Below are 144,179 nucleotides of genomic sequence, written 5' to 3' on the forward strand. Positions count from 1 at the left end.
GCCTCTGCTCATGAAATGTCATCACGGAACTTTCCCTTTGAGAGCCTCGGCAGAAATAACAATTTCCTACAATCACCTGCTTTCATCAGTCAGGTGCAATGGGAAGGTAACTACAACAGGTAGAGTAGCAAATATATCAGTCCTTCTGCCCTTAATTGCCAGGAGATTTGTGATTTGCTGTTTTTACTGTTCAATAGATTTCATATAAATATTTCCTCTAAATTCAATGTCTATAATAAAACATCTTTTTAATTTGCACCTTGCTGCTACTGAAAATCAATTTTTCAATTCCCTCTGGATGTGATTTCATCACATTGTTTCTAGTAAAGGATAGGATTCTTTATCTTAGCATGTCTTCCACCTGTGATGCTTTTGGAATGGATTGTTGTCCCAGCTGAAGCCAATGGAATTTTTTCTCTAGTTCATGGTGGTTTCCACTCCCCGCCCCCTTAGCCGTTACCAGACCACGAAGCTTTTGCTTAGGCTCAGGTCATATGTCCCCCTGCTGCTCATCGCTCTAAATCCCCCTTTGCAAATCACAGGAATTTGTCTTACAACATCCCTCACCCACCCATCTTCCAGCAGTCAGACTTCAATGACTCTGACAGAGGCTAACTTAAAGAACTGTACCCCAACATTCCTAGATCAGCAAATTGTGGACACAAACAAGAATTTCCACTTGTAACAAATATATCTGCTTGATCCACTCTGTCCTTATCAAGCACCTCACATTTCACGTCCATTTCAAATAGAGAACCTGCTTGAATTGAATCAATTCACCTTTCCTTGACTTGTTCCTATTTTCTTTGCATTGCTTCTGTGTTCTGTTTGTGGCTTTGTTGCAAACAAGTATCTTTCTAAATTACCTTAAATTCTCTATGGCTATATTTCTTGAATGAAACTACTCTTGGTTCAATCACCTCAAATTATTTTGGCTATAAATAAAACATAATATTTTGTGGGGTTTTGGGGGGTTGTTGTTTTTCAAGGTAGGGTCTCACTCCAGCTCAGGGTAACCTGGAATTCACTATGTAGTCTCAGGGTGACCTTGAACTCATGGTGATCCTCCTATCTCTGCCTCCCGAGTGCTAGGATTAATGGCATGAGCCACCATGCCCAGCTAATTTGTGTTTTTGATAAGTTATGTGTCTTCTAATAAATTCCAAGCACAATTACAGAAATAAGACAACTGTAATTTATTGATGCGTTCAGAATCAGAGACCTGCCAACTTAATTCTATAAACAGCAATATGCCCATTTGAAGGTTTACCATTTCTAGTCCCCAAACACATTTGTGTTTACTTCCTAAGGACAGGATATAATTTTTCCTAGACACTGTTGTTAATAATGTTAGGAAAGTTAATTTCAATAAATATTGTTATGTTAAATATACTATGTTCTACTTTGAGCACTTGATCCAAATATTTGCTTTACAGTATTACTTTTCTGTTCGGTGATTCTTCCTAGGCTCAGATGTTTTTTTAATCATATGTAAGCATCATACAACTGCTTCAACTTTTGTTTTGATTCTTTCCAGGTAAGGTCTCATTCTAGCCCAGGCTGACAGGCACTCACTCTGGTGTATTCTGATGTTGGCCTTAAACTAACAGTGATTCTCCTACCTCTTCCTCCCAAGTACAAGGAATAAAGGCACTTGCCACCATGCCCACGTTCTTCAACTTTTGTCCCTCAAGAATTTGGCTTGTTGAAAATTGATGGTCACAGATTTCATTGGAGAACATGTAAGTTATGAATCTGCTCAATATTAAATTATTTTCTCTGGGAAAAAAATCTAGTCATGTATCTTCTACCCCTTTTTAATTCTATTCCCTTTATTAGGGTGATAAAAATCACCCATTAAATTGTTTCTGCCAAGTCACATTGGCTTGCTTAGATACTTAACAGCTCTTTTGTTAATTCAATCTCAGTGATATGGAAATTTATAATTCCTGTTTAATACCCACAAGACAAGGGACATAAGTGTGAATCAGGATGCTTAACAAAAAGTTTTTTAATTATGAATACATTCATTTATTTTTTTGATAGCAGAGAAGAACAGGAGAGAGCGAACAAAAATTGGTACACCAGGGCCAACAGCCACTGCCATTGACCTGTAGATGCATGTGCCAATATGTGCATCTGGCTTTTGGTGGGAACTGGGGATCAAGCCAGCATCATTAGGCTTTGCAGGCTAGCATGTTAACCACTGAGCCATGCCTTCAGTCCCCCAACATAGCTTTTATTTGCCTAGAGAAAATATGTTATTCCATCCTAATCATTCAGAAAGAAAGTTTCATATTAAAAGTCACCTGACAATAGCAATAAACCTGTCAAAAATCCCTTCCAACAAGAGACACTAGAAAGAAAACTCTTGAGGACCAGAATGGATGAAATTCAAGTTGAAAAAGTTACATAAAGATACACTTCAAAGCTTATCTTAGTATTCCCAATTACAGAAAATGCAATTATGTTGCTTTATGTTTCTGAAGTCTTGTTAAAGAAAAACTCATTTTCTCAAATAATAAATGATGCCATATGTCAATCAGTTGTGTGCACATTTTACAAATAATCAGAAAACATCAAGACCCATAGAAACAGATTTGGAAGAGACAGAGTATATTAGGTGAATAGAAGGAACTTTCCCTAACTGATGAAGATTAAGGAATGTATAAGAGGAATTACTAATTACTCTGACTTGATCAATATAGACTTTATACATTTGGTATCAATACAGATGGCTCCAAAATATAAGTGATTATAATACACTTCTTTAAAAGAAAGAGAGAGGAAGAGAAGTAGGAAAGAGGAAAGTTGAGGGAAGGACAAGAGAGCAAGAAGAGAGACGTTGAGAATGGGGAGTGGGAATGAAAGACATCCGGAATGTACTGTACAAGAATGACAAGGAAGACGCACAAAAGTGGAATGAGTCTTCCAGAAAAGAGACAATAAAAAAGCAGAGGAATATTTTAGTCCATTAAATATTGTACTGATTTGCATTCTAATATAATTATATAGGTACTTTAAAAGTAGTTTGGGGACTTTTTCTTATTAAGTTGAAAATGTATGGACATAGCATACGTTGATGCCATCATTTTTCTTCTTCCTGTCTCCACTCCACAAGTAAATATATGATTTTTTCCTTAAAATGTAACAGAAGAGCCAAGGTTCTACTTTACACAATGATCACTGCAACACAACTTGGCACAAAAGAAGCAACACCCCTTCTTGTTCACCCACTCTTTTTTGGTATTTTATTTTTTGTTTATTTTTATTTATTATTTGAGAGTGACAGACAGAAAGACAAAAGGCAGATAGATAAAGAGAGAAAGGGCACGCCAGGCCCTCCAGCCACTGGAAAGAAATTCCAGATGCATGTGCGACTTTGTGCATCTGGCTTATGTGGGTCCTGGGGAAGTGAGCCTTGATCCAGGAACATTAGGCTTCACATGCAAGCACTTAACCACTAATCCAACTCTCTAGCCCCATTCATCCACTGTTAATGTTAAAGAGGACCAATATTTTAACAGCTTGTCCATGATGTACCTGCTTGGATTATATCTATGAATGACAATTTACAAAAAAAGTCTATTGTTTTTTATCCATTTCTGTGTTTTCTCTCTCTCTCTCTCTCTCTCTCTCTCTCTCTCTGTGTGTGTGTGTGTGTGTGTGTGTGTGTGTGTGTATGTTGTGCAATTTTGTGTCCTTGTGGTGCCCTCTGAGTGGCTGGAGTGGAATGGAATTCATGTCTTTAATCTTTTGGCTTATTTAATCTGGTGCCCCTTACAGATCCTTGAGTTTACCTATTTATCTAGAGCTCTAGAAGTTCCCAGGATTCTGTTCCCCTACTGAACTGGGTTTACATGCTTGTGTTGCCATGCCCACCTGTAAAACCTTAGTTCTGTGGCTTTGAGCTTGGGTCATCTCAGACTTCCTCAGTCCTCATGATTTTGTAGGATGTGCACAGAATCCTGAACAATCTTTCAACTGCAAAATCCAAATATTCTACTCACCTGTCAAAATGTGTGATTCAGCCTTTGACCTTTAGAGTAGAATTAAAGGTCACTGGAGAGATGGATCAGTGGTTAATACACTTGCCTACAAAGCCTTAGGGCCCATGTTCAATTACAGTGCCCACAAAAAACAGATGCACAAGGTAATGCATCTGGAGTCCACTTCCAATGGCCAGAGGACTGGCAATTTAATCCTTCTCTCTCATTATACATAGAGATATAGATAGATAGACAGACAGACAGACAGACAGATAGATAGATAGATAGATAGATCATTTTACCTTTTTAAACAATAGACAGACAATTGAATGCCTGTTATAATCCTCAAAAGAAAGAGTTTGAGTTATTCCAGAATATAATGTATGTGTACATATATGTGTGTGTGTGTGTGTGTGTGTGTGTGTGTGTGTGTATACACACACACACATATATATATAATTCATGAAAATGTAATAAAGACATTGATGTTTACAAAAGGATTAAATTATGTCACACAAAAAAAGACAAGAAAATGAGAAAAAGACATACAGTTTTGCTCTGTTTCTTGTTAGATATAAACACTCCAATATATGGTTGTGAAGACCTTCTATTTGCATGCAGGCTACTTGATACATTATAAATAATTGTGTCATCCTGTGTTGTTTGTATTGGTTCTGGTTTTTACCAGTATCTGAGTTGGTCTTAGCCAGTGTTTAAATAGATGGAATGAATGAACTTTCATTACCCAGGGGCAGAAATTATGACTTTTATGATACTCTAAAAAGCTTACAGAAATGGCCAATCTTTGTGCAGCAGGTAGAGCAAAGCCTGGAGACACGGGGGTCTCTGCTCAACACAAAAGGACTAAGAGAGGGGAAGCTTGCAGCAATAAGTAAATTGATGCCCCTCAGCCAATCACTGGGCTTTTGAAGGTGAGTCATATAAAAGGCTAAGATTGAAGACAGCAAGTAAAAAGATAAAAATATACTTGCTAGAGTGAGGATGCTCTGGGTGGCTCTAGTCTCTGCAGAAAATTTTGGGTTGGAGTTTTTTCTGTGAATGTATAGGACATTCTTCTTATGTTTGTACAAAAGGAACATCATGAAGCCACTGGCATAAATCATACATCCCAGTGACATCACATCAATTAATGAAAATATCACCATTTTTATTATGTATGGATTTCTTCCATGAAGTATGCCAGAACAGTAGCCCAAGTCCTGTATGTTTGTATGATTGCCACTTTTCCTTGGGCCTGTAACATAATTAATGATAACACTATTTACCAGACTATGAAGAGTCCAACAGAGGATAATAAAAATCCTTGTGTATTTAAGAGGTGCAGCCTTGACCTTCATGCACCAAGGGCTGGTAGGGCTGATTTTGATGGCCTGGAGGCAGCTCAAGATACTGGTAGACCCAAGAGACCCTCCTCTAGCCACTCTGTGAAGATATAAAACTAATTTGCAACCAATATCATCTAGAAAAAATTTCATTCCTACGAAGAATATTGTGTGAGGAATTCCTCCAGAGAGAAGAACCAAACAGTTGGCAACAATCAGATTCTTGAGAATCAAATCAATGTCCTTTAACTGTTGTCCTTTGTGGGATATGAAAACATGACAAGAAAGCAGAAAAATGTTGCCCAGGATTCCAACTCCTGTTTGCAATGCCAAGATGTTTCCAGTTGTCAGGGTGCTGGGTGACATTGAAAATGTAAGACAATTATTACATTCAGAGACAGAAAGTCTTGAGGGATGGGCCAGTGAAGGGAATTCAATCCATTTTTTCAACAAACAATTAGATATTTAGAAATGAAAGCTAAAAAAATATATTTTTGTAGTTTTTAAAGACTCAATTAAAGTGCTTATTGTTTATGTGTGTGTGTGTGTGTGTGTGTGTGTGTGCATATGTGCATTATTTAGGTTTTCCTAACTGCTTTGTCAAAATGTTTATTTAACATCTCCTTATAAAACATACCATATTCTGGTTGACTTATGTTAAAATATCTTCCTGCTTGGTCCTTTGCTCAAAAATGTTCTCTGTGGCTGAGCAGTTTCCTGTTCATATAAAAAGACAAGACACCAATTTGCAAGAAAAATGAACTATTTTCTTGTACAGGATAAAAAATATTCATCATGATGGGATTAGATTTTTCAATTTTCATGCACTTCCATATTAGGATAACAACATCAAAGCTACATTGTTGCACCATTTGAACCCATATGATCACTTATACTTTTCACAGAATATATTCAAATGCATTATAATCTATATAATATATTAGGGAATAAAATTTTAATAAATAAAATCATGAAATGGAATGAATACATCAATCAATTCTATGTGTAAAGAATTATGCTGCCTTATTTTGATGTGCATCATATTAATTCAATATTTTGCAGAACTAATGAGTCCCAAAGTAAAATGAATGAAAAAAATCAAGAGCTGTCTTATATATATTAGCATCATTCAGCATGAAATAAAGTATTTAAATTCTTACATCTTTAATTTCTTTGATTAAAAGGACAAGAATAGATTGCACTATTAGAATCATGTGGAAGTTAATGGCAGACAAAGTAGAAGCATGGTCTGTCATTAAAACACAATGTTTGCAAGAAACTCTCGTTTTGTTGATTGATTTACAGCTTTGCACATCTCACACCTTGCCATGACCTTTCTAAATTGATGCCCTAAGTAAAATGTAATGTAACTTATACATATACAAGTGCAGCAGAAAATGAAAACTCAAATTATTTATATAAATAATTAAGTTTTAAATGTCCCCTAGGTCTTGAGAGGTAAAGAGTGGATACTGTTAAATTCAAGAGCAATCTCAGACATATAGGAAGTTCTGGCAAGCTTGGGCTAAAGAATGTGATCTGATTCATAATTAGAACATGAAAAAAAAGTCAAAATATGTGAACAAGGATTGTGCTTTTTCAGTTACCAAATTACTGTATGATGCTTCAATATTAAAATTTCATGTTTAATACCTCAAAAGGGGCCCAACTGAAACTAAGGACAATTGGTGAAACAAGCAAGGGTGATGTTTTCCTGTGAACCGATACCAGCACAAAGGGGAAGGAGACCAACACAGAGAAAAATCAACTCCTACCAAATCAGAGAGTCAGAGCCTCAGAGGCCCCCAACACCTCAGCACTGAAGCAGACCAAAAATGAACCCAACATGGCTCAGGGAAATTTTGCGGAAGAGGGGGCGGAAAGAATGTCAGAGTCACATGTTGGGTCGTGATTTGCAGAGACATTTATCATACCAATAACTGTGGGCTAACTCCACAATGCACGACCCATTTACATCAACAAGGAGGGTCCAATGGGAGGGGGTAGATCATAGATGAGCCTAAACAATGGTACCAAACTGCCAGAATTTGCTGAAAAGAAAACTAATAAATTAAATTTAAAAAATATTTATGTTTAAATAAGAGTAAAATTTACATGAAACACAGAATAAATTGTTCGCTATAATGATATAGGAAGAATTCTGGTCACATTAATGAAGTAAGGATTACAATGCCAATGTAGTAAAAGTCCTCTGCAATACTTCTTTTCAGGTGGTAGGTGGGCTGCTTTTGGGAATCTACAATAGTGAGAGGGGAGAACTCCAGACTGAGGTCACAACAATGGAGATGGTAACAGAAACACACATTATGCAAAATAACAACTGGAGCAATGCCATAGGTGTCTCTATCACGAGTAAGCAGGTAGGTAATGCCCATGGCAAACCAATCAGTGTTAAGGTATTAGACACAGGTGTAGCAGTATAATGAACTCTAGCCACAATGTATAAAACTTGTACTCTAATTTCCATGAACTGTGTTGGAATCTCAGTTTTTTACCTGTCACCTGAGTGAGAATTAGTGTACACTCAATTTGATTTGTTTCCTCTTTGTTGCATAATTATATGATTTGTCTTTCTAGTTTTGAAATATTTTCCTGTCCATTTACTTATTTGAGTATACTATTTTTCCCTTATTGGTGCTATAGAATTTCAGTATGGTCATCAATAACAAACTATACTGCATTGGCCCCAAAGTACACAAAACACACACACCACTCACAATTAACTTTCTAAATGAGCTGATTAATGATTACTGGAAGGTATGGAGGACTGTGGGTGAGAAACATGAAATATCAGAATAAATACACTGCAGAGTAGATTAGACAACCCTCATGATATCAAAATACTTACAAGACACAGAAAAACCACAGACCTGCTATTGAATCCAGACAACCGTATCTTCTATAACCTGCATGCACTCCAGGAATCTTACATTTAAAACAGATTTTATTTTCTGAAGAGAGAAAAATACATTGCATGATCATATCCATCTACACAGACATCCCTCCTTTTCTAAACCACATGACATTTAACAGTTCAGTAGACGTCTATACTACAAAGTTGGCCACTGAAGCACCTATTTCCTGCCCACCCTCACACACTGGAGTTAATAGTGATGAGTCCTGTCATTCCTGTCAGAAATTCTGAAATTGTAACTACACAATAATTTGCTGAAGTGACTCATAAAGTGATTAATCTCCTATATCAGCCCACTTGCATCCTTGATGACCAGATCATCAGGCATCAGAGGCATTGCAGAGGTAGGCACCGGTTCTTACCTCTACTTTTCTTTCAGAAGTGAAAGTCCTGCCAGCAGGAAACTCCCCTTTTTTCGTCAATGGTCAGTGTGGCTTCTCTACTTTCTCAAAATATTGCTTTCCAAGTTTTGTACTTTAGCATGAAAGCAAAGAATCTATTCCTTCTTTTCATCCATGTACAGGACTGATATATGATCACTTGTATGCTGCCTTATGTCAGATTCTGGACCAATCATCACAGAGCATTAGTGATGAAGAGGAAACAATTTCCTAGGAGATTCTGTGAAGTCCTTTGACTTCGCCTCCCTCCACAACTGTGATTATCACATCACTTTGCACAACAGCGACAGTGCTCAATTGGGGAATTGAAAATAACTCTCAAAAACTTTTGTCTCTTCTACCAATTATGAGAAATAATCACTAGTGATTATAAAGTTTCTCCCAATAAGGAGCCAGACCCAATGGTGGGGAAACTTTGTGGCACTCCATGTGCACTGACAGTCGCTCCCTGTTGGGGGAGTCATGAATAGTGTTATCTGTGTCACAAGAAGTTATACAGGAAATACTCTATGTGATTATGTGCTTCCATGACAAGATTTCTCCAAAAATTTAAATCCAGTATCTATCAGTTCCCAGAGAAACATATTTGCTCATAACATGGGGGGAAACATTGCACTTTACCAAAGAACCAGACAATGAGTGTTGGTAAAGAGAAGGTTTTAAAAAAAAGGTGCAGCCAGAGAGAGGTCCAGGGAATTTAATTGTACAGAGAGATTCTTCACTTAAAAGAAAATAAATTCACATCAAAGAAATTGTTTCAAAATACAAAAATGTCATAGGTGAGTAATTCATTGGAGTAGGACTATCATGGAATAATTGTGTTTCACTCTAATATACATCATTTTCTTCCTTACTTATGGGGCATAAATATCTGTCCCTCACGAATAGTAGTATCCTTTATGCAATGACATGTAGACATTGATCTAGAACAAGAATCTAGGATGTTGATGATTTTATCTACATTGAATTTTGTTGTCCCTCAAATGGTAGTGTAAACATGGTTATTAAACCTTAATTAACAATGCATATATTTACACTTTTTGATGTATGGTATATGTGCATGTGGTATATGTACAGGTATGTGCAGATGGGCACACACTACGTAGATGACTGGTATGAGGTGTTGTGTGCCCTCTCTTTTCATATGTACAGTGATTTCTTTGAGTATCCAGGTGAAGGTCTCTCATTGAGCCTGGAGCTCAGAAGTTTTCTGAGTGACTGGCTGACCAGAAAGTCCCAGTGATCTGCTGTCTCTACTCAGTCAGTGTTGAGGACACAGCTGTGTTGATGCTGTGTCCAGTTATTTAGTTGTGTGTTCAGGGTCATACTCAGGTCATCATGTTTACTTCACCTACACTATTAACCTCAGAATTATTAATCTGGTCCATATATTATATTTTATAAGATTATCTAAACATATGATTAAAATGTGTGATGTGTGTGTTTGTGTGTGTGTGTATGTGTGTGTGTGTGTGTGTGTGTGTGTATGCGTGTGTGTGTGTAAGCATGAGATACCTCTTCTGTCCTTTCTCTATTAACCTAGCTACAATTTTTTGAGAAAGGTTCTATCTCTGGAGTTCACAAATATGTTAAATTGGCTTGAATGTACTATACCTGGGATTTTCCTGTCTGATTTCTTGCAATATAATTAGAAGTGACCCCTCCATTCCTGGTCTTAATTTGTAGGCTTCCTTCCTGGCATGTAACTCAGTTATTCACATTTGTATGCAAGGAATTTAACAACTAAGATATTTCCTCACAACCTTAATCAAAGTGTTTATTGTCATCTAAAAATATCATCTAGGAAGTGTATAATGAATGGTTTCAGTATGTACATATATAAGAGAAGCCCATTCAAAATAGAAAGAATCAAAAGAGGGAGGTCAGTGTGTACCCAAATAGAGATATTTTATACAGGCAGTGGACACTCATGTTAGTTGAATGTCAATACTAGATAGGACCCTCCTGGTCTCGGGTAAGAGTGCCCTGAGCAGGATCATTACACTAACAATTTATGGGATTTGGGTGATATTTAGGGTTTTTAAGAGAATTATGTTTCCCAAATATTAAGTTTCAATATTGGAAACAGGCAACATGGAGGTGCAGCAGCATTATTTTGGCATGCTTATGTAAGCATTCAGCCAGTCCCAATTAGCCCATCTAGTGCTGGAAGGTGCTATATGAGCTACCAGGGGAAAGTAGCCAACATCTGTCTAAGCAACTCAAAATCAGAAGCAAATAACCTGGCATGATGCTCACACTAGTGCAATAGTGGCACACAGCCATGGTGGGCAACCGCCTGCTCTTGGATTGGCTAATAGATTGCTCAGTTGAAAGGAAACCATATCAGGAACTGGGAAACAAATCAGTGTCAAGCTCACAGTAACCTTTGGCTAAAAGAGGGATGATAAACTCAAATTCTTCATAAGTTAATAATGCTCAGCCCATTTATACTACACTGACCTAACTCTCCATTGGAGAATCTGTTCTTTTTCAGAAGGTAAGAAGATGCAAAGTGATAAACTACTCCTGTCACTTCAATCAAGCCACAACTGAAACCACAGAGAAATTGGGAGACAAGCATGAGTGCTGCTTCCATGGCAAACCTGACAATCAGTGCCAGGGTGAAAGAGACAGACCCTGAGGACACTCAACACTTACCAAAGTAGAGATCCAGAGGCTCCTAAGAGCCCATCACTGAAGTACAGTTAAAACTCCCCCAACACGGCTTAGGGAATTTTGTGGAAGAGTTGGGGGGAAAGATTGTAAGAGCCACAGGTTGCAACATCGTGTATACAGGCATTCCTGTGGGGAGCCGGGCTGGCTTCATCAGGCTTTGCTGCGTCAGCTTGTTTACTAATCGTTTGCACGTGAGCATATGACGTTATCCTAACATGGCTGCTCACCTATCCCGATTGGGTGATGCAAAGTCGTCTGATAAGACTTAAGCCAATCAGACAACGCTTCACATCCACATGACCACAAGTATATAAGCTTGGCGCTCCGTAGGGTCGGGGTCCTTCTCTCTTTCAGCTTGGAGCTCCCAATAAAGTGTGCTTGAGAAGAATCCTGTTGTTGTCGTTCTTCCTGCTGGCGGGAGGGGCGCAACACATTCCCTCACCACCAAAAATCAGACTGTTGCTCCCACAATACATAAGCCACAACCCCATGAGGAATATCTGCAGGCCCGTTAAAGAGGGGCCATAGTGGAATGGGGGCAGGGACCAGGGAAGTGCCAACACATGATATATCCCTACAAAATATGTTCTTAGTAATAATAATACAAAAAGCACTTATTCTATGTTGGTGAAACATGGAATGCCCTGGGAAAGAGGCATTTACAGGAGCACACATGAAATGTCACACAAAGGAACACAAGTACTTCAAAGGAACTCCAGTAACAGGCCCACCTCAGCAATGGTAACATTTCACAAAGTCACATTCCTGCATCCATCTGTCCATATTTTATGCATTTAATACTGAAGAAGGTCTCTTGAGCCCCAGGAATGGTTTAAGGGAGAAACCTTGAGAAACTTGTAACTTTCTGAGGTTTCTGAGAGCACTCACAGCCAGGTAGTTTAGTCAGCTGCCTGAGCCTTCTAAACCTCCCTTCTCCATGCAGGAGGGAATGCATCCTTTCAGAGGAAACAGCTGTACACCAAGTTTCATTCAGGAGTGTGGGAACATACAGGCAGCTAAACCACTGATGAACAGTCCACTGCAATACCAGGAATTCATGACTGCTCATATATCCCTGTGAGGGGTGGAGTCAGGGCTAAAGACAGTTTAGCAACTAAAGCACTTGCCTAAAGAGCCAGGTTCAATTTCCCAGTACCTACATAAACCATATATTCAAAGTGGCACATGCACCTGGAGTTGGTTTGCAGTGGTGTCATGCCAGGAAGTGTGTTGTCTGTCTCTTTCTCTCTCCCTTTCTCTCTGTCTCTCTTGGATGGTTGGAACTGTCTCTGGTGCCAAGGCTTTAACTGTTACAGACACCAGACTGTTACTTCTGAGTGAGTGATGGGTGTGGCTCAGTTGGAAGAAAGAATGATGTGTCCTTAGAACCAGAATGGGAGATTGGGCCATGAGCACGGAGATGATCACAGTCTGATCCTCATCCTCCCAAGGCTACTGTGTCAGCCCTAAAACACCTGAATGCCATCAGAGAAGCAGAGATCAGAAATAAAAGACAAGCTACATCAACTTAGCTTATAAAAAATTGAGTTCAAAAAGTGCCTTGGATGGAGGATATGTTCACATACAGGAATTCTGTGCAACTTTTCCCTTTTGCTGAACTTCACATATCCATGTCTCAAAATAAAGGCAGAGTTTTAAGAAGCCTATCACTTGTTTGTGTGAGGAATGAAATCCTTAGATAGAAGGTGGGACACACTCAGTTCATCCACTCACCTGCACAAGTAGACATGGATGCTGGAGAATTGCAGCCCAGCCTGGGGGCATGGTGAATTTGAAGGAATATTAGGCTACATATCAATAGCCAATCTCAAAAAGTAAAGCAAACAGAAAACAGAACATACAAGTAGAATACAGTCCAAAGGAGAGGAGGCTGAGAGTATGTACACAGAGTATATGATAGACAGGGAGTCTTCAGTCATCTGTGTGAGCAGAGATTCAGAGATATGCCAGGGAAAAAGACAGTCTCATAGAAACAACAGGGGAGGTGTTGGTGTGCCTGGTTGATGGTAGACGGCATCGAGTGCAGTAGGAATACTAACAGTAAGGAACACTGTGTGTGCTTTTCTTTAGCAGTATATTCTCACCATTCTCAACATCGAAACAATATTATTTGCCTACATTTGATAAAATGAAGAATGTTGCAATGAATTAATCAAGTCCTTTTCACATTCATCCAGTCACTACAGGCATTATAGAACTGTTGGACTAGTATCTGTAGATAAAGTGTCTATGTGTATATGTGGTCTGGGCATTGGCAGTTTGTACACTCATTGTAATGTGAGAGAATGACTCCCAGGGAAGTCAAAGTCCAGTCACAGCTTCCTTTCACCCTCACTCTTCTTCATCAGAATCCAAGCCCTGTACTCTGCCATTCCTTGGACACTCTCTTTAATCCTGACACCCCAGAAGAAAATCTCTAGATCTCTAGCCCGTCCCTCTACTGAAGTTTCTTCTAGTTTGTGACAGGAAGAAATGTTTTCTCAGGTCTGATGTCATTTCCCTGAGCAGACATTGTCATCGCTGTCTCCTGTGACATGATCAGGTTGACCACAGGGGAAATAAGGTCTCAGAATATCAACAGCTCACCCTGGGATACGGAGTCCTTCCTTTGTTTGCATGGCATAGCTGTCCCTCTGACCACTGACTCGCCAGGCCACAGCTGATGTCAAAGGAGCGTTCTCCTTGCACACTTGCACAGGCAAGTTTCTTAATCTCGTTTCCCCAGTGTTAGACAGTAGCACCTTCCACACTAGAGCTAGGTGAGTGCTGCTCTCAAATGCGGTCTCTTCTTTCAGGGAAAGGATCCTGCACAGGGAGAATTCACAAAGAGGAGAGGATCTCCCATGAGGCTGAGCTCACCACAGGTGCAGGGAGCTTGTAGGACAGGATCCCTGAACCCTAGACTCTCTTGAATCTGTTTGCCAAGGGAGTCTCTGTGGTTTCCTTAGGAGCCACAGGGAACGGGGGAGTCTCAGTGACTAACATGGCTTGTAATTGTGTTTCAGAATTAAGTTTCTCTTCTTTTCTACTGGAATATTGTCTGAAGCTACTAAATGAGAAGGTAGGAAACACCTTTGAAGTCACTGCTATAATATAACTTGAAATCAAGTAGGTTATATTTCTACCATTATTGTTAGTGCTCAGGAAACATTGTTTAACTGTTCTTTTGTGCTTCAAAAAGAACTGTAAAATTCATTTTATTTGTATGAAAAATTACAATGGAATTTTGATGAGAATTGTATTGAACCTGTAGATTGATTTTTGTAAGAAAGCAATTTCTCAATATTAATTATTTTCCAATCCATGAGCAAGTTATATATGAGGCATTTCCATCTTCTAGTATCATTTTTATGACACACTCTACAATTATTTGACCCTTAACCAACTCTATAATTCTGCTTGTAATAATTTGGTAAACTTGTTCAGTAATGACAAGTTAAAACTAAAGTATTGAGACTGATTGTTGGAGGAATTGAGGAATTACATCTTAAATCACAACCTAACTTTGTTTAGAATTTTCTTTTACTGTTTACCATAAAGTAAATAGTTTTTAAGTGTGTGACACATAAATACTGTTTAATGTTTTAAATGTGGTAAATTTAACTTATAAAATAGGGGGGAAAGAGTAAATAATTCCTGTGAATTTTTTTGAGGCAGGGTTTTAGATATAATAACCTCTTGTGGCTCCATCCTTGGAAAAATTTATGCCCCCCCCATGTCTTTTCCCATGCCTAGGTGACTCACCTTCCAGGTATTCTTCCCCATATGTGTCTGAGTCTGCCGACTTTTATGCAGCCTGTTCTGTAGGATCAGAATAGGTGACATATTCCAGTAAGATTTGCCTGGGAGGAGGACACAATGACCTAGTCACCATCACAACTGGTGGAAAAGGCACTGGGAGACAATGACTTGATCACCATCACTAGTTTGAAAAGAGAAAATTCTGTAATTCTGTGTCTTCTGGCCCATTTCAGGAAGATCCCACAGTGTTAGGACATGTGGATAAAAGGAATCTGCATCCTAGTGAGGGAGGGAAGGGCATTGATGGGGTGGGAAACACAAAACTAGAACCAAATGGCTATGGTACAACAAAATTCTACTTCCTAAAGGCAGACCAAATGGCTGAACCTGCATCAGGCCCTTACAGGGAACACCTGAACTACAAGACACCAGAGAGGGTATGATGAAGACTTACCTTAATCTTCTACATCTTCCCTCCCTCCCTCTCCCTCAACCTCTCTCTGTCCCTCTCTCCCTTCCTCCTTCCCTCCTTCCCTTCCCCCCCCCTCCTCCTCCTTCATGTCTGTCTGTCTCTCTCTCTCTCTCTCTCTCTCTCTCTCTCTCTCTCTCTTCTCTCTAACTCTTGTATATTAGTTATCTTTTTGCTCCTTCTCTTAGTGGGCCCTGACCTGTAACTCCCAGTACCAGCATGTGGCTATCATCCACAATGAGCTTTTGATCAGAGAGGCCTACAAGGTTTCCTAAAAGACAGGCAGATTTCTGTCAGAGCACTTGATGATCCACCAAAGGTTAGTGGTAAGACCCTACTGCTTATGTGGTTGACATATAAAATAGAACGCATGGCTGGAAGTTGGAAGAGTCAGTCCCCAGTCAGTGTGTCTAGTGCCAGAAGGTGCTACATGGATGACTGGGGGAAAAATGACCAATATCGGTCCAAGCAACTCATGATCTAACCTACTTAGCAGCAAATAACTTGTTGTGATACCCACACAAGTGCAATAGTGGCACACAGCCATGGTGGGGAAACAACTGCTCTTGATTTGGCTAACTGATTCCCTCAGTGGTATGGGACCCATAGCTGGAGCTGGGAAACAAGTCAGAACCATATCCAAACATAAGCCCACTCTCTAGTATCAAGCTACCAACAATCATGGGCTACAAGAGGGTCTACACCTATTAAATTCTCTATAAAAAAAGTAATGGTTATCTCATTTGTCCTGGTGCTAACCTACTCTCTGTTGGAGAATCTACTTCTCTTTTTCAGATAGATGTAGATCCTAAGGAGAGAGCCACCCCATCATACCTCAATAGGGCCCAGCTGAAACTAAAGAAAATTGGTGAAACAAGCAAGAGTGCTGTTTTCCTGATGAACCAGATACCAACATAAGGGGGAAGGAGATCAACACAGAGAAAAATCAACTCCTACCAAATCAGAGAACCAGAGACACAGAGGCCCCCAACACCTCATCACTGAAGCAGACCAAAAATGAACCCAACATGGCTTAGGGAAATTTTGCAGAAGAGGGGGCGGAAAGAATGTCAGAGCCACATGTTGGGTCATGATATGTAGAGACATTTATCTTACCCATAACTGTGGGCTAACTCCATAATGCATGACCCATATACCTCAACAAGGAGGGGGCAAAGGTATGGTGTAAGTCACGGATGAGCCTAATAATGGCACCAAACTGACTGTATTTACTGAATACAAAACTATTTAGTTAAATTAAAAAAAATTTTAAAAGGAATCTGCAAAGCGAGGTTATAGGACTTATGTCAGTGTCTTTGTCAGAAGGGAGGTCTTGTCTTTCAGTGCTAGATTTAGGCTCCCTTTGTCCCTTCAATAGTTCTGCCCTTTCTGTAGCAGCCCCCACATTTGGTAAGCTGTTTCTATGGTAACTAAATAAACCTTACAGTGGCCTGGCTACAAGACTAAGTATAACTGTGTACAATTCATCATCTCCTGAAAGACTAAGCATAACTTGTATAGCCTTTGAGAAATATGGCCAGGTAATTGCATTGAACATTGGACTTGCCAGTTGGGCAGGGAGATAACCAAATTCCACATAATATTGGACACCAGAAAACCCTAGTATTGGGTCTATGGAAGGTCAAAAATGGAGATAGCCCAAATAATCAGGTGGTCCCAGGCTGAAGACTTTGGAAAAATTCAAAGAGAAACAGGGATAACAGACATGAGGATACCATGCCAAGTTTTGTAAGAACATTGGTATATCAATAGCCAATACAAACCACATGTTCAGTGTGTTTGTAATGAATAATATCTGAATTTGGGATTGTGTGACTGCCCCTCCCTATTCTGTTCTCTGTCTTCTGTCCCAGACAAGCCATTCTTCTTACTGCTGTGACTGCCAAGTTGTTAACATTCTTGAGATATTTACCATCTAAAATCACCACAAACATACTGAACTGTTGAGAATGCTTTCATTATACATAAATGAATAGAATATTATTTAGTGTTTTAATTTTATTAGCTATATGTGATTATATCATAGCTGGAGACTCCATTGGTGAAGTTCTAACAACCACGGAGCATCTTTTCCCTAGTGAGCAGCTCTGTATTGTTTTATGAAACCTCTGACATCTTAACTCTGTGTCTTTCTTTGATGTAACCAGTAAACGACTGATCAAAATCGGTGTAACATTGTCTGCATGCTTCCCAGCTTTGTGTCTCTTTCTAATGTTCAGCCAGTACACTGCTGTTCTTAAGCTCTGTTGTACTTATTAAGGCAGCACATGACTAATGAGTATTCAGAGATTTCTAAGGGGTATACTGCATGGACTTTTTCTGTATAAATTTTCTATTCAATTCTTTTATGTTATCCTGCTCTCAAGATACACACTTCAGGGCCTGGAGAGGTGGCTTAGCGGTTAAGCGCTTGCCTGTGAAGCCTAAGGACCCTGGTTCGAGGCTCAAATCCCCAGGACCCACGTTAGCCAGATGCACAAGGAGGCGCATGCGTCTGGAGTTCGTTTGCACTGGCTGGAGGCCCTGGCGCACCCATTCTCTCTCTCTGTCTGTTTGCCTCTTTCTCTCTCTGTCTGTTGCTCTCAAATAAATAAATGAACAATTAAAAAAATATAAAAAGAAAGATACACACTTCACATTAGACATCCCTTGTAGAGAGAGTTCATTCCACACCATTTGCCAGTTCTGCTTGAGAAGCTAGCCAACAAGCCTCAAGGGCGAATCCCCAGAACAGGGATTACAGATGCATGTGAACCCACCTGACATTTAATGTGGCTTCTGGGGATTGAAACTCAACTCCTCTTGCCTGTACATCGGCCATTACATACAGAACCATCCAAACAGCTGTACAGCATTCAATTAAGAAATAAAAAAATACATAAATGAAACAAGACTCTCTGCAAGGTTGACAGGCTCACATCCTTCTCTATGGGCTCATGGCAGTGGGTGAGGTCATCTCTTCTGTTTCCATGGATACTTATGTGTAGCCTGTCACATTCTGAGTTTCTCTATGTGTCTCAGTGATGAAAAACCACCATAAACTCGTGGTTTTCAGACTCTTCTCATGGTTATTTACTCATAGTAAGCTTGCCTATTCTTCTTGCCTCCTGATATACCTGATTTTGTGTACACGATTTTCTGGGCCTGTCTTTGAAATCAGCCCTGATGAAAACTCTGCTCCTCTTTAAGATTCCCTCCTGATTTGTGTCCATCCCATGACTTCATTCCATCTGTGATCTTTTAAGTTTCCTTTTTTTATGTTCTCTGATTCTTCAGACTGATATATGACACCATGCACACTATGAAGTATCTCTCAGAACCCAGGCTGAGAATGACTGTGCATCTGACCTGACCTGTCCTTTAACTTCAACCCTCCCACTGTGAAATAAATCTCTCCAATACATGCTGAGTGATGTTTTTCTTCAAATCCCTCTTGCATAAATGGAATGCCCTGAACTTCATACACACATTTTATACACTTTGAATATAAATATTCACTATATGAATATTAAATACATTTGCATAGTTGTATAAACATCACCTTCATTCATCTCCAATTTTTTTTCATTCTTATACAATGAACTGTCTATCCACTAATCAAAAACTCTCCATTCCACCAATCCCAGCCCATGTTAACCAGCACTCCCCTTCCTCTCCTAGCTATGTGACTACTCCAAGTACCTCATGTGAGTGGAGTCAAACAGAGTCCATCCTTTTGAGACTGGTTTCTTCTGCTTCACACAATGTCCACAAGCTTCAACCATCTTGTAGTAGATGGCAATTGTTTCTTCCTTTGTGAAGATTTCTCATATTCTACCTTATAATTGTGACATACTTCATACATCTGTTTTGTTAATATGGATTTAGATCCAAATGCACTGGTGGACACTAGAATTGCTTTCACACTTTGGTCCTAGGTAATGCTGCCATAGATATTAATGTACAAATCCCCTTCTCTCTCTCTCTCATGAACTTTCTCTATAAATATGCATATATATGTATATATATGTTTTGTAAATACATGTATATCTACCTCTATCTGTTTATATATTTACATATCTACATATATATACATATATATATTTCTTCCTTTCTATCTCTTTTATTTACATATATATATTTACACATGATTTGTATGTGTATACACATATTTATGTCCATATTTTGTACTATTTTGTTGATTGTATATGTGTTCAACCACATACATGCATGTTTTAATCAGAGAATAATTGAAATCAAGTTGGGCTGGAAATATGGCTTAGCAGTTGAGGCATTTCCTTGCAAAGCCTAAAGAACCCAGGTTCAATTCCCCAGAAGCCATGTAAGCCAGATGCACAAGGTAGTGCATGCATGAGGAGTTTATTTGCAGTGGCTGAAGGTTCTGGCATGCCTGTTATTTCCCTCTCTCTCTCTCTCTCTCTCTGTCTCTGTCTCTCTCTCTTTCTCTATCATGAATACATAAATGAATGAAAAAATTATGTCAATTGTCTTCCACTGTAACTCTCCAAAGTTTTTTTCTTCCCAGTGTTTCATGAGAAGTTTAATGCATGAATATGTTATAATTTTATCACAATCTCCTACCTACCTACTTTGGTTACTGTAAATAGTGCTGTTTTAGATGTAAATTGTATAAATACTCTCTTCATATGTACATGTATATATTTGTCCATAAACATGTCTATGTATATATGTTTTGCATTTTACCCCTTTCTTTCTCTTCATACACAAATACATACGTACATGCATGTTTTTCATATACGTATATATCTATATACGTACATATACACATATATACATGTTTTGTATATAAACATGTATACATGATTTGTATGTATATGATATGCTTGCATTTGTGCTCAAATATACATATTCATGTGTCAATAAGAAGTCAATGTCAAGTGACTTCCACAGTCATTCTCGACATTATTTTTCTGTTTACCTAAATTTTCATGGGAATTTTAATATATGAATATATTTAAATTTTATCACAATCCTCTCCCATTACCTTCTTTTATCCCACATGACTCATGCTCATTTAACTGATCATAATCCTTTTTCAAACTAGTCCTAATTCTTTTTTTGCTGTCTCTCTCTTTGTCCACCTTCTTAATCTATGTACAAATGTTGACATTCTCCATATTGTGCAGGTGCTGTGCAGGTAACAGTGCACAGCTCCTGTGAGGACATCAATGCACTGGTCATTCATGTCTGATGGAGAGTGGGCCAATCCCCTCCTCCTCACCTTAGACTCTTCCTTTTTGTCCTCTTGCTCTCTGATGCTCTCTGGTGCTTGGAGGACATAGTGGGGATAACTCATTTAGTGCTGACCAGTCCACAGCCCCTTTCTCTCACCACTTTGCCTAGGTTTTGTCTCCTTAGTATCTACACTCATCTCAAAATGGAAGTTTCTCTGGTCAACTGTGATAGCAACACTAATATTCCTTTCTTTAACTCATCCTCAATGTTCCCCAGATACCAGTGTGTTCAGAGAGATGTTGCATTCAGTGCTTAGGATTTCACAGGAACTTTTTTCTTAACACATTGAAGCACAGTAAATATTGCCATTAGTTACTGCCATCTGCAAAAAAAGAAGTTTCTCTGACCAAAATTGACATCTACATTAATATGTGGGCAGAAATGTAGATATGTAGAGGGCAATTTGATGTGTACAACATATCCATTTACCAAATGAACTGGGGTTTCTTCCACCTGAGGGAATCTGACCTTCCAAGGCATATGTTTTTGACTTGGATTTCAGTACCATGCATGGATTCTGTACTATGAGGTGGGCTAGGAGACAATTGCCTCAGGGGGCTTCATCTGATCATGGACCTTAGAAGTGCAGAACCTTGTCCTGCAGGGGTAAAGATTAGTGGCCACTAGTCACCAATATTGCAGTGTGACTGTCAATGTAATGTCTCACTGCTGAGATTCTGAGATTCATCAGGTGCCTTCAAGAGTTACAGAGAGGCTCTAGGAGCTGAGGACAGCACCAGTCCCCAGACAGCAAGAATACGTGGCTCTCATTTCTATAACCATATGTAATTAAATTCTACCAATGACCAAAGAAACCAAGGAATATGATTCACTGGAACCTCTAGGCAGTGATACACCTTTCTGTGTTCAGTAGTACCTGTGGCTTCAGGGGCTAGGATGATTTTCTTAAGGTAGTGAATTTCACAGGTAAAGTGCCAGCATCTTATAGTGTTGTGCATTCATGGCAGAGCCTTGATTTTGAGGGGAAAGTTGGATGTAGGTTTCAAATGTTGGGTCTGAAGAGCTCTTGTGCAAACTGAATTGACTTCTTTGGGCTTCTTGGCTTTATTCCCCAGGTCCAGTTGGTGTAGGTCACTCTGGTACATGCAGCCTCACTCCTGACACCTCCATGTGTACATTTCCTGAGCATCGTCTTCCCGCATTCTCACTGCTGTCACCTGCATTCTTGTACTACTTGACTGCTTCTACAACCCAGGCACCACGTCCTTCCCTCAGAAAGCCACTCCCGCACACTGCACAGGTCCTCCACACATAGAATTCCGCTCTGCTGAGCCGAGTGACCCACCTGTGCCTTCTGTGCCAGGTCTTCTGGTTTTCCAGGCTGGGTATAGCCCAAGACTTGGGTTCAGAACCTGCCAGCCCTGGTACAAATTCACCACCTTGCCCTGTCCCATTTAGTACCCAGTGGAGGGCCATGCTACCATTGAAATACTGTGTGGTTCTCTTTGACAACTAACTGTCATTAATTCCTTGGAAAATGATGATTATTACACACAAATCATGAAGCTGTTAATCATCCAAAACAGGTGTTTCTCCCTCTTACATCTCTGGATCCCCCTGGGGAATGTTCAAAAGAAGGGAAGATGGTTCAATGTGCCAAGCAGATCTGACATTTTACTGGTCTTAAATAAAAGTTTGCTAAGAGCATGATCAGACACTTGCGCAACTAGAAAAACAAAATCTCCGTAGGAATAGAGACCAGTAAAAGTAGTTTCAATAGAGCCTCCTTATAGTATTTATATTGTAAGACCCACTACTGTCCCCTTCCTCTGCTTAGTAGTGCCCCACACAGCAGAAGCCACTGCCATACAGGTCACCTACCCTCTATTGCGGGTCTGCCCTTTGAAGGATTTACAACCCTCCTAAATCTTATTCCATGTCAAGGTGACTCCTCCTCCAGATGCCCTTCTCCACCCAACATCTGGTTTTCACCTTTAATACAGCCTGTTTTGTAGAATCAGGATAGGTGACTTATCATGCAATGAAATAACATAAGAATAGGAGACAATGACTTGATCACCATCACAACTCTGGAAATGTAAAAACACTACAAATCTAAGACATTGTATGGCTCTTGGAGAGACATCCATTAATATCCCACAGTGTCCCAGCATGAAGACAGCAGGAATATGGGAAACCAAGTTAAGGGCTGTTTTGAGTGCCTACTTGAAGACAGAGAACTGGTCATTCTCTGCTAGATTAGGATTTGTCTGTCCCTTCTGAAGTTCTGTACTTTCTGGAGCTTCTGCAGCTCCTCCCACAGATTGTCGGCTATTACTATGATAACTGTAAACAAACCTTACAGTTGCCTGACTACAAGAACTGAAAGCAACATGTAAAGAATGACCTCACAATGGTCATATATTGAGAGACTGAGCACAACTTGGTCTAGGCATTGATAATCCTAGACAAGTGTTTGGACATAGCAACCTGGCCTCAGGGCTTGGGGAACAGCACCTCCAAGAACCAGATAATAATAACAACCAGAAACAACAGGAATCAGAGACTAAGGAAGGACTAAAAACAGGGAAAGCATAAATGCTCACATATTCACTGGCTAAAGAATTGGGCAAAGCTCCATGAACAAGAGGTGATTATGACAAGCACATCCTTGTACAGTCTTTACACTGATGTCTCTCCCAAACCAGTAGAAGTGTGAGGATCCACCTGAGGGCTCTGGTATCGAATCTGGTCATGGAGAAGTCACACATTACGAGGGGGCAGGAAACACCTTGTTCAATATTTCCTTTTAAATGAAGGTCAGTTCTATACATATGTCTCAACCTCAGTGATTAAAACTGACCTAACCACAAGATTTCCAGACTCTCTTAATGATATCTTTTTTTAATTTTGTTTACTTATAAGCAGAGAGATAGAAAAGCAGTACTACAGATCACAATTGCTACATCATCACAATTGCTAGTGTGCTGCCACTTAATACTTTTTCTTTCTATATCACCCATATTATCTATGTGACTATGCAACCTTTCTATATTTGTAATTAGGCCATGATAACTTCAACTACAATAATGTCAGTACTACATATAAATAGAGGATTGAGGGAGCCCATTTATTCCTTTAATGTGAGGACAAAATAAAAGTTTCTTTCTCGTTTTTTATTTGAATTTTAATACATGAACATACTGTAATATCATAATAACCTTCCCTTCATGTCTTAATTCACCCATTAAGACATAAAAGTTAACAGGGTGGAACAGAAACATGGTCCTTTCTGTCTGCTATCTTCAAGAAACCCACATCACACTAAAGGCAGACACCTCCTCAGGATGAAAGGATGGAAAATAATATTTCAAGCAAATGGAAATAAGAAACAAGCAGGTGTTGTTGTATTAATATCAGATAAAATAGACTTCAAACCAAAACTAATCAAAAAGAATAAAAAGAATGCCACTTCTTATTCATTGAGGGAACAATCCAATGTGAGGATGTCACAATCATAAATCTACATGCACCAAACAAAGGTGGATAACAGTTTATAAAATAAAACCTGTTTCACAAGAAAACAACACTATCATAGTTGGGGTCTTCAATACTCCATTATCATCAATAGACAAATCATTCAAGCAGAAAATCAAAAGGGAAATAGACCTAAGGGACATCTTCAGAACTTTCCACACCAAGTCTACAGAATACAAATTATTTGCAGTAGCCCACAGAACCTTCTCTAAAATAGACCATGTATTAAGCCATAAAGTATGCCTACATAAAATCAGGAAAAGTGAAGTAACTTCCTTCATTATATCAAATCACAATGCTTTAAAACTAGAATTTAACAACACAAGACATATCAGGAACTCTATCAGCTCTGGGAGTCTGAAAAACACACTTTTAAACAATGAATGGGTGATGGTGGAAGAAGTAAAAAAAGAAATTGTAAAATTCCTGTAACTGAATGATAATGAAAACACAACGTACCAAAACTTATGGGATATAATGAAGGCATGCCTAAGGGTAGAATTCATAGCAATAAATACCTTCACAACAAAGATGGAGTGATCTCAAATTAATAACCTAAGCATCCACCTAAAGCCACTGGGGGGAAAAAAAGAATCCAACCTTAAGGGCTTCAGATGGAAAGAAATAATATCATAGCAGAAATTAATGAATTGAAAAACTAAGAAAACAATTTTAAAATCATTGAAACAGCTGATTCTTTGAAAAAATAAATAAGATTGAAAAAACCCTGCCCAATTTTATAAAGAAAAAAGAAAAAAAAAAAAAAACGAAGTTTCAAACTAACAAAATCAGAAATGAAGAAGGTGAGGTCACAACAGACATCAATGGAACTGGAAGGTTCATCAAGACATACTTCCAAAACCTCTTCTCCACAAAATTGGATAAACTGGGGGAAAAAAAATGGATGAATTCCTAGCCACATACCACCTACCAAAACTAAACTCAGTGCAGATTAATCTCTTAAACAAATCTATCACATCCACGGAGATTGAAAAAGTAATCAAAACCTTCCCAAAAGGAAAAGTCCAGGACTGGAGGCTTCTAAGCCAAATTCAATCAAACATTCATTGAAGAAAGGAAAGCAATATTTCTAAAACTGTTTTGAATAATCAGGGAGCAGAGAATCTTCTCCTTTTATGAAGTGAGCATCAAACTAATACCAAAACCAGACAGAGAAACAAGGAAACTACAGATCTATACCCTGATGAGTTTAGATGCAAAGAAGCCAAATAAAACCCTCACAAACCAAATTCAACAACATATCAAAAGCATTATCTGGGGCTGGAGAGATGGCCTAGTGGTTATGCACTTGCCTGTGAAGTCTAAGGACCCTGGTTTGAGGCTCAATTCCCCGGGATCCACATAAGCCAGATGCACAGGGTAGTGCATGTATCTGGTGTTCGTTTGCAGTGCCTGGAGGCCCTGGCGCACCCATTCTCTCTCTCTGCCTCTTTCTCTCTCTGTCTGTCACTCTCAAATAAATAAATAAATAAATAATAAACAAACAAAAGCATTACCTGGAATTCCGGGTAAGATGGCAGCATAGAAGCCACGCCAAACCAGCCTAGAGAGGGATTTAAGCAAAACCCGAGCAAAATACACCCTTCTTCTGAAAAGTGGAGGAGTATAGGTTATTTTGAAGCTGGAGAGACCAAGACCCACCAGAAAGGAGGAGAACAGACAGAGTCCCACTGAGATGATCTGCACCCTGCGCACCCACCCAGTGCCACCCCACCAATCTTACTAAAAACAATCTACACATTTAATGCAATCCCCATTAAAATTCCAATGGCATGTTTCACAGAAATGGAAACAATCCAAAAATTCATTTGGAAGCACAAAAATCCAAGAATAGTCAAAACAATTTTGAGCAACAAAAATAAGGCTGGTGGTATCACCATAGCAGATTTTAAGCTATATTACAAAGCCATAGTGACAAAAACAGCATGGTATTGGTACAAAGACAGACATGTAGATCAATGGAACAGAATAGTGCACCCAGGTGTTAATCCAGGCAGCTACAGCCATCTGATTTTTGAAACAAAATGCCAAAAATATTCATTGGAGAAAAAACAGCCTCTTCAACAAGTGGCACTGGAAAACCTGGATATATTTATGTAGAAAGATGAATATAGATCCTGCCTTTCTCCATGCACAAGAATCAAAATCCAAGTAGATCAGGGACCTTAATATCAGACCTGACACTGAAATTGATAGAGGAAATGGTAGGGGAAACCCTTCAACATATTGGCATAGGTAATGACTTAGTGAACATAACCCCAACTGCTTAGAAAATAAAACCACTAACCAACTACTGGGATCTGATGAAATTACAAAGCATTTGTACAGCAAAGGACACTGTGAATAGAGCACAGAGACAACCTACAGCATGGGAGAAAATCTTTGCCAGCTACACATCTGACAGGGGATTAATGTTGAGAATATACAAAGAACTCAAAAAACAGAACAATAAGAAATCAAACAATCCAATTTAAAAAAAAAATGGGCTACGGAACTAAATAAAGAGTTCTCATCAGGTTTGATGGCATATAAACATCTAAAAAACTGTTCTACATCCTTAGCCATCAGGGCAATGCAAATTAAAACTACCTTGAGATTCCATCTCTCTCCAGTCAGAATGGCTACCATAAAAAAAAAAAAAAGACAATAAATGTTGGCAAGGAAGTAGTAAAAGAGGAACCCTTCTACACTGTTGGTGGAAAGTAATCTGGTACAGCCATTGTGGAAATCAGTACAGATGTTTTTGAGACAGTGAAATGTAGATTTACCATATGATCAGCACTCCTAGGCATATATACTAATGACTTTTCTCACTACCTTAGAGATACTTGGACAACTGTGTTTATTGCTGCTCTATTCAAAATAGCTAGGAAGTGGTGAAAGCCTAGATGTCCCTCCAGAGATGAATGGATAATAAAGTTGTGGTACTTTTATACAATGTAGTTCTTAGTCAGTGGTAAAGAAAAATGAAATTATGAAATTTGCAGGGAAATGGATGGCTCTGGAAAGGATTATACTAAGTGAGGTTACCCAGGCCCAAAAAGCCAAATGTCACAAGTTCTCTCTCGTTATGTGGATCCTAGCTACAAACTTGTGTGTGATCTAGAACCAAAAAATCTGTAGCACTGGCCCATAAGCTAGAAAAAGGCTATAAGGGAGGGAGGAGCAGGAAGATCTTAAAGGGATGGTATTGTATGTATGTAAGTAGAAGAACAGATTATAGAGAAGGAAAAGGATGAAGCAAGGTCAGGGGAAGAGATTGTATAAAAGAAAGGTTGGGGGAGGGTCAATCAAAATTCAAGATATTCTGAATAAGATATATGAAAATCTACTTTCTTGAATAATGGCACATCCAGAAGCCATAGATTGTTACTAAAAAATTTTCAGTGCCAGGGATGGGATGTCTTCCAGTAAATTGTTGGCCAGAGGTCCCTGTTACCTCCAAAACATTATAGGCTATTGGCAAGGCCCTTGGTTTCCCATGAGAAAGACCCTATTGCTGATCTGTCTGATCAGCAAAATCACTGAGAAATCAAGCTGGTGAACAGAAGACCTCCCTGTAGCCCAGCCAATTGAAAGCTGGAAAAAGCTGCACTGTATGCAGCCTTATGGGAGACAGAAGTCATCAGTGGTGAAAACAGTGGACACTGAAACCCTCAAGTTTGACCATACAGACCAAATGACTATCCAAAACCTCACAGTACCTAGCAATACCTACACAAAACCCTCATAATAGGAGGAAAAGATGATGACATCAAATTAAAAGACAGACTAAGGGATAAAGGGAGGGGATATGATGGAGAGCAGAGTTATAAAGGGGAAAGTGGGCCAGGGGAGGGAAATACCATGGTTTGTTGTCTGTAAGTATAGAAGTTGTCAATATATATATATATATATATATATATATATATATATATATATATATACACACACACACACATACACACACACACACTCATATATATGTATGTATGTATGTATATTTAAAAAGTTTATCAGCTCTCACAGTTTGCTCATAGAATCTTTATGGTGCTATATGTATAGAATCATATCATCTGCAAATAAGAATACTTTGATCTCTTCCTTTCCAATTTGTATCCCTTTTATGTGTGTCTCTTGCCTTATTGCTGCAGCTAAGACTTCCAGTACTATATTAAATAAAAGTAGGGACAATGGGCACCCTTGTCTTGTTCCTTGTTTTAGTGGAAAAGCTTCAAGTTTTTATCCATATAGTATTTTGTTGACTGGAGGTTTATCATAAATAGTCTTTATTATGTTGAGATATGTTCCTTCTACTCTCAGTTTCTATAGGACTTTTATTTAAATATTTATGTATTTATTTAAGAGAGAATGGAAGAAGCAAAGAGAAAATAGGTGCACCAGGACATCAACAAACTCGAGATGCATGTGTCCCCTTATGCATCGGGCCTACATGGGTCCTGGGGAATCAAACCAGGGTCCTTAGGCTTCACAGGCCAATACCCTAACTGCTAAGCCATTTCTCCAGCCCCATCTGTAGGACTTTTATCATTAAGGAATGTTGGATTTTGTGAAATGCCTTTGCAGGATCTGAGATGATCATGTGATGCCACGCCAGCTCCAGTGGAGTCTGCATGACCTGTTCACCAGGCCAAGGCGAAAGCTTCAAGGAAGAAACCCTCCTGGAAGGACACGCATTTTCCAGGCTTGTAGTGCCTTTTTCTGCTCTCTAATGGCTGCTTTCTTCTTTACTACTGTTTTGTTCCTGACACATGACAGTAGCATGATGTTCTTTCACAATTTAGTAAAAATTAGATATGGAACAGTTTCCAAAATTTAGTCACCTGATGGTGTGACGCTTCCTCCAAAGACCCTGCTATTGTTTCAAGCCATAGTCAGGATTCCAAGGACCAGAGCCAATCAATGAACCATCACCTTATACAGGAGTGTATAGGAATGGGGATACACTAGTAAATAATGGTAGGAAGCATGTTTCTTGGTAATCTTTAACTTTTGTGGACAGACTTGCTAAATTGAGGCCACCCTGGTGCACAAAGAGAAAGCATTAGGAAACAACTGGGATCCAATTATGAGAAGGCAGGCTTTGATCCACCTACATTTTTATGGTATGGTTCACAGAAGAAAATATATTAAGAGTTATGAAGTCACCCTGTTAGAACTTTTGTTAAAAATACTTGATGCTTGAAGCACGCTAAAAACCAAAAGTCATTTGTAACCACTGACTGTCTAACACTAATTTTGGTGAGACATTAACTATTAAATATGTGATTGTAATCTTTACTCATGTATTTGTGCAATTCTTGGAACAGGCTATTCATAGAAATTATACCAAACAAAGGCTAAGCTTATGCAGCCAGAATTGTATACACATTTGTAGATAACCTGAATTGTATATAACCTGATGCTCTACTTCAGTAAAATACACTCAGATACATTAACCTTGTGTGTGTATCTGTTTGTCACTTCACTGACTCCTTGCCCACCTCCCAAGGCCCTCTTTTCCCTTGGACTGGTGGTCATGGCTTTGCCAGTCCACGGCAATGTGATTTTTGTCCTTCAGTCCATTTATACAATGAATTACATTTATCAATCTGTGTATGTTGGAACATTCCTGTATTTCTGGGATAAAGCCTAGTTAGTCAGGATAAATAATATCTCTGATATATTCTTATATTATTTTTTCCAGCATTTTGTTCAGAATTTTTGCATCTATGTTCATGAGGGAGATTGGTCTGTAATTTTCATTTTTGTTCTGTCTTTGTCTGGTTTTGGTATCAGGGTGATGCAGGTTTCATATTCATAGAAGGAGTTTGATGGAATTCCTTCCTTTTCTATTTTATGAAAAAATTTGACAAGCACTGGTGTTAATCCATGAAGGTCTGGTAAAATTCAGCAGTGAATCCATCTGGGCCTGGTCTTTTTTAGTTGGGAGATTTTTTTATAACTGCTCTATGTCTGTACCTCTTATAGGTCTATTTAAGTGTTTAATCTCATCTTGATTTAATTTTGGTAGGTCATATAAATCAAGGAAATCATCCATTTCTTTCATATTGACAAACTTAGTAGAGTATATGTTCTTAAAGTATGTCCCTATGACTGTCTGAAGTTCTTTGGTATCTGTTGTAATGATGCCTTTTTCATCTCTAATTTTATGAATTTTTGTCTGTTGGTTCTTCTGGTAAGACTTGCTTAGGGTTTATCAATCCTGTTTATCCTTTCAAAGAATCTACTGTTTTACTGATTCTTTATATTGCTTTATTGGTTTCTATTTCATTAATTTGTCTGTTTGGATGGACAGCTTTGTAGGATAAAGTAATCTTTATTGACAGTTGTTATCTTTCAGAATTTGGGATACATATTCCAAACCCTTCTAGCTTTTAAAGTTTGTGTTGAGTGATCTGCAGTTATCTTGTGGGCTAGCCTTTGTACGTGACAATTTTTCTCTCTAACTGCTTTCAATATATTTTCTTTGGTTTGTGTGTTTGCCAGTTTAATTGTAATAAGATGGTGAGAGCTTCTTTCCTGAGTCTGTGTATTTGGCATTTTAAAGGCTTCCTGTATCTGTATGAGCATCACTTTCCCTATTTGGGGGAAGTTTTCTTCTGATTTTGTTGAAAATGCTTGTTATGCCTTTGGAGTAAAATTCTTCTCCTTATACTATGTCCTGAACTTTTATGTTTGATCTCTTCATGCTGTCCCAAATGTCTTGAAATTCTCATTCATGCTTTCCTATTATTTTATCTTTCTGTTTTTTGGACTGTATTAGATCTGCCACTGGTCTTCTAGTTTAGATATTGTGTCCTTTCCTTGATTCAGTCTACTAGTGAGACTTCTACAGTGTTTTCTATTTGACTTACTGTTTTTCATTTCTAGTATTTTTGATAGCTATTTTTTTTCATTATTTCTATTTTCTTACTCATGTCTTGTATTAAACTCATTTAATCAAGTTGGTTTCCTGTGTTTTCTTGGGATTCCTTCAGAAGTTTGTTTTTGTCTTTGATTTCTTCCATTTCTTTTTTGATTTCTTTAAACATAGATGTAATGATTTTTTTTCTTTTTGGAATCTTTGTCAGGCATTTCATCTACAGCAGTCTCATTTCTGTTGGATTTATAATTTTTGGTGGAAGTGTATTGTCTTTACTCTTTGTGTTTCTTGTATTACAAGGTAGAAATATTTGTTCTTACTTTGATGCTTGGGTTTTCTAATTATCTGTAATGTTCTTAGTCATGTAAATCCAACTTTATATATCTTCAGTGTAGGAGGTTAATGTGCTGGGTGTAGCTTTTATACTCCAAGAGCAACAGCTGAAGTGACCATAGTTGTTGAGTTTGCCTGCTATTCCAGTATTGTAGCAGAATGAGTGGAGCAAATTACTAGCAAATTCTAAAATTCAACTGAGCAATATACACATTCAAAGTCAGCACAGAGTATTTATGCAAGCATGGGGATCAAACCAAACAGATAACCTTAAAAAAGTCAAAGTCAGGCTGGAGGGATGGGTTAGTGGTTAAGGCACTTGCCTGCAAAGCCAAAGAACCCAGGTTCAATTCCCCAGGACCCACATAAGCCAGATGCACAAGAGGGCGTATGCATCTGGAGTTCATCTGCAATGGCTACAGGTGCTGGTGTTCCCATGCTTGGTTTCTTTCTCTTTCTCTCTCTCTAGCTAGCTCGCTTGCTCTCTTGCTCTCTCACTCTCTCTGTCTCCCTGCCTATTTCTGTACCTCTCTTTCAAATAAATAAATAAAAATAAAATATATTTTTTTAAGTCAGAGTCCATAAGGGTATGTGTTGTCCCACACCCTTAATCCTGTGATCTAGGAGGTTAAGATTTCTGGTCTGAAATGTGTCTCAATTCTGCCTGGAACCAAGTCAGATCCTGCCCCCAATAACGACAGAAAAGGCCCTAAAAGTCAGGAACATCAAAGGCAACAATAGTCAACATAAAAATACAGCTTACTTGGAAATGATAAAGCCAGTCAAGACAATATAATTCAAATGTAATACATAACTTTTCCTGGCACGGAAAGAGACATTGGCACTCCCAGTGCAGGCCTGCATATCTGGCTTTGTGTAAGTAGGCCCTGTAACCTTTGGGGATGGCTTCCAATCTCACCAGTGCTGAGTGCCCACCTTGATCCCTCTTGTTAGGCTGCTTGGTTTCTGGATCTGGTATTTTGATTGGCTGTGCTGGATGCTGTGGCACTCCCGCTCGGGGGATGAGAGGCTGTGCAGGAGGCCAGGAGCTGTACTGGAGCTGCTCAGCTAATCCCATTTGAGTTCTCCTTCAGCAGCTGCTCAGCTGGTCCCTGCTGTCTTATGTTCCAGGATTCTTTACTTTGCAAGGAGGCTGGTGCAAGTGGAAAATCCCTGTCTGGTTTCTGCTCCAGCAGCTCTGCATCAGCTGGACAAATGGACACCACATGGACTGGGGACACTGGCACCTCAGCGGAGTTCTGGCCAGTTTCCTCCTTTCTAGAAGATATGAGTCTTTCCTACTTCTTTGCTGTGGTTAATAACTACTTATACAGCTCCACTTTTTGGTAGAAGAGTGTATTTTGCTGTTTTTCTGCTTAGTTCCCTCCTAGGTTGCTTTGGTGTGGCTACAATGCTGCCATCTTACCTGGAGGACCTGCATTCTATTTTTTGATTGCCCCTATCCTTTCAAAGTGGCTGCCAGATGATCATACATTTGTTGAAAAATGTTCATGTTAACTAAATGCTTTACAAATGTCCACCTGAGCACTTCTGGCTCCTTCTTAATCTAGAAATTGATTCTACTGTTTCCCACTTTTCACTTTTCTGGTCTATTCCAACAACCTTGTCCTGGTTCTTTTATAAGGTGTCATTTGTCTTCCCATGTTATGAGGGAAGGTATTTATTTGGAACCTGATGGATCATGGGTTGACATTTTTGGAGAAATCTTATTAAGGAAGAACTTAACAGACTTAGAGAAGTTACTTCCTTTGCCGAGTCTTGTGACCCAGGCAGGCTATTTCCTAACTCCCATCAGGGAAAGACAGGCAGGGTCTACAGAATACAGAAAAGTTTCCCTTATCATTTTCTTGAAAGTTCTTGGGAGAAACTTAAGTATGATTATTTCTAGTCATTCATGGATGGAGGTCCTCTGGGGGAACACTAAGCCTGCTGGCCTGGGTCCATGCATGGGGGCAGGGGTCAGCAGTGAGTGGGACGGCATTGGCCAGCATGGAGGCGTGAGTGGAGCTATGCTGCCTTGCTGGCCTGGGTTCCCTTGCCTGTGGTTATGGATAGGATGGCTGCTTGAGGGGGTGGAGGAACTTGTGGGGTACCCAAGAGAGTGGGAATGAGCAGAATCCCTTCTTTGCTCTTCTGCGCCCTCCCACTGGAGGTCTATTAGAGGCTGCTCACACCTAGAAGACCAAATAAACCCTCAGTCTTGCCTTTCCCTCCCCGGGAGCTGCAGCACTGTTAGGCTGACACCACCTTGGCCAGAAGTCTTATTCTTAAATCCCTATTTATTCTACCCATGCAACAAGGCCATTCAGATCCTCTTAGCCAATGGGCCTTCTCAATTTCTGTTTTACACCAAGAGGTGAGGTAGAAGAAATAGATCCATACACTTAATTGAATCAGTGTATATGTATGCTCATACCTGTAACTAGGAAATTTGACTGTGTGTCATATTTTCTTACTTTCAAATAAAATGATAAAACATATTTTAAAAATATACTGAAGCTGGGCATGGTGGCGCACACCTTTAAGCCCAGGACTCGGAAGGCAGAGGTAGGAGGATTGCCATGAGTTCAAGGCCACCCTGAGACTAGAGTTAGTTCCAGGTCAGCCTGGACCACAGTGAGACCCTACCTCGAAAAAAAAGGATACTGGTATGTTGGGCTTCTTATAGTTTTGGGCTTCTTATACTTTTCCCACAACTCATTGATATTCTTTTTATTGTTAATTTTTTTTGACAGTGTAGAGATGGCACAGTGATTAAGACACTTGCCAGCAAATCCTAAAAGGGTTCAATTCCTGATGTAAAACCAGATGCACAAATTGGCCAATGCATCTGGAGTTTGTTTACACTGGCTGGGGGCCCTCTCATGCAGATTCTCTGTGTATTTCTTCCCTCTACCTCTTTCTGCTTGCAAATAAATAAATAACATACAAAAATAAAAAAATATTTAATAAAAGATACTGGAGACAAGGTATGCCCTTCAAGAATGGCATACTTCAATAAGGCCCAATTCCTAATTTCCACCACTTCTTAATAAGGTCATGAAATTATATATCCATCAATGGATTAATCCATTAATTGGGGCATAAGCCATATTATCACATTGTCAGGTTTTATATTAATATTCAACTTGACCTGACCTAGATCAACTGTGAGGAGTTACCCAGACTAGATTAGCCTGTGAGGGATGATCTTGATTAGATTAACTGATGTGATAAGACCCACCTTAGCTGCAGAGGACACCTTTTCATGGAGCCCACGTCCTGGATGACTATAGACATTTAGAGAGCAGCAGCCATTATTGCTGTGCTCTACCTCCTCACTGTTGAACTGACAGTGACCAGCTCCTGCCACCTTGCCTTTCAGACCATGATGGACCACAACCCAGAACTGTAAAATTAAGTCAACATTTGGCCCCAAAACTGTAACTGATGTATCTGTCATCTACTAAGTACTCAACCTATGAATTGTGTGGGGGCTGAGACTCCAAAACAAGATTTTAGAGGGGAAAACATTTCACAATCAAACATGAAGGGGGACTAAAATTTAAAAAATATTTTTCTTTATATAGATATTTTTATTTTCAAGCACAGTGAGATAGAAGAGATGAGAGTAACAAGGGCACTAGCCACTGCAAATGGACTCCAGAAACACGTGCCAGTCTGTGCATCTGGGCTTATGTGGGTACTGGGGAATTGAACCCCAGGTTATTAGATGTGCAGGTTAAGGACCCTAACTGCTAAGACATTTCTCCAGCTCCTTACTAGCATTTATTTTGCTGACTTCTTCTCTATGCTCTTCATTGAGGCTTTCTGCTATTGTGGGTTTTTACTTGACTCTACGGGCTGTGTCTCATCAGCTGCCCCAGCTGTTTTGCTTGGGCTCCATTCTCAGGACCTTGGCTCTTCCTTTACTCTTACATTTCCATTTTTCTTATGTGATGATCTCTTTCTTATGATGTTATCAGACATCACATTTATCAGGGTGATTTAGCAAACTCATCAAAAAGTACCTTCAGTCATCTTGTTACCTATCAGTACCACTTTTGTACTCTGAAACTTCATGTGCTGCTTTAGTCTTGTATTTCATCCAGGAGTACTTATACCACATTCGGAGCTCTTTTATTTTCTGACCAATGTATTCTCATCCCCTCTCTTCCTCTTTATATCACTTTTCTGCTCTTTTTCTTCCTCCACTTTGTTCATTACCTTCCTCCTTCCTTTTTTTCTTTTGAAGTAGGTTCTTGCTCTAGTCCAGACTGACCTGGAATTCATGACCAGGGTTCAATTCCCCAGTACCCACATAAAGTCAGATGCACAAGGTGGTGCATACATCTGGAAGTCCTGGTTTGCCCTTCCTCCCTCCCTCTTTCTTTCTCTCTCATCTATCTCTCTGCTTGGAAGTACATAAGTAAGTAAATATTTTCTTAAATGTATTTTAGAAGACACTGTTTTCTTCTTCACTATTTTTGAGTACCCAATATCAAGTAGCTCACTGCACATGAGCATTCCACAGCACTGGGTCACAGAATTCACTGTTTTTGCATCAAATCCCCATGTTCTTCACAGTAGCGCTCTACCATAGAATGCATCTCTCCTTTTTGCGTGGATTCGGGATCCCAGCCAGCTGATTTGGAACTGTGTCTCTGGGAGTGTGCTCTCCGATTTTTCTTTTGTGCATCATTGAAAGACAGGCTTGAACATGTGAGAAGTTGTCTGTGCTTGCATTTCGTTTCAATTTAAATCTTTTCCCCATTGTTCTTACTCCATTCGGGTGGCTGTGAATAGCTCCAATGATCATGACTCGGGATATGTCTTCCTTCCAAGCAGTCACACTTTGTATTAGTCATATAAGAGCAACAGAAATGCAAGGACAGAGAAAGAGAATGGGTGTACCATGACCTCTTGCCACTGGGGGGAAAAAAACTCAAGGCGTATGCACCATTTTGTGCATCTGGCTTTATGTGGGTACTGGAGAATCAAAATCAGGCTGTTAGGCTTTGCAAACAAACACCTTTAACCACTGACCCATCGCTCCAGCCCCAAGAAAAGTATTTCTTTATAAAAAAGAAGTAACTGAGCTGGAGAGATAGCTCAGCAGTTAAGGCACCTGACTGCAAAGCCTAAAGATCTGAGTTTGATTCCCCAGTACCCAAGTAAAGCCAGATGCACAAGGTAACACATGTATCTGTAGTTTGCTTGCAGTGGCTAGAGGTCCTAGTATACCTATTTTCTCTATATATATCTGCTTCTTTCTCTCTCACACTTTCTCAAATAAATTCAATTTTTAAAAAAGATCTTAATAAAAAAAGAGAAGTAACTGACTTGCCAATTTCACTTTGCCAAAATTGTTATCTAACACACAATAAAAACATGGTAAATATTTTAACCTTTTCTTCTTAAATATACTATTTCTATACACTAATTTTAGAGCTGATTTAAGATCCATAGACACAATGAACAAAAAGAAGTTCTTATCTCCTGTCCCCCACACCCCACTCCCACTAAAACACCCCTTACATTGGCTTGGAGCTCACCAAGTTCCACGAAACCTCCTCTCTCTTCTTTGGTGGTGGGATTATAGATGTATGCTACCACATTCAGCATTTTGGGAACTGAGGATCAAACTCAGGTCCTCATGCTTGAAAGACAAAACATTCCCCATTGAGCCATCTCCCCAGATCAAAAAGGTAAAAAGCTATCTTAAAAAGCAAAGGTAATACTCAAAATTTGTCACTTCTAGGGCTGTGGAGATGACATAGCAGTTAAGGCACTTGTCTGCAAAGATTAAGGACTGAATTTTGACTCTCCAGGTCCCAGGTAAGCCAGACACACAATGTGAAGCAAGCACACAAGGTCACACCTGTGCACAAGATGTCTGGAGCTCAATTACAATGGCTAGAGACCCTGGCATGCTAATATCCTTTCTCTCTCTCTCTTACAAAAGAAATTGTCATGTCTAGCTGACCATGGTGGCACATACCTTTAATCCCAGCACTTGGTAGGTAGAGGTAGGAGGATCCCCATGAATTCAAGGTCAGCCTGGAACTACATAATAAGCTTAGGGTCATCCTAGGCTAGAGTGAGACCCTGCCTAGAAGAAAAAGCAAAGGAATTGTCACTTCTTAGTCATCTCACTTTTACTCTGGCACATGTATCTCCTTTAGGTTATTTGTAACTACTGTACCAACATGTTAAGAATATAATTACCATTGCTACTATTTATGTTTCCAACTCATTGTTGAATGAGATCATTCTGGCAGCCTGGTGGTCATGGTGGGTATTTTATTAGTATAACTAACAAATACTAAAAGCAGTACTTATGAAATAGCTAGACTCGAGGTAGAGAATGAGTTAAAAGCACAGATATTGTTTGAAGAATAAAGTATCTGTAATTGTTACCCTCTAAATAGAACCAAAAACCTAAAATATTTTCTAGTACTCAAACCATTTTTTTCCACTTACCAAAGAAGTTCATCAAGTTCCTAAATAACTTTTAATACATGCCTTTGTTGTACATGTCTATTTATCAGTGGAAAGAACAATATCACTAATATCCAGTTGAAACTGGCAAAAGATACTAATAAATGTTTTTAAAAGGTACACAAGTAGCAAATAAACCAAAGAAAGTTCAACACCATGAAACATCAAAAAATAATTAAAATTATTTTATTATACACCTATTTAAATGGTTCAAATCAGAGAAGATTGACCACGGCTGGAAAGATGGCTTAGAGGTTAAGGCGCCTGCCTGAAAAGCCTAAGGACTTATGTTCAACTCCTCAGATCCCACATAAGCCAGGCACACAAGGTGATGCATGCACAAGGTCATGCATGTGCACAAGGCAGCAGGCACAGGGAGTTCAACTGTAGTGGCTACAGACCCTGGTACAGGTGTGCATTCTCTCCAGTATCTCTCTCCCTCTCCCTCTCCCTTTCTTTCTCTTTCTCTCTCCTCTCTCTCTCATAAAAAAGACCAAACCAAGTACTGACAAACATGTGGAGGACCTGGTATAGCCACCCATCCTGCGGTAAGTCGCCTCCCGCCCACGCTCATGCCAGCAACGGTAATTTAACTCAGTGGGCCCAGCACAAAAAATAAAGGCATGAAGTAGGGTAGCGATGCCTTGGTAAGGTTTTCATGGGAGCTAGATGGGGATAAGAGAGCAATTGGGGAAGGAATAAGATCAGAATACATTATGCACGTTTATGAAAGTGCCAAAAAATTTTAAAAATTAAAATAATAAGTCAAAACAAAAGTGGGGGTCTGGAAAGATGGCTTAGCAGTTAAAGTGCTTGAATACAGAGCCTAATGACCCAAGTTCCATTCCCTAGACCCATGTACAGCCAGGTGCACAAAGTGGTGCATACATCTGTAGTCTGCCTGCAGTGGCTTGGTGTACCCATTCTGTCTCTCTTCTCTCTCTCTCTACTTGCAAATATAAAATAAAATAAAATAAAGAGTGTGGGAATGCTCACCATGTTGGTGGAAATGCAAGCAGACGTAACCAGTGTGGTTGGGTTTGAGAGACATTTTTTTAAGTGAAACATCCATGTACACTGAATTAGTGGTACAGGAGAAATAAACACATGTGCATGCTAAGAACTGTATTCCTCTATTCATAGTTGCTTTATGTGTAACAGCTCAAAACAGGATTCAACTCAAGTGCCCACGAAGGTATGAAGGACAAAGAAAGATGAATAGATAGTGGCACAGTCACAGACCCAAATAATATTCAGCAATAAAAATGAAGCTATTCAAAAAGGAGTGGTGATGAATTCTCAAAATGAATTATACTAGGAGAAATATCCAAGAAAGAGAAAATATTGTATATTTTCATTTAAAAACTATACTCTTGTGAGTTAAATTATTGGACACTTGCAAACCTAAGGAACATGGGAAGATTGTAACAGGGCATGAAGTAAATTATGGGCATATTTATCATCATTTAAATGATTTCATGAGTTTATGACACAATACTTCAAATTGAAATCCATAATACAGATTACTGCATGTCATGAATACATTAACAAGCTTTAAAAAAGGTAAAATCTGAGCCCCTGCTTTCTGGGAACAAGCTGTGGTAGCCCTACGTTGAATTGCTGTGTCCTCATGCGTGGAGAAAGACAGAGCTTTACCAGTGCAGGAGAGGATGGAAAGCACTGACTGATACCACGATGCCAGGATACCAGACTACGGAACACCAGCCAGGTCACAATAGCTACGTTCTGACTATAGGGTCTCCACAACCTCTGTCCTCATCTCCTATTTCTTTATTATTATTATTATTAATTTACTTTTTTATTGACAACTTTTGTAATTATAGACAATAACTCATGGTAACTCCCTCCCCCCACTTTCCCCTTTGAAACTCCACTCTCCATCCCCTTCCCCCTCTCAGTCAGTCTCTCTTTTATTTTCATCATATCCTATTTCTACAGCAAGAGATTTGAGGTAAAAAATATATATATAGATCACAAGACTACAAAACCTATCGATGTTTTTTTGTTTTTTTCCTGACAATGACCTCAGTGACTAGACATGCACAGGTCTCTAGATCCTGTGAATGCTGACAGCCACAATGAAAGACTCACAGATCCCGTTCATAAGAGACACAGTCCTCTAATTTGCTGCTGCCTCACCATGGCCAATTTTGGTATACCACTGAGGGTTCACATCTGTCTGGTCGTGAATGACAGACATCGGGACACAGCTGTTTGTAGATGAGTGGCTTCACCTCTACATCCTGGGCAATGTGACGTCCTCTGAGGAAGAAGGAGCAAAGGCATCCCATTCTCACGAAGACAGGAACTTGTGGTAACAGACCACTTCTCCTCATGATATGTCACAGGAAGGACAGGCATCCAAGTTGCAAATTAGGGTAACAAAAATCCCTGCAGTTTCCTAGTTTTGGGCAGCAATACAAATCTGACCAAAACCAGAGTGAGAGTTATTTTCTGCGCCCCACTGCACATGTTGAGGCACACAAACTTCAGACACCCACAAAAGCCATCTACCCTTTCATCCCAAGCAGACGAAGTCTACAGTCTAGTCTTCCCACATAGTAAACTCCAAGGTTGAAGGTATCTTTAGGAATAAGGCATCCATTAGCATATAAAGCAGAGCACTGTGAAGAAGGCAGTTACCCACTTGTGATGGGAAGTTGGAAACACTCACCCAGCTGTCATGTGACACTGATTAAAAACTTGTCCATGAAGGAGGTAAGAAATCTGTAGAAGCTATCAGAAGACTACAGATCAGATCTTCTTGGTAAAAACCGAGTCAAGTGTATGCTCCAACCAATGAACAAAGAGAACAAGTTCTCCACAAACCCTGTTCAAGACTCCCTCCAGGCAGTAGGCAGACATTGTTTTTTTAGCATGATGAGGTGACCAGAATACATTGAGCATGGCGGTAGAGGATGGTGGACTTCTACCAGAGAAACTGAAAAGCATATAAATGGCAGGTGCCCTGAGAGGCTCAGTAGATAAAGAGCAAGCTCTGTAAGCCTCATTCATGTGAAAGCTCATGGGGAAAGTCACACTACTGAATGCTGGAAGTCATGCAACTTCAACTTCAGAGGTGACTCCTTCACAAAGGTTCGCTAGCAACATAATACTGAAGAAAGAAGGCATGCCCTATGGATCTACAGCTGCTCTCCAATATGAACTTTCAGGAGTGAAATGGGAGGCCTTAGTCTGAAAGCTTCTCCACATTGGCAATTTCACAGGGCTTCTACGTGTTGTGACATTTTTGGTGATGAATAAGGCTAGAGCATTGACTAAAGGAAAGCCCACACTGGTCACATTCATAAGGCTTTTCTCCAGTGTGAACTACCTGATGTTGAACAAGGCCAGACTTCTGGCTGAAAGACTTTCCACACTTGCTACACTCATAGGGCCTTGCTCCTGTATGAATTCTGCGGTGCTGAATAAGGATGGAGCTTTGACTAAAGGATTTCCCACATTCACCACACTTATAAGGCTTTTCTCCGGTGTGAACTCTCTGGTGCTTAATAAGGGTAGCTTTTTGGCTGAAGGATTTTCCACACTGGTCACATTCATAAGGCTTTGCTCCAGTGTGAATTCTCCGGTGTTGGTTAAGAATGGCACTTTGGCTAAAGGAATTTCCACATTCACTACACTTATAAGGCCTTTCTCCAGTATGAACTCTCTGGTGTTTAACAAGAGTAGCCTTTTGGCTAAAGGATTTCCCACACTGGTTACACTCATAAGGTCTTGCGCCCGTATGAGTTTTCTGGTGGTCAATAAGACTAGAGTTCTGTCTAAACAGTTTTCCACATTCACTGCACTCATAAGGCCTTTCTCCAGTGTGGATTCTCCGATGATCGTTCAGGTGGGAGGTTTGGCTAAAGAACTTTCCACACTCACTGCACTCCCAAGGCCTTTCTCCAGTGTGGACTCTCTGGTGCTGATCGAGTGAGTACTTGCCACGGAAGGTTTTCCCACATTTGTTACACTCATAAAGCTTTTTTCCAGAGGAGGCTTTTGGCTGGTGAGCAAGAGGGTGTTTGTCACTTGTAGATCTTTTACATTCTCCTGACTTGTGACTTTTAGGACCAGGCTTGTCTCCCTTCCCCTCAGTGATTTTATTCTGACTTTTAGGATTAGGAATATTTCCCCTCCCCTCAGTGATTTTATTCTGACTTTTAGGATTAGGAATATTTCCCCTCCCCTCAGCGATTTTATTCTGACTTTTAGGATTAGGGATATTTCCCCTCCCCTCAGTGATTTTATTCTGACTTTTAGGATTAGGAATATTTCCCCTCCCCTCAGTGATTTTATTGGACTTTTTACTGTTGGGCAAAGCCAGGTTCTTGAGAAGGCTCGATATGATTGGCAGGTCCTTCTCAACCTCCCAACTGGGAAAAGATTTGGCTGACGTGTGGAAAAGGCGTCGTGTCCAATGTGAGGCTTTGTCGTTGTCCCTCTTCAAGGGATTCTCTCTCCTAGTATGTTTTTGGTGTTGGTGAACTTTTGCACATGCCCCTATCCTGTGTTTCTGCTCAGGTATCTCAGCCAAGTGAAAAATATCGTGCAGAATTGGGACACACACTGCACAGAGGTGAGTTTCTGGTGCAAAAGGAGTTGCCTCAGAAGGCCTAACCTGTGTCGCTCCCATAGAAACCCTCTGCCCAGGTGTCTCTTCATCTTTGAGTCCATGCCCACAACCTGAAAGAGAATTGACAAAATGCATGTTGACTATACTTGGAGAAATTGCTATCACACACATTACACAGAATAATGCCATGTGTTGTTTTCTTCTTCCCCTATGGACAAGAGAGCAGGAAACAGGTTCACAGAGGGGTTGTAGGAAGTATCAGGTCTCTAATGATCACAGAATTGGGATGGTGGTGCTCACCAGATAAAGGACTGCACAGGATTTGCCAATAGCCCCTAGATTCTATGGCACAGTACTCACACAGCTGTCACTAAGTAACCTGAAAATACCCACAACTCTGGGCTGGAGAGATGGCTCAGCACTTAAGGTGCTTGCCTGTAAAGCCTAGTGACCTGGGTTCCATTCCCCAGTATCCACATACCCAACTAAAGCCAGATGTGTCTGGAGCTCATTTGTAGTGGCTGGAGACCCTGGTGTGTCAATTCTAATTTCCTCTCTTGCTCTCTTCTTTCCTCTCTATTTCTCTGTGCTTGCAAATAAATAAAAGTATTTTAATAAATACCCACAACTCACCCGTCTTTAGTAGAATGTTATCTGCTGGTGGCAACATCTGCACTGAAGGCTGCTTGTGTCCAGGTTCCATTCAATTGAAAATGAGTAGCAAGTATGCAGGTTTGGTAATTATATAACTAGATGGTATGTGTGAGGCAATATTGGAAATCATTACAGAGGGAACAGCATAGAGGAGCAATCAATGCACAGAACCCAGGGAAGATGGTAGTTGGGTGACAGAAAACACAGATAAAACAAGAAGCCAGAAAACTATCATGCATATGGGAAGAAAATGTTAAATGAAGTTTGACTGGTGGCGTTGACAAATAAGAGTGGTGGACACGGGACAGGGTCCTTTTATGATGTGAAAAGGCCCTGGATGCTACGCCTTCCTCTAGACATCCCCCACCACGCTCACACCTCCTCCACTGAAACCATGTTCACTCTTCCTCTAGACATCCCCCATCACGCTCACACCTCCTCCACTGAAACCATGTTCACTCTTCCTCTAGACATCCCCCACCACACTCACACCTCCTCCACTGAAACCATGTTCACTCTTCCTCTAGACATCCCCCACCACACTCACACCTCCTCCACTGAAACCATGTTCACTCTTCCTCTAGACATCCCCCACCACGCTCACACCTCCTCCACTGAAACCATGTTCACTCTTCCTCTAGACATCCCCCACCACGCTCACACCTCCTCCACTGAAACCATGTTCACTCTTCCTCTAGACATCCCCCACCACGCTCACACCTCCTCCACTGAAACCATGTTCACTTTTTCTTTAATAAATATTTTATTTTTTGAACCGGGTGTGGTGGTGCACACCTTTAACCCCAGTACCAGGGAGACAGAGGTAGGAGATCACCATGAGTTCAAGACCACCCTGAGACTTTGCTTATTTACTTGAGAGAAAGGTACAGAATGAACGCGCCAGGTCTCTAGCCACTGCAAATGAACTCCAGATGCATGTGCCACTTTGTGCACCTGGGTTACATGGGTTCTGGGGAATCGAACACGAGAACTTTGGCTTTTCAGGCAAGTGCCTTAACCTCTAAGCCATCTTTCCAGCCTCGTGTTCACTTTTTGAAGGAACCAGATTGCCCTCCATAACTCAAAGAGTGTCACTACTGGTGCCCTCATGAAACAAGGCCCATGGGGGGGGGGGGGGGCGGGGATGTGCACAGAACACATAGCATGAATGAAAGTTTCTCAGCACACAGTAGATCACAGAAGAGAAAACACTAGTTTTTAAAAATCTAAAAGTGGCCCTGCCGAATGTGGTGGCTCATGCCTGTGATTCCAGTGCTTAATGAAATAGGACTGCTGTGAATTTGAAGCCAACGTGGGCTATAGAGTGAGTTTCAGGTCAGCCTGGGCTGAAGTAAGTTCCTGTCCCTAAATAAACAGATAGACAGACAGATGTTGAGAGATGATAGATATCAGATAGATGATAGATAGATAGACAGACAGACAGACAGATGGATGGATGATGAATGACTTAGCTAGGGCAGGTTCGTAAGAACAGTCCATGCTCCCATGATGGCTATCATGCAACTGGCAGCCATGAGAAAAGTCAGCTAACGTGACACAAGGTGACATCAGTTCACTTTCTAATATTTATTTGAGAGAGAGAACAGGTGCACCAAGAACTCCTGCCACAGCAAACAAACGCCAGATGCATGTACCACCTTGCGCACCTGGCTTTACGTGGGTACCAGGGAAATGAACACAAGCCATCAGGCTTTGCAAGTAAGGCCTTTAACTATTGTGCCATCTCTCCATTCCAGGCGTCTTGATTGTAGACACAGCCAGGGAAAGGACAACAAGATGGCATCCATGACTGCAAGATACCCAACTCCCAGACCACGTGGGGCAGTGCGTGTTAGGGTTGTTTAGGGTATGAACTACCTGGGGTAGTACACAGATCAGTGCCAGTACCCACACTATGTAGGCCTAGAAGACTCAGAAGTTAACACACCCCAAGGTCTGCCTGGGGAAGAAGGTCAAGAATGACCCTTGGGGAAATACAGACAAAGAGCCTAGGACACTGGTAGCCTTACCCAGAGAGTTGGTAAGTACAAAGTTGTGCAGCATTACACTGAGGTATAGGAGCCTCTGGGTCTCGTCAAGAAGTTTCCATTCTTCACGTGAGAAGCAAATGGCCACATCCTCAAAGGTCACACAGTCCTGCCATAATGGGGACAGGTCACTTCACAATCAAATTCTGCCCTAAGATCCCAAGAGTGTCACCTACTCGTATCCGTCCTCTGCTCCCCCTCCTCTTCACATTCCTACCTCAAAGAAACACCAGGACCTGATGCCACTGCTGCCCACTACACTCTCATGGTTCCAGTATCAATGACATAGTACCAACAGTAGATAGGCAGGAAGATACCATCTAAACTGTGGACCTAGCATGGACGGCTGCATCTCTTCTTTCAGATAATTTCTCAAGAGTCCCCCAAATGGTGCCTCCTAGACACAACCAAATATGAGTGTACCCTTTACCCTATTTCCTCAATACCAGGGGTCTATGTCTTGCAGGTCACATTTTCCCTCCATGTGTATATGACTCTTCAGACTACACTCTCTCAGAGTCTCACTCCTATAGCTACCTCCAAATCCCTTTTCCTTATCTTAGTCATCTTCCTGCCCTCCGTACATGTTGCTTAGCACATAGCACCCAGACAGTGATTGCTAAATTCAAACAGGACCCAGTAAGTGCCTTGGTCCTCCAATGGTCCTCATTGTCATTAAGCAGGCCATATAATTCTACTCTGAAGACCCTCCACACTGACTGTTCTTAGCTTTAATCTTAATTACCTAAGGCCATCTGTGGATTTCACATACCTATTGTTTTCTACTACTGATCTTTATATCCCCTCACCAGTCATAACCTTCCTTTTGCTTTTATTGTTTTAATTTGGTTTTCTCAAAGTAGGGCCTCAGTATAGCCCAGTCTGACCTTAAACTCATAGTGATCCTCCTACCTCTGCCTCCCAAGTGCTGGTATTAAAGGTGTGTACCACCTTCCTTTTGCTCTTAATGACAATTCAGATTCAGTGGCTCAAAACCTCAGTGGCTCTCCACTCCAGATCCAGTAACTCAGAGATGAACATTTGTGCCCCTAAACTTATGCATCCACCCAGACAAAAATCACATAAATGCATAAAGTCACAAAACAAAAAGCCTAGTGAACCAGAGCATGGTGAATCAGCACCATTTATATTCAGTATCAGTTTCGTCTGTATTAGCAATAGGTCATAAACTAGTAAGAGAAATTTATTTTATTATATGTGCATGTGAGAGAGATCCTTGTGCAAGGGCCATGCTAATCTCTGTATTGTTCCAATTTTAGTATATGTGCTGCAGAAATTATCAGTCTTTCTTTTAAAAAAATCATGTTTACATATTTACAAGCAGAGAGAGAAAGAATGAAGGGGGTGGGGGTGACACAAGGGCCTCCAGCCACGGCAAATGAACTCCAGACACATGTGCCACTTTGTGTATCTGGATTTATGTGGGTAATGGGGAATTGGATCCAGGCAATCAGGCTTTCCAAGCATGTGCCTTCAACAACGGAGCCATCTCTCCTGCCCCAGAAATTTATCTCTTATAGATCTGAAGGCCATTAAGTCAGAAGTAAAGGTGTCATCACAGTCAGGTTCTGGTAAAGGCCTGCTTCCAAGGCTGAAAGCCACACTTACTTTCCTTCATATCCTCAAATGCTAGAAAGAGCATTAGCTAGTTCCCTAGCCTATTCTTTTAAGAGCACTCAATAATCCCAAATATGTAGGGTCCATCCTCATGATCTAATTACTTCTCAAACGCTCACCTCTAAATACCACCACACTAGGATCAGGAATTCAGCACTAAACTTTGGAGTAGACAAAAACACTTAGTTCTGGCCTCATGAGATCTTCTACTTAGCATTCCCTATTTCTCTGTGACTACCTTATGCATTAGAAACTCTGACCATCTGTCAGACAATCCTCTTTCTCCAAGCCCTTCTCATGACCACTTCTCTCCTACACCTGTTTCTCTGATGCTTAGCAGTTTACCCAAGTGTCCAAGACCCAGTTACAGCCTTGCCTTCCCTGGCTCATTATTACTATATTATGAGAAAATATATGGCCCCTCCTAATTATGATACACAGCTAAACCCTTGGCTAAACACTAACTACTACTGTTTTTGATATCACCACATTAAACCACTCCCCAAAGTTCAGCCCTATATATCTAGCCACCTATGTGATTGGTCTTTGAAATACCTTCTTCTTAGAAAGAAGCTCTTGATATACTCAATGAAAACAAACCCCATTCCCAACTTTAGATTTCATTTGATGAAGCTTCCATCTGTCCACATGCTAAATCTCAAAAGCCTGGACTAATGCTTGACTACCACCACCTTACCCTCTGCCAAAATCTGAACATCCAGGCACCTGCAAGTTAAAAACCAATCTGGGATTCTACCACTTTCTTCCATTTTGACAGCTTTATACCTGGCCTATCACTAAGAGTCACCCAGACAACTGTAATAGCTTCTTATTGCCTGTTCCACACACACAGTGCTCTCCATGCTCCAGAAAATGGAGGCTACTGGAAAAGACATTAATCACCACCCTCGTCTCTTCTAAATTTCCCATGGCTTTCATCATCTCTAGAACAGAAAATTTCTAAGAGTCACTGCAGATCTGAATCTGACCTTGCTGCTTTCAGCTCTCCCCCAGAGAAAGATCAGGTCAGCCTCACCTTCAATCATGTATGCATGTTGGGTCCAATGCCTGGCACAACCTTTGAGACCTCATTCTATTGTCTGCCACCAGCAAGAATGACTCCAAATAAATCCTCAACATAAGATCAAGATTGGAAACTTGGCTTTGGTCCAAGATAAGGTCATTACCGGTGAGACCCAAAGACTACCTCCACTCACCGGCATGAGTTCTGTATGCACTTCTGCTGTCATGGAAACCTGTGGGAAAAGGAAGAGATCATGAGAGGTGGCTCCACGCCTCGGGTCTGCGTGAGCATTAAAGCATTAGCAAGTTCTCTGGCTCTTCTCCTACATGACGGGGAGGGTCTGTCCTCATGACTTAATTACTTCTCAAAGGCCAAACCTTGAAATACCACGACTCTGGGATTGGGAGTTCGACATGTGAATTTTGGGAAGAGTAGAACAATTAGTCCTTGAGTTCTGGACCATCCAGTCAAGAGGACTTGCGTACGTCTTTCTTACGTCGAAAGCTCCTTACTGCAGACTCACATCAGCTGTGGGGCCTGCAACAAGGCCTCGAACTGTCAACTTCTGGAAAACTCTGAAGACGCCGCACTGATACCTCGTGTGCAAAAACTCTCCATGGTTCTCACTGTCGCGAGCGTAAAGGTAAAGTTCCTCACTTTGTTTTATCAGGCTCGCGTGTTCGTGCGCTCCAACGTTGCCCCGAGGATCTGCACACACGGGGGCCCCCAGCTGTCACCTTCCCAGGGACCCCACTCACGAGCGGCCCCCGCGGCACAGGACTGCCGCGCTCCCGCTCTAGGACGCGGTGATAAGGGCAAGGGAGGACCAGAGGTCACGAAACTGACCTGAGCCTGGTCCACGGGCGCGGACGCAGCCATCCGGCCGGCCGGACGCACAGGCCGGGGAGCGGGCGACGAAGACAGCCTCTCGTCCTCACCTCTCGCGGGACAAAGACGGCCCCGGGCTCTGCCCGCGAGGAGAGGGACGCCAGAGCCGCTGAAAGGAGCGCCACCGCGGCCTGGCCGGAAGTCCCGCCCCGCCCCGCCCCTCGCCGCTCCGTCCAAACGCGGAGACAGACCCGTCCTGGACACTCATTGGCTCAGCGGTGTGAGCAGAGCGTTCTGGGTAACGTAGTTCCCAGCGGCGTCAGGTCGAGATGCTGAGGATCTGCACCACCAGCAACAAAGAGGCTTAGAGGCTTCGGTGTGGGATGCTGGGAAATGTCACCAAGCTCTCCAGGGCAGGGTGGGACAGTGAGCCGTCCAGACACCAGACAGGCCTTCTGTCACTCTTCTTTTTATTCTAAATCCCTCAGTTGTAACCGGCGACTGTCCTACAGTTTTCCTGCCTGGCTGCCAAGCAGGGTCCCCTAGGGATGGCTTCTGGGATGCCACCCTGGGGCAGTTGGCCTCTTGGTCTACCACTGGAGACTGTGAGTATCCTTGAAGCTTCTAAGTTTCTTGGTAAACACACTTCCTTGTCCTCTGCTGTAAGATGCTCTATTCCCCTTCCTACCTGACCCCTCCAAAAAAGAGACCTTCTCAGATCGCATGTAGCTCCTCAAACTTCAAACATCCTGCCCGTCAGATAAAGAATTAAGTTTCTCTGGATAAAACGGAATGAAGGGATTGACACTCCTGAGAAACGGGATCTGTGAGGGGCTCCCAAAGACTCACACTCTCCATGCTGGGCTCGGCTTTTTGGTTAAAGAACCTTCCATCGATAGGAAATGGTACCAGTGACCATCAAGTAGTCATGAAGCCCAACTAAGACTAAACATGACCAACGGTAAACAACTACCACAAAAGAAAATTGCCAGGAGTGGTGGTGCATGCCTTTAATCCCAGTACCTGGGAGGCAGGGTAGGAGGATCACTGAGTTCAAGGCCAACCTGAGACTACATAATAGTGATCTTCAGGTCAATCTGGGCTAGAGCTAGACTTACCTCAAAAGAGAGTGAGAGAGAGAAGAAAGAAAGAAAATTGAACATTGACTACAGAGTTTAAATGTGAAACTTTTAGAAATTAAACCAAGTCTGTGTTTGCCATCTGTATTTGTTTGGCTTCTATTTATCATGGAGATAAACTAATAGCCAAAGTTTCCCAGCATGATGGCACACACTTCACAAGAGCCTGAGGCCAGAGGTTCATGAATTCCAGAACAGCTTGGCTACATAGCAAATAAACAACTGACTCAAATAAACAACTTAATAAAATAAAATAACCTAATAAAACAAAAATCAACAACAAAAAAATGGCTTACCTGTATTGAAAGTCAAGTTATTTAAAGTTCACCTTTCATATGCCGACTGCCCCTTAGGGAAATTTTATAAAAGCTGCCAGAGTCACTGAAACTAGCTATACAGAAAATCTTTTACCTGCCCTGTTTGATTTTTATCTAGAAAGTCAACAAAAAACGTGTTTTTATTGGTTCCTGCCTATTTTATTGTTTCCCAAACAAGAAGCCCATTTCAGACTAAGTGAACACATGCTATCAATTGCAGCTCCACAATGGTGGGTTCCCTGCTTGTCTTCTTAGTACTGAACTAAGTTAATTTCTTGATTTATGAGCTGGAAACACAAACTTGTCAAAGTAGTTATTGTTTCAACCAACCATATAAAATACTGAGATATATGTTAGCCTAACTGTGTATCCACTTAGGAAAGACACTGTGGTGATTAAATCAACTTTATAGGATCTAGAATTACCTAGGAGACAAGTCTTTAGACATGCATGCAAGGGAGTTTTGAGATTAGGTTAATTGAGGTAGGAAGACCCACCCTAACTGTTTTAGTAAAAGTATTCCTTGGTCCAGGGGCCCCAACTGTGAAGTGATCACCACCATTCATTGCTCTCTGCTTCATGACTGTGGATGGAAGGTGACCAGCTCCTGTGCCATGCCTTCCTCACTATGATATACCCTTTAGCTGTAAGCTGAAATAAACTCTTCTTCCTTAGGTTGCTCTGTGACAGAGATTTTTGTCAAAGCAAAGGAAAGTAATTGATATAGACACTAAATCTGCATTTCCCTGACCATAATATCCCAGACAAGATCTCTCTTTTGATGAATATTTGTTTTCTGCAGCAAAAATGACATTACCCAACTGGTAAAACCATCACTTCAGCAATTATCATGGAGTCCTTATCCTAATAAAGAAGCCAGGTGCAGAAAAATGTTTGCTTTTCTTCCATTATTTCAGGAAATGCTATTGAATTTCTGAACCTGCTGCATGCTTAGCATGCAATTCTGGTATATTCTTGATGTCTGCATACAATCCCATATTAAAGGAAAATCTGATCAAGGTGTCTGTGGCAATAAAATTGTAACATGAAATACTACTTTTTTCCAGTTGGAAACAGCCTGAGGCCAGTCAACCCTTTAGTCACATGGGGAGAGGAAAACTTTCCTCAGTGCTTTCTACTACCCTCTTCAAATTTACATGATGGACCTTTGCCCTGGCTCTTTACCTGTGACCACTCCTTCTCTTCAGTTACATACAAATACTACTAATCTTTACATGTATTTTCCTAAAGAGTCAGTTTTTCAGTGGCAATGGGAAGACTGCAGTTCCCTAACTACTTTGCAAAGAAAGAAATTTAGAATGGATCAAGGAAAAGCAAAGTACATGTATTCAGCAGAGGTAAGAAATACTTTAAATTTAAGCATGGGGGCTGGAGAGATGGCTTAGCGGTTAAGCACTAGCCTGTGAAGCTTAAGGACCCCAGTTCAAGGCTCGGTTCCCCAGGTCCCACGTTAGCCAGATGCACAAGGGGGCGCATACCTCTGGAGTTCGTTTGCAGAGGCTGGAACCCCTGGCGCGCCCATTCTCTCTCTCTCCCTCTATCTGTCTTTCTCTCTGTGTCTGTCGCTCTCAAATAAAAAATAAAAATAAATAAATAAATAAATAAATAAATTTAAGCATGGGCATTCAAAGAGAAAAATTACCCTTGAGAAAAGAGAAAAGGAGACAATGGTACACACACAAGGCACAGGTGCAGACTTTTCCAAATTTTACTGGGAACTTTAATATATGAACATATTAAAAATTGGTCATATTCCTATCAGATGATCCTCTTAGGTCCTCCTCCCCCACCATTCCCAAGTGCCCTCTTCAGTGGGGTTTAAGTAATCACTCAGGGAACATGGTTATACCAGCCAATTTCTGTGGGGAGCACTGATCCAGGCCCATGCCCTCATTTACATTCTTAGCTAACTCTACAGACCAAGCCAATGTCTACCTGTTCTAAATTAACCCAGAGTCAAGAGTCAGGCAACTAGAGACAGTCCCTGTGCACCGAAGCCTGGGGAAAATATTCACAAGTCAATCCTAAATGTGACCACTTCTCTAGAAGCCCCAACAATAATCATAGCCAGAGCCTTCCTTTTGTCTTTCCTCCCTGATCACTTGGTGCACCAGATATGCAGGTATGCTCTAGGTGTATATGTGTTTAGGCTAGTAACATGACAATAAGATACTTCAGGACTATAAAGATCCAAGTGAAGAGGAATGAGTGGGGATGCTTACAATATCACAGGGAGCAGTGTTAGTGATCAGATGTATCTCAAGACTGGGATGTTTGTGGAGACATTAAGGCATAGAGCCTGGCTGGAGGAAGTGTGTCACTGGGGATGGGTCTTGAGGGTATTTTTTAGCCTGGTCCCGCTTTCTGTTCTCACTCCCTACTTCATGCTGACATGAATATGTTTTGCTGCTTTCCTTTGCCAATCATAATGAACTATACTCTCTGGAAGCCTTTGCTGAAATAAACACTTTCCATCCCTAAGCTGCTTCTGGTTGGGTATTTAGCCCCAGCAACAAGGAAGTAACTGATGCAACTCATGAAATACTCCAGCTTTTTAATGATTACATAAACCATGGAAAGCAGAATACATTTTTGCATTGTACACTTTTCGGTAGTGTTGGGAATGATCCCAGGCAGTGTCCATGCATGATATCACTGAGTTACATCCACATCCCAGTTAAAGGATTCTTGCAATATCTTTTAAAATTTTTTTGAAAATGAGGGAGGGGAAGGTGATATCATAGTTTTTTGTCTGTAGGTATAGAAGTTGTCACTATATATATATATATATATATATATATATATATATATACACACACACACATACATATACATATATATGATGAAAATATCAGTGCTAATAATTATTAAATATTTAATTAAAATGCTTATTTTATGAATAATACTAGTATATATGGGGTCATGAATATCGAGGCCAATTTTATGTCTGGAGACAGCACATTGTAAGGAGTCCAACCCTTCCTTTGACTCTTACATTATTTCTGCTACCTCTTCCGCATTAGATCCTGAGCCTTGGAAGGTGTGATCAAGATGTTATTCGGTACTCTACTCACTTCTTTCTGACACCATGATACCTTCTGATGGAATCTCAAGGTGGTTTTAATTTTCATTGCCCTGATGGCTAAGGATGTAGAACACTTTTTTAAATGTTTATATGCCATCTGTATTTCTTCTGATGAGAACTTTCTATTTAGTTCCATAGCCCATTTTTTAATTGGGTTGTTTGAATTTGTATTGTTTTGTTTTGTTTTTTTTTTAATTTCTTTGATGACCCAATCTTCATTCAATACTGTAGTGGTTAATCTCTGTGAATTTCTGTATGTTCTGTAGTTTTTCTTGTTGCTGATTTGCAGTTTAATCCCATTGTGGTCATATATAATATAAAGGATTATTTCAGTTTTCCTGTATTTGTTAAGATTTGCTTTGTGTCATAATATATGGTCTATTTTAGAGAATGTTCCATGTGCTTCTGAGAAAAATGTATATTCTGCAGCATTTGGATAGCACGTTCTGTAGATATCTGTAAGGTCCATTTGTTCCATGACATCATTTAATCCAGATGTCTCTCTGTTTATTTTTTTCCAGGATAACCTGTAAATTGATGACAGTTAGGTATTGAAATCCCCCACTATAATTGTGTTTGGTGTTGTCTGTTACCTTATGTCAAATAGTATTTGTTTGATAAAAATTTAAAAAAAAAAAAGAAATATTCAACCAATACAAGATTTAAAACCAACAGGGCAAACATCAAATTCTAGAGCTTCAAGTCCAGCTACTCTAGCTAGTGACAAATCTCCAAATCCAATAATTCTAACCAGCAATAAGTCTTTGGCATTCCAATTCTGCCCCTCCAGCTAGGCTACTCACAGTCCTGGAAAACTTCACTGGGACCAGCAGCTTTCCTTAGCAGCCATCTCATGGTCCTTACATCTCCACTGGGTCTCCAGTGCAAACCATGGTTCATCCTCATGTTCCCAAAGGGTCTCCATGCAGGCAGGCATCCAGCAAACCTGCTTCACACTGCCCATGGCCATTTCAAAACACAAGTCCATGTTGCAAACTAAGTGAGCCTCTTTATAGCATTTCTTATACTCCACGATACCAGGTAGGGTGCCAATTTGTTAATCTGGGGGGAACAAAGCAGACTTTGAAGAACAGGACACCCCTTGAACATTCAGGCCCCTTCAAAAGAGTTTACATTCTTCCTGTTGGCCCAACGCAGGTCAGCTGGCCCAATCTCAAAGGTTGTAATTTCTCAACTGCAGCTGAATGGGCAGCAATTCACCCAAATATTTTTCTTTTTTTTTCTGTGCCATATCCCTCTGCTCACACCAGTTCATTTCTATACAAAACAACCCTGCACATCTTCTTAGGATCCAGTCATAACAGCAAGGTTCCCACATAAACTGCTAGCCCAGTCCAGGCAAAGCTCTTTCTCACCCTCATAAGCCAAATCTCACAGTCCATAGTTCTTACTGCATTCAGATCTTTCAACTCTGACCAGAATAGTCCATCAAGCTGTACTTACAGCACTGCAAGGCGTCTCTTAGGCCAAGTTTTCAAATCCTTCCACATTCCTCTTGAAAATAACCTCCAAAAGGCTGAAGCCACACAGTCAGGTGTCTAGCAGCAATCCCACTCCCCGGTACCACTTTCCTGTTGCAATCAGGAGGTTCTTATTGCTGGTAGAAATCACCTAACCAAGAGTAGCTTCTGGGCAAAAGAGGTTTATTTTGGTTTACAGGCTCAAGGCGAAGCTCCACAATGGCAGGAAAAACAATGGCATGAGCAGAGGGTGGACATCACCGGGTGGCCACCATAAAGTGGGACAATAGAAACAGGAGAGTGTGCCAAACACTGCCATGGGGAAACTGGCTATAAAACCCATAAACCTGCCCCAAACAATAACACTGCCTCCTGAAGGTGTGAATTCCCAAATCTCTATCAGCTGGGAACCTAACATTCAGAACACCTAAGTTTATGGGGGGCACGAGAATCAGACCACCACAGCTGGTTTGTCGTGGCTTCTGTGCTACCACCTTACCTGGAAGTCCTGAAAAGATCCTTCACTCACTTTTTAAAGCCCTCTCATATCTCTTAAAAATTCTGATATCTTGGCCTGGCCTAAGTGATGGCCAATAACCTTCCTCTGCTGCTGACCTCCCTATGTTCCTGTTCTTTACACCCACAGCACTTACCTCACTTCCTTGAGGCTGCAAACATCTTCCTTGCATAAGTCTTTCCAAGTGATTTTCCCCTTGTAAACATGCTTTACCAATACATGACTTTTAAAAAGGACCAAACACAAGTAGCAAAAATATTTTTAACTATTTACATGAGAGTTCAGATGATTTTTCTAGAACCTTAAACTCAGAAATCACTACTACTCTCTGATTTTTTAAATGCCCTGAATGTCACTAAACTTCTAAGGTTTAAAATGAGGAATCTTAGGTCAGGTGTGGTGGCATATGCCTTCAATCCCAGCTCTCAGGAGGCAGGGGTTGGAGGATCACTGTGAGTTCAAGGCCAGCCTGAGACTACATAGTAAAATCCAGCTCAGCCTAGACTAGAGGTAAAACCCCACCTCCAAAAACAAAAACAAAAAAAGAGGAATCTTTTCTTATGTATAAATGTGATTTTTATGTACATGAAAATTGATTCAGAAAGGAACTTTTCTGCCATTATATGAGAGAGCTTCATGTGTTCCTGATGTCCAAGAAGTCCCAAATACTAACAAAGGTTGACCTGACCATGTGAACGCAGGAAAACAGGTATATATTACTGTGTTGTCACAGTTTTCTTCCTCCTACAGGCAAATAAGAACCAAGAAAGTCTGGTGTCATTGATGATGAGCACAAAGGGGCTGAATACTGGAAAGCATGGGGCCATCAGAACAGAGCTATTTACTACCCACTGGCCAAAATTTGCAATTAGGGTCACCCAAATAGTCAAAATTGTACAGACTGAATCAAAGGTAACAAAGGTACTCACCAGAATCAGAATAATGCATGTGGGCTCTTTCCTCATGGGACCATTTGGGTTTGGATACTCTGTAGCTGTGAATGTGCTGGACTCATTCCTTGTGTCTGTGCAGGGCAAAGACCGTGTGGCCACTGAGCCAGGCCATTACACCTAGGGTCATTAAGTACAAGATAAAATATATGACTGTGAAAAATATCTATCAGCCTGGAATTTTCCAGGAACAATACTTTTTATTGCTTTCTACATTGAGATTTTTCTTTGTCAGTGGTCCATTCACTATTACAAAGGAACATGACGTTTTCAAGAGGTGTGGGATCCAGCAGAGGAAACAGGAGAGCCAATGAACTTTACGGATCTAATCTTGAGCTGAATCCACCTTCAAATGCTGGGGCCCAGATTAATACCCTTAAATCCATTGAGAAGATAGACTATACTGAAAGAAACACCTGTGCCCACTCTGTGAAAATAGAAGGCAAATTTGCATCCAACATCATCTAGGAAATATTTCCATCCAAAAGTTGTTAATGTCTGAGATGTATATCTGTAGAGAAAAGGATCATGAAACTGGCAAAGACCAGTTGATTAAGAATTAAATCCGTGGGTCTCAAGTAGTGTCTAGTGAGCAGAGTAAAGTTACAGAGACAGAGAGGAAATATATTTCCCATGAAGTCTCTTGCAGTCCGAATGAGGAAGATAATCCCCATGTCTAAACTGGCAGAAGACATTTCATTGGTACAAGACACTGGTTTGAATGAAGTCAGAACAATAATGAGTTAAACAAATGAAAATAAATGTTCTACCATATCTATGTCCCTCAAGTTTCACCTCATACTATATCTACACCTATCTATATATATCTCACTTTATACTGACATAAAACATTTGCTCATTCATACAAAGTCATTGAGTGAAGATATCTATTGAAAACAGCCTCTATTTACTATCAAGGTGAATGGGTACAGAGTAGAGTTGTCCATGGCTACAGGGAAGAGTGAAGGGGATCTTCATGCACAGATGTTACATGTCCTCTATAAAGCATTCCACATGAAAGAGGCAAGAAGCAGAAACTGCATGGCCTATACTTCCTTATTTATTAAAATAGAAGTGTTTAAATATAAGAGTAAAGGTTAAATACTGTACTGAGTTGTAGAAATGATCTGATTAACATTTTGACCCAAAATATAAATATTTCCAAATAAATAAATAAATGTTTCATATGATTGTTGAAAATGAACAAAATTAGATATCATAGTTCATAATACTCACAATTAAGTTAAAATAGTGCCTCAATTGCCTACAGTTATAATTCTTAGAAGAAACATTTCAAATCACTTTAAAACACAGAGGCATATACATGCCAAGATCAGACATGTTGAGGGTAGTATGGCCTTACACCATAGGCATGTATGAAAGCATAAAAATACCTGAAAAGAAATATTACACTAGTGTCCACATTCATATTTTTTAAATTATATGAGATTAATAATTTAAGCATATTAAACATATGTTAATGTAACACTAAATAATACAGTAAAATGCAATACAAAAGAATGTACTTGTGAAATAAAATTGAAGTAAAAACTCAAGCAGTATACATTTGGGGACAATTTATACATGTAGTATAAAATTATTTCTAAGGAAATATCTCTTTCTAGTTTCTTTTTATTGAAATAATCTAGACAGTGTGAACAACTTTCATCCATTACTACCTTAATTACCAAGGGTATTATCACATGACATGCCATATCTGATGAGAAGAAAGCAAAATACCTGAAGAGCAATCATGCTGCCAAAATGTGGAGTCAAAAACACCCAAGGTGATGTTTAGGAAGATGGAGAAGAGACACACATCACTGTCCTACTACTCCATTAATGTGGAAGAAAACATCTGATCGGTTGTGTCAAAAAGCAAGGATCACGGTGTGCAGCAGACTGTGAAAGACTAGATAAAATACACATACATTGAATATTAGATACATGAAGGAAGTAACAGACTGTAACCTAGAACACTAAGTTACAATAGCAGTAAGGAAGGAAAGTAGCACCTTCCTCCAGTGTAGTTGTTAAAGCAGGTAAGAAAAGGAAAATTCACAGAAGCAAGACAACAAAAAAATGAAATTTGGGGGCTGCAGGAATGGCTTAGCAGTTAGGGTGCTTGCCTGCAAAGCCAAAGGATATAGGTTCAATTCCCCACACTCATATAAATCAAATGCACTGGATAGCATATGTGTCTGGAGTTCATTTGTAGTTGCTGGAGGCCCTGGAATGCCCATTCTCTCTCCCTCTCTCTCTCTCTCTCTCTCTCTCTCTCTCTCTCTCTCTCTCTCTCTCTGTCTGTCTCTCTCTCTCTCCCTCTCCCTCTCTTTCTCTCTCTTTTTTCTGTCAAATAACTAAATAAATAAAGATGAAATATTTTTAAATGAAGTTTTGGTTGTCAGACCTATAAGTAGTGTGCTGGAGGCCCTGGGAACCCATCCAGTGGTGTGGCTTCAGGGTACTACCAAGGCCAACGAGGAAGCAGATCCTGAAAGGGTCACTGCAACCAAACCATTCAGCAGGGGAGAGTAGGAGATTCTTCACAAGTGGTCTCAACACTGCAGCATCACACGTGCACCCATTGTAAGAGGATGAGGCTGGGAGAACAACATGAATGTGCTAGAAGGGCAGGCCTGCCTGAAAGCCAGTGGAACAAGCATACTCACATTCAGATTGCAAATGCAGGCAGTTTCCTCGGGAAAATGAAAATATCCAGCACAAAGATATATACAAGTGTAGGTAGGACCACATCAGAGCTTCAGACATTGAAATCTTTGCAGGAAAATCAGAATCACAAAACACACTCAGAAACCAGGACCTGGCTGAGAGGGAAGTACTCTGAAGTACACCCCATGGTGAGGGCTGGAACTCAGGGAGAGCTAATGTCTACATCGACAATGCAGAAATCCAGCCCCGATGACAGTCTGTTCGAATTCACTGAGACATTGCATACTGGACAATTCAGAGACATAAGCAGGAGGCTCTCCCACAAATAGAGTTAAATCTCTAAGACAATTCAGGGAGGGGATAGGCATTTTATAAAGCTATCAGCAAGGAAGATATATTAACTACTCCTAGAATAGTTTTATTTTACTTCTTTTTTTTGTTGTTTATTTTTATTTATTTATTTGAGAGCTACAGACAGAGAGAGAAAGACAGAGAGAGTGCACTAGGGCCTCCAGCCACTGCAAACAAATTCCAGATGCATGTGGCCCCTTGTGCATCTGGCTAACATGGGCCCTGGGGAATCAAGCCTCAAACCGGGGTCCTTAGGCTTCACAGGCAAGCGCTTAACCACTAAGCCATCTCTCTAGCCCTTTCTTCAAATTTTTTTAAATCTTTGCTCTTAGAAAACTATTCTATTGCTTTGTTTCAGAGTGGTTTCAAGTTAGCCCAGGATGACCTGTAAGTCATTCTATAGTCAGAGGCTGTCCTCGGCTCACAGCAATCCTCCTACCTCAACTTCCTGAGAGCATCAGCACACCTGGATGTTTTTTTTTTTTTTTTTTATGTTGCTCTGCTAGGTTTTATGATTGTTCTGTCTGTTTCTACACCTATTCTATTGTGCGCTCTCTCTTTTCTAAAATCCATATTCTCTGCTTGTCATTCCTACTTCATTTTCTCTTTTCTTTTCCCCCATCACTTTTCTATATATTTCTTCCTTTAATGTTACTGTTATTATTACTAAGAAGATGTTTTGTATGGCTACATCATGTGTCGGTACCTTCTCTTCCCTCATCCCTGTCCCATTCCATTGGGGAGACTCCTCAGTGGAGTTGTAGGTATACCCCCATGGAGTTGTGGTTTATGCATTGTGAGATCAGTAGTCAGTTATTTTTGGTGGGGAGGGAATGTCTCTGGGCATGATGTCTCAACTTGTGGCTCATACAATCTTTCCACCCCCTCTTGTGCAAAATTTCCTGACCTGTGGTGGGTGAGCTTTAAGTCTACTTCAATATGAACTCCTTTTTTAGTGTTCAAAAGAATAAAGATTTTTTCAAATAAGAAGTAAAAAAAAGCAGAGTGAATGGACTCCTGTGGGAGGAAGGGGATTCCAGATTTGGAAAATCTGCAGTCCCAAGGAGAAGTGGACCTTTATCAAATAAGGGAAGCCTGCCCATCCAGAGTCCATGAACAGTCAGCTTAAATGAATGTGAAGACTCTGGTTGGTCTATAATGCACTCAGTACTATGCAGGACCCAGAAATCTTGCCAATCCAGCTCAACAAATCAACCTGCCTGTGGGAAAAATTCACCCAGGCTGGGAAAGGGGAGGAAGTGAGATAACCCTCTTCACCATTTTGGGTTAAAATATAGCCACCTCCCAAAGACCTCTTTCCCCATATATCAGCCTAGCCAAGAAAACTGCTTACATCCTATAGTGTTTCAATCCTCCCTCTCAGAAGCCACCTTAACAACTATTAGGGAAATGGGATGATGACCACTCTTAACTGCTTCCTGCTGATAAGAGGGCAATGTTGGGCCACAGCAATCGGGGTTCCCCCTGGAGGGAGGGCTGTCTAAGGGCTCATGGTACAACACTCTGGCCTGGTGGACAGCTTCTGCATTACCAGAGTGTCTGTTTGTACTTTTGGCTATGTAATTATACCGGAAACACATATAAAGGCATACTAAGGATTGAAATTCATCTCAAGGTGTGAGATGTTTAATATTGTGAGGTAAGGAATCTTTCTAACCATATTAAAAGTGGCAAGAGATCATCTTTAGGGTTCCCATTCTTATAAACTTTCAGGCTTTAGAGGGCGATTAAGGGCAACCAGGTAGATAGGATTAGATTGTTGGGGGACCATCTGAGTGTGGGCTGACTGTAAATGAGAGGAGACAAAGATAAAAAAGTTGAGTACACAGGACCAAAGATAACCAGAATTACTATTAGGATGATCATAAGTATAATTGGTTTCTACCATGAAAATTCTGAAATCTACTGTCAAAACTGGTCACCAAATGGCACAATGTTGTCTGACATGGTCTGATTCTGTTCTTGGGATATTGTAAAGGGGATGAGACATTAGCAGAATTATCAGAAGTATATACACAAGGAGATAGAGAGGTGGTTTAACGGTTAAAGCACTGGCCTGTGAAGCCAGATGAATATTTCTGAATTCAGTGAGAAATGACCCTTTGAAACTATATAGTACATACAAAGCCAAATCCTCCCTGATTTAATGTTTCCTGATGTCATTCTACACCACTATCATTCCAGAATCTTTCACAATCTCTGAACAAAGACATGGAAATCACAGTATTCACTCTGAAGATTTCACACTTTAGATACTTGCCCAGTAGTGATATTATGTGTCTGAGTTCCAAGCTCTGAGTAGTAGTCTGGGAATCTGTGTAAGAGTTGTTCAAATGCATTTTACTTTTGTTATTTTACTTTATTTTATTGTGTGTATGTGGTGCTAAACAGCACTGGTAATGATAAGCTCTAAACGTTCATGAACAGAAGAGGGCTAGCTAGCACAGATCTCTAGAAGAACTGAAATAATAATCTCACTTTCTAATGAAGGTGAATTCCACTGATCTGTACATTTTGTGCCAGTAACATGTTGTTTTAGTTACTATGGCTTTGTAGTATATCTTAAAATCATGTATGGTAATCCAGACTTATTGCTTTTGTGGAGGATATGTTTGGGTATCCAAGACATTCTGTCCTTCCATATGATTTATTTTTATTTTTATTTATTTATTTGAGAGCGACAGAGAGAAAGAGGCAGAGAGAGAGAGAGAGAGAGAGAGAGAGAGAGAGAAGAGGGGAGGGGAGGGGAGGGGAGGGGAGGGGAGGGGAGGGGAGGGGAGGGGAGGGGAGGGGAGGGGAGGGGAGGGGAGGGGAGGGGAGGGGAGGGGAGGGGAGGGGAGGGGAGGGGAGGGGAGGGGAGGGGAGGGGAGGGGAGGGGAGGGGAGGGGAGGGGAGGGGAGGGGAGGGGAGGGGAGGGGAGGGGAGGGGAGGGGAGGGGAGGGGAGGGGAGGGGAGGGGAGGGGAGGAGAGGAGAGGAGAGGAGAGGAGAGGAGAGGAGAGGAGAGGAGAGGAGAGGAGAGGAGAGGAGAGGAGAGGAGAGGAGAGGAGAGGAGAGGAGAGGAGAGGAGAGGAGAGGAGAGGAGAGGAGAGGAGAGGAGAGGAGAGGAGAGGAGAGGAGAGGAGAGGAGAGGAGAGGAGAGGAGAGAAGAGAAGAGAAGAGAAGAGAAGAGAAGAGAAGAGAAGAGAAGAGAAGAGAAGAGAAGAGAAGAGAGAGAGAATGGGCGTGCCAGGGCTTTTAGCCACTGCAAACGAACTCCAGACACGTGCGCGCCCTTGTGCATCTGTCTAACGTGGGTCCTGGGGAATCGAGCCTTGAACTGGGGTCCTTAGGCTTCACAGGCAAGTGCTTAACCGCTAAGCCATCTCTCCAGCCCCCATATTAATATTTTCATATGAATATCTTCCATATAAATTTTTCTATCTCTGTGAAGAATGTTGTGGGGATTTTTATTGGAATTGCTAGAATCTAAGTTATAGTTTTTGGTAGGATGACCATTATCACAATATTAATTCTTCTAATTCATGAGAATGAGGGATCTTTCCACCTTCTTATACCTGCCTCAGTTTCTTTCCTCAATGTTTGTATGTTTTCATTGTACAGGTCTTTCATTTCCATTCTTAATTATATTCTAAGGTATTTAATTTTGGTGGCAATTGAAAATGGGATAGCATCATTTCTCTCTTTCTCTGTATGTTTATCTTTGGCTTATAGGAAAGATACTGATTTGTATGTATTGATTTTGTATCCTGCCACTTTACTTAAAGAATTTGTCACTTTTAGAAGGTTTTTGGAAGAGTCTTTTGGGTCACTTATAATATAAAACCATGTAATCTCCAAAATAGGGCTAGTGTGAATTCTTCCTTACCGATTTGTATCCCTTTAATTTGCTTCTCCTGCCTAATTGCTTGAGCTAAAACTTCAAGTACTATGTTGAAAAACAATGGTGAAAATGGTCATTTCTATCTCGTTCCAGTCTTTAATGGGAATGCTTCAAGTTTTTCCCCATTTAGTGTGATCTGGGCCTTAGGTGCTTTACAAGTAGCCTTTATTATATTGAGATATGGTCCCTCCATACCAAGTCTCTCCAGTGTATTGACCATGAAGGGATGTTGCACTTTGTTGAGGGCCTTTTTCTGCATCTATTGAAATAATCATGTGATTCTTGTGCTTATGTTTATTTCTGTGGTGAATTATATCAATAAATTTCTGTATGTTGCACCATGCCTGCATCCTTGGAATGAAACCTACTTGAATGAGGTGGATGATGCTTTTGAAGTGTTTTTGAATTCGGTTTGCAAAGATTTTATTCAGCATTTTTGCATCTAATTTCATTAGGGATATCAGTCTATAATTTTCTATTTTTGTTGGATCTCTGTCTGGTTTAGGTATGAGAGTAATGATGGCTTCATCAAAGGAGTTTGGGAGCATTCCATCTTTTTCAATTGTGCAAAATAATTGGGGTAGAAGTGCTTTTAGTACTTGGTTGAAGGGCTGGTAGGACTCAGCAATGAATCCATCAAAAAGACTTTTTTTGTTGGGAGAGTTTTTGATTACTTTTTCAATTTCATTAGAAGTAACAGGTTTGTTTAGGAAGTCTCTCTGTTCTGGATGCAGTTTTGGAAGGTGATACAAGCTAAGGACTTTATCCATTTCCACCAGGTTTTCCAATTTTGCAGAATACAGGTTTTTGAAATATGTCCTCAAGCTTCTTCCAATTTCATTGGTATCAGTTGTTATGTCTCCATTTTCATTTTTATTTATTTGAGCCTTCTCTTTCTTCTCTTGATAAAATTGGCCAGTGGTTTATCAATCCTATTTATTTATTTTGAAGAACCAGCTCTTCATTTCATTAGTCTTTTTAATTGTTTTCTTTATCTCCAGCTCATTGATTTCAGCTTTCATCTTGAAACTTTCTTTCCAACTGGAACTTTCAGGTTTAGACTGTTCTTAACTTTCCAGCACCTTCAAATGATATTTAAAATTTTTATTTGAAATCTATGTTATTGTAATGTAAGCATTTAATGCTATGAACTTCCCTCTTAAAACTGCCTCCATTGTCTACTATAAGTTTTGTTATATTGTGTTTTCATTGTTATTCAATTTGATAAATTCATGTATTTATGATTTCTTCAACAGTCCAATCATTGTTTAGTAGTAAGTTGTTCAGCCTCCAGGAGTTGATGTGTTTTCTGTTGTTACTGTTGTTGATTTCTAGTTTTAATGCATTGTGGTTGGATATAATGCAAGGAATTATGTCAATTTTTCTGAATTTGTGGAGATGTGCTTTATGCCCTAACATATGGTCTATTTTGGAGAAGGCTCCATGAGATTCTGTGAAGAATGTACCTTTGGTCAAATTAGGATGGAAAGTTCTACAGGTGCCTGTTAAGTCCATTTCATGTATGGTGTTGTTTAGCTCCTTTGTTTCTCTGGTGATTTTCTACTTAAAGGATCTTTCTGTTTACAATAGTTCAGTGTTAAAGTTTCCTACTATAATTGTACTGGGATTTACATCTGTCTCATTGTCTAGTAAATTTTGCTTTATAAAATTAGGTGCCCTTGTGTTTAGTATATATAAGTTTATGGTTGTAATGTCTTCTTATTGAACTGTTCCTTTAATAAGTATGAGGTGGCCTTCTTTATCTCCTTTATTCACAATATACAAAGGCAATCCCATCAGAATTACATCAGATTTCTCCTTTGAGTTCCCTGAAAGCCAGAAGAGCTTGGAATGGAAAAATTCAAAATCTGGAAAACTATGGCATCCATCCCAAGCTACTCTACCCAGCAAAAGTCTCCCTAATAATAGGTGGTAAAAGAAAAACTTTCATTAAAAAAGGCAACTCTACGATTATGTGAACACAAAACCAAACCTACAGAGAATACTTGAGGGAAAACTCCACACATAATAGTCAAACAACCAATCTCAAGAGCCAACAAGATGAGAATAACAAAAACAGACCAGATTCAAAATACTACAAAACACACAAAAGCACCAAAGCACACAAAACACCTCATCATGGCAGGGATTAATTCAAACCTCACAGTAATAACCTTAAACATTAATGGTCTTGACAAACCCATCAAAACACACAGGTTATCAGGATGGATCAAAAAACTGGACTCTTGGGCTGGAGAGATGACTTAGTGGTGAAGCACTTGCCTGTGAAGCCTAAAGACCTTGGTTTGAGGCTCGATTCCCCAGAACCCATGTTAGCCAGATGCACAAGGGGGAGCACACGTATCTGGAGTTTGTTTGCAGTGGCTGGAAGCCCTGGTGCTCCCATCCCCTCCTCCTCTCTCTCTCTCTCTCTCTCTCTCTCTCTCTCTCTCTCTCTCTCTCGCTCTCAAATAAATAAATAAAACTAAACAAAAAAATTTTTTTTTAACTATGCCCTATCTGCTGTCTTCAAGAAACCCACCTCACCACTAAAGATAAGATATCTCCTCAGGTTGAAAATATAGGTTTCAGTTTGTTTTATGAATCTCTCCTTCTCCTCTTCTCCTCATTTTTGTCACAGTTCTGTTTCTATTGCCTATTGTTTACTCACTTACTAGCAGAGAGAGAGAGAAAGGGAGAGAGAATGGGCATGCCAGGGCCTCTAGCCATTGAAAACAAACCCCAGATTCATATGCCACTTTGTACATCTGGATTTATATGGATACTGGGGAATTAAACCCAGGTCAATAGGCTTTTCAGGAAAGTGACTTAATCACTACGCAATCTCTCCAGCCCTCTCTTTCTCTCTTACCAGCCAAGGTAGTAAAACTGCTTCTCTCAATGGTAACCCTTCTTCAATATATCACATTCACCCACAGGTTCTGTTTTAATATATATGCCAGGTTATTGATGAAAGAATGAATAAATTCACCTTCTTCCTTTTCATAATGTATTGGTAATTGCTGACCATGTGATAAAAATTATTTCTTAGCCAGGCATGGTGGCACATACCTTTAATCCCAGCACTTAGGAAGCAGAGATAGGAAGATCACCATGAATTTGAGGCCACCCTGAGATTACATAGTGAATTCCAGGTCAGCCTGGACTAGGGCAAGAACCTACCTCAAAAACAAAAACAATTAAAAAAAATGATTTCTAGTAAGTCATACCCTTCCACTAACCACCTCTCATTCTTTGTCATGAGTCTAGCTTGTTTACCATAAGTGACATCTTTTCCATTCCTACTAAAGAGTTAATAGCCTTCCCTTAACAATTGTGGGAACTAGGGATGGAGAGATGGCTTAGCGGTTAAGTGCTTGCCTAAGAAGCCTAAGGACCCTGGTTTGAGGCTCGATTCCCCAGGACCCATGTTAGCCAGATGCACAAGGGGGCACACATGTCTGGAGTTTGTTTGCAGTGTCTGGAGGCCCTGGCATGCCCATTCTCTCTCTATCTTCCTCTTTCTCTCTCTGTCTGTCACTCTCAAATAAATAAATAAAAGTAAACAAAAAAAATTGAGGAAACTAAAGAGCTAATAACTATCCCTGCCTGAGAGATTACTTAGTAGTTAAGGCACTTGCCTGCAAAGCCAAAGGACCTCAGTGCCATTCCCCAGGACCCATGTAAGCCAGATGCACAAGGTGACACCTGCATTTGGAGTTCATTTGCAGTGGCTGGAGGCCCTGGCATGCCCTCTCTACCCCCCCTCTCTCTTTCACCCTCTCCCTCATTCTCTCTTTCAAATAAATAAATAGAAATAAAATATTAAAAAAATAACTATCACTAAAACTAGCAGGCAATAAAGAAGCAACTGACGTGTTTGACCTCATTAAGTTTTACACCTTCCCTGATAGATGTATTCCCCTTAGCCTAGATGACATTGAGGGACCAGGGACCATCTAAGTATCTTCTCTTAGACATTCTAGGTTGAAGAAGCCTATGCTGAACAAGGACACAAACAGCTACAATTGTCTTATCAACTGCACCTAGTACAGTCTGTTTCTTAGGATCCTCCATAGAAGTTTGAATCCCATCCTGGCTCAGTGCATCAGCCTTCATCCCACGGGAAGGCTGCTGCCCCTCTCTGTGCCTCTCAATAAACAAGTCTGTCTGTAGAAATCAAGTCTGATGTTATCTTTTGATTTTCTCTCATACTTTCCTTACACCTACATATAAATTCTTCTCTTCGTTTCATTTAGCAAGATGTCTTCCTCAAAGTTTCCTGAGCCTTGGAGGGTTTGTTTGAGGTCTGAAAAGCTTCTTATTTTCAGCTTTGATGGGTTTTGAGAACCCTTAGAATCTACCATCATCTCCATAGAGAAGGTTCTCTAGCTAGCAGTAATAGCATCAGTTATATTCCATCCATCATGCCCTCTGGAGGGGTGATAGAAATGACTTATCCACGGCTAAGCAGTGGGCTTTCTCCTTGTCATTTTGATGAGTCTTGGGTCTCCCCACTTTCTTTTCTTTTCTTTTCTTTTCTTTTTTTTTTTTTTTTTGGTTTCTCGAGGTAAGGTCTCACACTTGCTCAGGCTGGAATTCACTATGGAGTCTCAGGGTGGCCTCTAACTCTCGGCAATCCTACTACCTCTGCCTCCCGAGTGCTGGAATTAAAGGCATGCGCCACCACGCCCGGCTCCCCACTTTCTTTTACATCTTTACAAAGAAGGTTTTCTAACCAAACATGAGGTCAGAATTAGTCAAAAGGCATAAACATATACACTTATGGGGCTTTTCTTTTTTTTTCAAAGCAGGGATTCACTGTAGCCTAGGCTGGCCTGGCATTCACTATGTAGTCTTAGGGTGGCCTCAAACTAGGGGTGATCCTCCTACCTCTGCTTCCTGAGTACTGTAATTAAAGGCATGCACAACAGCACCCAGATTTTATTATGCTTTTTAATGGATATAGTATCTTCATTTAGTCAAAGAGCAGTGGATAGTTCCCTCTTTGACATTCTCTAAACCATGGCTTTGTTGTTATTTTTTGCTCTGTTTGTTCATTTTTTAAATTAATTTTGTACTCAGTGAATACAGTCAAGTTGGTACCATTCTTAGCATCCTCCTTGTCCTCCCCCCTTCCACAGGGACCCTCCTTGTTGGGGTATATGGGTCATGTATTGTGGGGTTAGCCATCAGTTTTTGAGGAGGAAATGTATCATGACCCAATGTGGGGCTCTGACATTCTTTTTGCCCCCTCATCTGCAAATTTCCCTGAGCCAGGTTGGGTTCATTTTAGGTCTGCTTCAGTGATGAGGTCTTGGGAGCCTCTGTGTATCTGGATATCTTATCTGGTAGGGGCTGATTGTTCTCTGTGTCTATCTCCTTCACCATTGTGCTGGTTCCAGGTTCTCCAAGAAAAAAAGCACTCTTGCTTGTTTCCCCAATTATTCTTACTTTCAGCTGGGGCCCTTTATAGGGTGGTTCTGTCCTTAGGATCTGTGTCTGTCTGAAAAAGAGAAGCAGATTCTCTGATGGAAAGTAAAGTTAGCACCAGATAAATGTGATAACCATTATGTTTTAGAGAGATTTTAATAGCTGTAGGCCCACTTGTAACCTACGATTGGTGGAAGCTTGATCATGGAGAGCGGGCTCATGTTTGGATATGGTTCAGACTTGATTCCCACCTTCAGTTATGTGTTCCATTCCATTGAGCAGACCAGTTAGCCAAGTAAAGAGCAACTGGTTTCCCACTATGGCTATGTACCACTGTTGCACTTGTCTGAGCATCATGTCAATGTTGTTTGCTGCTAAGTAGGTTAGACCATGAGTTGCTTGGACAGATATTGGTCATTTTCCTCCAGTTCCACATGTAGCACTTTCTGGTACTAGATGTGTTGACTGTCTTGGAACTGACTCTCTTCCAGCTTTCAACCATGTCTCTTCATGTTATGTGCCAACAGCATATGGTGTCTTCAGCAGTAGGGTCTTACCACTAACCTTTGGTGGGTCATCAAGCACACTGACAGAAATCTGTCTTCTTTGGGCAAATCTTCTAGGTCTCTCTGATCAATAGTTCATTGTGGATGTTAGCCTGCTAGTACTTGGACTTACAGGTCAGTGCCCAAGATGAGAAGGAAGAAAAAGATAAGTGATATAAAAGAGAAGGAGAGATAAAAGAGAAGAGGGAGAGAGAGAGGAAAAAAAAAAACAGAAACAGGAGAAGATTAAGGTCAGTTTCATCATTCCCTCTCCAGAGCCTTGTGATACAGGTGTTCCCTCTAAGTGCCTTGTGAAGTTTCAACCATTTGGTCTGTTTCTCATGATGTAGAGTTGTATGGGACCATTGCAGTTTGGGTCCAGTTTTGTGTCCCCCCACCCCCTTCCTTACTCTCCCTTCCCTCCTCACCCTCCCTATTGTCCAGTATGTCAACTTCTTGGGTAGATTCTGGTTAGGAGCTGTAAATAAGTGAGACTATGTGGCAATTACCTTTCTCTGATTGGGCGAGTTCACTGAGAATGACCTGTTCCAGGTTCAACCATTTTTCTTCAAATTTCATTGTGTTGTTTTTCCTTACTGCTATGTAGAATTCCACCATGTAGTTATCTTAGTTATTTATTCATGTACTGATGGATATCTGGGTTGATTCCAGCTCTTAGCTATTATAAATTGAACAGCTATAAACATGGTTGAGAAAATTTCTCTGAACTGAGACATGGAGTTTTAAAGGTACATGCCCAGTAAGGGTATAACTGGGTCTGTTGGTAACTTGATAGTCAGCTTTTTTTAGGCATCTCTACATTGCTTTCCAAAGTGGTTGTACCATCTTACACTCCTACCAATGGTGGATGAGGGTTCCTATTTCTAGACATCCTTGCCAGCATTTATTTTCATTTGATGCTTGCTATCCTTACTGGGGTAAGGCAGAATCTCATTGTTGTTTTAATTTGCATTACCCAGATGATTAGGGATGATGAACATTATTTAAGTCTGTGTTTGCCATTTGTATTTCTTCCTCTGAGAATGGCCAGTCCAGTACTTTGTCCCATTTTGTGAGTGGGTTGTTTGACTTTTTATTGTTTAGGTTTTTGAGTTCTATGTAGATTCTAGAGATTAGGCCTCTGTCAGTTGAATATACAGCAAATATTTTCTCCCATTCTGAAATTCATTCAGGAATCCTTTAGAACACCAAACAGACAAAACCTGGAAAGAACCTCTCCTCAACATATTATACTTAAACTACCAAACATACAAACCAAAGAAAATATATTCAAGGCAGTTAGAGAGAAAAATCAAGTTACCTACAAAGGCAAGCCCATCAGGATCACAGCAGATTACTCAACACAAACTTTAAAAGCCAGAAGGTCTTGGAGTGATGTATTCCAAGTTCTGAAAGATAATAACTGTCAACCAAGGTTGCTTTATCCTGCAAAGCTATCCATTCAAATAGATGGAGAAATAAGGACATTCCACAACAAAAGCAAGCTAAAGGAATATTTGAAGACAAAACCAGCTCCACAGAAAATATTTGAAATAATCCTCCATGCTAAAGAGAAAGAAAAGCACACATATAAGGAACCTGAAAAAAAAAAATACTCAAATACTAGTTAATACAAGAGAGCAAAGGTGGGCTGGAAAGATGGCTTAGCGGTTAAGCGCTTGCCTGTGAAGTCTAAGGACCCCAGTTCGAGGCTCAATTCCCCAGGACCCATGTCAGCCAGATGCACAAGGGGGCACATGTGTCTGGAGTTTGTTTGCAGTGGCTGGAAGCCCTGGTGTGCCCACTCTCCTCTCTCTCACTGTCTCTTTCTCTCTCTGTCTGTCACTCTCAAATAAGTAAATAAAAATTTTTAAAAAACAATAATAAAATAATAATAATAAATTTAAAAAAGACAGCAAAGGTAAAACCAGAAGAACTATAAAAAATGTCAAAAATAAATACATAGCTTTCAATAATATCTCTTAATATTAATGGCCTCAAGGCCCCCAATCAAAAGACATAGGTTTGCAGACTGGGTTAAATAGCAGGACCCTGCAGTTTGTTGCCTCCAAGAAACTCACCTTTCTGCAAAGGATGGGCACTATGTTAGGGTGAAAGGTTGGAAAATGGTGTTTCAATCAAATGGGCCTAGAAAACAAGGAGAGATTGCAATGCTAATATTTGACAAGGTAGACTTCAGTCCAACATTAGTTAGTTCCTGGAAGCAACCCCTCTCACTGCTCCTAACTCCAATAAATGCATTGCTTCACCAAAACCTGTTTTGGTGCAACTGTGCTTTAGTCTGTCCTGTGGACCCTATCTGGGGTGAACAGTAGTGTTGTCTACCCAGGGGAAGCGTTCATGTGATACTTGGTGCCCAAACAAGGACACAGCATAACCAAAGATGAGTCACTGGATGACCAAACTATGAGTGTGCAACTTGAGCCTGAGGGTGGAGCATCTGTGGGGAAATCTTGAGGTGGCTGTCCTCCCAGTGCATCTCCGTGTGTGTGGTGTGCCTTCTGGCAGCGATAGTGGTTGCACGGGTCTTGTTTTGGGTAGTGACACTGCAGCTAAGGCTGGGCCATGAGGAGGTGTAGTGTCTATGCAGGGGAGGGAATCTCAAAGGTGATCGTCTTCCTTTAAGTGGTATTCAGTAGCATGCATGCTTGACAAGTGAGACCCACTCCCGAATAAGGGACATCCTCAAAATGGCTAAAGGTCTCAGGCAAATACTGAAGTCCCTGAGGGTGACACATAGGGACAAGAGTGCTGCCAAGATGCAGTGGAGGTAGCCTGGCCATTGTTATGGCTAAGGTATACATGTCAGGCTGAGATGGCTGCATGGAAGGAGGTTGCTTGTGTAAAAGAGGAGTTATACCAAGGAAAGGGCATTTGGCTGGTGCCCTGTGTTAGCCTCTGCTTGGGCAGGTCAACTGGATGAGAGATGAGTTAGCTAGAGGTGCTGCAGGCTTGCCATATCTTAGGGCTAGCAGGAAGAAAGAGAAACAAAGCACCAATCAGTTCAGTGATGAAGAGCCCTTTCTGGGAGAGGACAAAACTGGACTCAGTGTGAAGGAACTCACAGCTTTGAAAGAGCCTCACTTTGTCTCCATGGAAACAGGGCTAGATAGTTATTTCTCATTCCTTGGTCTAATTTTCGTTGCTGCCCAAGATCTAGGACACCATTTGGGGTTCTGTGATCCTAATCTGTGGCTTCCATGCTTCCATTCTGGTGAAACTAAATGTCTCAGAGATAAAGCTCCACAAAAGCTATTAATCCCAGTGAAAACTGAATCAATCTCCAAAGACTGCAGGTAGATTCAATAGTAAAATATTTATTAATGCAAAGCCAGAGCAAGTTGAGGCTTGGGTGAATGGAAGGTTGGAAAAATTAACCACTGTTGATGTAAGACTAACAATCTTCATAATAAATGTAAGAAATCACTGGAAAACTCCAGCTGATTTAAGACTGGGCCCTCCTGGTTTAAAAAAAAAAAAAAAACTGGGATGGAGGCCGGGCATGGTGGTATACACCTTTAATATCAGCACTTGGGAGGCCAAAGTAAGAGGATCACTGAGAGTTTAAGGCCACCCTGGGACTACAAAGTGAATTCTAGGTCAGCTTGGGCTACAGTGAAACCCTACCTTGAAAAAAAAATCAAGACAAAACAAAAGCTGGGGTGAATATATTTTTATCACTCAGAAAAGAGAACAATGACTCTGCTCAAGACTTCTTCGGAGATTCAGAGTCATTTCCCTTTCCTTAGCAGTGACAGTGTGACTAATGCACACAGAGCATGTTGGGAGAAGAAAACTGGAGTCTATTGGAGAAACTAGTACTAATATAACTCTGGTAAAGGCCCTTGGTCCATTCATCATACAGCAGCAGTTCCTGTAATCTTCACCCATGCCTGAACTCATGGAGAACATTCGTCCCCTGGAAGTTTGACTCTTGAGATTCAGCTTCAAGGAAGTGGTTGCCTCAAAAAGGCTAATACTAAAAAAAAAAAAAAAAAAAAAAAAAAAAAAAAAAAAAAAAAAAAAAATTCTGGATGTCCAAGTATTCTGGAGTATGAACTCTCTGGTGCTAAAGAATGTTAAGATGTTTGTCAGAAATATTTCTCTGGAGACCTGGAAGACTCTAACCCTGTAATGAGACACGAACAGCTGTTCGATGCAACTAACAACTTTATTCTGCAGCCACACAGTTTTTATAGAGTGATCAGAGTTATACATGAGTTACTAAGTAAGCTGTTTAAAACAGAAAGCATGTTTATGCTCTGAGTACAAGGCAACCATGACCGGTGACTTCAGTAAGAATACATGTCGGGGAAAATGGGCATAAAGACTAAACGAGGTAAAGGATAATAGGTCAGCTAAAACCAGGTTGGAGATTCGGCTTCTTTAGAACAACTGCCCAGGATTCTTGGCCTTTTGCCATCATCCTTGGAGGACCTTCTCCTCCTTCAGGCTGGTGTGCTCAAGTTACCTCACATCTCCCCTTCTTAGTTTTAGTCACAGAACAGAGGTTGCGAGGGCAATTGGAGTAACAGTGGTACCAATACGGATCAGAAACAGCAGAATCTTAAGGATAACACACACACACAAGCAATCAAAATGAGTATAGGTAAATTATGTCATAAATCTCAGAGCCAATTAATAGGATTTAAGGGACCTGTGGTGTCAACCAGAGTATCAAAAAAGGATGAACCGGGCTGGAGAGATGGCTTAGCAATTAAGCGCTTGCCTGTGAAGCCTAAGGACCCCGGTTCGAGGCTCGGTTCCCCAGGTCCCACGTTAGCCAGATGCACAAGGGGGCGCACGCGTCTGGAGTTCATCTGCAAAGGCTGGAAGCCCTGGTGCGCCCATTCTCTCTCTCCCTCTATCTGTCTTTCTCTCTTTGTCTGTCACTCTCAAATAATAAAAAAAAAAAAAAAAAAAAAAAGGATGAACCAAAGATCGTAGGCAATGGTTTGGAAAAGGCATGGAAGATGTCTTTTATAAGTGCTTCAATATCTAAAGAATAATTGCCTCTAAGATCTAGCAGGTGCCCTTTTATAAGAGACCAATGTTCCTTAGAAGAGTTGTGTTCATAGTTAGTAATGCAAAACTTTTTAAAATTCCAGTGACATCATAAAGTGAGCCTATATTGTGTTTCCATGAGTTGATCTAACCAGCAGGTAGCAGTTTCTTGAAGTTCCTAAATCCTACGAAAAGTTCATTGATCTAACTCTGCTTGTCTACTCCATACAGAATATGAATCCTTTTGCCAAGTAGAAATAAATTCATGATTCATAATTAATTGTGCAAAGCAAATCCAGCTGCTATCCCTACTGTGGTGATAGTGATTAATCCTATCATTCCAGCAATGACCTACTCAATAAATCTCCTTGTTCTAATTTTAATATGTTGGTAGAGAATTGACAGAAATGCAGACTCAGACCAAGGTTCACGTATAGATACAGGGAGCCAAATATTGGGCCTTTGTTGAAGGATAAGTAGAGAATGGATAGTTCTATTGAAGGCAAATCATGATTAATGTATATATATAAAGAGCAGTTAATGCAAGAAACTATCTTCTGAGTATTATTAAAGGTTAGTTTACCAATGGCTAATACATTAGGTGACCATACACAAGCCTGAATATGACCAGTCATATTGCACACAATGGAATAATTTTGAGGTTTTATGGTACGAGAAAATCCTGAAGCAGTAGTAAATTTATATAGAGGGGCAGATAATTTCCAGATATGCCACTGTTCAGGACCCAAAGAACTCAAAATTTGAGGTCTGGGGGTGCCAAGTCACCATTATGCCAGGATAGGACATTATCTTTTGCTCTCCATAAGCCTAGTGTAGACCCATTACATTTGGTAACATTAAATCAAATAAAGGTATTATTATATATTAAATCTCCCCCACCCCCTTCTTCAGAACAATTTGTAAAGAGCCCATGAGGGCCCCAGTCTATGAAAGAATAATTATGGAAATTAGAGATTTTTCCTAAATGACCCCTACAACTGCTCCAAAGGACAGGGGAAAAACTGTTTCCCCCAGGAAGTCATTTCACAAGGTGCTTCAGGTAGCAGAAAAGAATGTAAAGTATAATTTGTTATATGAGGATAATACATTCTGTATCATTAAATAAAAAGGTGACAGTACAGAAAAATCTCAGATGTAATCCAGAGTCATTCTCAGCATTGAAACCCCACCACTGTGTATACAGATTAACACATAAATCTCCTGCCCCAAAACATATAGGTAAAGTTGCCAAACCCAAAGAAATATTAATGTTTCCCCTTTCTTCTTGAGGGAATTGTGATCCTTTATTTCTCCATGGAGAGGGGAGATGTTGTGAATCATCAGCATAGACCATAGGTCCAGGGTGTCCAGTCAACAGCACGCAACAAGGGTGGATATGGAATATATGTCCAGTAAGTAAAGTTAGCAACTACCCCAGAGGAACAGGTAAGAAGGGCCAACACAGCCAGCAAAAGCTTGTCTGGAGTACCAGGAGTTCCAGTAGCATGAAGAGTTTTTTCAGCCTCTCATGACAGGTTCTTCATTTGAGCCTAGGCTGGAAACTTTTGAGCATTCTGTCTCTTCCTTTTTCTTTGCAGGTCATGGCTGCCATCCTTTTGGTTATCGGTTCCATCTATACTTCTGGGGGTTGTAGCTATGAACTTGCGAGACCAGATGCAGCCCAGGGCACACCAAATTTCCTCTCCATTACTGTAAGAAGCATACCATATCTTCTGCCTAGGAACTTAAGTGTTCCTGGCTGCCAATCCTTAAAAGCTTTATACCATACTGGCATATCTACTGCTTTAAGTCCTGATTTAGCAGTGGAAAAATGTGTTTCTGCCCTAGATGCATATGGCTCTGAAGTAGGTAAAGTTAAAAAATTTAAGTAAATAAGGTAAGAGCTAGCAGATCTTCTGGGGGAACCCCACAATTCCCCCTTCTTTTAGTAATAATTTCTTTAGGGCACCATGGATTCTATGATTCCTTGTCCTTGAGGATTATAAGGAATTCCTGTAATATGCTTAATTTGCCATTCCTCCATAAATGATTGAAACTTATGTGAGGTAAATTCAGGGCCATTATCTGTTTTTAATTCAGTTGGAACTCCCATAACTACAAAGGTTTGCAACAAAGTTGAGACAGCAGCTTTACTTGTCTCCTTTTTGGATACAATAGCTCATACAAAAGAATATGTATCAACAACAACTGCTAAAAATTAGGTTCCAGGTAACATAAAATGAGTAAAATCCATTTGCCACATGGCATTTAGAGAGGCCCCTCGAGGATTTGTCCTTGCCAGAGTAGTTTTTTAATGTAATGGAGTGCAAATATCACATTGTTGTACAACTTGTTTTGCTAGAGACCACGGTATACAATAATGTACATGTAACCGCTGAGCATTAGTGTGTAGATGATAAGGTTCATCTGTAGGTGAAGAAAAATATCACCAGTTAATAATGAATCAGCCAATTCACTTCCAGCTGCTAATGGCCCAGAAAAGGAAGAATGTGATCAGATATGTGTCGGGTACAAAAGACGTCGTCTGTGTTGAAGCAATGACAGCAATGTGCTAAATAAAGAAAACAACTCAGGGTCAGGGCTGGAAATGTGAACTGTAAATATATCATGGTATAAATGTACAACACAAAAAGAGTCTGAGCTAATGTTGCAAGGAGTTACTACATATTGTAACAAGTACACTACAGCAAACAGTTCAGTCTTCTATACTGACACATAAGGAGATTTCAAAGTTAATTTTAAATCAGGTCCAACAATAGCTGCTTTTTGCTCATTATTACCATCTATGTAATATATGGGCACCTGGAGAGGCTGTTTAGAGATCAGTGAGCATATGTTTTAAAAATTGCCATATTTAGCCAGGTGTGGTGGCACACGCCCTTAATCCCAGCACTTGGGAAGCAGAAGTAGGAGGATCACTATGAGTTCAAGGCCACCCTGAGTCTCCATAGTGAATTCCAGGTCAGCCTGAACTAGAGTGAAACCCTACCTTGAAAAATAAAAAATAAAAAAAAAATTGCCATATTTTACCGGAAGGATAATGATTATCAATATTTCCAGCAAAATCAGCCAAAGCAATTTGTATTAAGGTAACAGTTTGTAATGCTTCATTCAACTGATTTTTAGACAAGGGGATTATAATTTCATGTGGGTCATATCCTGTCATGTAAACACTATGATGACACCCTTGTAACATTATTTTTGCTATGTTATCTATATAAGATTCTATTCTCTTTGCTGCTTTAGAGTGTAAATATATCCATTCAAGAGGGCCTTCAGTCTGAACTATTATTCCTGTAGGGCTATCAGCAGTAGGGCATACATATAAAAGAATAGGATTTACAAGTTCTATGTGATTAACAAAAGCTTGTCGTAATTTATTCTCTACTACAGTTAATGTTTTTCTTGGTTCAGGAGTCAAATGTTGAGGGCTATTTAAATCAGCTTCCCTTCCAATAACTTAAACAAATGAGCTAATTGGTAATTTGGGATTTCAAGAGTTGGTCACAAACAATTAATACCTCCCAATAATTTTTGAAAATCATTAAGTTTTTAGCTGGTCTAACCTAATACTCCCTTGTTGAGGTTTTAAAGACCTTCTTTCCATAATATATCCTAAGTAAGTATAGGGAACTAGTGTAGGAGCATGTGTTTCTAATTGTTGAATAGTAAAAGAAAAACAATTCTAATATTTCTTCTTCTAGGGAGAAAATAGTATATCTTCCATATAATGTATAATATATACTTCAGGAAATTCTTTCTGGGATGGAGCTAAAGCAGTTGCAACGTAATATTGACACATGGTAGGAGAATTAGCCCTACCCTGAGGCAATACAGTCCATTGATATTGTAACATAGGAGCTTGATTATTCAGAGAAGGCATGGAAAATGCAAACCGCATTTTATCCTCATTATGCAGTGGTATTGTAAAAAAAAAAAATCAGTCTTTTAAATCTACAATAATAATAGGCCAGTTCTTTGGAATCATAGCTGGAGAAGGAAGCCCAGGTTGCAGTGTACCCACACGGACCAGAGTAGCATTAACATTCCTCAAATCAACCAACGTTCTCCATTCCCCAGATTTTTCTTAATAATGAGCACAGGAGAATTCTAGGCAGATACAGAAAGTTCTATATGCCCTTTAGCTAATTGTTCAGAAACTATATCTTGTAAAGCCTGTAACTTTTCTTCTGATAGGGGCCATTGAGATGTTCAAACAGGCACATCACTTTTCTAAGTAATTTTTAAAGGGGAAATTTTCTCAATGGCCCCTAGGAAAAAGGTTCATTAAAAGTTAATTGGGCTGGGCATGGTGGCGCACGCCTTTAATCCCAGCACTCGGGAGGCAGAGGTAGGAGAATCGCCGTGAGTTCAAGGCCACCCTGAGAGTACATAGTGAATTCCAGGTCAGCCTAAACCAGGGTGAGACCCTACCTCGAAAAAAAAAAAAAAAAAAAGTTAATTGGGAATCAACTTGCTGTAAAAAGTCCCTTCTCCATAAATTAATGGAGAGATCTGTAATGAAAGCCTGTAGGTAAGCTTGTAAATCATCAGGTCCAGTTGCTAACATTTGACTACTGATGAAAGTCTTAGTGGCATCTGACAATCTGACTCCAATCAAACTGAAATCTGCCATGTGTTTAGACCAATCTGAGGGCCACTCCATAGTTCTGATATGAGACACATCAGCACCAGTATCAAGCATGCCCTTAAACATTTTTCCTTTTATTTTTATCTGTAGAATGGGCTTATGATTTTCAGCAAGGACAGTACTAAGTCCTACAGTTAAATCAGTACTTCCAAATCCTCCAGTTCTTTGTAAATTAGTTGAATTCATGGGATTTACATAAAGTAATAGTAATAATTGTGCAATACTACCATCCTTTTTAAAGGCGACATTCTATTGACACCCAACATATTTGAAATTTCTCCAGTATAGTCTTCATCTATAACACTGGTATGGACAGTAACTACATTCATAGTTGAACTAGACCTTCCCAATATAAGTCCTACAGTATTGGGAAGTATAAATCCATAATATCCAGTATCTATTTTATGAGGGTTTTCAAGGAATTGAAGAGTAATTTTGGGGGGTCATGGGATGTCAATAGCTGCACTTTCAGTTGTTGCAGCTTTTAGGCTCATAATATTAAGGGCTCCCTCATTTTGGAAGGGGCTGAGAGAACCCCCCAGTATTACTTTCCAAAATCTATGTTCAGGGTAGGTAACATTTTTTTCCATCCTAATCATGTTTTGATTTACATTCATTTAGCCAATGCATTCCCTTTTTGCATGTGGGGCATATGCCTGGAGGTTTGTTCTTTTGCTCTCCTTTATTATAATCGAATTTCTTATTTGCTATTTTTGGAGCTCTACATTCCTGTTGCACATGCCCAGGATTCCCACAATTAAAACAACATTTATACTTTCCTTTTGAATAGCAAAAGTTTCCATGGCAGCCATTTTTGCTTTATGCCTGACAGAACCAATGTTTTGACATGCTTTCATGTAATCCAAGATATTTCCTGACTCTTTTATGGGTCTCAAAGATAACTGAAAGTCTTCATTAGCATTATCATAGGTTAGCTATCTTAATAACATGTTTTGAAACTCTTCATTAGTTACTGTCTTCTGTATAACATCTTGTTATCAGCCAATAAACTCATTATAACATTCATGGGCTCCTTGCAGTACTTTAGGGAATAACTCAGTGGCAGATCTACTATCGTTTTCCAAGCATTTAAATTTTTGCTTTATGTTTATTTATTTATTTGAAAGTGACAGAGAAAGAGGCAGAGAGAGAATGGGCATGCCAGGGTCTACAGCCACTGCAAACAAACTCCAGCCGCATGTGCCCCCTTGTGCATCTGGTTAATGTGGGTCCTGGGGAATCGAGCCTCGAACGGGGGTCCTTAGGCTTCACAGGCAAGGCTTAACTGCTGAGCCATCTCTCCAGCCCTTTCCAAGCCTTTAAAACTGATAACTTAACCCAATAAATCATCTGAGGCTGCATATGAGTTGTTTGCTCAGCAGGTTGGGTCATAGTCCCATATCCAGTAAGTGTATTGTATGAGAAGCCAGCAGAGTTTTGTTGAACCTCTTCATCCCTCGTGATATGTTTTGCTTCATCTCCCAACCACATGTGCTATTGCAATAATTGTTGACTAGACAGTACCATTCTAGCAATAAAAATCATAAGAAATCCAATCCTCAGACCAAGCTCTCAGAAACTAGAGACAGTAAGAAGAAGGAAGTCCATACATAGTACAAGTCTTTGTAAATGTAGTAACGACATCGAAGTTAGGTTCAACCCATTGCGTATGCCCCGGCTGGTTATTAGCATTAAATTTTACGGGAAAAGCGCAAGCAGCATGCGCTGGAATATCCCACAGCTGAACACAGGGAAAATTGAAAGTAAGAGATTTGTCGAGTCTCTGAGAGCAAATCACTAACTGATGCAATTTGTCTGATAATGAGTCCTCCTAAGTGGGAGTTATTTTTTCAATAGGATTATTGCTAGGCAATGGTGGACAACACTCAAACATGATTTGCTTTTCTTTCTACTTTGTTTAAATGTTCTTCTGAAAATTCATACTCATGGAGCGATTGTATAGTTTCTTTTTCCACATTAGCTATGGGAAATCCCTCATCATTTATATGCTGTATAACTACTTGTACTAAGCTCCAAGTTACCCACTGTTGGGGAGGAATTTTTCCCCCTTGTTTGTAAGCCTTCCTAACATCATGTTTTACTCTCTCCCATACATCAAGATCTAATGTTCCTTCATCAGGAAACCATGGATTATGCTCCAATAATACATCATGAAACTGTTGGATGCTAGCTATAGTAATACTGGCTCCAAATTGTTTAAGAAAATAATGTACTAAATGAACAAAAGGCACTTTACTTGACGAGTGTCCCATATTCTGCAGCGAGTCTTTGTTCAAATACTTCTGCCTTCAGGTCCCTGTTTGGGGGCCACCTGTCGGAGATAGTTCTCCAGAGCCCTGGAAGACTCTAACCCAGAAATGAGACAGGGACAGCTGTTCGATGTAACTGACAAGTTTATTCTGCTGCCACACAGATTGTCTAGAGAGATCACAGTTGTACATTAGGTTATTAATGTACTGCTTAAAAGAAAAAACATGTTTATGCTCTAACAAGGCAACCATGACCAGGTTCAGCAAGAAAAAATGTCTGGGAAAATGGGCATGAAGACTAAACAGTGAGGTAAAGAACAACAGGCCAAGCTGGGCCTGGAGGCACACACCTTTAATCCCAGAACTTGGGAGGCACAGGTAGGAGGACTGCCATTAGTTCAAGGCCACCCTGAGAATACAGAGTGAATTTCAAGTCAGCCTGGGCTAGAGTGAGACCCTATCTCAAAAAAAGAAAAAAAAGAATAACAGGTTAGCTAAAACCACGATGGAGATTCAGCTTCTTTTGAACAACTGCCCAGGATTCTTGGCCTATCACCATCATCCTTGGAGGACTTTCTCCTCCTTCAGGCTGGTGTTCTAAAGTTACCTCCACAGACTGGGCTGACAGCATCTCTGTATTTGCTGCTTTCATGAGGACGCCCCACAGTGTGAAACTTCCGGTGAAGAATGAGGCCAGAGTGCTGAGTAGAATATTTCCCACATTTGCCAAACACATATGGCCCTTCTCCAGTGTGAACTAACTGGTGTTGAATGAGGCCAGACTTTTACATAAAGGACTTTCCACAATGACCACATTCATAAGGGCTTAGTCCAGTGTGAATTTTCTGGTGTACCACAAGAGTGTAGCTTTCCCTAAAGAATTTCCCACATCCATGACACTAAAAAGGCCTTTCTCCAGTGTGAGTTCTCTGGTGTCGAACAAGTTTGTATTTGAATATGAACGCTTTCCCACACTCCCCACACTCATAAGGCCTTTCTGCAGTATGAACTTTGTGATGCTTATTGAAGGTACTTCTTTGGCTAAAGGATTTTCCACACTCATCACACTCAAAAGGCCTAGTTCCACTGTGAATAAGCTGATGTTGGACAAGACCATACTTTACGCTAAAGGATTTTCCACATTGGTCACACTCATAAGGCCTTGCTCCAGTGTGAATTATCCGATGCTCAAACAGGCTATGGCTTTGTGTAAACAATTTCCCACATTCACCACATTCATAAGGCTTTTCTCCTGTATGAATTCTCTGGTGCCGAACAAGAGTTGTTTTGGACCCAAAGGCTTTCCCACATTCATCACACTCATAAGGCCTCTCTCCAGTGTGAATTCTGCAGTGTTCAATAAGGTTGGAACTCTGGCTAAAAGATTTCCCACATTCAACACACTCATAAGGCCTTTCCCCAGTGTGAGTTCTGTGATGTTTAATGAGAGTGGCTCTTTGGCTAAATGATTTTCCACATTCGCCACACTCGTAAGGCCTTTCCCCAGTGTGAATTCTTCGGTGGTTATTCAGATGGGAGGTTTTGCTAAAAGATTTCCCACATTCAGTGCACTCATAAGGCCGATCTCCACTGTGGACTCTCTGGAGATGAATGAGTGAGTACTTGGGGTGGTTGGTTTTTTCACATTTCCTAGATTCATAAAGACTTTCTCCAGAGTAGACACTTGGGTGGTGAATTTGAATTTGTTTATGGCTAGAATTTGTTCTGCTTTCATCCAGCTTACAATGGCTTATTCCAGTGTGAAAGTCATCCCCACATTCAGTGATTCTGTTTGGTTTCCCACAGTCCCGACTGCTCTTGGGCTGCATGAAGTCCAATGTGGCTGGGAGGTCTTTTCCCGGCTCTGCACAGGAAAGGCTCTTCTCTGATAGATGAATTCTATAGCTCTTTACAAATGAGGCCTTCTTCAAGGCCTTTCTCAAGGTTTCCTCTGAGCTGTGATGATTCTGGTCCTGCAGAAGGTCCTTACCTGCCCCAGTCAAATATGGATTCTGACCACGTTGATCAGTCAGGTGCAAAATATCTTTCAGGACTGGGACACACATGGCACAGGGGTGAGTCTCCTGGATGAAGGGATTTGCTTTTGGAGTCCTGACCAGTGACAATCCTTCTTCAGTATACTGCTCAAAAGGTATCTCTTCATCCTCCAGTCCATGCCAACAAACTGAAAGCAAAGAAATGCAAACTGACTCTTGCAAATGTGCATTAATAAGGTTCTGAAACTTTTCTGTATAATATAAATTTTCAATGTTTACTTTTACATAATACTGTGATTACTGCAGTGCCTTACGCGTGCTAGACAAATATTCTACCACCCAGCTATATACCCATAGCTTAATTTTTAGTTATCTTTAAAAGCCACCCTAATAGTCATGCATGATGACATGAGTCTGGATTGCTAGCCTCTGGGGAAACTGAAGAAAAAGGATTGCTTAAGTCCAGGAGTTCAAGGCTAGCCTGGGAAATACTATAAGTCTCAATCCTTTAAACAACACTGCTGACCAACATATAATGAATCCATACTAAGTACATTCATATTTTTTTTTATTTTAATTCAGCTGGTTAGACAACACAATCCTTAAAGATGATAAAAGGCTTGGCTGGGAATATAAGATAGATATATATATATATATATACAAATGAACCAGTCAAGAGCCCATATTCTCTATTTTTTATACTTCAGGATGTAATATTTCTCTGTCCAAATCATCCCAGGACCAGGTAGCAGATTAGGAAGGTCAGCAGACCCTTTGTTCCCAAACGTGCTCTACTTATTCAAATTACCCAATCCTAAATGGTTTACTGTATCCCACTTTTTACAGAGAGACTCCAGTATTAATTGCAGCTTATTGTTTTCCTTTTCTCTTGCTTCTGTCTCCTGACCACTACGCACTTCCTCACGTGATGTGATCATGAGGTGATGTGGTATTCACATTCTGTGGTCACTGCAAGTTATCAAGTCTTCCATGAATGACACTCACCCAAACCTCTGTGCTGGCACTCAGCCACCTCGGTAAGCTTACCTCCCATAGGTACCTTTGTAAGCAGGAAGGGGGAAGTCTCATGACACACACGAGTGTACGAGTCCTACAGTGTACAGCTCTGAGGATGAGGAAGTCAGGAAGGGGCTTCTGGGGAGTACTGTGCCTCTGAAGATCACAAGATGTGTAGGCCTCACCAGACAAAGGAAAGGAACTTGAAGCATGCCATGTGGAGGAGAGGCAGTTCACTCCTAGCAATAGCCTTCATCAAGACCTTGGCATCTGTGACATGGCCTTCTTTTCTGAAGGTTGACAGTACCCAGTGGGACCAGCAAAGTCCAATTAGAACTGAGCAGAAGATCCCAGGTGTGTCTGAAGAATATTTAAGGCACTACACTTTAGAGCACATGTGTATGGCCATTTGAGAATGCTGTACAAAGGACAGGGCAAAGGAGACAGTGCATGGAGGGGACAGTGCAAAGGAACAGGTGACACATGTCATATGCCCTGCCAGTGCCAGTCATCAAGGTCAGGTGTTCACTGAGACCATGCGGACTGCTCGCCCTGTAAAACAGCCTGTGCTCTCCCTCTCCCTGCAATCCTCCATGCACTACTACATGCTGTGAAGCAAGTCCCACAGGAAAGAAATCCAGTCAGGACAAATGGGCCACCAGTACTGGTCCAAAGCAACACAGTCCACTACGAGCCCCAGGAAAGAATGAAATATTGCAAACATCCTTGAAGGAGGTTATGGCAACAGCCAACAGAACCTTGTAAATAAACACTGATCATGTCAATGCCTGTAATTCCTCACGCTGGCAATCAGAAGGAAGTATCACCTAGAAAGAAGTAAAGAACTCAGGAGACAAAAACCACACCGATCTGGGAACAGTTATACCAAGGAGGGGGCAGAAAAGTAGGAAAAACAAAATGTGGATAAACACAGATCATCAAGAAATGGAGGTCATGAGGGCCTTACCCAGTGAAGTTACAAGTGCAAAGTTCTCCAGCATCACACCAAGGTACAGGAGCCTCTGAGCCTCATCCAGGAGACCCCACTCTTCCTCGGAGAAGTAAATGGCCACATCCTCAAAGGTCACACAGTCCTGCCACGATGGGGACAGATCTTGCCATGATCAGCTTCTCTCCAAAGACCCCAAGTTCATCATCCCCCAAGCCTTTCTCCTGGCCACATTTTTTCTTTCTTCCCCCCCCCAACTTAAAGGCAAGTATGCTTAGGATTTCAGCCAGCATGCAAAGGAAAGAGATGACGGACGGGTGTGGGATGGAATTACCCTTTTGAGTTAAGAGCTCAAAAAAGCGAGCAGGCTCAGCAGTGTAAAGCAAACGTCACGAGCTGATCTAAACTGTGAATGTCAGTACAGACAGAACACTTGCAAAAAGCCTAACACGGTGCACAACACTCCCTGGCTACCAGCATCTGGGGAGTAATGAGGAAAGCCCGCATCTTGCCATTCCTGGCGTTCGACGCCCCCAGCCTTGACAGCGGGTTGGGAGTGGAAATCCCCTAGGTGTGTCGCAGTTCTGGACGCGGGGATTTCTGCTCTGCTGACGTGAAGGGGCCATGCACGGAGCCCTGGACCTCGGCTGCACGGCCGGGGCGGGGAGGCCAGCAGGACGGCACTCACCTGAGCCGGGCCACCCAGAGACGCCGCCGCCGCTGCCATCGGACTCCGCGGGGCGAGCGGGGAACCCAGCGGCCACCGACGCGGCCGGGAAGCGGAAGGCAGTGACGAGCCCCTGCCGGCCGGTCTCCTCAACTCTGGAACAAGGGCCGTGACGGAAGTCCCGCCCCTAAATACGGAACAATCGCAGAGACGCGGGGAGCTGAGCGTTCATTGGCTCATCGCAGGCTGCCTATGGCGCCTTGCATTCTGGGTAATGTAGTTTTCCCACTCCTACTGGGGGCTGGATGCTCTCTTTAGCTCCTGTGACAACTGACCTTAAATAAGGAACCCCTTCAAGCAACAAAGGGCGAGGTACAGGCTTTGTTTGTCTTTTAAAATTGACACATATAGTTTTAAATAGTTCTGGAGAGGCTGAATAAATGGCTTAGTGGTTAAGGTGCTTTCTTGCAAAGCCAAAGGACCTAGGTTTAACTCCCCAAGACCCATGTAAGCCAAATTTTGCACAAGGGGGCTCACGCATCTGGAGTTCCTTTGCAGTGGCTGGAGGCCCTGGCGCTCCTTCTCTCTCTCTCTCTCTCTCTCTCTCTCTCTCTCTCTCTCTCTCTCTCTCTCTCTCTCTCTCTACCTGCCTATTTCACTCTCTCAAATAAATTAAGAAAAATAAAATATTTTAATAATTCTGGAAAACTGATATTTAAAAAAAATGTACACAGTGGGTACTGGCCAAATATCAAAGTATCTAGCCTTCCCCCTTTCTTAGGAGTTTATCTTTCTTGTTTACAATATTTTATTTATTTATTTATTTAAAAAGTGAGAGAATGGGTGCAACAGGGTCTCTAGCAAACAAACTCCAGGCTCATATGCCGCCTTGTGCATCTAGCTTACATGGGTAATGGGGAATCAAACCTGGGTCTTTAGGATTTGCAGGCAAGCGCCTTAACCACTAATCCATCTCTCAAGCCCCTAAAGAATGTTTTTGAGGCCATGGTGTCACATCAGGTTCTTCTAGAGAGGTCAAATTCACCAGTATTAAGACCCTAGTTCATTTCACCCTTCTAGGGCCAAGACAGATGGAACAGAAGTCCTAGAGGGCTCACTAAAGGTGTGATTCCTCCTACAACCCCTAAGCTGCCCACCTCTGTGTCTGACCTAACATCCTTGAGTCCATCAGGTGATCAGGTGAAATCTTTTTGGTCTGTGCTAATGAAACCACTAGCTTCCACCAACCTAAAGTCCGCTCTTTTATTGCCCATCTACCTGATGATTCCAACCAGTGTATTGAAAAGTGCCTTGACTCATGACTCTTTTGTTCTGTAACTATAAAAAAAAACTATAAAACTATTAAAAACCTCATGAAATTGCTGACACATTAGGGTAACCTGAATCTATTCACAGGCCATGGTCACTCATATCTGGCTGCAGAATAAACTAGCTCTTCTCCTCTTTGAGGAGGGAGCTGTTTGTTTTGTGTCAACAAGTGGGAATAACATCGAGTGCCCATAAATATATGAGTAGATTTAAATAATGATACATTGACACAGTACTATAGTGTTTAGATGCAAAAAGAATGTATTTCTGATGTATGTCACAACAAAGATGGACTTTAAAAACCATTCCATGATATATAATCTAGACACAAAATTACAACTATGTGATTTCAATTACATAAAAATATCTACAGGACTGGAGAGATAGCTTAGCAGTTAAGGCACTTAGCTGTGGAGCCTGAGAACTCATGTTCAAATCTCCAGGTCCCACATAGCCAGATGCACAGTGGAGCAAGCACTTAATGGTGAACATTCTGGAGTTCATTAGCAGCAGGCCAAAGGTCCTGGCACGCCCATTCTCTCCTGTCTCTCTCTCTCTCTCTCTCTCTCTCCCTCTATATCTCTCTGTTGTTCTCTCCCTCTCTGTCTCTCTCAAAATAAAAGTAATTTTTAAAAAATCTACAATACCTGAGTGTGGGGATGCACACCTAAAATTCTAGCCCTGGAAAGGCAGAGGTAGGGGGAGCACCATGAATTCAAGGCTGCTCTGAGACTATGTAGTGAATTCCAAGTCAGCCTGGGCTAGAGCGAGACCCTATCTTTAAAGGACAAATTAAACACACACACACACACACACACACACACACACACACACACACACACTAAGCAAACTCAAAAGCAGAAAGCATATTAGAGATGACCAGGAGCAAGATACGAAGAATAAAACATCATTGTTTAATGTATACACAACTTTCATTTGGGATAATTTGTTAAAGTTTTGGAAGTATACAGAGACAGTAAGTACTGCATGCACAGAATGGCATAGCTACTTGATGACATGACTGAACTGCACACTTTAAAACTACTGAAATGACAAATTTTACAATCGTATCCAAGTACTAAGTAGGCCCAACCCTGCTTAGCTTCCAAAATCGACAATATTGGACCATGTTCATGGTGCTATGGCAACAGCAAAACAATAAAAAAGACAAACTTCAGCGGGAGATTGCTAAGTGGTTAGAGGGATTTGCTTGCAAAGACTTCTGGCCAGAGTTCAATGCCAAAACTGCCCACATATGCTGAACACAAAACATGGTGCAAATATCTCGTGTTCATTTGCAGTAGCAAAGGGCCCTGGTACACCCATACACATGTGCCTGCAAATAAATAAATAATTTTAAATGACTAACTTTATACTGCATATAATTTATCATTATGTACCAAAAATTTCCAAAGCAAGACACTGTCTCCATACTTCAAAACTCAAAATTATTTCTGTACTGTCATCTTTCAAACTTTCATGCAATTTTTCACAGAAGTTAAAAGAATTACTTTGACTAGTCATAATATGATTATACACATAAAGTTAATGTTAGAACTCTAATTATTAAAGTTGTGTAATTTCTAGGGTTGAATGGCTCACAATCTATATAGGTTAATACATTCTAGTCAAGACTGAGAAAATTATTAACCAAGCATTGTGGCACACTCCTTTAATCTCAGCACTAGGGAGGCTGAGATTGGAGGATTTGTGAATTGGAGGCAAGCCTAGGACTACAGAGTGAGATACAGGTGAGCTTGGGCTAGAATAAGACCCTATCTGGAAAAATAAACAACAAAACATACTGCAAAACGTATTAGTACTTTAAATAGTAAGATATACTAAAGGGAAGTATTAAAATATTAGCATGATACAGAATCGTGTGGCCACTGCTGAGCTAGGAAGAAGTTGTTGTCTTTGATTTTTTTCAGTTTTATTTATTTATTTGCAAGCAGAGACAGACAGACACAGAGAAAGAATGGACACACCAGGGCCCTTAGCCACAGCAAATGAACTCCAGATGCAAGCACCACTTTGCAGAGCTGGGTTTATGTGAGTACTGGCAAAGCGAACCAGGATCCTTAGACTTTGCAGCAAGTGCTTAACTGCCAGGCCATCTCTTCGGCCCAATGTTGTTTTCTTATCTAGCCAAAAGAACTTATAAAAATGAGTATCACTATGAGTGAGAACAAACAGGCAAGGGCTAGAAAACATAAGAACAGAATCACCGAAGTAGTTAGCAACCACGGCCCTGGGCTTGCCATAGAGTTGCACAAACATGTAAAACAGAAGAGAGAGTAAAAGGAGAAAAATGAGCTCACCAGGATCAACATGGTGTATGGGGTTCTGTCTTCAGAGGAAGATCTGGGAGAGCAGATGTGACTGTGAATGTACTGGACTCACACTCACTGCTTATGTCTGTGCAGGGCAAGAAAATGAAACCACTGGCCCAAGCCGTGAACCCCAAACTCATGTAGATGAAGATATGAGTAAGTTTGAACAATTTAAAGACAAAGTACTTAATCATATTACAGACTTCTTGAGATATAAAATGACTTAGCCTGGGGCTTACATCAGATAACAAAGTAGGGCCCTGGCTGGTAGAAGGATGCTATGGTATTCAAGTTGTAAAGTTAACTTTAACTCATTGATGTTAATCTGGTCATAATAATGGTTATGAAAGACTGAATTCATACTACCCCACCAAGTTAACTTAAGTTCCTCTATTTGTCAACCTCTTAACTAAATCTTAAGGTTAAAATTGACTTAATATTTAATTCTCTTATATGGTTTTTATATCTAAAACACTGCCTCAAAAAAAATCTCACAGAGGAACAATTTACTCTTTTTTTCCTATTTTTTAAGGTAATTAGACCACATTTAAAACATTAAACAGTATTTATCTGTCACACACTTGAAAACTACCTCATGGTGAATAGCAAAAAAAAATTCTAAACAAAGTTATGTTATGATTTAAGATGTAATTCCTCAATTCCTCCAACAATCAGTCTTAATACTTTAACTGTAACTTATGTCATTACTGAACAAGTTTACCAAAGTACTGCAGACAGAATTATAAAGTTGGTTAAGGTTTGAATAGCTATAGATTATTTCAAAAATTATGTGTATGTCTGGAATTCAATATAGTTCTATAAAATTGATTTGGAAGAGACTAAAAAAACTTCTTTTTGACTCAACAATTAAAGGTGCTTATTTGCAAAGCCAAATGCACATAGTGGAACATACATTTAAAAATAGTTTTGAAAATCGTTTACAGTGGCAAGTGGCCCTGACATGCTCAATCCTTCTCTTTTCCATGGAGCTTGTCTCCTTTTTATTAGATCATGGCAGTTTAATCCAACTCCTCTACTCTTTGGGTATTGTTGGGCCTTGAGAGGCCCGGACGTGAGGCCTAGTGGAACTTCCTGAGCCCAGCTAAAGTTTGGCGACCTATCTCTGGCCAGCTATGACTCAGCAGGGCGCCAAATGGCCTCAGGCCTGCTACTTCCGCTTAGGAAGTTGGAGTTCTCTCACATGCACTTAAACCAATCATCTCAAAACTCACAGTATGCTATTGGCCCTTACATCTCACCCCATCCTAAAATCCCTACCCTCGTTCTCAAAGCTATATAAGCACGGCCTGTTACAATAAAGTGAGTTCCTGCTTTGACAAGACTCCCAACTTGGTGGTTTGTTCCTGACCATTGACACCCACCCTCCTCCTCAACCCCTTGGGAGGAACCAGCTGGCCTGGTCCTTCCTCAGCACTACCTGCCAGGGTAGCCCCGCAGGGTATATTAAATATCACTAAAGTAATTTCACAAACTGACTTATAGATTGAATGGACATCTTATTTAGCTTTTAAGAGTGCTAAGTCTTCTCAAAAAAAATGTATGTATATAAAGGTATCCCAATTCTGATAAGCTTAAAAATTATTAAAAAATGTATGTCTTCGTATTTAAGCCAAAAATGTGACTACATAATGTAGATCTCTTGTTTATTTTAAATTCTGTCAGCAGATCTTTTGTTCATAGTTTACTCTCTGTAGCCTCATGTGCTTTAAGTACGTAAACTCAGACACAAGCTCCTGTTCCTGTTGTCCACCTTATGAGGGCCAGGGGGTGATGTCCACCTTCTGCTCATGCCATCATTTCCCCCTGCCATTGTGGAGCTTCCCCTCCAGCCTCCTGTGAGGTGAAAGCAGGAAAGGTGTACCAGGTTTTCATCCAAAAAGAACATGCAGCCCTACAGAGAAAATAGGGAGCAGTTCATCAGTGAAACTAAAATAGACCAAGAATCACAGGAGACTGCCCTGACAGAGACTCATAAATGCTTTCTGAAGACTACAGGCTACTACTTCATAAAGCCAAAACTTGGAGAGAAGGAGGTGTCCCCAAATGTTTTCTTCAGTATCTTGCATGCATTCAGCTCTGACTTTAAAGGCTTCTGGAAGAAAGAGAACAAACTTACTGTGCAAGAAAGAGTGAAAGAAGCTGAAGAAGTGTGTAGGCAGAAAAAAGGAAAATCACTTTATAAAATAAAACCAAGACATGACTCTGGAATTAAAGCAAAGATAAGCATGAAAACATGAACAGTAAACAACAGTATGAAAAATAGTCATCACAAACTTCCATGGCATTCACCTGACAGAGGGCAGGAAGGAAGCTACAGCATTCTGATCATTTTTTCTCAACCTCATGCATAATCCTCATATTTTCTAGACAGTTTGTCACTTTTTGAATTTTACTATATGTTCATTTAAAAATGAAAAAGCAGTAGATCTATGGAGAATCTGACATCCTTTTCTTTGTATAAAAGTCTATGGTATTCTACGGATAGACCCAACAGCATGTAATAAGAGGGGATATCTGCATTGATTCTGAACTGCTACATATTGACCCACAGTCAGCCCCTATTTGACCCCTTGTCACAGCAGAGAAACTTCCCTTTCTATGGAAAACCAGACTGTCAGTGCATTTAGATTTATGGGTAAATGTTATATTAATCAGAATGATTTTAAGCTATTATGTCATTCTCTAGCCAGTCTACTTTGCTAACCAGATATGTTCTGCACCCTTTTTAACTAATCTGTTTTGCTAATCAGATACTTACAGTCTCTCTAACTGAGTAATAACCATATGTAGAAGCCAAAATCAGTTGGAAATGTTGGCGTTAAAAGAATAACTAATATTTTGGTTCCTGCTCCCGGGTCAAAAGGACACAAGAGATGATGGAACACTTCTAGCCTCTGTTAAGTTACCTACCTTCTTGATTAGAGAGGATATGGAGACCTGAAAGTGAATTCCAAGTCAGCATATCTGCAACAGGAGAGTCACATTGGAGGAAAATCAGTACTCCAGGCTTCCCAAAAGAGGGAGAGCCACTTGGTCAGCATGGCCTTGACTTATCATAGCAGATGAAAGTCATAGAATTCCTCATGAGTCCCTGAAAGTCTTTCCTACAGAGCCATTATGGACCTCAAAAGTATACAGTTAATTCTGACAGCCTACATGGTCTTAATCACCCAAAAAGAAAAATATAACTACAATATAAACAATAAGTCAGAAAATAGACTCCCTTGTCTGATAGTGACTTACAATACTATAACACTAAATCATGCCTTCTGCCTCTGCCTGTTCCTGATTAACTTCACCTATTCTAGGAGGGATGCTGGTGGGACTTTTATTGCCATGGTCTTTGTGTGAGAGTGGTCCTCACAGGATGGACGCTGGTGGGACTTTTATTGCCATGGTCTTTGTGTGAGAGTGGTCCTCACAGGATGGACGCTGGTGGGACTTTTATTTCCATGGTCTTTGTGTGAGAGTGGTCCTCAGAGGATGGACACTGGTGGGACTTTTATTTCCATGGTCTTTGTGTGAGAGTGGTCCTCAGAGGATGGACGCTGGTGGGACTTTTATTGCCATGGTCTTTGTGTGAGAGTGGTCCTCAGAGGATGGACGCTGGTGGGACTTTTATTGCCATGGTCTTTGTGTGAGAGTGGTCCTCACAGTATGGACGCTGGTGGGACTTTTATTGCCATGGTCTTTGTGTGAGAGTGGTCCTCACAGGATGGACGCTGGTGGGACTTTTATTTCCATGGTCTTTGTGTGAGAGTGGTCCTCACAGGATGGACGCTGGTGGGACTTTTATTTCCTTGGTCTTTGTGTGAGAGTGGTCCTCACAGGATGGACGCTAGTGGGACTCTTATTGCCATGGTCTTTGTGTGAGAGTGGTCCTCACAGGATGGACGCTGGTGGGACTTTTATTTCCATGGTCTTTGTGTGAGAGTGGTCCTCACAGGATGGACGCTAGTGGGACTCTTATTGCCATGGTCTTTGTGTGAGAGTGGTCCTCACAGGATGGACGCTGGTGGGACTTTTATTTCCATGGTCTTTGTGTGAGAGTGGTCCTCACAGGATGGACACTGGTGGGACTTTATTTCCATGGTCTTTGTGTGAGAGTGGTCCTCACAGGATGGACGCTGGTGGGACTTTTATTTCCATGGTCTTTGTGTGAGAGTGGTCCTCACAGGATGGACGCTGGTGGGACTTTTATTGCCATGGTCTTTGTGTGAGAGTGGTCCTCACAGGATGGATGCTGGTGGGACTTTTGTTTCTATGGTCTTTGTGTGACAGTGGTCCTCACAGGATGGACGCTGGTGGGACTTTTATTGCCATGGTCTTTGTGTGAGAGTGGTCCTCACAGGATGGACGCTGGTGGGACTTTTATTGCCATGGTCTTTGTGTGAGAGTGGTCCTCACAGGATGGACGCTGGTGGGACTCTTATTGCCATGGTCTTTGTGTGAGAGTGGTCCTCAGAGGATGGACGCTGGTGGGACTTTTATTTCCATGGTCTTTGTGTGAGAGTGGTCCTCACAGGATGGACGCTGGTGGGACTTTTATTGCCATGGTCTTTGTGTGAGAGTGGTCCTCACAGGATGGACGCTGGTGGGACTTTTATTGCCATGGTCTTTGTGTGAGAGTGGTCCTCACAGGATGGACGCTGGTGGGACTTTTGTTTCTATGGTCTTTGTGTGACAGTGGTCCTCAGAGGATGGACGCTGGTGGGACTTTTATTGCCATGGTCTTTGTGTGAGAGTGGTCCTCACGGGATGGACGCTGGTGGGACTTTTATTGCCATGGTCTTTGTGTGAGAGTGGTCCTCACGGGATGGACGCTGGTGGGACTTTTATTGCCATGGTCTTTGTGTGAGAGTGGTCCTCACAGGATGGACGCTGGTGGGACTTTTATTGCCATGGTCTTTGTGTGAGAGTGGTCCTCACAGGATGGACGCTGGTGGGACTTTTATTGCCATGGTCTTTGTGTGAGAGTGGTCCTCACAGGATGGACGCTGGTGGGACTTTTATTTCCATGGTCTTTGTGTGAGAGTGGTCCTCACAGGATGGACGCTGGTGGGACTTTTATTGCCATGGTCTTTGTGTGAGAGTGGTCCTCACAGGATGGACGCTGGTGGGACTTTTATTTCCATGGTCTTTGTGTGAGAGTGGTCCTCACAGGATGGACGCTGGTGGGACTTTTATTTCCATGGTCTTTGTGTGAGAGTGGTCCTCACAGGATGGACGCTGGTGGGACTTTTATTTCCATGGTCTTTGTGTGAGAGTGGTCCTCACAGGATGGACGCTGGTGGGACTTTTATTTCCATGGTCTTTGTGTGAGAGTGGTCCTCACAGGATGGACGCTGGTGGGACTTTTATTTCCATGGTCTTTGTGTGAGAGTGGTCCTCACAGGATGGACGCTGGTGGGACTTTTATTTCCATGGTCTTTGTGTGAGAGTGGTCCTCACAGGATGGACGCTGGTGGGACTTTTATTGCCATGGTCTTTGTGTGAGAGTGGTCCTCACAGGATGGACGCTGGTGGGACTTTTATTTCCATGGTCTTTGTGTGAGAGTGGTCCTCAGAGGATGGACGCTGGTGGGACTTTTATTGCCATGGTCTTATTGTGAGAGTGGTCCTCACAGGATGGACGCTGGTGGAACTTTTATTTCCATGGTCTTTGTGTGAGAGTGGTCCTCAGAGGATGGACGCTGGTGGGACTTTTATTTCCATGGTCTTTGTGTGAGAGTGGTCCTCACAGGATGGACGCTGGTGGGACTTTTATTGCCATGGTCTTTGTGTGAGAGTGGTCCTCACAGGATGGACGCTGGTGGGACTTTTATTGCCATGGTCTTTGTGTGAGAGTGGTCCTCACAGGATGGACGCTGGTGGGACTTTTATTTCCATGGTCTTTGTGTGAGAGTGGTCCTCAGAGGATGGACGCTGGTGGGACTTTTATTGCCATGGTCTTTGTGTGAGAGTGGTCCTCACAGGATGGACGCTGGTGGGACTCTTATTGCCATGGTCTTTGTGTGAGAGTGGTCCTCACAGGATGGACGCTGGTGGGACTTTTATTGCCATGGTCTTTGTGTGAGAGTGGTCCTCACAGGATGGACGCTTGTGGGACTTTTATTGCCATGGTCTTTGTGTGAGAGTGGTCCTCACAGTATGGACGCTGGTGGGACTTTTATTTTCTTGAGCAGCTCTAGTATTTCCACCACTGGTATGTGATTTTACCAAGGTCATTTTTTCTCCAAACTGTGTTGTCTGATGCCTTCTGGGAGGTAATTATTTAAGTGATGGTGCTATGGTAGATACTGAAAGAGGATTAAAAATAAGACATACTTGTTTTAGTACTTCCTAAATGCCTTCAAAACAAACAAAAAAAATGATACTACTAAGAAGTGCCATTGGTGTAAAAAGTAAATATTAAACTACTACAAGTTTGTATGTGAAATTAATTCTACACTCAAACTTTCAACATTTTAAAATATTCTAAGTTTCTCTAAAAAGGTACCTATTTAATGTAATGTTTGGGGCTGGAGATATGGCTTAGCAGTTAAGCGCTTGACTGTGAAGCCTAAGGACCCTGGTTCAAGGCTCGATTCCCCAGAACCCACGTTAGCCAGATGCACGAGGGGGCGCATGCATCTGGAGTTCGTTTTCAGTGGCCAGAGGCCCTGACGCACCCATTCTCTGTCTTTCTCTGCTTCTTTCTCCCTCTGTCTGTCGCTCTCAAATAAATAAATAAATAAATTTAAAAATTAATGTAATGTTTGTCTAAATATAATTTATGACAAGAAAGCAAAATTAAAACTCCTGTTGGGGAGGTGCAGAAGAGATGGATTAGTAGCTAAGGTGCTTTTCTTGAAAGCCTAAGGACCCAGTCAGTACCCATGTGGCACTTGTATCTAGAGTTTATTTGCAGTGGCTAGAGGTCCTGGCATGCCCATTCTCTCTATTTTCCTCTCTAAATAATAAATGAATAAGGACTGGAGAGATGGCTTAGCTTAGGTTAAGCACTTGCCTGTGAAGCCTAAGAACCCCGCACGTCAGCCAGATGCACAAGGGGGCGCACGCATCTGGAGCTCGTTTGCAGTGGCTGGAGACCCTGACACGCCCATTCTCCCCCCATCCGCCCCCCCCCCATTGCTCTCAACTAAATAAATAAACAAAACAAAATTTTTAAAAATAAGTACAGAACAAGATCCTGCTGATCTTAAAGGGGGATAAAAAACTTTCTGTCAATGATTTTATTACAAATTCTATGTTGATTCATTCAACAAACAAACTGAAAGAGTTGGAATCAGTCAGCAAACAAGAAAGGCCAGCCACCACTTCTGGTTTTCAAGGATGAGCACAGCCTGTCTGTGAGACACTGTAGCAAGAATGAAGCTATGGAAAGGTCAGTCCAGCTTCATGAAGCCCATCGGAAAACTGGAAAGGGCCGCTTCCACTGGCAGTTCCAGAGCCGGGTGCGGTGGCGCGGGCCTTTAATCCCAGCACTTGGGAGACAGAGGCAGGAGGGTCACTCTGAGTCTGAGGCCACCCTGAGACAGCATAGTGAGTGCCAGGTCAGCTTGACCTAGAGGGAGGCCTTAGGAAACCAAGTAGCTCTAACTTGAAAACAATAATTGAAAAGTGAATGCTTCCTACAGTGAAGCTGATGGTGAATGTTTAAGCTTATCTCTTGGCTCACCTGCTTCTCTGAATGACAAAATATGTGTATCACAAAGAGCTATTTCATCTGATAACCAAAAAAGAGAGACTGGCATTCCCAGAAATTCAGTAACTATTCAATCTTCAAATACAGCGATATCTCTTGAAGCCAAGAAAAAAGTTAAGTTTTGTCAATAAAGAAGCAGAGGATATCAAAAGGACAAGAAGGGACATCATCAGAGAAGAGGAGAAGGTCTGAAATATGAAATTCAACCACAAACCAAAAGTTTTTCAACACAGTTTGTTAGAAACCAGGTGTGGTGGCTCACAACTTTAGTCCCAGCACTTGGGAGGCTGAGGTAGGAGGATCCCAGCGAGGTAGAGGCCAGCCTGCGGCTACAAGCCTGGCCTACAGTAAAACCCTGCCTCCAAAAACAAGTGGGGGGAAAGAAACCATAGGAAGGGGGTGGGGAGATGGCTCAGTGGTTAAAGGCACTTGCTTGCAAAGGCTGTCAGGCCCAGTTTGATGCCCCAGTACCCACATGAAGCCAGAAGCACAAAGTGGCACATGCTTTTGAAGCTCCTTTGCAGTGCAGAGAAAAAGTCAATCCAGATTAGTTACTTGGAGATTGTCCTTTTAGAAGTTCTTTTATTTATTTATTTTTTTTTTTCTATACACTGTATCTGAGAATTTAACTTGGAAATCTTGTAATTGACCCAAGGTTAATTGAAATTTTACCTCACTATGAGAAAAGATAAATTTTAATTCACGCCTTTCCAAATCCATCCGCTAGTAAATAAAAATATAGAAGGAAAAGGAAAAAAAAAAAGGCTATGGTATAGCTATAGATAATACAATATAATTCTAATTTAATTTTTATTTTTCTTGCTGAAGGGTCTGTTATATTTTCACTTTTCACTGTAGATCATGACTTTTGTTCCTTCATTTTCCCCCATAATCTGCTATCCTTCCATTTACCACCTCTCCCTTTTGTTCCACTTGCTAGTTTCAGTCTTATTTTCATGTAATCTGCACACATATGGTTTTATGTATCTATAAAACTAGAACCCACAAATGAGAGAAAACGTGTGATGTTTGTCTTTCTGTGGTTAACTTATTTGGCTTAATATCTCCAGTCACATTCATTTTACCTCTTCAAACAAAATGATTTTCTTTTTTATATTTTAAAAACTTTTTGGTTATTTATTTGCAAGCAGAGAAATAGAGAGCACAACAGGGGCTCTTGCCACTGCCAATAAAGACCAGATGTGTGTGTGGCTTTGTGCATCTGGCTTTCTGCATCAATGGGGAATCAAATGTGCTTCACAAGCACGTGCCTTAAGCCACTGAACCTTCATCTCTCCAGCCCAACGTGACTTCTTTCTATAAACTGGAAGAAGTTATTTTTTAGCTGAAAAAGAAAATCCATTGTGTTTATTAACCTCATTTTCTCTATCTGTTCCTCTGTTGATGGACATCTGGATCTTTTCTTTTGATGACTGTCAAGTCCTCATCACAACTCTCCTGCTTCACTGTATTAATCTTTTCTTTAACAAATTATTATTTAAATTGTACAAGTCTAATTAATTTGCATATTGATAGTTTATGAGAAGTATCTTATAATTTTTTCCCCTTTTCTGACTTTGTACGTGTGTCAAGCTTTTCTCTTCATTTATCTAGTTAATTGGGATGAGCAGTGGTCTGCCTGGCAGCTTTCTCACATTTCACATATTTACATGTTCTGTTCTATTTTAATTTCAGTTTGTAACATGCTTTTTACCTTTATTCTTTTATTCTTATTAAATAATACATCTTCATCTCTGTTTTATGTGTGACAATAGGTGGCAACTATTATTTTACATTATAAATTTAAAAATTATATTATAAAATAAATTAACAGTTCTAGCTAAAATATTTGTTGGATGTAAGACATGGCTCAGCGGTTAAAGGCCCTTGCTTGCAAAGTCTGATGGCCACAGGTTGAATTCCCCAGTACCCACATAAAGCCAAATGAACAAAGTGGTGTATGCACCTGGAGTTCATCTTCACCTGTTTCTTTTTCTCTCCCCACTCCCTACTATCTCTTGTTCTCTGTCTCTCTGTATGTGTGTTTGCAAGTTAAAAAAAAAATAAAATAACTATTTGTCATTCTTTGCATTAAGACTTTGTTTCTATAGCTCTCTACCACATAAGGTTAAAATTTGTCATCCCTCTACAGAAAGGTCCCAAAAGTTTAATAAGATATAATTATTGGGCTGGAGAGATGGCTTAGCAGTTAAGCGCTTGCCTGTGAAGCCTAAGGACCCCGGTTCGAGGCTCAGTTCCCCAGGTCCCACGTTAGCCAGATGCACAAGGGGGCGCATGTGTCTGGAGTTCGTTTGCAGAGGCTGGAAGCCCTGGCGCGCCCATTCTCTCTCTCTCTCCATCTGTCTTTCTCTCTGTGTCTGTCGCTCTCAAATAAATAAATAAAAATTTTAAAAAATTTTTTAAAAAAGATATAATTATTAAGCTATTTGCCAAGTCAGTTGACTTACAGTGACTGTGTTTTACAGCACTTTGTTTGGTTCCACTTAACCACAGGAAGACTTGTTCGGTCCATAGCAGCTGTCGTTAGTGAATTTCTCTTTGTCCTGGCAAATGCTTTTGCTTGCACTTATTGACAACCTCCATACATACTCACAATATAACACGATCATAATCCACTCCTACCTCCCTTCTTTGTCCTCCCTCCCACCTGCTCCACTGAAACTCTTTCATTGCACATTTTTAAGCTTACTTTCATTTTTTTTAATTCATTGAAATGGCTACAGGTAATTTAGATTACATTTGGCATTAAACTATATGTTTATAAACTGGATTAGATGCAATATTCCATTTTTGCTCAGTCCATGGTGTGTCTCTATGATTATTTCATTCCCATGATAATATATTCCTCAAATACTTGTGTTTTAATGTTCCTTCCAATGATTTTAATGTTGCTCTGAAAACTTACCTTCATATAAGATAGCCTCCTTTATAATTAAAAAGTAATATTATTTGTAGACAAGAGATCTGTTTATTTCTCATCATTTTATCTAGCATACATATATTAATAATCATACCATCATTTTCAATAAAATTTTACATATTATTATGTTGCTCAAGTAAACATTTTCAAATATAAAAATATAAATTAATATCTTTTTCATTTAAAATGTTGACATGTCAAAGATAGTGTTTTATTCCACTGAAATAACTGCAGCAGGAATGGGATGAGTCAACACAGTGGGAGTAGCTCTGGATTTCTGGTTCCAGATCCACTTGAGAATATGCTGTTTCACTGTCCAGATGAACAGTTGGTGCAATTCTAAAAGAAAAGTTCTTTAAAGAGACATCTACCCTTTAAATGTTTCATTTAACATTTTCTTTTCTTTTTTTTTTTTTCTTTTTTAGATGTAGTGTCTCTCTCTAAGCCAGAATGACCTGGAATTTACTATGTAGGCTCCAATTGACTTTGAACTCACAGCAGTCCTCATATCTCAGCCTTCTCAGTGCTGAGACTGAAGGAGTGGGCCACCGTGCCCAGCCCATTTACCATTTTCTTAACTTAGTTGGTATTTCTGTAGTTTTTTATTTTATTTATTTATTCATTTATTTGAGAGAGAGAACAAGAGAAAGAGGTAGACAGAGAAAGAAAGAATGGGTGCACCAGAGCCTCAGCCACTTAAAACAAACTCCAGATGCATGCACCACCTTGTGCATCTGGCTTTATGTGAGTCCTGGTGAATTGAACCCAGGTCCTTAGGTTTTGTGGGAAAGTGTCTTAACCTCTGAATCATCTGTTCAGCCCTATTTCTGCATTTTCCTTCATGACTAAGAGCGTGTTTATCTCATGTAACATACTGCCCATCCCCCCATCATACAAATAAGACCACTTTGAACACTTAAGAAAATTTCCTTCTCTTACTCTTCCCATATTTCAGTATTGGTAGGATTCTTATAACAACATAGATCCTGGCATCACTCTGAAAACTGTAATTATCTGACAACATACTTAATAACTGGTTGATCTTAGAAATCCCTGTACAATAGTCACAAGTTACTTTCTACAAATTGTTCAATGTTCCTTTTATCTGGGTTGTTCAGACCCCAAATTCATTGCAATTTTTCACTCCTTAATTTCAGGAAAAAACTGATCAATATTTTTGAATAAAATACTGTAACAACTTTAAAACAGTGAATAAAAGCACATTATTTTCAGCAAAATAAAAAGAACATGATTCAGAACAAATATACAAAGTCATTGATGGAAAGAGATGTTTATAAGGCAATTATGTCTTACTTATCATAATGAATGTCCAATATATGGCAGTGGATATAGCTCCATTGGGAAGAGTGCTTGACTAATTTGCATGAAGCTCTGAGTTCAATCCTCACCAATGCATGAACCAGGTAGTTGTGGCATGTGCCTGAAGGATCCTAAGTTCAAGCTCATCCTCAGCTACATAGCGAGTCTGAGGCCAGCCTGAGAGACATATGAGCCTGTCTCAACAACATAAGACAAATAGATGTGTGTGTGGAGAGAAAGAGAGAGAGAGAAAGGAAAATTAAGTGCAGAGAAAAATCACAGACTTCAATCTAAGAATCCAAGTACCAGGGACTTGCCATCTCATTTTATCTTACTACTCATGATAGAATAATGGATCATCTATAGAAAAATCCATATAGGCCTAGAGAGATGGTTTAGCACTTAAGGCACTTGCATGCAAAGCCTAAGAACCTGGTTTGACATAAGCCAGATGCACAAGGTGGTGCATGTACACAATGTGGTGCATGTCTGGAGTTCATTTACAGTGACTAAGGTCCTGGAGTTCCAATTCTTTATCTGCCCCTCCCTTCCTCCCCCTCCCCTCCTCCCTCCTCTCTTTGTCTCTAATAAATAACTCTTTTTCTCAATTTTTATTAACATTTTCCATGATTATAAAAAGTATCCCATGGTAATACCCTTCCTCCCCCCCCCCACTTTCCCCTTTGAAATTCCATTCTCCATCATATCCCCTACCCATCTCAGTCTCTTTTATTTTGATGTCATCATCTTTTCCTCCTCTTATGATGGTCTTGTGTAGGTAGTGTCAGGCACTATGAGGTCATGGATATTGAGGTCATTTTATGTCTGGAGGGAGCACGTTGAAGGGAGTCCTGCCCTTCCTTTAGCTCTTACATTGTTTCTACCAACTATTCCACATTAGACCCTGAGCCTTGGAAGGTGTGATCAAGATGTTACTCAGTACTCCAGTCACTTCTTTCCAGCACTATGATACCTTCTGAGTCATCCAAGTTCACTGCCATCTGAAAAGAGAGAAAAGTGAGAGTAGCATTGATACAAGTGTATAAATATTAAGAGAAGTGCTTACTGGGCAGTTTGATAGGCATAGTACATACATTTATCCAGACATCAGCAGATCTTCTATGTTTTGATTGGAGACATCCATTGTAGGACTGGGTGATCTTATTGGATTTATCTGCATTTTATTTTTCATTTGCACTGTGGTCTGCCCATAACAATGCAGGTGGTAGGGAGAGTGGGACTGAAGTCCTGGTGGGTGGGCGAGTTGTGCGGCTTTCACGTGGGGCAGATGGAGGAGGTGGCTTTGGCATGGGGCAGGGGAGCAAGGGGCTTTAGCAGACAGTGGGAAGCAAGGGCCTTTGGCACATGGTAGGGGCGTGAGCCGGGTGTGGGAGTCAGTGGCTGTGGCGGGGGCGGGAGGGGGGGAGCATGAGGGGCCTTGGCAGGGGGCAGGAGAGAAGGGGTCTTTGGCGTGGTGTTGAGGGAGCGGGTCGCTCGCCTGTGCATAGCAGCGCAGGTGGAGCTATGCTGGCCTGTGTCCCCTTGCCCGCAGCTAGTGAGGAGTTACCTGAGGCTGGGACTATGGCTGGGAAGGCTGCCTGGAGGACTTGGGGGACTGGTGGCTTACCAGAGAGGGTGGGAATCAGCTGATTCCCTTTTATGTCACTCTGCGCCCTCACACTGGAGGTCTATTACAGACTGCTCTCCCCTAAGAGTCCCAGTGGACCCTTAATGTCTTGTTTTTCCTTCCCCAGAGAGGTGTGGTGTGGTTAGGCAATAAGTAGAAACATTTACCATAACAATTACCTAAAGCTTAGAATCTCATCCTCTATTATATACCAAAGCAGATTTGGTATCTGAGCCACATTTATTGTAGGCCACATGTGGGCCATGTTCCTTCCAAGTAGCCAAACAAATACCCTTTCCTGATAGCACAAACTGTGACTTTAGATACACAACCCTTGTTTAATTAGACACTATTGGGATTTGGACTTCTCTAATTTTACATTTCATTGATCACTGTCCAACACTTTTATTTTTATTTTATTTTATTTATTTATTTGAGAGCGACAGACAGAGAGAGAAAGACAGATAGAGGGAGAGAGAATGGGCGTGCCAGGGCCTCCAGCCTCTGCAAACGAACTCCAGACGCATGCGCCCCCTTGTGCATCTGGCTTACATGGGCCCTGGGGAACCGAGCCTCGAATGGGGTCCTTAGGCTTCACAGGCAAGCACTTAACCGCTAAGCCATCTCTCCAACCCTGTCCCACACTTTTAATATTTACTCATATGTATCTTCTCAGGGTTTATAGCATTATAAATTGAGAAAACCCTGTGGTATTTTGAAATGTGGCCCAACTTTCTATGAGACACACTTGTCACTCACCTCACCAAGCCTGCTGAGACCTAAGCCAGACAGAGATCTAGGAGGACAGGGGTGCTGGATGTGAATGCCGAACAGTCCGCCATATGAAAGGTAGCTGCTTTGGTGGAGGTACCATCATTACCTCCTACATATTTTGAAAGAAAATCCTCCCCATCAATTTAGAAGCTCTGGTTAAGAATTTAATCAATGTCCTCACACTCATTCCATCTCAGAATGCTCTTCTCATATCCCACTGGGTTTCCAATTATTTGTTTCAAAAACAAGTTCCCACTCATCAGTTTCTGCCACTCCTGATGAGTATTTTATTTACATACGTTAAATATCTTTCAGTGCTCTGTGGAATCCCAAGTGCTTTTCAGAGATAATCTCCACTCCCCTTGCACACTGCACTTACATGTGATATCACAACCACTCCCTGGCAAGAAGGTGAGATCATGGAGTCTGAACCTTTATCTGGGGTTTCAGAAACTCTTCCACACACTTCACAAGCACTCACTTGAGGAGGACACCAAATCCAACCAACTACATATAGCTATTTGCTCATTCACTCACCCAGACCCTGGAGATACACAATGCAGTTCCTCTGCATGTTGCCATTGTAGGAGTCAGAGTAGAATGGAAACCTATTTATGTGAGACTATGTGTCATAGGATAAGCACAATAAAGTCCTTTGTATGGTGATGATAAGACATTTATTTCTGCTCTCTTTCTCTACTGCTCCCTCCCTTCAGTTGAAATCAACACCCTCTTGATGCTAATGTAATGAATATTGGACATCTGGATCTGGGAATTATCTTCCTCATTGAAACTGGAGTTAGGATGGTTGGGAAATGTTTCCTCCTTTGCTTTTACAGTTTCTCTTTGTTCACTGTGATCCACAGACCTAATTTTCAACCAACTAGCCTCAGCCAACTCCTTGCTCCTGTTCTCCAAGGGGATTCCTCAAACAATGGTGGCCTTTGGGTGGAAATATTTCCTGGATGATGTTGGATGCAAACTTGTCTTTTATTCCTATGGAGTGGGCACAAGGGTTTCCTTGAGTACTATCTGCCTCTTCAATGGATTAAACTCAACCCCAGTATCTGTAGGTGGATGGAAGTCAAGATGAGATCTCTAAAGTTCATTGGCTTCTGCTGTTTCCTGCGCTGGATCCTGCACCTTTTGATAAGTTCAGTTATTGCCATATTCATGAGTGTTTCACAGAATAGTAAAAACTTTATTGTGGAAACCCACTACACTTCTTGTTCCTGGACAATAGACAAGAGATTTGGGGCATTCTATGCAGTCTTATACTTTTCTCTTGACTTGATAAGTCCAGTATGTATGGTCTGGGCCATTGGATCCTTGGTCCTTGTTCTTCACAGGCACAAACTGAGAGTCCAACATATTCACAGCCTCAAAGTCTCCCTCAGACAGTCCCATGAAGTCAGAGCCACCTGTGCCATTCTACTCCTGGTGAGCTCCTTCGCTGTGGTTTAATCTGTCTACACCACGTTAACTATTTGCATGACGCGAGTTGCAATTCCAGGCCAGTGGACAGTGAACAGTGCTGTGCTGTGGCGTCCTGTTTTCCAGCATCCAGCTCCTTTGTGCTCAGCCTCAGGGGTACCTGAGTCTCTCGGCTCTGCTCCACCTGCAAAAAGAAGAAGACAGTGTTTGCCAGTCCGGATGTGGAGTTGTAAATTTGTCTTGTTGCTAGATTTCAGTCACTTTTGCCCCCAATATGTGTAAACATTTATCAGTGTGACCATTTGCAGTGATGTAGGGCAAACAAAGCCAGTAATCAATTATTCAGTTAATTTTACAAAGATTTCTAAATACAGTTGTGATTTGAGTGTGAAATTCCCCCCCCCCCCAAGAGGCTAGTGTGCTTGAGTGCTTGGTTCTCAGCTGGTGGAACTGTTTGTGAAGGTAGTAGAGCCTATAGGAGCCAGAACTGGTGAGCCATTGTGCACAGGCTTGAGGTTTATAGTCTGGACCCACTTCCTGCTCTGTCTCTATGATTCCTGATTACATAAGCAAGGTGGTCAACTGGCTTCCCATTCCTATCACCATGCCTTCCTCATTGTGATGACTAAACCTTCTGAAACTTTAAGCCTAAATAAGCCCTTCCTTCCTCCCTTAAGCTGTCTCTTTTCTGTCAAGTGTTTTGTCACAGCAATGTAGAACGTAAATAACATAATAATTCTGTAAATATCTTCAAAGAAGTTCAAGGAATTTTTGAAACAGTGTAAGAAAATTTCTATTTTCAAGGAAATTTCTTATTTGTAGTCTTGTGAAGACGTATGAGAAATTTTTAAAAAATATATATATTGAAGACTTAATGTGTAAAAGAGCTTGCTGTGACAATGTGAGGCCAAGGTTGGATCTGCAGGGACTCATAAAGCCAAGTGTGATAGTGTGAACACTGTGGCGACAGTGGAAGCAGAGATGGCGATGCCGAGCCGCAGAAAGCCCAAGGTTAGATTGGCTGACACACACAGCAGGGAACAAGAAAGAGCCTCCAACAAGGTAGAAGGTAAGAACAAACACCTGAAATTGTCCTTTGTCCTCCACATGCATTCTGCGACCTGTGGGCACCTGTACTTTCATGCAAACATACACAGCACACGAGAGAGAGAGAGAGATAATGGGGCCCAGTTATTTTTGACTGAAAAGTCATCTTTAATGAGACCATGCTGCCAAAAGGCTAGGAGATATGTTCTAACCTGACAACAAGTAGCTTGTTTGAGACTCCGACATTCCTTACTCCTGGACATTTCTGCACTCTCATGTGTGTTGTCCAAATTGGGATCAGGAATTTGAGAAACATTGTGGTGTCTGAACACATGGCTGGGCCATTAATAAGCAGATGGAAGGTGAATGACAGAGGAAGGAAAAAGGATGTTAAACATTCTAGTACCTGGGTATTGTGGTGCACGCCTTTAATTCTAGCACTCAGAAGGCAGAGATAGGAGAGTTGCTATGAGTTTGAGGCCATCCTGAGACTACATAGTGACTTCCAAGTCACCCTGTGCTAGAACACCCTACATCAAATAAATAATAAACACTCTGTGTGGTGGTTTGATTCAGGTGTTGCCCATAAACTTAGGTGTTCTGAATGCTAGGTTCCCAGCTGATGTAGAGTTGGAAATTCATGCCTCATGGAAGCAGTGTATTGTTGGGGGCAGGCTTATGGGTGTTATAGCCAGTTTCCTTTTGCCAGTGTTTGGCACACTCTCCTGTTGCTATTGTCCACCTTATGATGGCCAAAGGATAATGTCCATCCTCTGCTTGTGCCATCATTTTTCCCTGCCATCATGGAGCTTCCCCTTGAACCTGTAAGCCAAAATAAACCTCTTTTTCCCACAAGCTTCTCTTGGTCAGGTGATTTCTACCAGCAATGCAAACCTGACTGCAACAGTAAAGTGGTACCAGGAGTGGGGTTGCTGCTAGACACCTGACTGTGTGGCTTTGGCCTTTTGGAGCTGATTTTCAAGAGGCATGTGGAAGGATTTGAAACCTTGGCTTAAGAGATGCATTGCAGTGATATAAGTACAGCTTTATGGACTATTCTTGTCAGAGTTGAAAGACCTGAATGCAGTAAGAACTATGGACTATGAGGTTTGGCTTATGAAGGTGAGAAAAAGCTTTGCTTGGACTGGGCTAGTAGTTTGTGTAAGGCTTGCTTTTATGCCCATGTCCTGAGTTATGCAGGGTTGCTTTGCATAGAAATGAACTGGCATTAGCAGAGGGATATGTCACAGAAAGAAAAATCTTTGGGTGAACTTCTGCCCATTCAGCTGCAATTGAGCGATTACAACCTTTGAGATGGGGCCAGTTGACCTACCCTGGGGCAACAGGAAGAATGTAGACACTTTTGAAGTACTTCTGAGTGCTCAAGGAGTGTTCTATTCTTCAAAGTCTGCTTTATTCCCCCCTGGATTAACAAATTGTCACCCTACCTGGTATTGTGGAGTATAAGAAATGCAGGAAAGAGAGGGTCATTGAGTCTGCAACATGGTCATGTGTTTTGGAAATGGTCATGGGCAGTGTGAAGCAGGTTTGCTGGATACCTGCATGGAGACCCAATGGAGCCATGAGGATGAACCATGAATTGGTGGAGACCCAGTGGAGCTTCTGGGACCATGAGATGGCTGCTAAGGAAAGCTGCTGGCCCTGATGAAGTTCTCCAGGACTTTGAGTAGCCTAGCTGGAAGTGCAGAATTGGAATTCCAGAGACTTATTGTTGGTTAGAATTAGTAGACTTGGACATTTGTCACTGGCTAGAGTTGTTGGGCTTGAAGCTACAAAGTTTGATGTTTGCCCTGCTAGAGTTGTTGGATTTGGAGATACAGACTTTGATGTTTGCTCTGTTTAAATCATGTATTGCTTGAATATTTCTTTGCTATGCCCAATGCCATCTTTTGCAGTGTGAATGTTTATTCTGTGTCATTATGGGTTTTTTTGGGGGAGAAGGAGGTTGGTATTATGGCTAAGTTAAAAGAGCTTGGACTATGGGAATGTTTGAACATCATTAGGATTGATAAAAACTATGGGGACTTTTAAAGCCAGGTTATTTTAAAAAGTTGTATCCAGTCAGAGGAGATAGCTCAGGCAGTAAAGTGCTTGCTGTGCAAACAGGAAGACCTGAGTTCAATCCCCAAGACCACATTTCAAAAACAAACAAACAGGCAGCTGGTCATGAGAGAACATGCCTTTAATCCAAATACTTGTGAGGCTGAAGTAGGAGGATCGCTATGCATGTGAGGCTTACTTGCTAGTGTGAGGCCTTACCTTAAAAAGCAAAAAATAAAGAGTCAGTGTTGGGTTGGAGAGGCCCTGGCATGTCCATTCTCTCCCTCCCCCCTCTCATTAATAAATTATGTAAAAAATATTTTAAAAAGTCAGTGTTAAGAAAAATCTTTTTCCCTGGGTCGACACAAAAACACATCTTCTCCCCAGATAAGGTACAGATGACAGACCTTGGTGTGTTCTCTCTCTTTCCTTGCAAATAAATAAATAAAAGAAAAAGCAAAGCTCCTTCTGGTCCATGTAGACTCTGGATGCTAATTCCAGGAGCCTTTAGAAGCATGCAGCTGAGCCTTTCTTTGCTTGAAATGACATTCTCATTCCCACACGGCATTATTGGTGCCACAAGAGCTACAATACCCAGGAGCATCTGAGCCCTTAAGCCAATCAAAACCCAAGAAATGGACATACCCATTCATGCACTATGATAGAGTGGGAATTTGATTAAGATTTACCAACTAGTGGTGGGAGAAAGGGCTAATCAAAATCTAAGAGGGTATGCATAAATCATATGGAAACCTGCTATTTTGGACAATGGTACACCTAGAAGCCATATAATGTTACTAGAAAATTTTCAGTGCCAAGGATGGTATACCTTCCAAGGAGTTGTTGGACAGGATGGTTTCTGATGCCCTCAAAACAATACAGGCCATTTCTGAGGCTCTTTGTTTCCCACCAGGAATAGATAGTAAGACTCTATTGCTGAAGACTCCACAGTCTTGGGCTGAAAAGTCACTGAGAAATCCTCCTGGAGCTGAACTGAAAATCTCCACATAGACCAGCTGACAGAAAGCTGGAAAGAAAGCTACATTGTATGCATGGGAGGGAGAGAAATCACCAGTGGATATAAACAACAGTGGATACTGAAAGCCTTAAATTTGGCCAGCTAGGCCAAATGAGCTAATAGGTGCCATAGTAGAATTTCTGTTATGGGGAAAACCAACCACTCTCTAATTAGACTGGAAGCCCAAGTCCATGGGAGGGAATACATGCCTGATACTGAAAACCTATGACAGGGGAAGTCATAAGACCTAGGGCTCTAATTCATGATGGTATCTGGATAAATGATTATATTATGCTTACCAAACTACCTGGTAAGCACTTTCTTAGTGTTCATGCCCATATATTAATGCTACTCTCATTTTTGGTTGAAGAAGCTTCTCTTTTCAGATGTCTGTGACCTTGGGATAACTCAGAAAGCACCATAATACTGAGAAGTGGCAGAGGAGTACTCAGCACTGAAACATCACTATCACACCTTCCAAGGTTTGGGGTCTGTTGTGGAAGAGGTGGCAGAAAGAATGTAAGAGCCAAATGAAGGGTAGAACTCCTTACTTTGCACTCTTCCAGACATAAAATGGCCTGGCTATCCATGACTTCACAGTGCCCAACACTACCTACATAAGACCATCATAATAGGAGGAAAAGGTGATGGCATAAAAACAACAGAGAGACTAATTGAGAGGGTAATGGAGTATAATGGGGAAAGTGGAGGAGGGAATTACCATGATTTATTGTCTGTTGCAGTCAGGTTCACATTGCTGGCAGAAATCACCCAACCAAAAGCAGCTTTGGGGAACAAAGGGTTTATTTTAGCTTACATACTCGAGGGGAAGCTCCATGATGGCTGGGGAAAATGATGGCATGAGCAGAGGGTGGACATCACTCCCTGACCAACATAAGGTGGACGACAATATCAACAGGAGAGTGTGCCAAACACTAGCATGGGGAAACTGCTTACAACACCCATAAGCCCACCCCCAACAATACACCACCTCCAGGAGGTGCTATTTCCCAAATCTCCATCAGGTGGGAACCTAGCATTCAGAACACCTAAGTTTATGGGGGAACACCTGAATCAAACCTCCACATTGTCTATAACTATGAAAGTTGTCAATAAAAATAATAATCGTAGAGCTGAGCATGGTGGTGCATGCCTTTAATCCCAGCACTAAGGAGAACTGTGAGTTCAAGGCCACCCTGAGACTACATAGTGAGTTCCAGGTCAGCCTGGACTAGAGTGAAACCCTACATTAAAAAAAAAAATCAGTAAATAAAGGAACAACAACAAAAAAAAAATAGACTTACCCATTAGTCTTTTGAGCTTGGTGTCAACCCCATAGGTGCAAAGAAAAAAGAAAGTATGAAGCATCACACTGTTTTCGCTAAAGAGAGGTGGGATTGAAGCTCTACTGGCCTGTGCAAGGTAGAGCCCCTGGGGCTCTTGAACTCATCACCCTACTTCCCTAGTCCACATGCCTCTGATGCATCTGGTGCAGGTGGATGCGTCCCTCATTCCTGTCCCAAGTTCCCAAGCCTCAAGTGAGAGTCTCTTTGGTTTACTACCATCCAGACTTCTAGATTGGGGCACTAGCATCCCTCAGCACCCAGCCCCATGTCTGACCGCCAGTAGGATAGATTATGTAGACTATGGCACAGAAGAGTCTGAAATTCTACAAAGGTTCCAGATGGAGGACATTCAACAGGAAGAGGATGGTGTGGAGACTGGGGTTTAGGAAGGAGAGTGTTCATTCACTTCACAGTGGTAGTTCAGTTAGTGAGCCAACAGGGTGCTGGTGGAAACTACCAACTGGGTGGAGGGGCAGCGTTATGTGACAGGTGATCCAAAGCATATGGACAGGACTGTGGAATGCTGACCCTGGGTCTTACTGTCAGGCTTCAAGAAGAAAAGTGTACCCAACTTCTGTGGTCTGCTCAGTATAGCCACAGCAGCCTGTGGCAAGGATCGGGTCCTGTATACCGAGCCTCAGACCTCAGAGTCTTTCTGCCTATGTGCCTATTGTTATGGGTGGACATAGTGATTACGAGGACCATAAGGAGAGAGCAAACACCAGTGGTTTCTGGTTCTGGTATTTCCTCTGAACTGAGAAATTAGGTAGGTGTGTGGCAGGAGGGAGATCTGTGGGAGGAAAGATGGGTTGTTAGCAAGGCCCTTTCATGGACCTGGCTCTCCCCATTGTGGCAGGGTCGGGTGAACTTGGAGGACATATTTGTGTACTTTTCCCAGGAGGAGTGGGAACTCCTTGAGGAGGCTCAGAGACTTCTGTCCTGCCATGAAGTGATGCTAAAGAACTTTGCACTTACGGCCTCTCTGGGTAAGGGCATCATACCCACCCCACTGTTCTGGGATGTGCTCTGCCCTTCCTACTTCTCCCATGTCCCTCACTGCCATGGCCTCTTGGGTTTGAGTAGTCCCAGGCCCTGCTATTCTGGAAGCTCTCGGGGCATGTCCGAGAGTCGGGCACCTTACAGCCAGGCGAGTGGATCTTATAATTCCTTTCCTTTCACTGCTGGTGCCTCTATGTATCCATGACTTGTGTTTGCCCCAGATTCTACCCTCTTTCTCTGGGTTGATATCTCCTCTGAATTGTCTGTACCAGTTATTGTAGTGACCACCGTGGCCACCACTGGTAGGGAGAACTGTGCAAACATAGCGAAATATATCTAGTTCTGCTTTCTAGGATGGGACACCAAGCCAAGTGTTGGCCACACACCTGCCCTGTCAGGCCTTTGTGGGTATGTATCTTCCATGCTTCGTGTAATGGCTTCACTGGGCCTGGGGAGTAAGTTGTGGGCACTTGGGTGAGAGGACATGTCTCCAGCCTTTGTCAGAGAGACTCTCAGTGGATGTGACCCTAGTGAGGGATAGGGAAATGTGTGTGAGGGTGGAACTCAAACCATTCATAACCCTTCTTTCGCCTGTAGTGTTTGTTTTTTTAGTGCAAGACCATTGTCTATGATTCATTTTGTCTTCTTTCTCGTGCACACACTTATTTATACATGGTCCTCTCCGTTGCTCCATGTATGGTGCTTTCTACCATTAGCATATAGGCCAATATCATGAGGTGTGCCTATGCCCCAAGTAATCCTTAAACACTAGCTTCATAGTTGCAATCTGATCTTCTTGAGCAGGAAAATATCCTTTATTAGAGGCTCCCATCTTCTTCCTGTGCTCTATACCATAATTATGTTTCTTCTTAACCTGTTCCTCCTCCATTGTGACACTCAGACACAAGCTACTACAACGCCATCCTTTACTCGACTTGAGTTGAATCCTTGTCCTGACCTCCTGTTGCAGTTGTAGGCAGGCACCACACATATACCCTTGAGTCAGTTTGTACCTGGCCAGTGTGTCTCTGCTTTCAGGTTGCTGGCATGGAGAAGAAGTCACACTCTGAGAAGAGCACTTTGCAGAAAGAGTGTCACAGTGCAAGATTACCACAACAGACTGTTCTACCAAGAAGGTCCCTCCCTGTGAGATATATGGTCCAGTCCTGAAAGAAATTTCACAGCTGCCTAAGCTCCAGAAAACTCACCCTGGGGAGAATCCATGTACATGTATGGAATATGGAAAGCAATTGTGGTTTAAGTATAAACCTCAAGGCCCAGAAGCACACTGAGGATAACCCCTGTAGGAGAGATGAGGGGGAGTCATTTTGTGTGAAGAACTCTCCCTCCAACCCTCAGAAATGCCTTTTATGGCAGAAAAAAAGTTGTAAGGACTTCCCAAGGAGCTCAAGCATTTTCCACCACCATGCCCTCATCATCAGTGGAAGCCACATCATGGCACCAAGCACAGGAAGGCTTTTCACAGTGGACAGAGCCATTACAAGTGCAGTGAGCATGGGAAGGCCTTCAGCTGCAAAGACTCACTTGTTCAGCACCAGAGAGTCCATGCTGGATAAAGGCCTTATGAGTGTGGAGAATGCGGGAAGTTCTTCAGCCGCAAACCCATACTTGATCAGCACCAGAGAATCCATCCTGGAGAAATGCCTTAATGAGTGTGGCATATGCAGGAAGTTTTTTTTTTTTATTTATCTATTTTTGGGTTTTCGAGATAGGGTGTCACTCCAGCCAAGGCTGACCTGGAAATCACTATGTAGTCTCAGGCTGGCCTTGAACTCATGGCAATCCTCTTACCTCTGACTCCGGAGTGCTAGGATTCAAGGCGTGCACCACCAAACCTGGCCAAGGAAGGTTTTTAATCATAGCTCTAACCTCATTGTACGCCAGAGAGTACACATTGGAGCAAGGCCTCACAAATGCAGCAAGTGTGAGAGAGCCTACAGCCACAAACCTACACCTGTTCATCCATGAGAGTGTGCACTCCAGAGAGAGGCTTTATGAGTGCGGTGAATGTGGAAAATATTTTGGTCACAAACACAGATTGATTAAACATTGAAATGGTCACACCGGGGAAAGACCTTATGAGTTTGCATTGCATGTGAGAAGTGCTTCAGCCAAAGCTCTGATCTTCTTGCGCACAAAAGGGTTCACAATGGTGAAAAGCAGTATGTGTGCCGTGAATGTGGAAAAGCCTTTATCCACAAACATGTACTTGTTCAGCTCTACAGGATTCACACTGGAGGAAGGCCGTTTAAGGGCAGTGAGTGTGGGAAGGCCTTCAGGCAAAGGGAATCCCTCATCCTGCACTGGAAAGTTTACTCCTTGACCATAATGACTGACATCATAGGAAAGCTCAGCCTACTCTGTGTGTAGCCAACAGCCAGAAGTTGGACCTCATACATTTGAACATCCACTGTGGGGAAATCCTTGCTATCAGCAGCATGTGAAGCTTTCTGGGGCTATGTTGACTTCTTTCCTGCCCAGGACTCTGCCAGAGTTACATCATTATAGAGCCCGGCAGCGTTCACCTCGGTCGCCTTGAAAGACGCACTTCCATGCTCCTCTGATATAGTGGTCAGTAGCCTGCATCTGTTGCAAACCCTATTCTTTTCCCACCCTTCCTCAAGCTGGCTAAAATGTGGACGTGACGTAGCTTTTCCAGGGTAACTACTGGTCACTTTTCTCTTCTGCATGGATATGGTTGGTCTTACATAGCACTCCTAATGTATCTGTCCAACCCCGAAGACACATGACTCAAAATGCCTGTCTTGTAGGCTCTCCTAACAAGCCTCGATGTTTAGCTGACTTTTAGTCTGGAGTTGGTCCTCACGTCGTGGCTTGAGTTAAAAGCAGAATCGAGCTCCATCAGCATTAAGAAGTAAACAGCCTTTGAGAAAGCCCCAAGTGCGGCATGGAGGTGGCCAAACTAGCTCTCGTTTTATTTTGTTTGTGAGAGGGAGAGAGAGAGATAATGGGGGCACCAGTGCCTCCACCACTGCAAATAAGCTCCAGGAGCATGCACCACCTTGCACCTTGCACATCTGGCTTACATGGGTCCTGGGGAATCAAACCTGGCTCATTGGGTTTCACAGCCAAGTGCCTTATTGACTAAGCCATCGCTTCAGCCCTGGTTCTTGTTTTATTGTTAGCCTGGCCTGCACCACTGCTTCAACTGTCCTAAGAAAGAACACTGAACCAACCAACAAGTATTTTAGCTGCAAGACAATTGACACTGGGAAATGAAATCTTTATTGTATCTATAATAAAGGCATAATCAGAGTTATATTAAATATGAAACAAACGTCTGGGATTGGGAAGGTAGCTCATTTGGTAACATGCTTGCCTTGAGAGCAGAAGGAGCTGACTATATATATATAAAGATGGTGGTACATGTTTTAATCCCAGCACCGGGAAGGCAGAGACAAGAAGATCCCTGGGGGCTGGAGAGATGGCTTAGCGGTTAAGCACTTGCCTGTGAAGCCTAAGGACCCCGGTTCGAGGCTCGGTTCCCCAGGTCCCATGTTAGCCAGATGCACAAGGGGGCGCACGCGTCTGGAGTTCGTTTGCAGAGGCTGGAAGCCCTGGCGCGCCCATTCTCTCTCTCTCTCCCTCTATCTGTCTTTCTCTCTGTGTCTGTCGCTCTCAAATAAGTAAATAAAAAAAAAATTAAAAAAAAAAAAGAAGATCCCTGGGTCTCTCTGGGAGTCACTGTTCTAATTAGTGAGCTCCAAGCCAGTGAGAGACTTGGCCTCAAAAAGAGGTATATGGTGTTCGTGAGAAATGACAACTGAGTTTGTCTTCTTGCCTACACACACATACATACATACACCTACAATATAAACATACACACATACATACATACACCTACAATATAAACATACACATTTAAAAAGGATAAAAGTCAACATCAAAACATAGGAATATATTTGTTCCCCTGTTAAATGTATGTGTATACATACATAAATATGTATATATATACACACACAACTACATATATATATGTATATATATATACACACAATCACATACATATACATACATATACATATACATATATATATGTGTGTGTGTGTGTATCCCAACATATACATATATATGTTGAGGTTTTTACACACAAAAGAGTATAAACCCATCATCATGTATAGTCTGGTAGGCATTAATATAAAAGTATAAGCTTCTAAGAATACTTACTAACATTATACATGATATTAAATGTGCTTGGGATACATGATATATTTCCCATATATTTATTTTTATTGAATTTTTTGTTGTTTTTTGTTTTTCGAAGTAGGGTCTCACTCTGGCCCAGGCAGACCTGGAATTCACTATGGAGTCTCAGGGTGGCCTTGAGCTCATGGCAATCCTCCTACCTCTGCCTCCCGAGTGCTGGGATTAAAGGTGTATGCCACCATGCCCAGCTTACTTTTATTGAATTTTTTGATGTTACAGAGTACTCTTTTTCTTTTGAAGGTAGGGCCTCACTCTAGCCCAGGCTAACCTAGAATTCACTATGTAGTCTCAATTTGGCCTTGAACTCATAGCAATCCTCATACCTCTGCCTCCCGAGTGCTGTGATTAAAGGCGTGCGCCACCATACCCAGTAATATTAAAGAGTTCTTACATTGCTAAGTAATGCCAGAGCATCCAATGAAAGAAATGGTATAATTGACAGCCTCAGCCTTCCACCATACAGTATATTAAGATTTGATTCATGTACATTTTTATGATTTTACAATAAACAAACTATAACAAAGTTGGAATTTAAATCTGCCATTGGCCTTCAGATTTCCGGTATGGAATACCATTAAACAAACTTCGCATTTATCTCAATTCACTTCTCAATAACGACCCAAAGGCTTTAGGGAGGGGGAAATTGCATACTTTTCAAGGAAAGTATGTGGCTCAAGTTCTGATTAAAGTTTAACCAAGAATTTATTATTTCTGAATAGATCTTAAGGGAAAATAAAATGCATAAGACTAAATGTTACAGTTTGGGAATGGAACCAAATTTAAGGCTTCCCTGCTTCTCCATAAATACAAACATTGACATTTCAAAACAACAGCATTTAACCATAGAGCTTATGTAAGTAAATGAAAAAGTATTGTACAAATCCTTGGTGTTTCATATGATAAGAGATTATATGAAAATAGTTAACAATGTGCTTATTTTTCTAGAGAAAGGAATAGGACTTTAGAAAATACTTTCATTCTTTGACATTTAACTAATCTCCAAATTATTCACCTACATGAAACTAGCTACTAAAACATTGTGTTAAAAAAAGTGAAATTTTCATGTTAACTTGGTAATTTAGAATTTACCCTCTATGAAAATTAATGTTATATATTTTTATTTAAGTTAAAGACTTAACATGTTGATTAAATATTTTATAAATCATTTTAGAAGGAACTAGGACACTTTTATACATTGATTTATCCCTACCTATAATCTTTCTTAGAAGTCCATGTCTGTGGTGCTGTCCTAAGTGATGAACCAGCATCATTGTCCTTTCCTAGTTTCACATCTTTCTGTTCTCTCCATATGCGTAAGGGTGTCCTTCAGTCCAAGAGGCTGCATATGCCTTTCTTGCAAAGGCCTTTCCAAATAGCTTGTACAAGCAGCACATGAATCAAGTTCTAAAAGCTATCCGTGGTTTGTAACAGTATGTTGCTTTCTCATTAATTAGAGAAGTTTGCCAAAAATCTCTGAACTCAGAATATTCCTGCATGAATTGGCTTTTAAGTTCAAATTGTATGGACTACTTCCAGGAAGGTCAGACAGAGTTTCCTTTGTGTAAAATACATAAGTTCTTTTTAAAATTTCTTTCCATTTTTATTACATTTTTCTAAGACAGGGTCATGACGCAGCTCCCACTGCCCTGGAGCTCACTATGCCACCCAGGCTGGCCTCAAGCCCTCACCTCCTCAGCCTCCTGAGTGCTGCCACACCTGGCTCAGGACTTTTTCTTTTAACCCAATTCTGACTTCCATGTGGAAAAGGACGTCATTACCTGTTTTTTACTTAGCATGATAACTTGCAGACAGTGCATGCCTTTGAGCAAACATTGCAATGAATGACAGAGCCCATGAAGACAATAGATTCATGCCATGGCAACCAGATTAGCAAAGAGGGTTTTCCTTGCCATGCAGGTGAAGCACCAGTAGGAGATTCGGGTGTCACTGAAAATGAGCACAAAGGGGCTGAATGCTGGGAAACAGGACGCCATGAGCACAAAGCTGTTCACGGACCACTGGCCTGGGTTCACCGCTAGAGTCATCCACACAGTCATGACAGTGTAGACTGAATAGAAAGTGAAAAATGAGCCCACCAGGATCATGACAGTGCATGTAGCTCTGACTTCATGGGACGACCTGGAGGAGACTCTGTGTTCACGAATATGTTGGACTCGCTGCTTGTGTCTGTAAAGGGCAAGGACAATGGAACCATTGGCCCAAACCATGAAGCCTAAGCTCATAAAATCAGGAGAAAAATAGAGAATGGTAACTAAAGAGGTAAATTCCTTGTTCATTATCCAAGAGCAGCCTCCACGGTTACTTTTTCCGCTATGGTTTTGTCTACTCAGGGAACCACCCACGACTATAAGATTACAAGAGCTTAAGAAGATGTGTGGGATCCAGCAGAGAAAGCAACACAACCCAATGAACTTGAGGGATCTAAACTTGAGAGCCATCCACCTGCACAAACTGGAGTTGATTTTAATGGCCTGGAATCCGTTGAGGAGACATATAGTACTGAACGAAACTCCTGTAGCCAATCTGTGGTTATAAAAGACAAGTTTGCATCCGGTATTACCCAGAAAATCTTTCACTCCCAAAGCTGACATGGTCTGAGGTATCCCCTTGAAGACAAGAACTAAGAAATTGGCTATGGCCAGTTGGTTGAGAATTAAATCTGTGGGTCTCACATTGTTTCCAAAATATAAAGTGAAGCTATACCAACAAAAAAGAAAGGAATTCCCAAGGATTCCAACTACAGTCTGGATGAGGAAGATTGTCCCCAGTTCCACTTTTCTGGAAGTCATTGCATCAATATTTGGGGAATGCTGCTTTTAGTTGAAATTGGAAGAATCAGTAGGGAATTAAAAAAAAAAAAAAAGTTCTATCACCAGAGACAGTTTGTCTTCTTTATTCCAACCATAAAGTCTCCTTTTGAACAGGAATTAAGACTTGGTGCCTATTTATGCAAAGGCAGTGCCTGGAAATACAGTGGAAGTGTTGTTTGTCCATCAATAGCAAAGAAAGCGCCTGGATGAGGATGCCCTTCATGACAGATCTACAACTGCAAAGGGGAAAGACAGAGGTCTGGGTGTCAGTGTCCAGTGGGGTTTGCACACCTGACAGTTTTGAAGAAGAAGATTAGTTAACAATATTACTGATACACCAACAAGCAGTAGAAGTACAAAGAAAATATTATATGGGTCTACACACATCATCTCCATAAAACGTCTAGATGTGCAGGGGGTTGGGAGGTGCATGCCTTTAATCCCAGCATTTGGGAGGCAGAGGTAGGAAGATTGCTGTGAGTTAAAGGCCACCCTGAAACTACACAGTGAATTCTAGATCATCCTGGGCTACAGTGAGACCCTACTGTGAAAAAAAAAAAAAAAAAAAAAGGCCTATGCAGGGCATAGTGGCACACACCTTTAATTCCAGCACTTGGGTGGCAGAGATAGGAGCCTTGTGAGTTCAAGGCCACCCCTGAGACTACATAGTGAATTCCAGGGCAGCTTGGATCAGAGTGAGACCCTACCTCAACAAACAAACAAAACAAGGCCTAGATGCACACTCCCTAGCTGCACCAAATTTGTGCACATACGAAGCGAAGGCACTGAAATCCGAGAACGTTCACTTCTGCACTGCACACACCATGTTTGCTGTTGCGCCCTGTGGTCTCATTTTCACAGCCCTTCTGCAACGAGGGAACCTCATCTGTAACCTTACCCACTTCCACAAGGAAATTTCAAGACTTTTAAAAGTTTTATATCTAGGATAATAGATATTTATTTCTCATTTACATTTGTACAATCCTGCTGCCATGTGTCACAGCTTTCTTACCTGTTTCTTCACACTTTTGTATGTCATTAATTTCTGCATTTTACCACTTGTTTTGTAATCAATGCCTTCTAAAATTACTCTTAGATTACACTGCAGCCAAAATCCATGTTACTTTTTCCAGAACATGTTCTTTTAAAAATATTTTTAAAACATATTTATTTATTATTTATTTATTGGAGGGGGTAGATAGTGAGAAAGAGAATGGGCATGTCAGGGCCTCCAGCCACTGCAAATGAACTCCAGACACATATGCCTTCTTGTGCTTCTGGCTTATGTGAGTAAGTGGCTATCTGGGGAACTGAACCAAGGTCCTTTGGCTTTGCAGGTAAGTGTTTTAGCCACTTAGCCATATGTCCAGCCTCAGAATGTATTCTTTTTTAAAAAGATATTTTTTTATTTACTGATGAGAGAGAAAGAAAGAAGTATGGGTGAACCAGGGTCTCTTACCTCTACAAACAAACTCCAGACATATGTGATACTTTGTGCATCTAGCTTTATGTAGGTACTGGGGAGTCAAACCTGGGCTAGCAGCCTTTGCAGCAAGCATTTTTAATTGCTTAGCTATCTCCCCAGGTCCCAGAATGTATTAAGTGATTAAAAGAACACAGTTATGAACAATGTGCAAAATAATGTAAATTGTCAGGTGTAGTAGTGCCCACCTTTAATACCAGCATTAAAGAGGCTGAGGTAGAAAGGTGCCATGAGTTCAAGGCCAGCCATTGCTACTGAGTGAGTTCCATGTTAGCCTGGGCTACAGTGATACCCTGCTTCAAAAAAAAAATATTATGGTAAATTACTTAAACTAGTAGAGAAAACACATAGCAAAGAGTTATTGTGGAAGAATGACTTTTGTGGAATTCTCTTATAGCTTTGGCTATGTGCAAATGTAAGTATGCTACATAATTACTAAATAAACCAGAATGAAATTTTTAAATCCCATAAAATCAAAATCAAACAAAAATTGGTAGCCTATCTATGCAAGCGAAAACCACATTCAAGTGAGTTTAACATACAGAAACACAAACACATGTATATAAGTAACTATAGTTAAATAGAACAAAAGATTTGGATATATTTAAGTCAATATCATTGTCATTATGTTATATTGCATTTGCAAAATGTAACCATGAGTAGACAGAATGTTATATGCACAAGGTTTTAATGTTGTTTTTAAAACTATATCATCACTTCAATACTTTTTTTTGTTTGTTTGTTTGTTTTGTTTTCAAGGCAGGGTCTCACTCTAGCCCAGGCTGACCTGGAGCTCACTTTATAGCTACAGGTTGACCTTACACTCACAGCAATCCTCCTACCTCAGCCTCCCACATGCTGGGATTAAAGGCATGTGCCCCACACCCAGCAGCCCAAAATTTTTATTGAAAAACTATGTATTATGCCTGACATGGTGGAGCATGTATTTTATACCAGCACTTGGGAGGCAGAGGTAGGAGGATGATCATGAGTTCTGACACCACATAATGAATTCCAGGTCAGCCTGGGCTAGAGTGAGACCCTACCTTAAAAAGGCTCTCAAAAAGTCTAGGGATAGGTAAGGAAAATTAAGTCACCATAAATCTTGTTCTTAATTATATTTTTGGTAACATGTATCAACGTATTGTAATAAATAAATAAGCCCACATGTAATTGGAAAATAAGGCTTTTAGCATCAGAAAAAGGAAGTACAAATGTCCTTACTGTTACTAAACTCTAAACCCCACAGACTGAAATAAGCACACTGGAGCCAGCGCCTGCAACAGTCAGACAGAAAACAGCTGAGGAGGTGGCAGCAGGTGCTGGATACACCCTGGGAAGAGGTGGTACAAGCAGTGGAGCCTGAGGAAGAGAATCTCCTCAAGCGGCTACCGCTGAGGTCAGTGGCATCAACAGCACAGGCTTGCTCCCTCTCCTTCCCCCACACCACTGGTCCTGCACAGCCAGAGAGACGTGAGCTGCAGAGGTGACCAATGTCTGGAACACCATGAGCAGCAATCGGAAGTCTGCGGACATGGAAGCTGAAGTGAGAGTTCCAGGGGACCCTAGAGGGTCCCATAACAAGTCGGATGTGGTGGTGTACACCTTTAACCCCAGCACTCAGGTAGGAGGATTGTTTTGAGTTTGAGGCCAGCCTGGGACTACAGAGTGAGTTCTGGGTCAGTTTGGACTAGAGTGAGACCCTACCTCGAAAAAAGAAATGCTAAGACTACATGAAACAAAAGAAAATTAATTCTTTGAAAATATTTAAGATTGTCAAACATTTGTCCAAACTTATGCAAAGAAGATTCAAGCTAATGAAATTAGTGTTAAAAACTGAGAAATTGGGGCTGGAGAGATGGCTTAGCGGTTAAGCGCTTGCCTGTGAAGCCTAAGGACCCCGGTTCGAGGCTCGGTTCCCCAGGTCCCACGTTAGCCAGATGCACAAGGGGGCGGACGCATCTGGAGTTCGTTTGCAGAGGCTGGAAGCCCTGGCGCGCCCATTCTCTCTCTCTCCCTCTATCTGTCTTTCTCTCTGTGTCTCTCACTCTCAAATAAATTAATAAAAAAATTAAAAAAAACTGAGAAATTAAAATATATCAATTAAAAACAGTGGCCTCTGGCTTAACTTTTATATTCCAGTAAATTGGAATATTTAAAAGAAATATCTACCTAGATTAAGTCAAGATAAGATAGATAGTTTAAATGGCTCTGTAATCATAAAATAAAGCAATAATAAAAACATCTCCCAACCAAAAAATGTCCAGACCCCAATGGATATACTCCTAAATTCTACCAGGCCTTCAAAGAAGAGTTAACACCAGTGATTTTCAAACTATTTCATAAAATATACAGGTAAGAAACATTACCAAGGCCTTTCTAGGAAGTTAATGGTACCAAAACTGAAATGACACAAAAACAAAAAGGGAAACAACAGACTAAACTTCCCAATGAACATAGATGCAAAAATGGTCAGTAAAATACTTTCAAGATCCCAGGGAGATGTCCCCATTTTGTAAAGTACCTGCCATGCAAGCACAAGGACCTGAGTTTAGGTCCCCAGCACCCATGTAAAAGCTGGGTGTGGTGGCAACCACATACAATCCCAGTGGTGGAGAGGGATAGACAGGAGGATCCCTAGAACTTCCTGGATATCTAGTCTAGGTGAAGCACTGAACTGTAGATTCAGTGTGAGAATCTCTCTCAATAAAACATGGAGAGCAATTGAGGAAGACATCTGACATCAATCCCTGGCTTCCACATGCACACAAACATATATGTACATATGTACCACACATACAAACATGCATGCACACATAATAAAATTCAATTAAAAAAAAACACTTGCAAACCAAATTCCCCCTGTCATATTAGAGTCAAAACATTAAATACACCAAAGAAAGAAAGAATACTAAAAGCTGCCAGAGAGAAACATACCATCACAAATAAATGCACACCTATCAGAATAACAGCTGATTTTTTTCAAGGAAAACTCTAAAAGCCAGAAGGACCTGGAATGATACATTATAAATATTAAAGTATTAGGTTACCAACCCAATCAACTATACCCAGCAAAATTATCTCTCATAATAGGGGGAAATATTTTCCATAGTAAAACTGCCTAAAAGAATTTATGAGCACTATGAAGAAGATAGAATACTATACACTGAAGAGAGGAATAAAAGTATTGAAGTGGATACAGGAGGAAAACAAACATAATGAGAGCTAGAACAATCAAGAAAATGAAGATCAAGAAAACACCAAACTCCACTAAATCATAATAATGACTAATTCACACCTTTCAATAATAATTCTGGGGTTTTTGTTTGTTTGTTTGTTTTTTGGTTTTTCGAGATAGGGTCTCACTCTAGCCCAGGCTGACCTGGAATTCACTATGTAGTCACAGGGTGGCCTTGAACTGTTGGTGATCCTCCTACCTCTGCCTCTCGAGTGCTGGGATTAAAGGCGTGCACCACCACGCCCAGCTTTCAATAATAATTCTGAATATTAATAGTCTCAGATTCACAGGCAAAAGAACACAGACTAACAGCCTGGATCAGAAAACAGGATCCATCTGTGTTGAAGAAACTCATCTCACTATGAAAGACAGATACAACTCTAGGATGAAATGATAGAAAAAGATATTCCAAGCCAATATAACTAGGAAGTAAATAGGTGTGGCTATTCTACTATCTAACAAACCAAAAATAATTAGAAGGATAAAAAAAGGTCACTTAGGGCTGGAGGGATGGCTTAGCAGTTAACTTGTTTGCCTGCCAAGCCAAAGGACCCAGGTTCAATTCCCCAGGACCCACATTAGCACAAGGGGGCGCACATGTCTGTAGTTCATTTGCAGTGGCTGGAGGCCCTGGCGTGCCCATTCGTTCTCTGTACCTCTCTCTCTTTGTCAAATAAATAATAAAATATTTTTTTTAAAACGTCACTTAAGGATGCAAGAGATGGTTTGGCTAAAAGTAGATTTACCATGTGACCTAACTCTACTACTGGACATCCACCCTGAGGACTCCACACACCAGAAACACTTGTTTGTGTTTATTGCCGCTCTATTCACAACTTCTAGGAAATGGAATCACCCTAGATGCCCATGAATGGTTGGTAAAGATGTGGTACATAGACACAATGCAGTTTTATTTAGCTGTAAAAATAAAATAAAAATAGGAAGGAAAATGGATAGATCTAGAAAATATTCTAAGTGAGGTAACTTGTGTTCAGAGAGACAAGCATCTCATGTTGTCTCTCATATGAGGACCCTTGCTTTGAATTTCTATATTTTTGTGTAAGTTGGAGAAACAGTCAATAGTAGAAGCCAGGAATACAGGAAAAAAAAAAAAAAAAAAAAAAACAGAAAAGAGAAGGGGAAGCCTTGGGGAAGGATCGTAGACTTGTAAGTAGGGGGACAGAATGCAGGAGGTGGAGCCGGGCGTGGAGGCGCACGCCTTTAATCCCAGCACTCAGGAGGCAGAGGTAGGAGGATCGCTGTAAATTCCAGGGTATCCTGAGACTACAGAATAGATTTCAGAATTTCAGGTCAGCCTGTGCTACAGCAAGACCCTACCTCAAAAAAAAAAAAAAAACAGAGGTTGAAACTGTTTAGAGGGATTAGACAAGTGGGATGGAGAAGAGAGATTGACGGAGGGTTCCACAAAACTAAAGACATTGTGAATAAGCTAAATTGAATCCTACACATTTATTGATTAACTTAAAAATACAATTTTTTAGACAGGGAGTTTGGACACAAGTGCCCTGTGGGGCTGGATAATGCTGCTCCTGGAAGTCACATGTTCCTAGAAGGAAATTTCACTGCAGGGGTGGGATGCCTCCCAGTGAGCTGTTGGTCAGGGAGGCCAATGAGCCCACCTCAAAAACAATGCATGCTATTTCCAGTGCTCTTTGTTGTTCACCAGAAATAAATGGCAAGACCCTATTGCTGAATTTGCTACATGTCATGCTCACAGGACATAGAGAAGTCAAGCTGGAGCCGAGCTGGAAGACTCCTCCCTGCTAACTATCACAGTGCTAGAAAGAGCTATGCCAGCTGCCGGCAGAGAAAAGTCATCAGCAGTTTTATCCAGGAGTGGACGCTGCAAGCTTTACAGCCAGCCGTACAAGATGTGCCACTGGTACAGTAGTGGAATGGCCAGTTATGGGCACAGCCAGTTGCTCTCATTGGATTTGAGACTTGCTCTTTGGGAAGAACTTTATGCCTGGCTGAAAACTGAGTCAAAAGTCTATGGACTGGAAGATCAAAGGCCCTCAGAGGGAGGGAAGCTACCACTGTTCTTCGGCTAAATGGGTGTGTTGATGTTCCCATCAAATTGACCTCTACCTGTTTATATTTATGCTCATGATTTGTTTAGAGAAGCTTTGCTTTACAGATGGTGGTAACATCTGGGGAGACACAAGGCTCACCGAAGTGATGAGTAGTTTCAGTCGAGTGCTCAGAACTGGATAAGACATCTCTATCATAGCCACCGGGCTCAGGGAACACTACAGAGATGGCGACAGAGAATATTAGTGCTGTTCTTACCACTGGGCAGAGAAGCTTCTTAGTCGAGATGACTGTGGGTACTGGAGAAACTCAGAGCTTCTCAAAGTGCTGATAATAAGAGGCTGTGGAGAGCTCAGTGCTGAATGAAATATCTCTATCAAGCCCTCCAGGGCTCAGGGAAGAGCACGGAAGTCCAGTTCGCATTGCTGGTAGAAATCGCCCAACCAAGAGCAGCTTGTGGGAAAAGAAGGTTTATTTTGGCTTACAGGCTCGAGGGGAAGCTCCACGATGGCAGGGGGAAATGATGGCATGAGCAGAAGAAGGTGGTCATCACACCCTGGCTAACATAAGATGGACAACAGCACCAGGAGAGTGTGCCAAACACTGGAAAGGGGAAACTGGCTATAACACCCATAAGCCCTTCCCCAACAATACACTGCTTCCAAGAGGTGTTGATTCCCAAATCTCCATCTGCTGGGAACCTAGCATTCAGAACACCTAAGTTTATGGAGGACACCTGAATCAAACCACCTCATTCCACCCCTGGCCCCCATAAACTGATATCCATACATGATATAAAATACAATGCTTTCAGTCCAACTTTCAAAGTCCCCATAGTTTTTATCAATTCCAATGATATTCATACATCCCCATAGTCTCAGGTCTTTTAACTGAGCCATAATACCAAAAAATCCCTCCAAGACCCATAATGACACAGAATAAATATTCACACTGCAAAAGATGACATTGGGCATAGCAAAGAAACATTCAGCCAATACAAGATTTAAAACAACCAGGGCAAATATCAAACTCTGTAGCTTAAAGTCCAAAAACTCTATCCAGTGACAGTTCTCCGAGTCTGATAATTCTAACCAGCAATAAGTTTCTGGCATTTCAATTCCACCCCTTCAGCTAGGCTACTCGCAGTCCTGGAAAACTTCATCGGGGCCAGCAACTTTCCTTATCAGCCATCTCATAGTCCCAGCATCTCTACTGGGTCTCCACTGTAATCCATGGGTCATCCTCATGGCCCCATGGGGTCTCCATGCAGGCAACCAGCAAACCCGCTTCACACTGCCCATGGCCATTTCCAAAACAGAAGACCGTGTTACAAACTCAATGACCTTCTCTTTCCTGCATTTCTTATACTCCACAATACCAGGTAGGGCACTCAGGCCCCTCCAAGAGTCTACATTCTTCATGTTGCCCCATTGCAAGTCAGCTAGCCCAATATGAAAGATTGTAATCTCTCAATTTGCAGGTGAATGGGCAGAAATTTAGGCCCAACAATTTCATTTTTTCTATGCCATATCCCTCTGCTTACACCAGTTCATTTCTACACAAAGCAGTCCTGCACAACTTCTCAGAACATGGGCATAACAGCAAGCTTCCCACACAAACTGCTAGCCCATTCCAGGCGCAGTCCTTTCTCACCCTCATAAGCCAAGCCTCATAGTCTATAGTTCTTACTTCATTCAGGTCTTTCAACTCTGACCAGAATAGTCCATCAAGCTGTACTTACAGCCTTGCAAGGCATCGCTTAAGGCAAGGTTTCAAATCCTCCCACATTCCTCTTGAAAATCAGCTCCAAAAGGCCAAAGCCACATAGTCAGTTGTCTAGCAGCAATCCCACTTCTTGGTACCACTTTACTGTTACAGTTAGGTTCATATTGCTGGTAGAAATCACCCAACCAAGAGCAGCTTGTGGGAAAAAAGGTTTATGTTAGCTTACAGGCTCGAGGGGAAGCTCCATGATGGCAAGGGAAAACGATGGCATGAGCAGAGGGTGGACATCACACCCTGGCCAACATAAGGTGGACAATAGCAACAGGAGAATGTGCCAAACACTGGCAAGGGGAAACTGGCTATAACACCCATAACCTGCCCCCAACAATACACTGCCCCTTAGAGGTGTTAATTTTCAAATCTCCATCAACTGGGAACCTGGCATTTAGAACACCTAAGTTTATGGGGGACTCCTGGATCAAACCACCACAGGACATAAAGAATGTGAGAACCAGAGGGTAGGGAGGAGTATCTTGGGACAGCATCCTCCTTACATAAAGTGAATGGCACGCTTATGACCTCACAGAAGACATCGATACCTCTACAAGTCCTGTACAATATTGAGCCCATCAACATTTTGGCCTACATGATGAAAGAGGGCAAAAAGACATAAAAATAGAAAAGGGCTATTTGGAATGAAGTTCAGACATAAAAATAGAAAAGGGCTATTTGGAATGAAGTTCACTGAAATGAGTTTAATGATGGGGGAAGAAAAGAGGGTAATACCCTCTTGTCAAATTACCATGTGTTCAAGTATTGCCTTTTTAAATAAGGGCTGGAGAAATGGCTCAGTGGTTAAAGCTGCTTGCTTGAAAAGCAAGTGTCTGGAAAGCCTAACAACATGGGTTTGTTTCCTCAGTACCCATGTAATGCCAAATACAGAAAGTGGCATATGCATTTGGAATTCATTTGAAGTAGCTACAGGCCCTGGCATTCCCATTCATATTCTCTCTCTCTTTGTGTCTCTCTCCTTGCAAATAAATAAAATATAATATTTAAATTTAAAATATTTTTTCTTCCCCAGTTCTCTGGTCTGGGTTCCCTGTACCAGATGGTATGCAGGCAGGTGAGGAGGAGGCCAGACCCCTGTTTTCCTGCTCCCCCAAGTTCCCGTAAATGTTCCCTGTGCTGGATTGCATGTAGGCTGGCATGACTGTGTGCAATAAGTAAGCCAGACCCCTGTTTCCCTGCTATGCCCAGCTCCCTGGTCTCAGTTCCCTGTGGCTGACGGTGTGCAGACAGGCATGGCTGTGTGGAGTAAGTAGGCCAGATCCCTGTTTCTGGCTCCTCGCAGCTCTCTGGCCCTGCTTCCCTACACAGGAGGGTGTGCAGGCAAGAACAAAATGAGTAGGCCAGAATGCTGCTTCCCAGCTCCTCCCACTTTCCTGACCTGGGTTCTCTGAGCCTGATGTGTGCATGTAGTGAATAGGCCACACCCCTTTCCCTGCTCCTCCAAGTTTGCTGGTCCAGGTTCCCTGCACCAGACTGTGTGTGGACAGGCACAGCTAGTAGTATGGAGTGAGCAGGCCAGATCCCTGTTTCCAGCTCCTCCCAGCTTCATGGTCCAGATAAACTGTGCAGGAGGGTTGTGAAGAGTGACTAGGTCATATCCAAGTTCCCTGGCTCCTCCCACTTCTCTGGGCCTGGTAGGTCCCATGGTGCCTTGCTTGGGGAGGCCTGGTCCCTGTGTGGGTTATAGAATAAGGAAGGCTTTTTGCTCTTGTATGCTGATTGGTCACTGGGTACCAACATCCCTGTTCACCTGAGTCAGAGGGTGCATGAACCAAAAGATAAAAACTTACTTCCTCCTCAATAAAATAATGAGTCTCCCTAAAATGGGTAGATAACAACACAAAAAAAGCCAACAAAAGTCACAAAACTGACAGATCTCCACCAAGAATGCCTAGCCCTACAATAGAAGCCTCCAATGAAATCATAAAGAAATCAACAGAAATTAATTTCCAAAATGAAAACACAGTAATCAATGGGACCCTGATCAAAAGAATTGCTGAATGGGAAGCAAACTATCAAAGAACCAACAATCATAAATATGAAATTGAACATAATTGTCTCTTAGACTGTTTAGATTTGATAGTAGGCTTAACTTAATTGAAGAAAATGTTATAACCCTCCAAAGAGACATGAATTAATTGAAAGTGAGTCAAGAAATGGGATATCTCAACAACCAGTTGATTAAGCTTAATGGAGACTTGATCAAATGCAAGAAGGAATTCCAGGAAGAAAAACAAAACTCAGGAGTTGAACTGAAATGTTACCTCAAAAAAGAGAGGGACACAATGCAAAATAACACAACAGAAAACAAAAATCAAATACAAATTATAAAACCATCTCTAGAACCCCTCACCAAAAGTGTGGAAGACAGAACCTCTGACCTGGAAGACAGTACAGAAGAAATTGATAGAGATGTAAAAACTGTGCTAAGTTCAAAAGTCAAGTTCACAGAATATGAGAGAACTGTGGCATACCCAAAAATGGCCAAACATCTGGATCATGGGTATGCCATAAGGAGAGGAAATCTAGGCCAGAGACATAGAAAAGATACTCAGCAAAATTATTGAAGAAAATTTTCTGAATTTCTCAAAAGAGAGGCCTGTCCAGATACAAGAAGCCCACAAAACACCAAACCAACTGGGCCAAAGAAGAAATGCTCCAAGACACATCATAGTTAAAACTTTTAACTTTTAAGAATACAAAGAGTGTTAAAAGCAGCAAGAGAGAAACAACTCACAACATACAAAGGCAATCCCATCAGAATTATGTCAGATTTCTCAATAGAACCCCTGAAAGCCAAAAGGATCTGGAATGGAACACTTCAAAGTCTAAAAAACTATGGCTTCCAACCCAAATTACTCTACCCACCAAAAGTATCCCTCATAATAGATGGTGAAAGAAAAATTTTTCATGAAAACAGTCAACTCTCTGATTATATGAACACAAAGCCAAACCTACAGAGAATTCTTGAGGGAATACTCCACACAGAACAGTCAAACAACCTATCTCAAGAGCATACAGAAAGATCACAATAAACAAAATAAAACGGGGTCAAAACAGTACATAACACAGGGAAACACCAAACACCACAAAACACCTCACCATGGCTGTATTAATTCAAACTTCATAGTAATAACCTTAAATATTAACAGTCTTAACTCACCCATAAGAAGATACAGGTTATCAGGATGGATCAAAGAACTCGACCCTTCTATCTGCTGTCTTTAAGAAACCCACCTCACTACTAAATACAGGCACCTCCTCAGGGTGAGAGGATGGAAAATGATATTCCAAGCAAATGGAAATAAAAAACAAGTGGGTGTTGATATATTAATATCTGATAAAAATAGACTTTGAAAGTAATCAAAAAGGACAAAGAAGGCCACTTCTTATTCATTAAGGGAATGATCCAACATGAACACAGCACAATCATAAATATACATGAAACAAATACAGGTGTGTCACAGTTTATAAAACAAAATCTACTCAACAGCAAAATAGAAATAAACTCCAACAGTATAATAGTCAGAGACTTCAATACTCCCGTATTATCAAGCAAGCAGAAAATCAACAGAGAAATAACAGAGTTCAACAACATCACAGATGAACTAGACCTAATGAACATCTACAGAACTTTCCACCAAACACTATAGAATACATATTCTTTTCAGCAGCCCACAGAACTTCTCTAAAATTGCCCATATGTTAGGCCATAAAATGTGCCTCCTTAAAGTTAAGAAAATTGAAGTAAGTTCCTGCATCATGTCAAATTACAATGCTTTAAAGCTAGAAATTAACAAGAGACACATCAAGAATTCCACCATCTCCTAGAAACTAAATAACACACTTTTAAACAATGAATTGGTCATGGAAGAAATAAAAAAGAAATTGTAAAATTCTGAGAATTGAATGATAGTATAAACACAACCTACCAAAACTTATAAGAAACAATGAAGACAGTCCTAAGTGGAAAATTCATAGCACTAAATGTCATCATAAAAAAGACAGAGATCCCACTTTGATAACTTAACTGTCCACCTAAAGGCACTGGAAAAGCAAATATTATACAACCCAAAGAGCTTTAAATGGAAAGAAATAATTAAGATTAGAGTAGAAACTAAGAAAACATTTTTAAAAATTGATGAAATGAAGAACTGGTTCCTTGAAAAAATAAACAAGAGCTGGAAAGGGCTTAGCAGTTAAGGTGCTTCCCTACAAAGCCAAAGTACCCAGGGTCAATTCCCCAGAATTCATATGATCCAAGAGCACAAGGTGGTGCATGTGTCTGGAGTTCCTTTGCAGGACCTAAAGGCCCTGGTATACCCGTTCTCTGTCTGCCTCTTTCTCTCTCTTAAACAAAAAGAAAAATAGCAAGGAATGGTGGCACATACCTTTAATCACAGCTCTTGGGAGGCAGAAGTAGGAGGATCACCAAGAGTTTGAGGCCAGCCTGAGCTAGAGTGAGACCTTATGTCATAAAACCAAAATAAATAAATAAAAAGAAAAGAAAAATTAAACAAAATTGACAAATCCCTGGCCAATTTGATCAACAAAAGAAAGAGAAGTTTCAAACTAACAAAATCAGAAATGAAAAAGGAGAGATCACAACAGACATCAATGAAATTGGAAGAATTATCACGACATACTTCTAAAACCTCTACTCCACAAAATTGAATAATCTGGAAGAAGTGGATGAATTCCTACATACCACCTACCCAAACTAAACCCAGAGCATATTGATCTCTTAAACAGACCTATTACATCTAGGGATATTGAAATGTAAATCAAAAACCTCCTCAGAAAGAAAAGTCCTGGGGGCAGAAGAGATGGCTTAGTGGTTAAAGTGTTTGATTGCAAAGTCGAAGGACCAGGTTCTATGACCCAGGACCCACATTAGCCAGATGCGCAAGGGGATACATGCATCTGGAGTTCATTTGCAGTGGCTGGATGCCCTGGAGTGCCCATTCTCTCTCTGTCTCCCCCTCTTTCTCTGTTAAATAAATAAATAAATAATGTTGGAAAGGAAGGAAGGAAGGAAGGAAGGAAGGAAGGAAGGAAGGAAGGAAGGAAGGAAGGAAGGAAGGAAGGAAGGTAGGTCGGTCCTGGGCCAGATGGCTTCTCAGCTGAATTCTATCAAACCTTCCTTGAAGAACTGAAACCAATTTTTCTCAAACTCTTTTACATAACCTGAGACCAAGGAATCATCCCCAACTCCTTTTATAAAGCTAGCATCACCCTAATACAAAAACCAGACATCAATGCAACAAAAAAAAAAAAACATAGGCCTATATCCCTGATGAGCTTAGATGCAAAGATCCTGAACAAAATTCTTGCAAACCTAATTCTACAACACATCAAAAGCATTAGCCACCTTGACCAAGTAGAGTTCACCCCACAGATGCAGGAATGGTTCAACAGAGATCAGTCAACATAAAATACCACATAAATAAATTTAACCATAAAAACCACATGCTCATCTCAACTGATGCAGAGAAGGCATTTGACAAAATATAATACCACGTCATAATCAAAATGCTAGAAAAAATAGGTATGGAGTGTTTATATCTCAACACAATAAAGGCTATATAAAAAGTACCTAAAGCACACAGCCATGGTGGGGAACCAACTGCTCTCGATTCAGCTAACTGATCCCCTCAGTGGTAAGGGACCCATAGCTGGAGCTGGGAAACAAGTCAGAACCATATCCAAACATAAGCCCGCTCTCCATTATCAAGCTACTATCAATCATGGGCTACAAGAGGGCCTACACCTATTAAATTCTCTATAAAAAAAATCAAGGGTTATCTCATTTGTCTAGTGCTAACTTACTCTCCGTTGGAGAATCTGCTTCTCTTTTTCAGATAGATGTAGATCCTAAGGAGAGAGCCACCCCATCATACCTCAAAAGGGCCCCGGCTGAAACTAAGAACAATTGGTGAAACAAGCAAGGGTGCTGTTTTCTTGGTGAACCAGGTACCAGCACAAGGGTGAAGGAGATCAACACAGAGAAAAATCAACTCCTACCAAATCAGAGAACCAGAGACACAGAGGCCCCCAACACCTCATCACTGAAGCACACCATGGCTCAGGGAAATTTTGCAGAAGAGGGGCCAGAAAGAATGTCAGAGCCACATGTTGGATCATGATATGCAGATAAATTTATCCTATCCATAACAGGGGGTTAACTCCAGAATGCACGACCCATATACCTCAACAAGGAGGGGACAAGGGGAGCGGGAAGTCATGGATGAGTCTAATGATGATACCAAACTGACTGTATTCTCTGAGTAAAAAACTAATTAATAAAAAAAATTTTTTTAAAATACTTAATGGGGAAAAACTGAAGGAGTTCCCACTAAGATCAAGAACAAGACAGGGTGCCCACTCACCACTGCTCTTCAACATAGAACTAGAAGTACGAGCCTAAGCAATAAGGCAGGAGAAAGAAATAAAAGGGATTCAAATTGGAAAGGAAGAAGTCAAGTTAGCCTTATTTGCAGATGACATGATCCTGTACAAACCCAAAAGTATCCATCTCAAAACTTCTAAAGGTGATTAATTCCTTCAGTAAAGAAGCAGGATATAAAATCAATGCAAAAAAAAAAGCAGTAGCTTCTCTAAAACAAGGACAAATATACAGAGAAACAAATCAGGGAGGCTGTCCCACTTTAAATAGCAACAACAAAAATTTAATACCTTAGAATAACACTGACCAAGGAAGTTAAAGACCTATATGATGAAAACATAAGTAAACTCAAGAAGGAAACAGAGGAGGACTTGAGAAGATGGGACGACCTGCCATGCTCCTGGATAGGAAGAAATAATATTGTAAAAATTGCAATTCTACCAAAATCAATATACAGATTTAACACAATACCAATAAAAATACCAGCATCATTCTTCACAGAGATTGAAAATATGATCTTGAAATTCATATGGAGTGGGATCAGGCCTCAGATATACAAACATATCCTCAGCAAAAAAAAAAAAAAAATCCATCTCTGGAGGTATCACCATACCTGATCTAAAGCTATGTTACAAATCCATAGTAACAAAAACAGCATGGTACTAGAAAAATAAAAAATAAAAAACAGAAACACAGACCATTGGAACAGAATTGAAGACCTAGATCTTAGGTCAAGTAACTACAGCTACTTGACTCTTGACAAAGGTGCAAATAATGTAGAGCAGAGGAAATACAGTATCTTCAGCAAATGGTGTTGAACAAATTGGATGACCATATGTAGAAAAATGAAATTAAGCCCACTCATTTCTCCATACACAAAAATCAAGCCCAAATGCATTAACAACAACAATAAGGCCTGAAACTCTTCAGCTACTGGAAGAAAAAACAGGAGGCATGCTCCACAATATAGAACCGGGAAAAGATTTCCTGAACAAAACCCTAGTATCCCAGGAAAATAAACAAGCACTCAACCAATGGGATCTTATGAAACTAAAAAGCTTTTGCATAGACAAACATATCATAAGCAGAGCCAATAGATTACCCACTGAATGGGAGAAAATTCTTGCCAGCTATTCCACTGACAGAAGCCTAATACCTAGAAACTACAAAGAACTCAAAAAATTAAACAATAAAAGATCAAACATATCACGCCAAAAGTGGGACAGAAGTTGGGCATGTGGTGCATGTCTTTAGTCCCAGCACTTGGGAGACAGAGGTGGGTGGAGATAGAGGTGGGTGAGTTTGAGGCCACCCTGAGACTACATAGTGAATTCCAGGTCAGTCTGGACTAGAGCAAGACCCTACCTCAACCCCCCCCCAAAAAAAAAGTGGGGCAGAGAACTGAATAGAGAGTTCTCAGAGGAAGAATTACAAATGGCTAGCACACACTTAAGAAAATATTCAACCTCCCTAACAATTATGGAAATGTAAATTAAAACAATTATGAGATTCTACCTTACCCCAGTAAGGACAGCAAACATTAAAAAATCAAATGATTGGGCTGGAGAGATGGCATAGCGGTTAAGCGCTTGCCTATGAAGCCTATGGACCCCGGTTCAAGGCTCGGTTCCCCAGGTCCCACGTTAGCCAGATGCACAAGGGGGCGCACGCGTCTGGAGTTCGTTTGCAGAGGCTGGAAGCCCTGGCGCGCCCATTCTCTCTCTCTCCCTCTATCTGTCTTTCTCTCTGTGTCTGTTGCTTTCAAATAAATAAATTAAAAAAATAATAATAAATAAATAAATAAATAATCAAATGAAAACAAATGTTAAAGAGGATGTGTAGAAATAGGAACATTCATTCACTGTTGGTGAGAATATAAGCTGGTGCAAGCACTATGGAAATCAATATGGAAACTCCTGAAAAAGGATGAATATAGAGTTATCAACATACACTGTTATTCCCTTATGGGGCATTTACCTTAACAGCTCCACAACGTAGTTCAGAGATATTTGCTCAACCATGTTTATAGCTGCTCAATTCATAATAGCTAAGAACTTGCATTAGCCCAGGTGCCTCTCATTGGTTGATTGGATAACCAAGATTTGGTATATCTACACAATGGAATTCTACTCAGCAGTAAGAAAAAAAATGACACGATGAAATTTGTAGAAAAAAAAATGGTTGAACTTGGAACAGATCATTCTAAGTGAACTGACACAATCACAGAATTGGCACATGGTCTCACTCATCTGTGGTTCCTAATCTGGATCATCCCAAATTGCTGACATACCTAAATGACATCTCAAGGCTTAGACAATAGTAAGGGTAGAGCTTGGGGAAAAAGGAAGGGAGGGCACAAAAAATGAACCTAAATTTAACTGGTACCATAGAATCCTATATCCTGGGAGTTAGACTAACAGTTGAACCCTGAACAAGACCTTAGGGGAGCACCTGAATAAATCAAAGGGCCCTGGAGAGGGTGAGATAAAGCCTAACCTTAAAGTTCTTCTATTTCTTTTTTTTTTTTTAACTGTCTTTCTTTTTTCTTTTTCCTTGGTGCTAGCCAAGGATCTGGTTAACGTCAATCTACAAGGTCTCCCAAAGCAAACAACACAGACTTCTGTGAGAGCACTTGATTACTCACCAGAGGTTAATGGTAAGACCCTACTGCTGAAGACACTGTATTCTGTTGGTACAGACCATGGAGAGACCTGGTTGGAATCCAGAAGATAGCCAGTCCCCAGATGGTTAGCCCATCTTGTGCTGGAAGGCACTACATGAGCTACCAGGGGAAGGAGTCAACATCTGTCCAAGCAACTCAAAGTCTAAGCTACTCAGAAGCAAACAACCTGATGTGATGCTCACACAAGTGCAATAGTGGCACACAGCCATGGTGGGTAACCAACTGCTCTTGGATTGGCTAACAGATCTGCTCAGTGGAAAGGAAACAATATCTGCAACTGGAAAACAAGTCAGAATCATATCCAGATAACAATTTTGCTTTCCAATGTCAAGCGCCCACTAATCTTGGGCTATAAAAGGGTCTATGCTCTTTAAATTATCTCTAAATTAAGACTGGTTATCCCATTTAACTGGTGCTGACTTTATTCTCCATGGGAGATTCTGCTTCTCTTTTTGAGATGGGAGCAGGACCTGAGGAGATAAATACCCCAGTGTACTTCACCTGGGCCCCAGCTGGAACTACAGAGGAATTGGGGAAATAAGCAAGAGTACTTCTTTCTTAGTTAAGCTGATATCAGTACAAGGGTGAAGGAGAAAGATACTGAGGACACTTAGCACCTACCAAAGCAGAGATCAAGAGGCTCCTAAGTTGTAAGTACAATGATTGAGATGGGGAGGTAATATGATGGAGAATGGAATTTCAAAGGGGAAAGTGTCAGGGGGGAGGGAGGGAATTACCATGGGATATTTTTTTATATGCATGGAAAATGTTAATAAAAATTTAAAAATTAAAAAAAAAAAAGAGGCTCCTAAGAGCCCATCACTGAAGTAGACTCAAAATGCTCCCAGCATGGCTCAGGGAATTTGCTGAAGAGGGGGAAGAAAGATTGTTAGAGCCACAAGTTGGGACATTATGCACAGTGACATTGCCTCTTCCTCATAACTGACTGCTGCCCCCATAATGTATTGCCCACATCCTCATGGGGTTGACCTGCATCCCCAACGAGGAAGGCCTCTTCAGAAAGGGGGCAGGGATGAGGGAAAGAATGGTGCCAACATGTGTTATTTACATAACAAGTATGTCCTTATCTGATAAAAATAAATTTTTAAAAATTCTGCAATTCAATAACTTCATTTTAAGAAATTTGACCCAGTGAAATATTTTTTCCTTTAAAATTTAATTTATAGATGGGCATGGTGGTGCACATCTTTAACCCCAGCACCAGGGAAGCAGAGGCAGGAGGATTGCCATGAGTTTGAGGCCACCCTGAGACTACACAGTGAATTCCAGGCTAGGCCAGTCTGGGCAAGAGTGAAACCCTACCTCAAAAAAAAAAAAAATAAATAAATAAAATTTAATTTATAAAATGCTTATAATTTTTAATTTATAAATACATGGTGGCACAAGCCTATACAATTGTATTTAAATTTGAATATCTAATTACTTAGTTAGATGTCAGTTTAAATGTTGTTTCTACCACTTACTGGGCTGCCACCTAACTTATTCTGCTATCTGTAACACAAAGATTATGATTCTATACTTACATGAAGTCATTGTATTAACTGCAATAAAACCACAGAATTTATCACTGTTTCTGGTACTGGAAAGAGGCTTAGTAAACAATTATGCTTTCCAATAAGTGATAACCACAGAGGGGTTGCTACACCACAGATATCTATAAAATAGGAATGAGGCTGAAAATAATGTGCTCAGATTAGATGGTTTTGCTAAGAGGATATGATTGGACAATTTTAATATTTTAAAACTTTCTAATTTCCCTAATCTGTTTCTCTGTGGATAAAATATCAAATTTCAAAACCTAAAATTATTTATCTATTTCCTTGGAAAGAAAAGTATTTTTTTCAGCAGTGAAAGGTGCTTGCCTGCAAATCCTAAGAACTCAGGTTTGATTTCCTAGTACCCATATAAGCCACATGCACAGGTGGCACATGTGTCCAGAGTTTATTTGCAGTGGCTGGAGCCCTGGAACATTCATTCTTTCTATCTGCACCTCTCTCTCTCTTTCTCTCTCTGTCTCTCTCTCTCTCGCGCGCCCCCTCCAATAAATAAATAAGTTAAATATCTAAAACTTTTTAAAAGAAGTTTTAAAAGAAATGCCATTTTTACCAAAAGAAGGAAATGCTCTTAAAAGTAAACACTGATTGCAAAACACAGGATAGAATCCAAAGACTTGCTGTCAAATAGGAATTTTAGGAGGAGCTTGAGAGATGACTCACTGGTTAAAGGGCACTCCTAAAAAGCCTGATGACACGGGTTAGATTCCCCAGAACCCGCATAAAGCCAGAAGCAACGTGGTACGTGTCTCTGGATTTCATTTGTAATGGCAAGAGGCCCTGGAGCACCTATTCCCCCTTTCTTGCTTTTGTTTTAATTTTATTTTTTATTTATTTGAGAGAGAAAAAGAGGAAGAGAAAGAGAGAGAATGAGCACACTAGGGCCCCCAGCCCCTACAAATAAATTCTCAATGTATGTGTCTCCTTGTACATCTGGATTACATGGGTCCTTGGGAATCAAACCTGGGTCCTTTGCCTTTGAACACAAGCACCTTAACTGCTAAGCCATATCTCCAGTCACCTATTCCCTCTTTGTCTTCTCTCTCTCTCTCTCATTCTCTTTCTGCTTGCAAATAATAAATAAATAAAAATATTTTAAAGGGCCAGGTGTGGTGGAGCACGCCTTTAATCCCAGCACTCAGAAGGCTGAGGTAGGAGGATTGCTGTGAGTTCAAGGCCATGCTGAAACTACATAGTGAATTTCAGGTCAGTCTGGGCTTAAAGCAAGACTGTACTTCAAAAAAAAAAACAATATATATTTAAAAGTAGCAAAAAAAAAAAAAAAAGTAGCCAGGCATTGTGGCACATGCCTATAATCCCAGCACTGGGGAGGCAGAGGTAGGAGGATCACTGTGAGTTCAATTCAAGGCCACCCTGAGACTACAGACTGAATTTTGGGTCAGTCTGAGCTAGAGCAAGACCCTGCCTCTAAAAACTAAAAAGATATACAAGATGCTCCAGAAACCCTAGTTTATTTTCAGTTGAAACATAATTCACTGGTAAAGGAGAGCTATCTAGGTCTAGCAAGATTGCTCATCTAGCTCTCTATCATTGTTTCCCATCTTCAAGTTTTTTTTTAATTTCCAAACTCAGAAATCTGATTTTGTTATTAACTATTGGAGGGGGTTGTTTTTGTTTGTTTCTGGGGTGTTATTTGGAGGTAGGGTCTCACTCTAGCCCAGGCTGACTTGGAATTCACTACAAAGTCTCAGGGTGGCCTCAAACTCACAGAAATCCTCCTACCTCTGCCTCCCTAATGCTGGGATTAAAGGTGTATACCACTACAGTTTATGAACTATTTTTACTTAGTTGTTTGGGAGGTGAGAGAGACAGATACAGAGATAATTGGCATGCCAGGGCCTCCTGTCAGTGCAAATGAACTCCAATTATTTTTTTTGAGGGAGGGTCTTGCTGTAGCCCAGGCTGACCTAGAATTCACTATGTAGTCTCAGAGTGGCCTCGAACTCATAGTAATCCTCCTACCTCTGCCTCTCAGGTGCTGGGATTAAAGACGTGCACCACCACGCCCAGCTGAACTACAAATTCTTGTGGCACTTTGTGCATCTGGCTTTACACACACACTGGAGAATCAAACCCTGGCCAGCAGACTTTGCAAGCAAGTGTCTTTAACCACTGGGCCATCTCCCTAGACCAGAAGGCTGGTTTACAAGAAATGATTCTTGAAATTTCAGGCATAAATTCTAAGAATGTGATTGTTACCTGAGAAAATAAAAATGACTTACCCAATGCGAGTATGTTTCCTGGATGGTGGGCGTTAAGGCAGCATGTGAAAAGGTGTGGGGTGGGACTATCCAACCCTGAGATATAGGTCTGGGCTTTATGATCTCATCTCCTTGTTGGAAGTGTTTGTCGTTTCATTGTAGCTGCAGTGACAGATCCTGCATGGGGAATTGAAATGATCTCCAAGAACATGTGTCAATGATGTAAGTTACTGGACTCATTAAAAGTGAATAACAACGTTTCCCAACAGGAGTTGTGATTATACATGGGAAAAATCAACTGTTGAAGTTGAAGTAAAACCTCCTTGGAAGAAAAAAAAAATACTCTCCAAGACACTGAAGTTCATTGAGAGAAAAATGGTAAGCACAGGCCCAGCCAAAACTTAGTAAAATGAGATGAGAATAATATATGCATTTATCCAGGCAAGAACAGGCTTTATACCCCTAAGGCTCATGACCATTCTCACCAAATTGCTCTGAAAGCACTACACTTAAAGGTCAAACTCATATATTAATACTACTCTCCCTTCTGTTTAGAGAAGCTTCTCATTTCGGATGGTGATGACCACTGAGATGACCCAAAAGGCAACATAGTGCTGAGAAGAAGGGACAGAGGAGTGTCCAACACTGAAACATCTCTATCACACCCTCCAAGGCTCAGGGTCCATTGCAGAAGAGGTGGCAGAAAGAATGTAAGAGCCAAAGAAAGGGTAGAACTCCTTACCTACAACTGTATGTACAGAAATCAGCCTTTGATATCCATGATCTTACAATGCCTAGCAATACAAGACACTCATAATAGGAGAAATAGATGATGACATCAAATTAAAAGAGAGGCTAATGGAGAACGGGAGGGGATATGATGGAGAGCCGAGTTATGAAGGGGAAAGCAGGGGAGGGGAGGGAAATACCATGGTTTGTTGTCTGTAAGTATAGAACTTGTCAATAATATTTTAAATATATATGTAATATATATTTAATATATATTAAAAAATGAAAAGAGAAAAGAAAATTTCACTCAGCAGTAAAACAGGCAGATGGCAGTTAAGACAAAATTAGTGGATGAATATGATATGTTGAGGAAAAAGATCCCACCGAGAGAAATGGTATTTCCTCCCTAGCCAGGGAAGGAGAGAAGGGGCATCTGAGTGAATATCCACCTTACATTTATACATATGTTGATATCTCAAGAATTTCACAGGGAGATTTACAGTTTTCATATTCAAAATTAACATTTTAAAACAGTACACCTAGCCAGATGTGGTGGCACATGCCTTCAATCCCAGCACTAGGGAGGCAGAGGTAGGAAGATTGCTATTAGTTCAAGGCCACCCTGAGACTCCATAGTGAATTCCAGGTCAGCCTGGGCTAGAGTGAGACCCTACCTCGAATAATGAAAAAAAAGAAAGAAAGAAACAGTACACCTTTAATCTCAGTGCCCTGGATGTAGAGATAGGAGGATCCCTGGGAATTCAAGGCACAAAAAAGTAGAATAAAAAAAATGGATAATAGGGCTGGAGAGATGGCTTAGTGGTTAAGTGTTTGCCTGTGAAGCCTAAGGACCCGGGTTTGAGGCGCAATTCCCCAGGATCCATGTTAGCCAGATGCACAAGGGGCACATGTGTCTGGAGTTCGTTTGCAGTGTCTGGAGGCCCTGGCACACCCATTCTCTCTCTATCTGCCTCTTTCTCTATCTGTTGCTCTCAAATAAATAAACAAAAATAAAAACAAAAAAAATTTAAACATGGATAATAGAATTAGAGCAGTGAAGTGAACAAATAAAAAGGGAAAATGAAAGAGATAGGACTCATTAGAAGGGTCATCATAAAATGATTTGAATTCTAAAACAGTCAGGTACAATGATGTGGTAGGACTCTTGATGATGTTTTCTAAGCTAAGACACCTGAGTCAGGAATGTGAAAATCTACATATTGCATGGTTATTGGTTATAGCAGCTCTTAATTCATAAACAAACCATCATGATATTCTCCTCATCATAACATTTTTGGAAACACAGGAAGTATTTAGATTAAGTGACTCCTACTTTCACAAGGAGACATATAGCATGTTCATCGACCAAATTCCCCGCTTACAATTTAATTTTGTTGCTTTTATTTTTATCTTTGCACTCTAATAGCATGCGTTCTTAATTTAAATATTTTATTTATTTGTTTAAGGGAGAGTGGAATGGGCATGCCAGGGCCTCTATCCACTGCAAATCAACCCCAAATTCATGTACCACCTTGGGCATCTGGCTTACATGTGTACTGGGGGAATCAAACCTGAATCTATAGGCTTTGCAGGCAAGTGTCTTAACTGTTAGGCCATCTCTCCAGCCCTCTGATAACATCTTTGAGGGCAGAAAGAAGAAAAGGCTTACATCAGAACAGGAGCAGAAAGACACTTTAACTTCTGATTACATGTAATACCTTTAGAATCCTCTTTAATCCTTTCTTTGCTCTTAATCCCATATTCATTAGCCATCATGGTTTATATAATACTTTATTTATTTTTTGCAGGGAAACTACATTGAGATTCCATCTCACTCCTATCAGATTGGCTACCATCATGAAAACAAATGATCATAAATGTTGGCGGGGATGTGGAAAAAGAGGAACCCTTCTGCACTGCTGGTGGGAATGCAATCTGGTCCAGCCAGTATGGAAATCAGTGTGGAGGTTCCTAAAACAGCTAAAGATTGATCTACCATATGACCCAGCTATAGCACTCCTAGGCATATATCCTAAGGACTCATCTCATTTCCTTAGAAGTACATGCTCAACCATGTTTATTGCTGCTCAATTTATAATAGCTGGGAAATGGAACCAGCCTAGATGTCCTCAACTGATGAGTGGATAATGAAGATGTGGCACATTTATACAATGGAGTTCTACTCAGCGGTAAAGAAAAATGAAGTTATGAAATTTGCAGAAAAATGGATGGGTCTGGAAAGGATTATACTAAGTGAGGTAACCCAGGCCCAGAAAGCCAAGTGCCACATGTTCTCCCTCATATGTGAATCCTAGCTACAGATGATTGGGCTTCTGCGTGAGAAGGAAAAAACTCAGTAGCAGAGACCAGTAAGTTAAAAAGGAGATATAAGAGTGCAGCTGAGACCAAAATCATCCCAAAAGGTAACTGGGATTACACCAGGTCAGTACCCACCTACTAAACCTGGTATATATGCCTGAACCGGAAGTGCTAATTGTACCTTCCATAACAGGATAAATTAGATGTTAAATAAGATGGATTTGCCATTTTTAAATAAGCTGTATTTGGGGCTTGTTATTTGTTGCTTCATTATCAGGCCCGGTCCACTTCGTAAACCAGTCAGCAGAAAAATAAAAAAAATCAGCCTGTTCCCATCTTATCTTTCCCATCCTTCACTCCTTTTGTTCTTTCCATCTCTGGACTAACCAAAAAATATACAAACTCAACCAATGGAACAGCGTAAAACAGTTTTTTAAACTTCATCCCACACTCCTGCTCATTCCTTTTCCAACACCCATTCCTTTTAAACCCCCAGTTCTGCTCTACCCGGGGGCAAAAGTTTAGATCCCACCAGGAACTTGTTCTTCATTGTTCTAATAAATAACAATCCATCATTGTTGAGGTCAGTTTCTCCATCTTCATTTTCATGTCACCTCCATTGGTCCAATCCCAATTGTGGTACAAAGGTCACATGTTTGTTTGCTTGTTTTGAGATAGGGTCCCATTGTTCACCCTAGCACAGGCTAACCTGGAAGTCACTACGTAATCTCACTCTGGCCTCTAACTCACATAGATCATCCTA

The 144,179-nt window shown here is 41.0% G+C and overlaps 3 protein-coding genes, 1 non-coding gene and 1 pseudogene across 4 annotated transcripts; 1 reads left to right on the plus strand and 4 right to left on the minus strand.

Moving 5' to 3' along the window:
• Window positions 1-39,990: 39,990 nt before the first annotated feature.
• On the minus strand, window positions 39,991-85,348 carry LOC123454559 (zinc finger protein interacting with ribonucleoprotein K-like). Its single transcript, XM_045133200.1, has 6 exons — window positions 85,228-85,348; window positions 58,116-58,277; window positions 56,355-56,495; window positions 48,231-48,269; window positions 45,358-45,484; window positions 39,991-42,783 (listed from the first exon to the last, which is right to left on the minus strand). The coding sequence occupies exons 3-6, from the start codon at window positions 56,388-56,390 to the stop codon at window positions 41,327-41,329; spliced, it is 1,659 nt and encodes a 552-aa protein (XP_044989135.1). The 5' UTR covers window positions 56,391-56,495; window positions 58,116-58,277; window positions 85,228-85,348; the 3' UTR covers window positions 39,991-41,326.
• LOC123454920 lies at window positions 46,574-46,676 on the minus strand. The gene has a single exon (XR_006633570.1). It is a non-coding gene; the product is annotated as a U6 spliceosomal RNA (small nuclear RNA).
• On the minus strand, window positions 81,373-86,028 carry LOC123454560 (zinc finger protein 416-like). The gene is made up of 3 exons (XM_045133202.1): window positions 85,898-86,028; window positions 85,228-85,354; window positions 81,373-83,431 (listed from the first exon to the last, which is right to left on the minus strand). The coding sequence occupies exons 1-3, from the start codon at window positions 85,934-85,936 to the stop codon at window positions 82,146-82,148; spliced, it is 1,452 nt and encodes a 483-aa protein (XP_044989137.1). The 5' UTR covers window positions 85,937-86,028; the 3' UTR covers window positions 81,373-82,145.
• Window positions 86,029-91,442: 5,414 nt separating this feature from the next.
• Window positions 91,443-105,645, plus strand: LOC123454609 (annotated as a pseudogene).
• A 12,305-nt stretch (window positions 105,646-117,950) lies between these two features.
• LOC101617684 (vomeronasal type-1 receptor 1) lies at window positions 117,951-118,892 on the minus strand. Its single transcript, XM_012952027.2, has one exon. It carries the CDS (start codon window positions 118,890-118,892, stop codon window positions 117,951-117,953), a length of 942 nt encoding a protein of 313 aa, XP_012807481.2.
• Between the last annotated feature and the right edge of the window lie 25,287 nt (window positions 118,893-144,179).

The sequence above is a fragment of the Jaculus jaculus genome, chromosome 14 (assembly GCF_020740685.1).
Source record: "Jaculus jaculus isolate mJacJac1 chromosome 14, mJacJac1.mat.Y.cur, whole genome shotgun sequence".
Lineage (NCBI taxonomy): Eukaryota > Metazoa > Chordata > Mammalia > Rodentia > Dipodidae > Jaculus > Jaculus jaculus.

What these genes read in the sequence shown, in the direction of transcription:
- LOC123454560 (XM_045133202.1), bottom strand. Translation starts at nt 85,936, where the DNA reads ATGGCAGCGGCGGCGGCGTCTCTGGGTGGCCCGGCTCAG. An exon ending in CTCTGGGTGGCCCGGCTCAG is followed by an intron (nt 85,355 to 85,897) that starts GTGAGTGCCGTC and finishes CCATCGTGGCAG; the next exon opens with GACTGTGTGACCTTTGAGGA. An exon ending in TGCACTTGTAACTTCACTGG is followed by an intron (nt 83,432 to 85,227) that starts GTAAGGCCCTCA and finishes CTTTGCTTTCAG; the next exon opens with TTTGTTGGCATGGACTGGAG.
- LOC101617684 (XM_012952027.2), bottom strand. Translation starts at nt 118,892, where the DNA reads ATGACTTCCAGAAAAGTGGAACTGGGGACAATCTTCCTCATCCAGACT.
- LOC123454559 (XM_045133200.1), bottom strand. Translation starts at nt 56,390, where the DNA reads ATGAGGAAAGAGCCCACATGCATTATTCTGATTCTG. An exon ending in CATGCATTATTCTGATTCTG is followed by an intron (nt 48,270 to 56,354) that starts GTGAGTACCTTT and finishes CTTTTCCCACAG; the next exon opens with GTTTCCATGACAGCAGAAGT. An exon ending in TGTACTTACCAACTCTCTGG is followed by an intron (nt 42,784 to 45,357) that starts GTAAGGCTACCA and finishes ATTCTCTTTCAG; the next exon opens with GTTGTGGGCATGGACTCAAA.